General features: G+C 39.3%; 3 protein-coding genes and 1 long non-coding RNA gene across 4 annotated transcripts; 1 reads left to right on the top strand and 3 right to left on the bottom strand.

Annotated features, from left to right (window-relative positions):
- Nucleotides 1-10,460: 10,460 nt before the first annotated feature.
- LOC133980117 (ras-related protein ORAB-1-like) lies at nucleotides 10,461-15,409 on the bottom strand. Its single transcript, XM_062418693.1, has 6 exons — nucleotides 15,390-15,409; nucleotides 13,749-13,821; nucleotides 13,492-13,587; nucleotides 13,261-13,356; nucleotides 13,003-13,134; nucleotides 10,461-10,694 (listed from the first exon to the last, which is right to left on the bottom strand). The coding sequence occupies exons 1-6, from the start codon at nucleotides 15,401-15,403 to the stop codon at nucleotides 10,461-10,463; spliced, it is 645 nt and encodes a 214-aa protein (XP_062274677.1). The 5' UTR covers nucleotides 15,404-15,409.
- A 28,921-nt stretch (nucleotides 15,410-44,330) lies between these two features.
- sb:cb81 (mRNA decay activator protein ZFP36L1-like) lies at nucleotides 44,331-46,588 on the top strand. The gene is made up of 4 exons (XM_062419578.1): nucleotides 44,331-44,384; nucleotides 45,323-45,464; nucleotides 45,513-46,346; nucleotides 46,416-46,588. The coding sequence occupies exons 1-4, from the start codon at nucleotides 44,331-44,333 to the stop codon at nucleotides 46,586-46,588; spliced, it is 1,203 nt and encodes a 400-aa protein (XP_062275562.1).
- An 11,838-nt stretch (nucleotides 46,589-58,426) lies between these two features.
- Nucleotides 58,427-108,998, bottom strand: LOC133981038 (uncharacterized). The gene is made up of 7 exons (XM_062419926.1): nucleotides 108,912-108,998; nucleotides 107,798-108,011; nucleotides 64,781-64,893; nucleotides 64,553-64,664; nucleotides 62,964-63,165; nucleotides 59,947-60,276; nucleotides 58,427-58,553 (listed from the first exon to the last, which is right to left on the bottom strand). The coding sequence occupies exons 1-7, from the start codon at nucleotides 108,975-108,977 to the stop codon at nucleotides 58,427-58,429; spliced, it is 1,164 nt and encodes a 387-aa protein (XP_062275910.1). The 5' UTR covers nucleotides 108,978-108,998.
- A 3,742-nt stretch (nucleotides 108,999-112,740) lies between these two features.
- On the bottom strand, nucleotides 112,741-117,992 carry LOC133980920 (uncharacterized). The gene is made up of 3 exons (XR_009925193.1): nucleotides 117,954-117,992; nucleotides 113,562-113,663; nucleotides 112,741-112,882 (listed from the first exon to the last, which is right to left on the bottom strand). It is a non-coding gene; the product is annotated as an uncharacterized LOC133980920 (long non-coding RNA).
- Nucleotides 117,993-144,179: the final 26,187 nt, after the last annotated feature.

The following is a 144,179-nucleotide window of genomic DNA, read 5'->3' as shown; positions in this document are numbered from 1 at the left end:
AGCCGACTACACACTGAACAATGTGTTGTATTTTAAAAGCTTGTTATATTATCCATTGTGTCAAATCTTCATCTGTAAAGTAACTAAAGCTGTTAAATAAATGTAGTGGAGTAGAAAATACAATATTTCCCTCTGAGATGTAGAAAGTAGCATCACATGGAAATACTACAGTAAAGTACAAGTACCTCAAACAGTACTACAGTAAAGTACAAGTACCTCAAACTGTACTACAGTAAAGTACAAGTACCTCAAACTATACTACAGTAAAGTACAAGTACCTCAAACTATACTACAGTAAAGTACAAGTACCTCAAACAGTACTACAGTAAAGTACAAGTAACTCAAACAGTACTACAGTAAAGTACAAGTACCTCAGACAGTACTACAGTAAAGTAGAAGTATCTCAAACAGTACTACAGTAAAGTACAAGTACCTCAAACTGTACTACAGTAAAGTACAAGTACCTCAAACCATACTACAGTAAATGTACTTTGCTTCGTTCTCTGACTCTCAGATCAATCAAACAAACCTTAAACGTCGAGATCTTAACATTTGAGACGCTCTTTAGGGCCCTTTCGACGTCGATCCTCGGGAGGGTCCAGTTGAGAGATTTCCTCATAGTCCTTGCTTTCGTCACTAGCTTGTCGTACTCCTGCCGGTCACACGCATGTATTTTAATTAAAACGTGACAAACAGCTCCACAGATGCATGAAAGAAAGTTTACTTTGAGATAACTGAAGATGACCAACCTTTAAATCTTCAGACAGTTCCCGTTTTAAGGACCTGATTCTGGCCCGTTTGATCCTAATATGCTCCTACAGGACAAACACTGTTAAACATTTCCTTTTTGGTCGCAGGTTGAAATAAAAGTGCAAGACATAAAATCCTACCAGAAGTTTCTTCGAAGCATTTAAGTCCTGTTTGCCGACGGCCAACGCCAGCCAGACTTTGTGGTTCTCCTCCTCGGACACTTCTGCCGCTGTCGTCATTCGGGCCAAGAAGTCCGAGCCGCTGTCTTCGTACACCTTAAAGAAAACATCGGTGTAGTTCTGGATGTGGTCCGTTTCTCTCTGAACCTGAAGGATGTGAAAAAACACGCTGAGTCTCAACTCACACACTTCTGTTAGTACGCTGTGCATTTACTTGGTGGTCATTCTAAGAAATGGGTCCATCCATCCATCCATCCATCCATCCATGTTCTGCTGCTTATCCGGGGCAATGAAACCCAGACCTCTTTCTCCCCAGTCACACTCATCAGCTCCTCTTGGAGTATCCCAAGGTATTCAAAGGCCAGGAGAGATATGTGTTCTGGGTCTCCTCCCAGTCGGACGTGCCTGGAACTCCTTTAAAGGAAGGCGTCCATCAGGCATCCTGACCAGATACCCGAACCACCTCAGCTGGCTCCTTCCAATGTGGAGGAGCAGCGGCTCTACTCCTCCCCTACCCCAGATGTCTGAACTCCAGACCCTATCTCTAAGGCTGAGCCCAGACACTCTCCGGCCGCTTGTATCCACGATCTCATTTTTTGGGTCACTACCCAAAGCTTGTGACCATAGGTGAGGGTTGGGACGTAGACTGACTGGTAAATCGAGAGCTTCACCTTCAGGCTCAGCTCTTTCTTCACCAGGACGGTCCAATATAACACACGCATCCTTCAAGTAATTATTTGGATAAGTCTATTTAAATACACTGTAGGTGGATAAAATATTAAATATTTATCATTCTTTTGTGGTTACACCATTTGACATGTTCAGGAGCATTCAGTCTTACTTTTGGTAAAAAAATGGTGCAAATGTCATTTCAAATGATATAAAACCAACAATACTTTTGAATTGCTCATCTTGCCAACCCTTATTTGTCACTGACCAATATATAAATCAAATCAAAAGGTTTTATTAATACAAAAGCGTGAAAAAGTGCCAATATAGTTGAATTAAACTAAACAAATACTGACCATTCAAAAATCTCAATAAAAACATTACTAATTCAAACATGCAACAGAATTAGATTTTTTTTAAAAGCATGTGCAAGTGTCAGTACAAAAGTACGATATTTAAGAAATCCATGTGAGCACTTTACCTCCTTCAGATCCAGATATTTAACGATGAGGTCTCCTCCCATCTCCAGTATGATCCCCGAAAGCTCTTTACGATACTGTTGGAGACATTATCACACATTTTAAAAAAGAAAAACGTTTATTAGGTCTTCTTTACATAGTTTTAGCCAGCATTTGACAAAGCTTTAATTTCCAAAGTCCCCTGATTTTATTCTTATTTCCTGGAAATAATTTCAGGTAACTAACAGTACATTTTTAGGACATTTTACAGGGAGAGTGGTGCAAATTGGTACAAATCACAAGAAAAAACTGAAGAAAAAAAATGTAACTGGTTTAGTTGGTCATTATGTTTGGGTTCATTTGTAATTGTTGCAAAAATCTTAATAAATTAGCCTCTTGACAGTTTGTAGTTTTGTGTGTCAAACTGTGTATTCTCAGGACTTTACTATGATTTGGTAGTTTTTAAGAGACTTAAACTTAATATAATAATGTGTTTTGACTAAACTAACCTTTTTTTCCCTCATGATCTGTACCAAAGTTCCCCCTCCTCTGTCAAATGTACCAACTAATGTACTAAAATTAACTGTCATATACCTGCAAATGTCCAGGAAATTACAGTAAAGTGGAAGGGCCTGTGAGACACAGCGATCGTTACTCACTGACACCTTAAATCTTTGTTAAATGGATGTAATTATCAGCTATTATATGAGCCTTAAAGACGCCTGCAGTCTGTTCCTGTTCGGTATTTTCCCGCCTAAATGATGACGATGATGATGATGAAGGTGGCCTTTTGCCTGAACTTTGCCTAAAAGGCCCCCAAAGTGGAGCAGAGTGGTGGACCTTCGTGTCACCTTAGCAGGCAGCTGGTGGCGGTGCTCCTTCACGCTCTTCAGATGCTCCAGCAGTTTCTGCCTCTCCTCGCCAACTTTAGCGCTATGCCTCTTCCTCCTCTCGTCCTCCTCGAGTTCTTTCTACCCAACAACAAATGAGAGTTTTATGAGCAAAAAAAAAAACCCTAAACATCCTCATATGAGAGAGACAACTTTTGAGAGCGTTGATTTGAGTTGAGAAGGAAATAAACAGATTTTTTATTTATTTTTTATTCATTTAATACTGTTATGATGTCAGATGTTAAACACGGTCAAAGTTGGGCAACCTGAACGAATGTATCAAGAAGGTGCAGATTTAGTATAACTTTGGGAAATAAACAGTTGCGTATTTTAGGGATGTGTCATTAAAACTGAATCATTGTTGGACTGAAAAACCGAAAAAAAAATGTAACCAAGAATTGAGCTGTGTAGTCTCTAAGCTTCTGTAAAGCACCTCCGACTTGTGTTAAAGAACCTGACAACTTAGACAAAGTAAAGGATAATCTTGTCAGGTGTGAAATATGTGGAGCAGAGTTACCGTACAGAACATCTCGTACCTCCAGCTTTGCCTTCTCTACTGCGACTTCCTGTTTGCACCGCAGCAGCTCGTTGCTGTTGTTCGCCAGCTGCTCCATTTCCGCCATGATGCTCTGGCAGTGTTGTTGGTGTGCGTTGTCGGCCTCTTTCAATTCAGTATCGACTTTTTTCATGTTGCTCTCAAACATGAGTGTTCTTTGCTTCAGGAAGCGGTTCTCCAATTCTAACATGAGAAAACGGAGAAAAATCACAGTCCACAAACAGACTTCTGACTTCAGCTGAAGGGTCAATGAAGGTTTTTTGTGTCCATGTGGTTTAGTTTAAATTTAAAGGGGTTAAAATGTGAAAATAAACATATGAATAACTTGCACACATTCTTTTTTTGTGGACCCAGCATCAAATTTCTGCTTTTAATCCATTTTGAGAGAATATATTAGAGGATTATGGCAAAAATGTCTAAGTGGTGTAACCATAAAAACTTTGTACCAAATAATTCAACTTGCTTAAAAACAGTAAATTCTCAATAAAACACCATATCAACTAGTTTGGCATGATCTTACATTATAACTTTTATATCAAATAAAGGTAATGGAATACAATTGTTCTAAATATTACATTTACTCTGGTTACCATGGAGATCAGGAAACATTTACATTGTTTTAAATGAAGTCATTATTAGTATAAGTCCACTTAAATACACTGTAGGTGATAAAATATGTAATATGTATCATTCTTTTGTGGTTACACCATTTGACATTTTCAGGAGCATTCAGTCTTACTTTTGGTAAAAAAAAATGGTGCAAATGTCATCTTAAATGATATAAAACCAACAAAACTACAAAATGTACAAATTTAACAAGCTTGATGTTGCTTTTAAAACATTTTATATATATTTTTGAATTGCTCATCTTGCCAACCCTTATTTGTTACTGACCCTGAAACATTGACTTACCTCTGGCTCTCATGTCGTAGCTGTTGATCAGCTCCTCCAGCTCCTTCTGATGTTTCTGTGAGGAACATGTGAGCAGACGCTTACATTAAGCAATAAAACAAAAGCCAAATGAGTTTTAATAAATTCCACAGGACTCATTTTCACCTTCTTGATTTCAGTGTTTAAGATTTTGACAGCAGTCTCTTTATCTCTCTGGTCGGCGTGTGAGCTTTGACCTTTCTCCAGGAGCTGAACCTCAGACGTCACGGACTCCACCAGCATCTCTGCCTTTGAGGCAAAGTTGGCCATCTTCAGCTCGGTGATCTCTTGTGCGTGTCCGCTCTGTACAACCTTCAGCTCCTCCTCTCGCTCCTGGAATCATCAAATTCCAACAAAACTGTACTAGTACTGCTATAATACAAATAAACAGGCTTAAATGTTCCTACAGAGAATTTAGACAAATTTGCAAAACACACAATACAAAATACTCTCATGCTATTATGATATTTACCTATAGTGATAATTATGTTTATCATTTTTGACACTTTCTTTGCTCAGTAGTGCTTTTTCCTAATTTTTTTATGTTTAACATGTTACTGAATACATATATTGCTGTTTTTAATTCTTTGAAATCAATGTTTTCTTAATATTTAGTAAATAAATCCTGATGTGGGCTTATTTGGAGCACACATGGGCTTAAATGGAGTCACAGTACCGATTAAACCAACTTTATTCATCAAATATCTTTATTTTATATTCCAACATCTACATGAACTAATGAATACATTTTCAAATGAGAGATAAATGTTGCTTTATAAGAAATGATCTCCCTTATAAATCATGTCAGTATCCATGAAAAACAGCTGGACTTAGATTTTGGTGCTTTAATGGGAACATTTACCCTAACAGCTGATCTTAGATGTTAGGAAGGAACGAAGGAAGGATGGAAGGAAGGAAGGAAGGAAGGAAGGAAGGAAGGAAGGAAGGAAGGAAGGAAGGAAGGAAGGAAGGAAGGAAGGAAGGAAGGAAGGAAGGAAGGAGGGAAGGAAGGAGGGAAGGAAGGAGGGAAGGACAGATGGAAGGAAGGACGGAAGGACGGAAGGAAGGAAGGAAGGAAGGACGGAAGGAAGGAAGGAAGGAAGGAAGGAAGGAAGGAAGGAAGGAAGGAAGGAAGGAAGGAAGGAAGGAAGGAAGGAAGGAAGGAAGGAAGGAAGGAAGGAAGGAAGGAAGGAAGGAAGGAGGGAAAGAAGGAAGGGAGGGAGGGAGGGAGGGAGGGAGGGAGGGAGGGAGGGAGGGAAGAAGGAAGGAAGGAAGGGAGGTAGGAAGGAAGGAAGGAAGGAAGGATGGGAGGAAGGAAGGACAGATGGAGGGAACATTTACCCTAACAGCTGAAAACATTGGTTAGAACATTAGAAAAGTCATCAAATGTAATAAGTTACATTACTTTGATTAAATCATTGAAATAGTTACATTACTTATTACATTTTAAATAGAGTAACTAGTAATCTGTAACCTATTACATTTCCAAAGTAACATTCATAACCCTGCTTTTAGTTGAAGGAGGGAGATGTTTTCATTCAGATACAGGAGCCGTATTTATAAAACTATACTGTTCTCATCAGGTTACAAATGATTCTTACTGATGTGTATTTTATGTATTATATTGAATTGTATTGTATGATGATGTAATGATATGATATGTATATATGATCTGAATAAACTTGTGGAAAGTGTGTGTGTGCTTACTCTCTTCTCTTCTTCATGCCGTTTCCTCCTCTCCAGTTTCTCCCGGAGACATTCTCTAACCCTGGCTCTGACCTCTTCCATCTCTCTCTTGGTCTTGTCCAAGGATCTTTCGGCCATGTCCATCTGCATTTTATTGTGCTTCTCCTGTGGACGCGACTTGTCCACCTCCTTTTGGATGCTATGATATTCCTCCCACAGCTGCAGGTAAAAGATGTCTGTGTCAGTGTGTGTCAGCCATTATAAGATCCATTCATAATGTTCTTACAGTGGAAGTGATGGAGGACAAAATACACAGTCCTCTTCCTGTGTAAAAATGTATTTAAAAGTTGATCTGAAGCTAATATGAAGCTCCAGCCATCCAAATGAATCCAATCTAAAAAAACATTTATGAGGAGATGAGGGTTTTCCTCAGTCTTAAGATTTCTGTCTCTCTGATGGATGTTATTTGGATGAAGTTGAGCAAGAACACCACTTGCTTGTTTCCTCTTTCTGCTAAGACTCAGAAGCAGCCTTTTCACTATGAGCATCCGCGCTACTGCCCTTTTCAAAAAGGTCAAGGATGAGAAGTAATGGATGAAGTGTGCTACTGGATATTACAGTTATGCTCCTGACTTCAGAGTCTTTTGATGAGATTTCTTCCAATCCATCAGAGATTTTAAAGCCACTCTTCCTGAGGCAGAAGAAGAAACTGAGGCCCAGACAGCCATATTTCTTTTATAAGAAAAGATTTGACTTTCAAACCCCAGGAAGCCAAGTCTGCTGGATTGTTAGATGTGTTAAAATATCTCCACAAACACATTTATAATAAATGGTTCAGAAGTTGTTTTCCAGACCTCTTCTATAGACATCTCTTCCATATCTCCTCCAGTATCTTTTCTCTCCTTGGTGGTCTTTGCTCGAGCTTTCGGCTGGAAAGAAAAAAATAAATTAATACAATCAAATGAAAACACAGACATATTGTTACTCACAAGGATCAAAGGGGAAATAATGAAAGAGTAAAATAAAAAATCTGATTAACACGATTCAAAAAAACACAATTATAACACAACTGATAAAAACTTAGAGTGATAATAAAGTTTACTCACCATGTTGAAATGTTTTGATGTATTTCTTCCACTCAGAAAAACAAAATGCTGATGTTGAATAAAATGAAATTCCAAATTCAGTCTGGCTTAATTTGAAAAAGTGGCGTCGTCATGGTAACTGCATCACATGACCTAATTCTACTGTTTTAAATATACAAAAGGTACATTAGCTACAGAATGACAGGACCTGGAGGGTGGGGGAGTTTCAGACAAAAAAAGTTGGATATTTTCCGACATTATGAAGTCGTAAATTTGCGGAGAGGAGAGCCAACCATGACCTGAAGTTTAGTTTAATTTTAGAAGATTCATTTTAAAAGCTTAATTTTTGAAGAGATAAATTCACGTCAATACGTTGTTTGCCCCTGGTGTGTAAAGACCCTTAGAGTGCCACCAATGGCTGTCAATGCTTTCAACTGACTCAACAACAAATACAAGTCATTTATTTTTTGCTCCATTAATAAAATCGAAGACTTATAGTAGCTTTAATGTCTGCTGTGTGGGGGTGGATTAACACTGTGATTGACACCCATTCATCTCCCCAGCTCCAGGACTGTTGTTGGGTTTAATGTTGATTACAATGATAAAGATTACCTTGATTACACTATTACTATTGCACTATTTAGCTAAAGTAGCTAATGTTAGCTTAAGTGTGCAGCACAGTAAGCTAGTGTTAGCTTCGGTCTGAGGTAGTGAGGCCCAGCCATAAATACAGTAATTGTTATTGTTCTCACAGGATTTGTAGAGTCATTACAGAGCAATGATTCAGTGTATTATCTAACATTACTAAGTATTGTTTTTGCAAACTAGCATGATCAAACTCTCCATAATGAAGGAAGATGTCACCCAGTGCATCAATGTGGCTAACATGATATGTTCTAATAGTTTTAATACTTTTTCGACAACACAGAGGAATAAAATATATCAGGCTTTGCATTCACACATAATACAAACATCAGATTTGTTGACGTGAAGAAAAGTTTAGAAAACCATCAGACTTATCCTTTAAGTTATATCTACTCTTCTTGTAGCCAATGCAAGAGGCTCAATGTTTAAAGCTGTTCATGTTAAACATAATTAGGAGATTTGAGCTATGTATTAACTTTATAAAGATTCAAATTTAATTAACACATTACACATGATAAAGTTCATAAGTGTGTGTGTGTGTGTGTGTGTGTGTGTGTGTGTGTGTGTGTGTGTGTGTGTGTGTGTGTGTGTGTGTGTGTGTGTGTATTTCCTTATTGTTTATTACTCTAAGTCTAAACTTTAAAACTCTGCTCTGAGGTTTCAGTTCTGCTTCCTGGAAGATGTTCAATAAATAAAGGCTTTGTCTGTTTAAATAATGTCTAACTGATAACAGGAATTAACCCACAGTGAAGCACCGTGACATTGTAAGAAGCTTTTACTCAGACCAGAGTACCGATATGGATTCATAAGTGTGAAAAATGGCCCTAATATAACACATTCAGGGTTGACAGGTAATTATGAGAAATCCCCTCACATCCCCAAGTGATATTTGTCAGGTTAATATTTCCTGAGGACGTTCAGCCATTTGTCATAACTCCAGAGATTGTATGGTGATTTAAATCCTGTAAGAATCTTTTTTTAAAGGTTTAATAACCTGGATGCCCTGAACAGCTGCCGTGCTGCTACTAAAAATGTCTTCTCATTTCCTCTGACTAAAAACTGACATAACTGAAGTTTGGCTTAATGGCTCGGAACAGATTACAGATGGTATGAACTCCTGTTTTGTGCCTTTGACAGCAAAATTAAAATCTTTAAAAGTCTTGTAGCTACTATACTACTTTTTGCAACTATGAAATATGATTTAAATATAGTTCAGCAAACTCCAAAGGCTTCAGCTCCCTAACTCTTTATTTAGAGGTCTGAATGTTGCAGCAGCTGCACATCTGGAAGCTTCTGCCCAAAAACAACCTGTGTGTGTGTGTGTGTGTGTGTGTGTGTGTGTGTGTGTGTGTGTGTGTGTGTGTGTGTGTGTGTGTGTGTGTGTGTGTGTGTGTGTGTGTGTGTGTGTGTGTGTGTGTGTGTGTGTGTGTGTGTGTGTGTGTGTGTGTGTGTGTGTGTCACAGAGCATTCATCCAATAGGGAAAAGCTGACCACTGTCCGGACAGTTTTTTATGGTCGTTCCCCAACTATAAAACTGTTGTTATTATTGTAGCCATGAGAACGAAGGTGGCCTAACTTTAAGAAGTAGTAACTTTAACACATACCACGTTTCTCTAACCTTAACAAAGTGGTCATTTTAACCCAATCAGCATCTTTCCCTGAACCTAACCAGGTGTTTTTTGTGCCTTAACCGAACCAGTCCTTAATCACAGCGTTGTCACATCAGAAAACCAGTGATTTGTAACAGTTGACCTGCTGATCACTGCCAATACGGCCGCCAGATTAGAAAACGTTCCTTGGTCCTTTTTGGAGGGAAAAAAAACAGCCTACGGTCACATTTTCCCTTCATGGAAAATGGAACCAGAAGTTTATTTCATCTCTTATAACTAGTCAACATTTGATTGTTTTAACCTTAAAGATCTTCATCTATCTTTAACCAACAAATTGTTATATATTTCAGATCTTTTCATTTTCAGCATGAAGACTTCTACAACGTCTTTATTGACAACAAACAAGCAAAACACAACAAAAATGAGTAAATACAATAAATCACCTCTGAGGGAAATGTTAACGGACATCACATCACACTTTCAGCAGCTTGTTTGATTTCAAACAACTAATATTATATTTCTGAATAAAACTCTTCCCTCACTGTGTGAATATTAGCCATTTTTGACATATTTCTATTTGTATGTGACAAGTTTATAACTATGTTTGCAGTGTTCAACGTGTATCTTGTGTTTATTGAGCGATACTGTAAATACATTTATAAAACTCTTGTCACCTGCAGGTTTCTTATAGTTTATTTGGCTGAGTGACGAAATGTTCTGTCATCTGTCCTGTTTGTTTCTGCTCTTAAATGAATCATCATAATATATTTAATTTAAAAATGACAAGATGAAAAATATTTTGTTGTCAAGCTAAAAAACAAATTCCTGAAAAGTCACTTTTTTTTTTTTTTAATTAATTGCAAATCTGTCAGAAAGCAAATTCTGACACTCTGCATGTGTCAAAAACACAAAGTCCTGAAACTAGACAATCTGATGTGTTGAAACTGACACATCTGTCTTTTTTAAAGTGTGTATTTAATTCAGCACGTCGTCATCTCCCACTCAGCAGCAGTTACTGGCCTCCTGCGTCTGTTTCTCCCCTCCCAGCCACAGGGGGGCGCTGTTGATCTTGGCGCTCTGGGCCTTGGTCTCTTTCGACTCGCCCTGCATCCCCCCTCCCTCACTTTTCAGGCGTTTGTGGATCTCAGAGGCCATGGTGAGGAAAGCCCTCTCCACATTATCAGAGCTCTTAGCACTTGTCTCCAGAAAGGGGATCTTAAGAGACGAGGCCAGATCCTGGAGAGGAGAGAGGGAGAGGGGCGGGATAAAAGGAACAAGGGATGAAGGAAGGAATTCAGAAAGGAGTGGAAGTACCTCATTCAGTCATTCAAGATTATATTTAAGAGTAAAGTATCAGAGGTCAAATGTACTAAACATCAAAAGTGAATACTTGGGTAAATGAATCCTCAAGAGTCATAACTTATTGATGAGTTAACATGTGAGAAAATTAATATTGTAGGTGTTGTATCTGCTTAATATTCTGTCAGAGCATCACAATTAATCAGCTTACATTATGTTTGGAATATAAAGTAAATCAAGTCATCTGATAAAAAATAGAGGAACGTGTACCGAAGGGAAAGTGACAGCACCTTCTTTTTTTTTTAATCTAACACCATCAACAGGCCAAACAAACAGTTCAGCTCATCGATCCTCTCATATCAGATCAGTCAAAGTCTAGGTTTCCCCTCACGGTACGACTGGACCAGAAGATAAATTAAAGGACAAATATTCAGCATATTTCCAGCTTCAGATAGCTTTCAGGGATAATTTTAACAAATCATAGCAGCAGGATTTTACATCTTTATCTTATTCTTTATTCCAAATAGTGTTGTTTTTGGCGGCCTGTTTTAATTTTAGTCTTAGTCTAGTCTTTGTGTCAAGCTGTCATTTTCTGCCGTTCTCTGTGTCAGTTGTCTGTCGTTAACGCTAACCTACCACAGCTACATCTTCTAAATAATGCCGCGAGTGGGTATTGAGGAAGTGACGTCGAAGTGAGACACAGGAAACAGAAATACTGCAAAATATTAGTAACAACGCGACTAAACGAGACGAAATAACGTTATAACATTTTGTCTCGTCTCGTTTTAGTCAACGAAAATGAAGAGACATTTTAGCAGAGTTTTTATTTTGTAAACCACATTTAGTCTTGTTTTTATTCGTCAACAATATTGCATTATATAGTTAATTATAGTTATCGTCACATGACCAGCATTTACGTTGCGTCTCGTCTCGTTTTCGTCACGTGATAAAGGTTCGTTGACGACGATATTTAGTCATAATTTTCGTTGACGAAAGCAACACTAATTCCAAATGTCAACTTTCCAAATACATCTGTGCATGTTGGAGCTACAAAGGACGACCTCTTTGTGGATATGCACAAAAAATCTGATGTCGTCATGACGAGAAAGTTGAGGTAACTTTGGAAACAAAGCGTTCAGAGCACGTTGAAGTTCTAACTTTTTCTACATAAAAATCATAAAAAAGCAGAACATGTGCCCTTTAAAAAAAGTCTCTCTTACAACAGTGATATTGTACTAATCAGACATGGTGACCCTACAAATCCATCCAGGTGGGAAGGATCACTTTTAACCCTCCTGTTGTCCTCAAGTCAAGGAAGGACAGGAGGAAGGGAGGAAAGAAAGAAAGAATGAATGAATGAAGGAAGGAAAGGAGTAAGGAGGGAGGGAAGGAAGAAAGAAAGGAGGATGGAAAGGAAGGAAATGAAAGGAAAGGAAAGGAGGGAGGAAGGAAGGAAGGGAGGGAGGAAGGAAGGAAGGAAGGAAGGAAGGAAGGAAATGAGTAAGGAGGGAGGAAGGAAGGAAGGAAATGAGTAAGGAGGGAGGGAGGGAGGGAGGAAGGAAAGGAGTAAGGAAGGAGGAAGGAAGGAAGGAAGGAAAGGAGAAAGGAGGGAGAGAGGGAGGAAAGGAGGAAGGAAGGAAAGGAGGGAGGAAGGAAGGAAGGAAGGAAATGAGTAAGGAGGGAGGGAGGAAGGAAAGGAGGAAGGAAGGAAGGAAAGGAGGGAGGGAGGAAAAGGAGGAAGGAAGGAAAGGAGTAAGGAGGGAGGGAGGAAGGAAGGAAGGAAGGAAAGGAGTAAGGAGGGAGGGAGGAAAGGAGGAAGGAAGGAAAGGAGTAAGGAGGGAGGGAGGAAGGAAGGAAGGAAGGAAGGAAGGAAGGAAGGAAGGAAGGAAGGAAGGAAGGAAGGAAGGAAGGAAGGAAGGAAGGAAAGGAGTAAGGAGGGAGGGAGGAAGGAAGGAAGGAAGGAAGTGAGGAAAGAAGTATGGAAGGAGGAGGGAGCAAAGAAAGAGGGAAGGAGGGGAAGAACGAAGGAAAAATTAAAGAAAGAGAGAGGAAGGAAGGGAGGAAAGAAGGAACAGTCAAAAGAGACGAGGTCAATTTGACCCGGGAGGACGAAACGAAGGTTAAAGCATCCAGTTTAATTTTCTTATATTTAATAAGCACCAAAGCTTCACAGTTTGCTTTACTGTATTACTTCTAAATACTATTAAACAACTCAGTTTCTCATAGCACTGTAAGTAGCCGTTACCTGAGCAGTGGCTGCGTCCACCACCTTCTTGCTAACGAGGTCACACTTGTTTCCTACCAGTAGCCTGGAGACGTTTTCACAGGCGTAACGATCGATCTCGTCCAGCCACTGCTTCACATTGTTAAAGGACTCCTGAGGAGGAGAGAGCGTGAGAGAGCAACGGGAGAAGAAGGAGGACGTGGACAGAAGTTAATGTTCAAACCCTTCGACTATTATTATGTTGATGATGTGACAACAACAAAAAAGCCAGACAATGACCTGCTCGGTGACGTCGTAGACGATGATGATGCCGTGAGCCCCTCTGTAGTAGCTGGAGGTGATGGTTCGAAACCTCTCTTGACCGGCCGTGTCCCACTGAGAGACAACACACGCACACACACACGCACACACACACACACACACACACAGAGAGAGATAGATGCTCAGTCCTGCATGCAGTTTTCCTCTTCCCACAATCCCACTGACTACATCTGAAGGAGAAATTCTTACAATCTGTAGTTTCACCGTCTTGCCGTCCATGTCGACGGTCCTGATCTTGAAGTCGACTCCGATGGTTGAGATGTAGCTCTCAGTGTAGGTGTCGTCCTGCAAGTGTGTGTGAGATAGATGATTAACAACAAGCTTTTTTAAGATAAGCAGTGAGTGTAGTGTGTGTGTGTGTGTGTGTGTGTGTGTGTGTGTGTGTGTGTGTGTGTGTGTGTGCGTGTGTGTGTGTGTGTGTGTGTGTATGGTCTTAGCAGGCCTACCGCAAAGCGCAGCAGCAGACATGACTTTCCAACTCCAGAGTCACCGATCAGAAGAAGTTTGAACAGGTAGTCACTGGAGGACACACACACATGCATAAATACATGTACATACACATAAAAAACACTTATATATTATAATTTAAAATCCATAGAAAACAAGACAGACTGATAGTTAATGACAAACAAAGAAAACCCATAATCCTCACGTCTAGTAAAAATCCCTCCAACTTCTGGTGCTCATCCAAACACAGTGATGAGTGTTTCATTCAATACAGACACAGATGGTGGCATGCTGCACACTCTTATAACCAGAGCCAACATTTTGACTCTGTTTAATCATCTCTATTATGTTTCAGCACAGTTTATAACAATATGTGTGTTGTCTTAGATATATGTTGAAGGTTAAAGCTGCTACATATATTTGATATTTTTATCATAATAAACTATATTCTGTCAGTGTGTAATGTGTTGTGGCTTTTAGTGATGAACCCGAACTCTGCAGCTCCCCTTGGTTTTACAGAGCTCATTGTTTCGCTGTCTGGCTCCAACTTTACTGTTTTGATTCACTCTCAGCGCTCTCATAGTGTCATTTTTCAGCTGCAGCAGACTTAAGCTTTTAAAAAGTCACTGTACACTATCTGTCTTATTCAAAAGCTAGTATAAAAGTTTGCTTGGTGTGGGAATGTAAGCATGTCTCTCGAGCTGCACTGCTTACTGTCCAATGTTGAACAATTAGCTCTTTTTTTAGTTTAATAGTAATTTTACTGTTTGTGGGTTTTTTTGTCATTAAAGTTTTTTATTTATGTTGATATACTTGAACAGACAGCATCAATACAATATTTTCATTATCATATTCATATATTACAGGCCAATGTTGAATGCACTAATGATAACCCCTTAAATTATCTAAGAGAGAAAGAGAGGGAGAAAAGGGGGAAAAAGTACATATACACACATACACACACACATACACACACACATATATATATATATATATATGCATATCTACATACCAACATACACACGCAAATATCTGCATACTGTATATATACACACCCACATACATAGAGACTTCAGAACTGTTATATAATGTTGAAATTAAGCAGTTTTTACTAAAAAGATTTTCCAATTAACTTTTGAGAGTAGCAGAAAACAAGTTTTGTTTAGTATTAGTAGCTCTAAAGACGACTAAGACTACAATACCCATGAGCCTCAGCAGCCTGGTGCTCCAAGTTACCTTCCATTATCTTCAAAATGAAATAGATTTTAATTTTCTAGGATTCCCACTTTGCAACACAATACCCTACAAACTACTAAGACATTAAAAGCCAGATTTGCTTTATACTCTATTTAAGTATAGATACAGAAAAACATATATATATCCAACATGGATAAAGGTGAAACAACAGTACCGACACCATAGATATACATCCCAGATCAATTGTTTTAAAGTTATTGATTAATAATAGCCAGGTATCTGAATATAAAAAAGATAATAACCGACAAAAACGAGGCTCCAGGATGTTGCAAGGGCTTCGGTTTGTCTCCAGTCGTTGTTAAAGAGCTGATGGTGTTCACTGTCTGTCATGTTGGAATTTAATATTTACGTCCGAGGAACGCTCAGGAAGAAACAACACTTACTATTCAGGATTCATGATCGGCGAGGTCGCTCCAGGTGACACAAATAAAAAAAAATCCCTGAAATTTAATCCTGGACCTGAAAGAAGTCTGATGTTTTGCAGTGGAGTTTTTGTTTGTGTGTGTCTGTGTGTGTGTCCTTTTTGTGGAGGACAAATGGCAGAATAAGCAGGAGCTACGGACCTCGGGAGCTGACTGATGAGCTGACTGGTTCAGATGCATCATTTATTAATAAAGTCCAGCTCAGGTTACACTGGGGACAGCACCTGGAACCAAGACACACTCACACAGACGGACAAACACACACACACACACACACACACACACACACACACAGCTGCATTACTGAATATAATCTCTAAACTAAACTTCATCTTCAGCACATTTCTTTACAGTTTGCATTCTGGTGACATGTGTGCCGCTGTGGTTGCCGTGAGTTACACCGACGCGTTGTGTTTCTGTTCATCACTGACCTCGATCACCTCACAATGACTGCGGCTCCTTTATGTCATACGTCACTGGATCCACTGCTGCTCTGAAAACCCACAAACAAACAAACAGGAAGTAGTTCTAATGATATCAACCAAGAAACAGCAAATAAAACAATAACCACAGATCAGCTGATTCACATGAATCTTTAACCACAGACAAGCAGTCGAACTATTTAACCACTACATGTCTGGACAGGTCACTTAAATCAGACATATTCTGCACATTTCCAGCTCTATATTTTTATTCTTGGGCTCTACTGGAATATATTTGCTTGATTTCCAGTTTAAAAACTTCTTATTTATCTTCTACTGACTCTTTATGCAGCCCCTCAGTTCAGCCTCTGTCTGAAATAGGTCGTTTTAGCTCCTGTCTCTTTAAGGCCCGCCTCCTGATGAGCACACTCTGTTCTGATTGGCCAGCTTCCGGAAGCTTCATCTCATTTCTTTTTCTTTACTCTGGCTATATTATCAGCAGGTTAGGTAATAGGAGATGTATGTTTAACCCTCCTGTTGTCCTCAAGTCAAGGAAGGAAGGGAGGATGAAGAAAGGAAAGGAGGGAGGAAGGGAGGAAGAAGGAAGGATAGTAGGAAGGAAGGAAGGGAGGAAGAAGGATGGAAAGGAGGGGGAAGGGAAGGAGGAAGGAAGGAAAGCAGGGAGGAAGGAAGGAAGGAAGGGAGGAAAAGAAGGAAGGGAGGAAGGACAGAGGAAAGAAAGAAGGTAGGAGGGATGGAGAAAAGAAGGAAGGAGGGAGGGAGGGAGAAAGGAAAAGAGGAAAGAAGGACAGAAGAAAGAAGGAAGGTAGGGGGAGGAAAGAAAGAGAGAGAGGAAAGAAGGAAGGGAGGAAAGAGAGAGGAAGGAAGGAAAGAAAGAGAGAAGGAGGGAGGAAGGACAGACGGAAGGAAAGGAGGAAAGAAGGAACAGTTAAAACGGACAGGGTCAATTTGACCCGGGAGGACGACACTAAGGTTAAAATAATGGTGTAATCTATCATAGGAGAACCAACATGCCTATATGCAGTTCCTTCTTCAAGTTTTGGACCTTTGAACATGTTTAACATCTGATATCATAATAGTATAATATATATCATATCCAATTTAAACCTGCTTTAGCTCATTTTGTTTGCTTATTTTTATTTATTGGCTTTCTTGGCTGTCATTGTCGTGTTTCAGAGGGTTAAAAATCACACTCATGCATCTCATATTTTTACACATATCAGACATCATCAGCCAGAACACAAACATTTCCTGTGTTTATGAATTTGTGAGGCTTTTCCACACAATGGTCGATCTTTCACACAACCATCAACCATCTTTCTCTTCTCGCTCCACAGAGGCTGATATCCAGCCTGCCAAGAGTCAGGATGGCTTCATGTTTCCCAGCACCTCAGCCAAAACGACATCCTGTGAACACTTTACCTAAAATGACCTAACAACATTATATCATTTGGGGGCACAACATGCAAATATAGCATATACATATTTTCCCCTTATAATATTTTAGTAAACAGTTGCTTACTTATCTATAATAATGAACAACTTGGTTGGTCTCCATGAACTCCAGCAACTTTAAAAAATAAAAAAAATGTCTGTAGCAGCTTTAAAGAAAAAAACAATCTTTTTTATCACAACTTTAGTCTTAATTTCGGCGATTTAGGAACGCAGCAACACCTAAAAGTAATGCAAGAAACACAGTGAAACAGGCTGTAAATAAACAGTTAACCAAATCAAATGCTTAATTTAAAGGGTAACACTGACGATGAGTATCTCAATAATCAATCAAATTCATAATGAGACCTCTACAATAAATATGATACGTTGATGTTAAAGCAGGAAAACTCCCCAAGCTGTGTGTGATGGTTTAATGATATTTTGTTGTGTTTCTTAGATGAAACACATCACTTTATGTCACTTAAATCTTAACCACTCCGATCCAAAATAAACCCCTGAAAAGCTTTTTTGTCTTTAAGTGTCTTCTTCATCTCCTCCTGAAGACATAATGCTGATGGAAAAACACAGACACGCTAAAAGAGTCACAAACAGCACTCATGCACAGAGCCACTCAAAAAACACAGAGTGCACTGATCTGTCTGTTCTTGTGTCTGGTTATTGTCGACACATGCGGTCCAATGATGTGGCTGATTATTCCTCTGATGAGTGGTGACTTCTGTTGAGTGTTGAATCATGCTGTTAATATTATATGATCGCTGCACTTTAATGGAATAATGAAGCTGTTTAACTCACACAGGCTGCTGCACAGAGGGAGTGCTGGGAGATGGAGTTAGTCAGCTGAGTCGCACATAATTTAATATTTATTCAATAAACTGTCATTTATCTTTAATTGTCTTATTTACTGATGTAAAGATCCAAATGTTTCTTCGGAGGCTGCAGCACTCTGATGCTCTGATATACAAATAGCGAAAAAAATATCGTTGGGTCAAGTTAATGAACATAAAAGCAGATTGTAGTCAAACCCTGCCAAGCTCATGTTCACACTCACTAAACATGGTTTCTCCTCACAGGAAGAGGAGAAATGAATATTGATTCATTCAAACTGAAGTTATCCTTCATCTGCTGTAGTGAAACTGAAAGAACAGGCTCACACCTCCTCTAGCCTCTTCTCGTTTCCTTGTCTCCTCTCATCATCACCTCTCCTCTCTTCTCCTCTCCTGCTTTTTTTAAGGAGTCCAAAGTGAGGACAAAGCGAAAGTGATGCGTTTTTTATTCTCCGCCCGATTCACGTGTGTGACCCCCTGGTCACGGGAGCGAGCAGGGAGCAGGGGATTGTGGGATATGCGATGGCTGAGCAGCTGTGCTGGGGTCAGGGGTCAGCAGTCCTGACGACGGCCTGTTGCCGGGGCAGAGGCAGCGGCGCGATGGTTGCTAAGGCTGTAGCAGGCTTTGTGGTGCTCCCGATGGAGCATGGAGGTGGGAAAACTGGGGGAAGGGACAGAGAGAAAGAGAAGGAATAAAGAACGAGAAGAGAAAGAAACAACAAAGAGAGAGGGTGGGAAAATGAGAAAGTAAGATGGAGAAAAAGAAGATAGAGTCAAATTCTGAACTTTATAGATGGAGAAATGTAGAGGACAGGGGGAAATGATGGAAACTTTTTATTGTTTGGGCTTTTTCTTACTTTTCGCTCTGCTGATGGTTTCTGAAGCACTAAAGAAATTTTCAACTGTGCTGTTTTCAGAAAATATCAGAAAAGAATAAAAGAAGAAGAACCCGAACCCGTCTCCTCCCTTCTCGATTGACCTGTACACAAAAGAGGTGTGACTGTAATCAGATATTTCATGTCAGTGTGACTAAGAGACGTGAAGACGATACGGCCGGAGTGTATAATGGCCGCAGACTGACTTCATAATGCTCATAATGACTTGCATGTCATGTATAAGCAGGCGTGTCGGCACAAATGTGCTCATTTACATCCATTTGCAGTCCTTTTTAAACACAGCGCCACTCATCTGAAAGCATACGACGCCAAATTTGATTATTTAGATTCATTTCTTTGTATAAAAAAAAGGCTGAAGTTCCTCCACTGTTGAGCTGATGTGGATTAAAGCCGAGAGTCTGCACTTTAACTTATGACCTCATAGTCATTGTTGTATTTTAAAGCTATTTTTCTCAAGACAAAATGTGTCACTGCCCTTGTGCTTTTGTGACTGCCAGGTATCTGTTCATGCTGCTTCTGAACACTATGGAAGAAATAATGCATAACAAAGAGTTTCTATACATGCATTTTACACCTCGGAGTATTATATTGCACTTCATCATATGATCAGTTACCACAAAAGACTGTTTTACTCACATAATGTCTCTGAGTTTGTTTTTAGAAGAAGCTGCATCTGGAGCGAAAGTATATGTGTGTGAGTATGTGTTCAGCAGCAGATTTATGTGTTACTGTGTTTATGTGTGTGTCTATGTGTGAGTGTGTGTGTCAGACATAATGAAAAGTGTGTGAGTCAAGTTATACATAAACACCGCTGTGTGTGAGACTGTGTGTGTGTGTGTGTGTGTGCGTGTGTGTGTGCAGGCGCGGGGGTCGGCGGATGGAGTAAAACCAGTCATTGTTCCCATCAGTGTGTGTGTCCCAGGAGACCTGAGGGATAAATAGGTGCTTTTCACTATTCACCCTTATTTTACCACGCTCCCTGACTTCTGTGTGTATCTGTGTTTGTGTTTGTTTGTGACTCTGTGTGTGAAAAATGAGCACTGCAAGAGTGTGTGTGTGAGTGTGTGTGTGTGTGTTTGTGTGTGTGTGAAGAATATAAATGAAACTTAAGGTCATATGACATTTATTAATTACAATAAAAACTAAGATCTTATTAAATCAAATATGATCAATGAAGAACTATTCTAAAAACTTGTGAGGGTTAAAGTCATGTTTTCCTGTCTTTTCTCAAAACGGAGCCAAAACCGAACTGATATGTTAGGAAAAATATAAAAGCTAAAAAACTACAACAAAATAAAGCCAAAAGTTAAATCTAAAAGCTACAACAGAAGAAACTAAGACATTTCACAACTGAAAATTAAAGTTAAACTAAGCAGAACATTAAAGATTAGCATTCTAGTGTGTGTGTGTGTGTGTGTGTGTGTGTGTGTGTGTGTGTGTGTGTGTGTGTGTGTGTGTGTGTGTATGTGTGTGTGTGTGTGTGTGTGTGTGTGTGTGTGTGTGTGTGTATGTGTGTGTGTGTGTGTGTGTGTGTGTGTGTGTGTGTGTGTGAGTGTGATTGTTGTTGATGTTGTTGCTGCTGGTTTGAGATTTATGTGGAGTCACTTAGTCGCTTTGCTATTTCCCTGTGCGTGCGTATGTGTGTTTGTTTGTGTGTGTGTGTGTTTGTGTGTCTGTGTGTGTGCGTGCGTGCGTGTGTGCGCGAGGGGACGTCCCTGAGGCCAATTAGGCGACAGATAATTAACCTCATTGAAAGTGGATGCTGAATGAAGGCCTTATTGTAGAGAGAAAGGACAGAGAGAGACTGAGATGGAAAAAACAGAACAAGAGGTCGATTTTCTCTAAATGTGTACATCCTCCTGTGACCCTCGATCCTGGAAATCATAAAATACTCATTTGCAGTAACAAAGATGTTTTGAGAGAAACATCATGCTGTTTTGTTTTGTGTTTTGAGTGGCCTTCCTTTTGACAAATAAGCTTTAACAATAAACACTAGAGCTGTGAGAACTGTGAGCTTACAGTTCATATTCGTCGTTACTTTCTCTGTAATTCAACATTTTAGACTTTGTCCGATTTTGACTCAGTGTCACTGAATGCTACACATTTAGTCAATCAACAGAAAATGAATCAGGAACTATTTTGATGATTGAAACAACACTATCATCATCCAGTTCATACAGTTTTTATGCTGTATTTGAACTACTAATCATTAATTTACCCTATTTCTTTAGCTTTTCTTAACCTTAAAATCTTTGAGTATTCATTTAAACTGACTTATTTATAAACTGATTTATGGGGACAAACGGCACCAAATTAAACCACCTTAAATTATGCAAATTAAAGACGCTGAGGTGCAGAAGTTTGAGACTCCTTGGATTAAATTATCAGACTACATTACGTTCATGCTGCTGTTATACGATCCCCTCCACCTCCCCATCACCGCTCAGTCTTTGCAGATTCATCAGCTTCATCAGCCTCATTAGCCTCAGCAGAGTCATCATCAGCTACCACCACTGTCTGGACCCCATGAGGGGATTTATCTTGCTGCCTGTGGAGTCTAAGCAGCAAAGACTTAAGTATCAGTATATCATCTGTTATAATGAGCAGTTATCTTTATTTCATTCACCCGTCTCCTCTTATTGAAATGTAATAAATGAACAGCTTTCTGTAACGTTGTAGAGACACTTTGCAGAAACACAACAGTCAGTATTGAGTGCATCTAAGGATCCAAAGGCCAAACACTTCCTGAACCTCCTCATGTTATAAGGTTTAATGGCAGTTATTAGTCTCTAACAGGGACAATGTGAAAGGCAGTTGCTTTACTCTCCTGCTGAGTGTAAAGCTCAATTGAGGGAATCCCCTGCAAAAAAAAAAAGCTCCCATTTTAGGAGCTTTCTTCCTCACTGTTTCCAGGTTTTTCTCTCATCCTCTTTCTCTGTTTGCTTCTTCTTTTTTCCCCACTCTCTTTATCGTTGTTTCCTTCCCTCTACACATGTTTATTTCTGTCTCTAGCTTTTTTCTTGTTCTTCTTCCTCTATTTCCATCTCCCGTTGTATGTAACTCCACCCTCAGGCTCCCGCGCTCTCTCTCTCTCTCTCTCTCTCTCTCTCTCTCTCTCTCTCTGTCTCTCTCTCCAGTGACAGCTGGTCCTCTGCTTTTCCCGCCAACAGACCAGCTGTCCATACTAAACTGGAGGTATTTGAGAAGCGTGTGTGTGTGTGTGTGTGTGTGTGTGTGTGTGTGTGTGTGTGTGTGTGTGCGTGTGTGTGTGTGTGTTATACATAACAGGCAGTTCCTTTCTGTCAGTTTCTATGTCTGTCTCTCTTTCACACATGCAACGTGACACGTGTATTAAAAGGCTTTTCTGCTACTGCTGGAAAGGATACATACACAATGACTACACACACACACACACACATGCACACACACACACACACAGTATGAAGGTAACACAGTGTCCTAGTCTTTATGTTTACCCTTTACATTTATGGTAATACTGTAATCCTATTTCACTCTCCATCTCTGCTAATAAATACAGACCTCTTTAATCAGATACCTGCATATTAATCTGTAGGCAACAGAACAAGACTTTGGTACTGGAAGCTATGTTTTTAATGCATTGACAGCAGCTGGTGAGAAAAAATATTTAGTTTCATTCTGTGTATGCAAATACTCACAAATCACAATAAATTGAATCTTGAATCTTGAAATCTTGAATCACTTTTTTATTCTGTTTGTAGTCTGATATTGACGGATCACATTTGATCCGATTTACGACTTACGTTTCTTTTTAAACTGCATTCAAGTGTATATATGTGTTTACAGAGGTTAGCCTAAATATTATCTGGACCATCTCAAGTTGCTAATCAGTCTGTAAACAACGACCGGTGCATGGAAGAAGACAATCTGGCCCAGATATCTGTTACCTGGGTATCTGCTGGTTACACCCCAAAAAATCACCAGTTGCCCCCAGAGGCTTAATCATGTCAGACACATACCTGGTAAAAATGGGGTTCATGTTATATTACATGTTCACAATATCAGGTATTCTTTCCTGAGTTGGGAGAGTACTGTTGTAACACCGGCTGCTACAGAGGGTGATGCATTGTGGGTTGTGTGTAGCCTTAAGGATGCTAAGTTAATTATTTCTATCTTCTTCAGTCTCTTTATAGCGAGTCTGTTACAGAGTTGGATCCAACCAAACGCTTTTAGTGCTGACTCAGCAAATCCATTTAACCTGCAGGCGTTTCTGAAGGTGTAACGTGTTTTTCTGCCGCTTAGGAAATAGATTCATGAAGAGTGAAAACAAGGTTTTATATGTCAAACATGCTGTCACAGACGAGGAACTCAAACAGACAAACAATGCTAAATAACAGCTGTATAAATGTGGGATTTACATTCTGCTTTAATGGTTTTATTTCACTTTTACGGGCAGAAAGGCTTCTTCTTTTCTTCTTGTATTAATTGTATCTCAGAGAAACTTTTCCCAACAGCATTTAAAAGTGTTCCAGCTTTTTTTCCTCCATAAAACAGGTGTTGGAAAGGAGGGGAGGGGGTTTCTTATATTCAGGCCAATAGTTTTTTGGCACTATTCCTCCTAGAAATTGCATTTATATACAACTGCATTACAACAGCTGGAAACGTAGCGCTGCTGAATTACATGTTCTCAGCATTATGAGAAAATGTAATTACTTAATGTGTTTAACATGTTGCAAAAAAGACAACATGGTTCTTTTCTGCAGTTATTTAACTTTGTATGTTAAGGCACTTGGGTAAAGTTAGAGAAAGGTCTGCAGTGACTTAAAGCATAATATATTAAAACCACCATCTTTCACTAAACTTAACCAAAGTGCTTTTTTTTCCAGACCTGAACACACACACACACACACACACACACACACACACACACACACACACACACACACACACACACACACACACACAGGACTCAGGATGTGACACTCTGCTGTAACAGTCCTGCATCTTGTCCACCCACCATCCAGCCCAACCTCCTCCTTCTGACTCCACAGTGATATATATACACAAGACGAGCCCACAAAAGATAAGATATTCTTTTATTAGTCCCACAATGGGGACATTTGCATTACAACGGCAGCAAAGTGGACAGTAAAAAAGGAAGAGTGTCACTAAAAAGAATAGGAACAATAAATAATAAGTACAAAAGCAATAAAAAACAGTAGATAGAAAATAAAAATATAAATACTTGTGACATTATGTACAAGAGTAATAATTGGTGTTGAGTGATAACATACCAGAGTTGATATTGTTATATATGTTTATTGCAAAGTTGAACTGAAATTAGTAATATACATGAAATACCCGATATTGTACAGTAGTGAACATTAAAAAGTGCAGTTTGTAAGCCGGTGCAACCCTTGTGGCGCCATCTTTGACAATTTACAAGCAAATATAGATGACATGAGCACATGTGGATGGCAGTTAACCTAAAGATGGCACTTCAGTAACTTCAAACTGTAAGTTGTGTAAGAGTAACAGTTTGAATATTCAGAAGCAGGATTCAGTGTTTAATGATGCTTTTAAAAAATGTTAACTTCTACCTCTACTACTTCAGGCTTCGCTCTTTCTTTTTTTAACATGACCGCTGATGTGTACATTTGATATCTAGATTCTGTTGCACGTTGACAAACACACACACACATACACACACACACACACACACACACACACACACACACACACACACACATATACACATACAGATACAGCCAACAGTAAACCACATCCAGAATTCTGGCTGTATGCTCTAACTGACGGCAGCTGTGTTCGTTAACCCCTCGTCGCTCAAACATTACCACACAGCTAACCGCACGCACGCACATGCACACACACACACACACAAACACACACACATACACACACACACACACACACACACTTATGCAGAGTAAGCCTTGTAACACCCGTTGTGTCTCGTTAACTGCTTGGATTATCAATGTGAGGCAATGGATGCGGTCAAAGCGGCTCACTTGCTTATCAACACCATGGGACTACACACACACACACACACACACACACACATACACACACATACACACACATATGCTGGTTCTTGTCAATGGCAGACACAAGAAAACACATTCACACAGGGCATAGGGACGCAGTGTACAAGGTGGTGTGTGTGTGTGTTTGTTTTTATGTCTGCCATCAAGGTTTGTTAGTGTACCAGACCACCCCTGGAACACACACACACACACACACACACACACACACACACACACACCTACCTCTGTTTCTCTTCCTGTTGTAATTATGTCACTGTGTTTGGTCTGCAGACCTGTTGACAGGGGACATGTGTGATTATGAACACTCACTCTCACACTCACACACACACACACACACACACACACACACACACAAACACACACACACACACACACACACACACACATAAAAGCTCTGTTGCTTGTGTATCGTTCTCTGGTGTTTGTCTACGAGCAGAGAGAGCAGAGAGTGTGTTTTCTCTGCTGTCACATGATGCTGAGAGTTCAGCCTCTTAAAAACAGCATTTTAAGGAAGTAGGTTCAACCTCGTATCAGGCAGAAGAAAACACAAACACAAACACTTCAATGACAACAAATATCTTACATTTCATATGAGCATGCAGGTTATAAGATTACTTTACATGCAGTAAACATACAGTCCCGCCTCTCACTGGTCAGAAGAGAGAGAGAGAGAGAGAGAGAGAGAGAGAGAGAGAGAGAGAGAGAGAGAGAGAGAGAGAGAGAGAGAGAGGATATAAATAAAAGAAGAGGATACTGAAGAAGCTCCTCTGGATAAATATCAAAATTGCAGCTTTGCTCAGACTTGCAGAGTATACTTTGTAGTTGGGTCAGATCGAGTTCAGATCACATTTCCATCACAAATGACCCGGGCCAATACCGAATCAAAATGTATTTATAAAGCACATTTAAAACAGCAGCAGTGGACCAAAGCGCTGAACAATCAACAACATTAAAAGCAACACAGCAAGAAGACAAAAACTAATAAACATGTGTTTTCAGATGGGATTTAAAAACACGCAGTGAGGTGGACAGTTTAACATGCAGAGGCAGTTTGTTCCAGAGTTTGGGGGCTATAACAAACTATCAAAAAAGCCCATTCTCCCTTGTGCTTCAACCTATATCCAAGCACAACTAAAACCAACTGGTCAGCAGACCTGAGAGTTCTTGATGGTACAGAATTAAAATTTTAAAATCAGTCCTAAAGCATACAGGGAGCTAGTGAAGGGAAGCTAACACGGGGGGAAATGTGCTCTCTATTGCCTGTTCCTGTTAAAAGATGAGCTGCTCCATTTTGGACCAACTGTATAAGCGTTAAAGGGAGCAACACCAACACAAAGGGCATACCGCTTCCTCAAAGGCTCTCAGTGTGGTTGTTTTGAGTACGATTGCTATGTTAAGAGCTTAAATCTTTAAAAAAGGAGGAAAACGGCAGGTGTGGACATGTTTGCGTCTCCTTTTCTGCTCTCCGATCACTGTCCACTGTCAAGACATTTGCCAGGAACAATACAAACTCTGCAACACCACCTGGACAAGCTGTGGATTAATAAGAGGCCCCGGCATGGAAAACAAACCCGGAACAATAGCAAGGCGAAGGCAGGAATGTTGCATTAACTCTGTTGGTTTTGTATTGTATAGAAAAGAGGGCATGAATTCCAATGAGAATGAATGTTTGTTATGGTAATGACTCCGTTAGATATGGCTGGATGGCTGCATCAGTATACAGTACATATGATTATTTTCTCAGGCGTGTGGCTGATGACGCTGTAGATGGTCTGATGGTCAAACTTCTTCACAACAAGCAGTAAAACAATGATGGAGCATGGAGCAAAATCTTTCTGTTAAAGATGCTCTACGTCAAAAATGTACTAATACGTTTCTAATCTGTACATGGTCTGGCTCCTCTTTATATTCCTGAACTCCTCACACACTATTATGCACCAAGATCAAGGTTTAAAACCAAAGGAGACCACGCTTTTACTGTTGTTGCCCCAATGCTGTGGAACAAACTGCCCCTCAGTATCAGGTCTACTAAAAAAGAGCCACTTATACAGACAGGCATTTTTATAATATTGTATAATTGCTGCTTTTTGTTGTTTTATTTATTCAATGTTTCATTTATTTATGTTTGATTATTGTTTTTTTTATGTTATTCTGTTAATATTGTATTGTGTGAAACACCTAGTAACTTCAGGTTCAAAAGGTGTTAGAGTAATAAAGTTTATTATTAGGGCCGGGACTCTTTTAATTAATTAGAGGCTTTGTAATTAATTAATCGAAATTAATCGCATTTTAATCGCATATAAATATTTGACCTGAGAGCAGTGAGAAGTAATTTTTTTCACATGGATTTTTAGTATACCATTGAATAATGACTGAATACATAAGCTTAAGCAACACAAATATTGTTTATTTTTGTTCAAGTCCAACAGACCAGTGCAATTTTTGCCATTAAGTGTAGCAATAGCATATTTAGAAATATAGTACATTTCAGTCCACGCTAGCTGCTATATGTTTTGCATTGAGGTGATACTTGAAGCTCGATGTGCTGCAGTGATATGCGAATTCCTTGTTGCATAGCTTGCACACAACCATGCTCTTATCCACACTTCCATCCACGGGCCAACCAAAGCGGTCTCATCATGTTCACTGTGGTTTGTTGTTGTAGGAACTACGCTAGTTGGTGCTCCAGTATAATCGGTCCGCCTGAAACTCATCCAGTGAGAAACGTTCCGCGGTGCAAAATTAAGTGCGATTAAAATGCGTCAATTTTTTTAACACGTTAATTATTGTGTAATTAATTAATCTTAATTAACACGTTAAAGTCCCGGCCCTATTAATTATACATTTATTATTATTATTATATAAGAACTGGCAACCTGTCGAATTCATACTCTAGATGCCGAACATATTTGGGAGAAGCATAACACCAGAAAGTTGGAGTGTCCACCCTTATTGTAAGAAACAAGGAAATACACAGTACCTCCATAGAAGTATCATTCACTACAGAGATATTAAAGACTGTGGTAAATTATCAGTTCATCACATCATGTTTGCAGTGTGAAATGAACACACAGAATGCCTCCATCACTCCTACAAGTTAAGTTTATTCATAAGCACATGGATAAACTCGTTTGACCCTTTTTTTGACAGATGAGAAACATTTAAACTTCCATTTTCATTCAGCATTCAGATTTAAAGCCCCACTAGACACCATCAAAGTAGCTGAATGAGAGGAGGGGGGGGGGGGGGGGGGGGGGACAATGAGACTATGTTCAAAAATATAAAAGAGATGAGGACTGTTAACCCCTTCTGACCTCATATTTCATAGCCGACATTCCTAAAATGCCAAAGCAAAGTCCCACATAGTGTTCAAAGCTCATAATAACCGGCTTCTTAGTCCTCGGTTCTTCAGCATACAGTGACACACAAAAGCTCCCAAAACATGGTGTCACATTAGCCAGCTGGCAAAGACAAAAGAATGAATTACATGAACAAAACAAGATTAAAAAAAAAAAAAAATTAAAAAAAGGCAAATCTTGGTGCATGTGAGCTTCCAGGTGTCGTTTTCGGAAAATAAAGAGCAGATTTTCAGGAAAAGTCTTGCAGTGATTTTATCTTCTCAGAAGATTCAGTAGCCTTTGTGTTTTAACCCTCCTGTCGTCCTCCCGGGTCAAATTGACCCCCATGTCTTTTGACTGTTCCTTCTTTCCTTCCTCCCTCTTTCTTTAATTTTTCCTTCGTTCTTCCCCTCATTCCCTCTTTCTGTGCTCCTTCCTCCTTCCATACTTCTTTCCTCACTTCCTTCCTCTTTTCCTCCCTCCTTACTCCTTTCCTTCCTTCCTCATTCCTTCCTTCCTTCTTTCCTTCCTCCCTTCCTTCCTCTTTCTTTTCTTCCCTCCTTCCTTACTCCTTTCCTTCCTTCCTTCCTTCCTCCTTTCCTTCCTCCCTTCCTTCTCTCCTTACTTCCTTCCTCTTTCTTTTCCTCCCTTACTCCTTTCCTCCCTTTCTTCTTCCTTCGTTCCTTCCTTCCTTCCTTCCTTCCTTCCTTCCTCCTCTCCTTACTTCATTCCTCTTTTCCTCCCTCCCTCCTTACTCCTTTCCTTCCTTCCTCATTCCTTCCTTCCTTCCTTCCTTCCTCATTCATTCCTTCTTCCTTCTTTCCTTCCTTCCTTCCTTCCTTCCTTGACCTGAAGACAACAGAAGGGTTCATTTTAGAAAAGGACTGTCCCTAATTACCAGTAGAATTGCTGGCAAATCAAAAATGTCCTTGATTCATCTCCTTACAGAAAGGACGAGAAAGAAAGAGAGGAGCATCCTAGCAGGTAGATCTCATCCTCTGTTCAGCCAGGTTGAGCCTTTGAGCTCTGGGAGTGTGTTTTCATGTTGTTGAGCTGAACTGAAGAATATAGATAATAGATAAGATAATTTATGTTTTGTCATTAGTGTTTCAATTCTGATTATGTGTATTATAAGCATTTTATGTAATATGTCAGCTTAATGTTCTTAGGCACTTTACCAGGAACCTCTGTAGGAATTATACCATAATGTGCTGTTCTGTTCCCATGGATCAAATATATATGTATGTGTAAACTGGGTTTTATTAAATTTAGCAGGTATTTCCTATTTTATTAAATCAAATCAGATGTCCCTTTCATGTGCTGGAGGGAAAGTCCAACAGTGGGGACTTCCAGGGACAAATGTGTCTCTAAACAGTGTCACATTCACCAAATGTTATGTCTGTAATTTGAACCAGCGTGACAGAACAAACTGTGCTACATGCGTGTAACACACGTGAACTCATACGAACATCTTCTCTTTCTGCTTATTGACACATAACTTGATTGCTTTTACAGTGCGGAGAAGATTAAAGGTCATGGCTGTAATGCAGCTTCTCAGAAATCTCAGTTGATAAAATGTTGTCAGACTCTCTGTTTCCAGATAGGAAATATGTTTCTGATAATTTAATAAATATGTCATGTGTCATATGTTTTTATATTTGATAAAGGTATGGTTTTATTGGTTTTAATGTTTAAAGGTGTACTGATGCTCATGTTGTTGCTGATCTTACACGAACTTTAACTTTATGAACAAAAACAATTAAATGCTGGATGCCCTCCTTCTGTCTGTCTGTTCCCGTCTATATGATGTAATTCAAAAACAAAAAAGGCATTGGCTGCCAACAGCTGAGGGCACAAGGTGCGCACATACACACATACACATAACACACACACACACACACACACACACACTAGACAGCTCCTGTTAAAATAACAGCAGCAGCTGCTGAGGAGACTGGTCTCATTTAGCACCAAACAACACCTCTTAGACTCACACCCAAACCCACTGTGTGTGTGTGTGTGTGTGTGTGTGTGTGTGTGTGTGTGTGTGTGTGTGTGTGTGTGTGTGTGTGTGTGTGTGTGTGCCCACGTGGTACTTCACACTGTATCAGAAGACTAGGGCTGTCTGGAGTGAACAAAGTCCAGTCTGTCTCACACACACACACACACACACACACACACACACACACACACACACACACACACACACACACACACACACAAACACACACACACACACACCTTAAACTGTCCACCAGTTGTGCCAGTTGACTGTTTGGCATTGGAGGTGTGTGTGCTCGTGTGTGTGTGTGTGTGTGTGTGTGTGTGTGTGTGTGTGTGTGTGTGTGTGTGTGTGTGTGTGTGTGTGTGTTCGTGTGTGTGTGTCGGGAAGACTGACATTTGTGCTTAAAGACATTTGCAGTGAACATTTGGGTGTCTGCCTGGTATCCGCAGCCTGTCCTGCAATCTGGTGTACATTTGGACGTACATCCACAGATGTACTTAAAGCTGCAGCAGCTTCTACTTCAGAGACCTCGTTTAGCCTCTCAGCATGCTGCCATTTGTACATCCAGCGCTGAACTCATACTGACTGAACACACTGATGCTGTGACACAGGATGAAGCTGTATTTACATGTTTCAGTCTTGGCTAGCTTAGTGAGAACACTGGACGGTGCACACTAGGGATAACGTTAGCTACTTTAGCTACATTGTGCCAACAGGGCTGGAATCATAGTTAAGTAACATTAAACTTAGTGAAATATAGTGACAATAGTCTGACTCAGTGTGAGACCTGGAGCCAGAGAGAGCAGCAGGTGAGCCATTGCTGTCATCAACGTCCAAACAACGGACATTAAAACTACTATAAGTCTTCAAATCTTATTAATAAAGCAGGCATTTCCAAAAATGAGCACCAGCACATTAGCACTTATTACAGGGCCTGAGATTAAAGATTGAGATCATAATTGCTTCTTAAAAACAACAACTGTCTCGGAGAAGAGGGTTAGGGTTCGGTGATACTTTAAAAACTTTGGTCTGCTGCTGTTTTATGAGATTTACAAAACTGAGAGGGAATAGGCAGACAGATTCATAATAACAGTATATTTATTAATGATACAAAGAATAATTGCAATGACCTTTTAATGTGAATGTTTTGTTAAAATGTTCACAAAAATACTGAAACATCTAAATGAGTTTCACTTTGTTCCACGTTACGGAAACAATGAACCACATGTTGAACATAGTGTCAAAAATACTGGCAGTCAGCTACCATGTGGACAATAATCTTTTTATTATTGTCACAGGACAAATAGGATCCAGCAGATTCTCTAGTCAGCCTGTTTTTTAATGCGATTTCCAAGTGATGTGAAAAAAAATAATGTATGGATTATGTTCCCAGGGATTTGATGAAAGGAAGTCTTTATTACCCAGATGCCCCGAGGGCCCACTGGTCACTCTACTGTTGCATCATAGTGAGCAGCTGGCACCAAATGGCCTGTGTGTGTGTGTGTGTGTGTGTGTGTGTGTGTGTGTGTGTGTGTGTGTGTGTGTGTGTGTGTGTGTGTGTGTGTGTGTGTGTGTGTGTGACACGTTGCCAGATTCCAGGAAACAGGAAGCTAACTGGCGGGAAAATTACAGCAGCGGGGGGTCCAGTCTTTTGTCAAAACATAATCCAGTGGACGCTCTTTTTGCCCCCCCACATCCCCCTTCCTCACGCGTGCACAGACACACACACACACACACACACACACACACACACACACACTCTTTCTGTCTTTGGTCAACATATTTTTCTAGGAAGTCCAACCGGCTGCTGCTTCCCTCCTCAAAGAGAGAACTGAGGAGGGGAAGTCAGGGATTCGTTGTTGGGGAAGAAAGAGAGAGTGGGATGAACATTGCTGTGAGGCCTTATCTGTGCATGTGTGTGTGTGTGTGTAAGTGTGTGCAAGTGTGTAAGTGTGTGTGAGCACACGGCGGGGGTTGAGTCCAGTTGGTCAATTGAAAGGATTTAAGGAGCCATACGGCCTGATAGAGGATGAAAGAGAAGGACGAGGCTGTGTCTGATGACCATGACTGTTTGGGAAAAGAGAACATGGTCGATGAGGACATTCATGTGTTGTGGGTCGCTATTGACATCCATAGCAACTGATGCAAATCCCATGTTAACTATCCATGGATAAAATGGCCACAGACACATTTCAAACCCCCTGTGCAGCATAAACCACATCTTCATTACTGATCTGTGAGCTGTGCGTCTTTCAAAACACAAAAAGTGCAAATATATGGCTAAATAATGACTTTTGATTATTTGTTCAATCATTTACTGACTCACACATGACTCACTGTAAGAGTAAATACATTTCTTTATTTATTACTCAGTAGCAAAAGCAACACATTACTCATTACTTTACTTTTGTTACTTGGCCGTCAGCTGTGTCAAAGTTTCCTTTAAACTTAGAATCCTCTACAGCCACACACTGACTTTCTTTTTGTATTTAACACATGTAGAAACAGAAAATTAGTGACGTTGCCAATGACGTTTGCAGTTTATCAAGCAGGCAGGAAACAGGTAGCAAGGATTTACTGACCATCCAACATGCTACCGTTAGCGTAGCCTCAGTGGCTGCAAACACCGCTGCATAACAACCAACGCTAGGGTTGGTTGTGTTTGCAGCCACTGATTCACACACCGTCAAATTCGGAAGTAAACCAGAATCGATTGACTCCTAAATGTTGGCCTACCTGTGGCTAACGTTAGAAAGCTGGCTGAGAAACACAGACCATAAAAAAAATAGTGGACATAGGCAATGTTGGTTTGTGGACTCCCGCTTTGAAGCCTTGACTTTGCCATTTTGATCGTTGCCCTCTTGGATTTTTGCAGCCGGAAGTGACGTATTAGGATATAAAGGTGGAGCCGACCTTATGCTAGCTGGTATCTTGGTTTGCATGATGTATTTACAGTCTGTTGTTAACTGTAATAATACTAATGCTAATTTTCACTAGCAAGGAAAAGGCTTAGAACCATTAAAACAAAATGTACTTACCAGAAAAAGCTGAACATCCGACTCCTTAGATTGTCTTTGAGTACAACTAAACACTGAACACCAAAGGGTTGCAATAAAAAAGGCATACATTTATAATATTCTAAAGGGAGGGTTTAGAGATATCACTTTATCTTTTCTCAGCAGACAAACCCACAACATAAGCAAGTAAGGTTTATTCAGTGTAGCACTTTTCACAGAGCAAGGACACAAAGTCCTTCACAAGAGTAAAATAGTTAAAAGTAAGGCCATAAAACAGTAAAATATAAGCAACAAAAGATTTTAAAAAAACACAGAATTACAAACTCTAGACAGCACGAGGCGAGATAAAGGCCAGTCTGAATGGAGTCTTCAGGAGAAAAAGTCTGAATATACAGTATAATTTATATGTAGGGCAATATAAAGGAGACAATGAGACATAATCGTTGACCACACAGGAGAGCTTGTCGACGAGATGAGGAAACCATTTTTTGAAGAGAAGTTAGAAGAGAGGAAGCTGGCCTGATGGATGGAACAAGGCCAAAGACAAAAGTGAAATGTCCCCTTTTCGGCAGCTTGTCTTGACACAGTTGTTTGTGCGAGCTCACCGGAGTCAGGTCCGCGCACAGTGATTTATCCACCTCTGTGTAACAGTCACCAACAGCCCCGGGGTCACCATTCATCTCTCAGCTTCAACGGCATGTTCATTTCTCAACTGTAGTCACCATTAATCTCTATAACTTTTCACTTTAATCACCCGTTCAAAACTGTTCGGCTGCTATCAGGGCTGCAAGTATTTCCTGGCACCTTAGAAGAGGATCCATAAATCACTTTCTTAAAAGCAGATAGAGTTGCTGTGGTCCTGTGTGCTTTATTGTTGCTAACATAGTACTGTGTGGTGTTGAAGGCTTTATTCTCTGGCTACACAAAGAGGAAAACATTCACTGTCTCCGAGCACAGAATGGCCTTCATATATCATTATATATACCAGAGGAGTTTGATAGTGTTGTTGCGCAAAACAAACACTTACTCAACCGTTACGTTGTGATGATATCTGTTTTGTTTTTTTTTAAAGAAAAATCAGCCCCTCCCTCACATTGCAGAAGTGGATGTTGCAAACATTTCACCATACGATGACACTGAAAAAGATAATAATTTCTGATTATGAAATTATAAAACTGGACAATTATAACGCTGATTAATACAGCTTGTTAATTGTTTACGCTGACAATAAATCCAGCTTTAATCTCACTGAAGAAAGAGTTAAACTGACAATAAACAAGCTCATCAGAAATGTTAGCCAATGAGGAAATGGGTGGTGGTGGATATATCTGATGGTCGTGGTCCTCATTCTGTATGTGTGAGAAAGAGAAAGAAAGAAAGAAAAAAAGAAAGTTTGGATGGAAGAAAGAGAGGAACAAACAAACCAAATCAATGGAGGCAGGAAAGTGGGAGCAAAGTACCACCACAACAAACAAGCACAGCAGGTTACAACAATAGACCGTGGCTTCGCAAACAGGGCACTCGACGACCATTCAGATCCACCCTGAAATGGAAATGACCTAAAAGAGCAGTCGTCCATGACAATAGGCAGACAGGGAGGAGATGGGGATGAATATTAAAAAGCATGAATTGTTTTTATTTGGGCTAATTGTAACATTAACATTACATGGAAGAGGATGTGCTCACGACAATTAAAATTACATTTGAAAAACTCAACAGCGACATGTGTCTTTTCTAGAGAGTGCATCAATAATCCAGACTTACTATCAGTAACTATGTGTATGGTGAAGTTCAGAAAATGTGCAAAGCTTCTGCGATAGTAGTCAACTCCTTGTTTAAACCACCTTTACATCACATTGGGCCACACCACCACACACCGGTCACGCCAACCAAGTCCAATACTAACTACAACATTTACTGAAATATAGCTGCGAAAATAGGAGCCAGGACTGAACCATTTCATGTAAACAGAGGGGTTTTAAAGGCCAGGCCGTTAGAATCGTCCTAACTTTTCATCTCCTTATGGCGTCCCTGCATGCATCCATTTTTCCCAAAGTAAAAGTCCATTTCCTCTGTCAATTTTTGCATAGATGATGAATGATCGCCGACAGTTGGAGCGTTCCCAAGACGTGGATGGACTTTAAATTCTCTTGGGTGATTCTTCAGTACAAACGATGAACAGCTGTGTTCATGTCTGCTTATTGTTAAGATGCCAAAACTATAAGCCTGTGTAAGGAAAAACTCAAATAAAAGCAATTAACTACAACTCCCAAGGTGCATTTCATACTTTCAGATCCTCGTCACCTAATTTTCAATATTTTACTTATTGTCAACCAACAATTAACTGGTGTACTAACAAGTATTGTGTGTGTATCCAAAGCCTGATATATCTTATTCCTCTGTGCTGTAGCCTCCATCCATTGTCATCCAAAAACGATTAAAAATCTATGAGCCACACAGCTGCTCTGGGTGACATGTTCTTTCATCAAAGAGAGTTTTGGGCACAGCTGAATAGAAATTTAGCTGCTGAATCCTTGAAGTATTTGAAGAAAAGTACAGCATAGTTTAGACCTTCACGACCAGCACAGTAAAAGGCTTTCTACCATTGCATATCCTACTGATTTTACTCCGTCTTTACCAGATGAAGATGAGTTATTTTGGTACAAATACTATCAATACTATCATTTTTTAAGATTTTCTATAAGAGAAGATAGTACAGGGCATGTTAAAAATCTCCAGAGTGAGTGAATTTCTAAAATAACATCATGATGCAACACTACACCAACCTGAGAGTAGTTCAGTATCAAGGCTACGGTACTTCATGCCTTCCACGTCCACAGACAGTTGCGGACCTGCATGCAGACTACTACAGTCCAGGGTCAGCGGACAACAGGTTTACATCACGATAACTTTATTGATAACTTTTGAGTTGTAAAATCAAGTGTGTGAATATTAGATGCAATATTCTGTTACTCCAACTGGACTCCAACATGCTCACACCAATACAGCCCAGTCTTCAGTCTGAATGCAGCTGATGAGAGAAAAGCAACATCTTAATAAAAACAGTTATACAGTACATACATACAGTAGACAAGACATACAGTCCTGTTTGCTCTTCTCGCACATGTGCAGTTGGGTTGCCGTACATACAGTCTGTCTGGGCCTCGCCGACATTGGCAGATGACGAAATTTACATCAGCCGAACCAACATGGACCATCACAGCCATGCAGCATGAATTGGCTTTAGGGCAGGAACATGGTTCTTTTTATGGTTTCACTAGCTTGTTGTGCTCTGAACTTTGTCTTGTAGTTATTTATTAAATTTTAATTAATAATGTCGTACAGAGACTGAAAACATGAACATATTTCTAAATAAACTAACATGACCAAACTCTTCATAATGAAGGAACTTGTTGCTCAGTGCAGCGATGTGGCTCATTTACATGTTTTGAATTGTTTTTGGACCACATTAGACTTTCCAGGTTTTGGATACACACACAATACTTGCACATTTGTTGATTATAAGAAATATACAGAAAATCACCAGCCACATCCTTTAACTGTGAGTGGACAATGAGAACATCATGAGAAGAAAAAACTGACACTGGAATTTGCAGCAGCTATATAAAAACGATTTTTTTACTAAACACACGTCGCTGCAGTACAGCCATGTGAGTCTCAGGGTGAGATCTGGTCCTTGGTTAAGCCACAGAGGACAGTTAGATCAGATCCTGTGTGCTGGTATTGTCCGTAATGCTCCGCTGTGTTGTATACGAGAACATATGGAGAAGCTTTTGGACAATGGAGCTCTTGTCATGCTGGTCTCAACAAAGAGGCCAAGACAGGCTCAGACAGGGGGCCGACGACCATGCTGGGGTGTGTGTTTCTGTGTGTGTGTGTGTGTGTGAGAGAGAGAGAGAGAGAGAGAGAGAGAGAGAGAGAGAGAGAGAGAGAGAGAGAGAGAGAGAGAGAGAGAGAGAGAGAGAGAGAGGTGTGAGAGAGGAGAGAGAGAGAGAGAGAGAGAGAGAGAGAGAGAGAGAGAGAGAGAGAGAGAGAGAGAGAGAGAGAGAGAGAGAGAGAGAGAGAGACATTGGGTGAACAGAGACAATATGTGTTTTTCTCTCTGTCTCTGTAGTGGTTTTGAGATTGTGTGTACATGTAACAAAGCTATTATTGATTATTACTACTACTATCTTGTGTTTCAAACGTGTCACCTTAACAAGTAGAGATTAGTTTTATAGTTAAAACTATTTGTCTTTCTCATGTTTTGCATGATTTCAAGTGAACATTTGACCATTGTAAAGAAACATTTCCTCTCTTAGGATCGTTAACCATTCTCCATAAACAGATTTCCATCCAAACTACACATCCTGAGTGTTCAGACCACTGGCGAGCAGTCTGTTTGAGGTTTAACCACAGTGTTTTGTGTTCCCGTCAAAGTGTCGGACGCGTTGGCTGACAGGCATCACATCATTTTGTCTCTGTTGTCAACATTTTGAAAGCCATAAAATTTAACAACTGGTACAACACACAAAGTGACAAAACACTGCATCACTGTGTTGAACCAGGCTCTGTAAACTCGCCCCTCCCTCGTCTCCACCCAAACCACTGCTAACTGACACAGTGGGTGATGTTTCCCAGACAAAGTCAAACTAAAACCACCACCAGGATATTTAATTTACTTCTTGCAAACATATAATAGTGAGAGTGACCAGATAAACCTGCCTGACCATTTAGGGTGGATCAGGCCTCGTCTTCATGTCAGTGTTTCAGTAGATTTTTTAACATGTTTTACACTCTTGCCCATAACAAATTAAAGGGAAAGGGAAAGAAGTCACCAAAAAAAGTATGTCTCTTAGCTTTATTTTCTGTAACTTATCCAAAGAACAAAATGTCTTATTGAAAACTGGCAGCAAAAGTTGTCATTTCAACACTTACATACACATTCATTACTTGATTTGAGCAGTTTTATTTTGATTTAAACTGTATTTGATCAAGACAATGGCTGTTATAATAATAAACACTGTTGTATGTAAGATCTAATGGCTTTTTTTGTGAACCAGAGAATACAATTAAATGAATATATGCGATGCAACTGGAAAAAAAATAAGTTTTTTCAAGAAACAGATACTCATCGAGGTCAATTATCAAATCGTATTCAAGTAACTGATATTTAACTGAGTTTTGTTTGTTGTTGTTTTTCAAACAAATTTGGGGAAAAGAAATTCTATACAATCCAGGAAGTCCAGTTTGAGTAACAGATCCATGAGTTTGAAGTTTTATCAGATGCCAAAACACTACACAGCAGTGACTGTTTAATCTTCTTGTAGAAACGATGGTGACGTTAACGGTAGAAATACTCGCTTGATGTTAAAAAGCAATCTACTGGGAATCTGGGATTACCATACATACCATATTGTCTTGACTATAACCCCCCTTCCCTCCAGCCCCCCCTTTTTCCAACAGTTGTTTTTGGAAAGACTCGTTTACTCTTTACTCTCATCTTGTTGGCAAAGTTTCCCCAAGATACAATTCATTTAACGAGAAGAAGCAGAATGTAAATGGAAGACTTTACTCCTTCCTGTCAGGCTGTGGGAAGCGTTGAAATGATCAGTGAACATTTTTCAGACCTCCTCTTTTGTGACAGTAATTCTTGGCGTCTGGACAGATTCAGTCTGCGGTCCGCTTGTGCAGTGAAGACATCGGGAGACACTTTGGACTCATTTTCAGTTTGTTTCATCTGCAGCAGACAAACACATTACACAAGCCCTTAGAAACTCCTGCAGGTTCAACAGACTCACTACAAGGGTCAATGACGTTTTTTTGTGTCCATGTGGTTTAGTCAAATTTAAAGTGGTTAAAATGTGAAAATAAACGTATGAATAACTTGCACACATTCTTTTTTTGTGGACCCAGCATCAAATTTCTGCTTTTAATCCATTTTGAAAGAATATATTAGAGGATTATGGCAAAAATGTCTAAGTGGTGTAACCATAAAAACTTTGTACCAAATAATTCAACTTGCTTAAAAACAGTAAATTCTCAATAAAACACCATATCAACTAGTTTGGCATGATCTTACATTATAACTTTATATTAAATAAAGGTAATGGAATACAATTGTTCTAAATATTACATTTCATCTGGTAACCATGGAGATCAGGAAACATTTACATTGTTTTAAATGAAGTAATTATTAGTATAAGTCCACTTAAATAAACTGTAGGTGATAAAATATGTAATATTTATCATTCTTTTGTGGTTACACCATTTGACATTTTCAGGAGCATTCAGTCTTACTTTTGGTATAAAATGGTGCAAATGTCATTTCAAATGATATAAAACCAAGAAAAATACTAAATGTACATTTTAACAAACCTGATGCTACTTTTAAGACAGATATTTTTCAATGGCTCATCTTGCCAACCCTTATTTGTCGCTGACCCATAAACAGACTGGAAGGAACTCGCTAGCTTAGCAACATTAAGGCTAACAGACGACCCATAATACCCATAAATCACTTTCTGCAGCAGCTGGTGTTACAGCAGTACTCTTTACATTTGAACAGAAGATCCGATATTGTGAACATCTCGTCCTCGAATAAAATATGTCATTCTCTAAATAAAGCATCATCTTATATTCATGCCAATACTGAGTTTGATTGGCTGATGCAACATCTTGATGCAATGCAATGATGTGACGTTCAGAAGGCGTTTGTTTACTGTATGTTTTGTTTTGTTTTTTGCCAGAACCTTTTGTGACTAACAGCAAACATGTTGTCTTTTGGTTTACAGCCACTTTCTGATCTGGATCCAGGCTGAATCACACTTCAACAACCAATAGAAATAAAGACATTAATATGCAGTATATGATCGCGTTGTAGGTTATAGATTAAAAATCACAATATCTCTAATTCATGTACATACTGAGCTACAAAAACACACACGCTATATACGCTCTGCCACCCACCTACCCCCACATGCACACACCCATACACACCCACAGACACACACACATACACACACACATCCACTATAGCCACAGACAGTTATTCTGGTTATGTAAGAAAGAGATTCAGTTGCTGTGTCACTCAGAAAGCCAGACCACAACACCAGAGAGAGAGCGAGAGAAAGAGGGGGGGGGTTCTTTTGCTTGATCGATAGGGAAAAATACAAGACCAAAGAGAGAATGAGGGAGGGGGGGGGTTTAAGTGGATACATCCATTTGCCCTGTTGCTAATAAATTACTCAACTAATATGTAGTGGGGGAAAAAAGAAAGAAAGAAAAATGAAGAAGTGGTGTAAAGTTTTAAAAAAAGATTCAGAAACAGGGAAAGTAAAAAGAGAAAGAGACATAACGACAGTCAGTCTGTTACTAAACCAACTGACCACAGGGAGGAAACCACACTGGATTACAGTTATTTAACCCTGAACACACACACGCACAGTGACATATCAGTGAGGCATGATAAGAAATGTCTGTTGTGTTTTTACAGTTTGCGCTTTGACAGTCACGTGTTGGCATATTTTTATGAATCCTACAAACAGTAAACACCACATTGTTTACACCTCCTCTGTGTAGCTCCTGGACTCTTTGATGGGGGCTAAACTCCACCACATTAACACCGTCTGAAACGTCTCAACACATACTAAACAAACCAAACAGGGTGGATTGAAATGCATCAAATGTCACAACACAGAACAACAGGTTCAAACAACGTGCCGTCTCGTTTCAGCGAGAGTCGGGCTCAGTTAAGAAAACGTCAATTTAACACTGAATCTAACAAAGAAACAAAAGACACTTAGGATGGTTATTTGACTCTGTCAGTGCTTCAGTTTCACCTCGTCTACAGCTTTACCTTTCTTTAAATGCACTATTTATATTAGATTCAATCAACGTCTGAGGAAGCTTCTCCATTCAAGTTGAGCCCAAAACACACAAGCAGCACTGGTGGAAGCCAACAAAGTACTCTACTGCTCTGTTTTCTCATATTAATACCAGTCAGAGCTCCAGAAAAGCAACATTTCCTTGATATTCAATCAGTTGGCACATCCAGGCGACCCCGACGTCTTCTGATCGAGCACTGTCTTGCAAGGAGAGAGGACTTAAAACATAACTTTCTTTGTATTGATAGCTATAGAGAGGCTATTAATAGGTCATTTTTTCCAGTTCATGTTTGGCCATTTACTAGTAAAGTTCAGACTTAGACTGAACTTTTGCAGCTGCAGTTCTGCACTTAGTTATTTGCACTCCAACATAATCTAAAGGTTTGACAGAACACACACAGAAGATGCCGAGGATGATCTGGTGTTTATTTAAGAACCCCCAAATTTGGGATTTCTACTCTTTATTTTTCATTCTTTATAAACTTTATGTAAATGGTACACGTGCTACAGTCGTGTTCAAGCATCTCTCTGATCCAGCAGAGTTGATTTATTTCTGCTGACAGCAGGAGACACTTTTATGTGAGCAGGCTCTGACATATGCAAAAAAAAAAAAAGGCTTGGAAATCCTCATGTTGACCAATTCAAACCAACAGCAGCCTTTGTTTGAGCTCACGTTGTGAAAGGTGTATCACTTGGCAACAGTTGGCACTTTTCCATCCCGCTAACTTTGAACCATTCTGACTGACCTGAATTTGCATTTCAGCACAAGAAGCTTTGAATTGACTCGCTGAGACAATGAAAACCCTGCTGGTGAAGGAGCGGTTTGGTCACCACAGACCAACAAGTCAGGACTTGTTGTTATTGCTCATCAATGCGATGGTCTGATTGCTACAAATGACTTGATCACATTTTACTTGGAAAGTCAGACAATTTGTGTAGTTACAAGTGTCTCCTCACTTTTTCACTGGACATTAGTCTCGATTGATCGATTGAGAAACCTTACATTGTCAACCAATGACATAATTCTTGCCTCGAGGGCTTCTCTGACTCACCATTTGTCAACAGAACTGGTTTGGTTACACCCTTTTAGATTGATCTGTCTAACACATTAGCACTCCATTTACACCTGTGAGCAATTTGAGGTTTTCAATCGACATGACTTTGGACTCTGGGAGGAGAGCGGAGCAGACAACTGACACTCACACTTGGAGAACACACAAACTCCATACAATAGGTGCAACACAGACTGACTCACCATGCCGCCATTGTTTGTAGTTTATTGTTCAGAAAAAAGAAGGATAATCACTGTTAGTAGGAGACTTTTCTTCAGAGCTTAGAGATCCATCAATAATTTAGGATGAAACTTACTAGAGCTGCAACAATCAACAGAAAATTAATCTGGAAGTATTTTAATAATCATTTAAGTCAGTTTTTATGCAAAAGTGACAAACAATTGATGGTTTCAACCTCCTAAACGAGAGAATGTGTTGCTTATTCTTGATGTAACATTGTACTAAATTGAATATCTTTGGGTTTCAGAGTTGTTGGTGACATAACTTGACATTTAATAACATCATCTTGGGCTGTAGACATTTATGAGAGTTCTCTTATGTTTTACAGACCAAGTGATTAATCAAATAATAATAATAATAATGAACATTATTGTTAGTTGCTGCCTGAAAACAAATGCTACAATAATTTTTCATGATGTCTTAGATTAGATGTCATTACATCTGTAATGGATATCATGTTAGAGTAAAAACATGACTGCCGACACTCTCAAAGTGCCAAAATCTGTCTAATTGTTTCTTATTATTTGCTGTGAGTAATGTGTGTGAAAGTTTAGCACAGAAACAGAAGCTTGTGTTGAGTTAAAATACTTTTTTAAAAATTATTTTTAAAGGTTTATGAGTTGTGATTTGTTTGTGAATTGTTATTACCTGTAGTAATAACAACCTGTTACCATCAGAAATCCACACGATAAAACATTGCTTTAATGAATATTTCATGCAGAATGGAGGAAAACACTCATAATAGAGAGAATCCATATGTAAAAGATAGAGTGACCTGTATAGCCATGTATTCAAATTCATCTTATAAAAGTTAAATGATCTTTTTAAAAGTACTTTTTTTAGTTTGATTGACTTGAAAACACTGTAGCTGAAAACATTTGGAGGAGCAAAACTTACATGTAAAGTTAAAAGTTTTTTTATGTTCATGTTTTAAACAACTTTTATGTACTTTTGCTGCAGTAATGACAGTAAATGTGTTTTGGTATTTGCAACACTTGTCATTATCTCCTTAGCTGTGTATCGATCCTAAACAAAGTGAGGGGACGGCCTGCTTAAAAAAAAAGAAGAAAAAAAAAGAAGAAGAAGAATGCATCTTTAAGGATTTGGTAATGAATGGGTAGAAAAGTAGCTTCATTCAGCTCCCTCCTCTTCTTTCTGTGCCCACCCTGCCCCCCAGCACACTGTGACAATGCAGGACCCCCACCCCCAAACCCCCCTCCTCCTCCTCCTCCTCCTCCTCCTCCTCCTCCTTCTCCTCCTCCAGCACCCTACCCCCCCCAGCACACACGCACATTAACACACATTAACACACACTCCCTATCCGCCCTGCCCCCTGAAGAACACTGGCCAGGGGGGGTTGGTGGGAGGGTTGCCCCAACTATTTAAGCAGATTCCAGCAGATGGTCGAGGAACTTTCCTCTTGATGTCACGTTGCGCTTTCTCCCAACTCCCTGTCTCCTTCACAACGGACTGCTTCATTTCTCTCCCCTGACACCCCCCCTCCCCAAACCCCCTCCCCAATAAGAAATTGCTTTTAACTCTTGGAACAACCTTCAGAGAGTCAAACTGGTCTCGGCTCCCTCCAAAAGGACCAGACTTTGTCCATCTCTACTTTTTTCTTTGGACCCAGAAACTTTTTGTCCTCCCCACTTTGGGATCAGACATCCAGCTCCTTCACTCAGCGAGGACGGTGAAGTGAAACATGCCCTCCGACTTTCTAACACCTTTCCTGGAACTGGATGAGGAGTTCTGCAAGGTGAGAACAGCTGAAGACAATTTAAAATATTTATATACATGCAACATCTAACAGTCATGTGGAATGAGTTTAAGCTCTTTCCTATGATGCAATACTTATAAATGTAATATAATTAAGGCAATACTGTAGTAAAGTATTACATATATTACTACATATGGCAAAAGACAATCATTCGATTCAAAAGTTGCAAAATTTTCATATATGTTCATGTAAATGTTTTCATTAATGAGGCTTTAATGATACTTAATGGTAGTGCTTTTGTAAGTGTAAGTGTATTAAATGAGGAGTGGAGTGTGTGAGCAAATTAGACCTTTTTTACAGCTTTTGGTTTGAGCTCAAAACTTTATTTCTTATTAAAAAATCTTCCTTAGTTTTCCTCACAAAAGTAGAGAACATTTTGAGTGGAAGTTTGTTTAAATAGGATTTCTGAAACCATGTGAAACATCAACCGCTCACATTTGCATTTTTTTTGGTTCACAACTTAGTTTAAAATAGGATTTGGTCCAATTAAAAGTCCAAAGTTTTTAGTTTTGACTGTTTCGTTCAAACCCTGGAAAGTATTTCGTACAAATAAAAGTTTAAAAGCTGAAGCTATAACACAATAAAACATCTTACTTAATTAGATGTTTTTGTATATTTTATTTTTTATGCTAATTCCCAATCTAGTTAAACTGGGATTAAACCCAACCTTTGCTGTATAACAAATGAGTGTCCCATACTCTAATATCTAATTGATTTAGTTTTCAAGAAAAAAAAACTTCTAGTTCAACTTCTTCTGAAACATAATTAATTAATACATTCTGTCTAATTTATCAGCCTTGTTGTTTTAGCTGCAACTTTAAAATCTCCTTTAAGCTCGGCTTGCCATTCTCGCTCCAGCGCTCTAGGAATGCAGAGAGCTCACATCTATTCTTCTCTTCTCTGCTTTTGTGTTACAGAATTTCCACAGCCTGGAGGTGACAGATGGCTTGTCCACCAGCTCACAGCAGCAACGGCAGCAGCAGCACAGTCAAAGAGTCCTCGGCTTCCAGCGTCGCCATTCTCTCTGCCCCGTGACCCTCCCCAACTCCAAGTTCAACAGCAGCAACAGCAACAGCAGCAGCAGCAGCAGCACCAGCAGCTCTGAAGTGAGCGAGTCGGCCTGCTGGGGGATCAACATGTCCCCCAACCAGCAGTGGAAGAGGGACAGTCAGCTTCCTCGCTCCTCGCTCAGTCATATCCCCTTCAGAGTCGACCGCTCCGTCAGCATGATCGAGGGCAACGTCAGCAGTTTGGGAGGCAGAGAGGACAAACTGGCGAACGTGTCCCCGCCGCTGCTGCTCCCTCCACCGGGCTTCTGCATCAGCAACAGCTCCCTCTCCTCCGCAACCTCCCCCTCTGCCTCCAGACCCCTGGCCCCCCCCTCGCCTCACATCTCCACCCGCTACAAGACTGAACTCTGCCGCACCTTTGAAGAAAGCGGGGTCTGCAAGTATGGCGCCAAGTGCCAGTTTGCCCACGGCATGGACGAGATGAGAGGCCTGAGCAGGCACCCGAAGTACAAGACGGAGCCTTGCCGCACTTTCCACACAATTGGCTTCTGCCCGTACGGTGCCCGCTGCCACTTCATCCACAACGCCGATGAAATCCAAAATGGCAACGGCGGCGCCCCCGAGCAGAAGCAGAAGCTCAGGCCTCCTCCGCTCCGTCACAGCTTCAGCTTCGCAGGCTTCTCCTCCTCTCCACAGACTTTCCAACCAGTCGAGGAGTCGCAGCCCAACTCCCTCCTCTTCACTCGGGCCTCCTCGGTGTCTCCTCCTCCATCCTCAACAGGAAGCCCAGAGCTCCTGTCTCCTCTCTTCCCTGAGCCGGGGAACCTGAAGCATTGCCCCTACTCCTTCACTGGCATCACAGACATGTCCAATGACAGCGGAGATCAAGCTCTGCATTTCTATGCTGTCTCAGATTCTGTCAGCGCCAGGTGTCCCACATCCACCTTCACCTCCAAAAAACCCCCAAACCTCCCCTACCACCTCCCCCAGCAGCTGCCAGTCTCCCTGAACAGCCTCCCGAGCCTTCAGCGCTGCTCCTCGGCTGACTCCCTCTCTGAGGAAGGCTACACCTCCTCCTGCTCCCTCAGCTCTTCCTCCAGCGGCACAGAATCGCCGAGCTTCGAGGGCCGACGCCTGCCCATCTTCAGCCGCCTGTCTGTCACAGACGAGTAGAGATGGGTTTTACTGCGAGGCTGAATTTAATCAGGGACAGGCAGTCTAAGTGTTTTAACTTCATGTGACCAGGATCTGATGTTTGGGTTTTTTGTGTCTAGTCCAAAAAAACCAAAGGAGCAGCTTTTAAAACTTGTAATCTCTGCCAAGTACAGAATCTAAATGAAGCAGAAATCAAAAGCAGTTATAAAAAAAATAGACACTTTAAAAAACAGACTTCAGATACAAGTCACAGAAGTTTTAAAACATTAGATTTTCAGGTCCTCCATGAATCCAGCCGGGTAAACGTACCTAACTTTGTGCATATTGCATTTCTCATCCAAGCAGTTGTAGCGCTGCTCAGTGTTCGTCCAGTTATAGCTGACTTCTCTTTTTGTTTTTGTTCTTTTTTTTTCCTGTAAGGTTGTTCTTACTGCTCTATACTGTTGTATACCCATTTTTAGGGAAAACTTAGGGGGTTACGTCACTTAGCTCAGCATTCATCTTTATGCTGTTCTGTGTTAGAGCTTCCTGTACTCTGCTTTAAGACAGATTTCAAGATTAGTGATGTTTGCCCTACGTATGACTGGCGTGCATTCCACTTTTTAATACAGTAAAGTTTAGTTTTGGATTGTTTTTTCTTAAACATATCTTTCTCCTTATCTTCCTGCTTACAAACAGTTTCAGTGATGCCAGCTTGCAGCACTTCTCCAGTCATATTTAGGGCTCTCAAACGGTATGAAACCAACCTCTTGTCAATGAGTAAGAGGGTTTAAATAACTGTATGCTGTCACTAATTGATTCATTGATTGGTTGTATGGCTGTTGATTGTATTTGTCAGCTATTTTAACTGCCTGGCAAGGATTCAGCTAAACTGCCTTAGTGAAGAAAAAAAAAAAAAAATAGCACAAACGTAGGCAACCCACCGACTCTCTCTAGTTACCAAAGTTGATGTTAGAGTTCCCTTAACCTACTCTTACTGTTAACACCTAGCCTAGCCTTTAGCCATGACAGGTAATAAACAGTGTTATGATTATTATTGTTATAGCTTAACACTTTTTTTTAGACTTATTTATTTCTTTTTGTATGATTTGTTCCTTTCAGAGTTTGCTTTGTGATTGTGTTTTTTGTTGTTGTTTTTTAAAAAAAAAATGATGCCGGAGAAATTATGCTTTACTTTTGCATTAATGTTGTCCATCTGCTTGGTTTTTACTATCTAGTAGCTTTAAGGAGGCTTGTGGAGAGGAGAGGAAAGGGAGGGGGAAAATTATTTTTTGGCATTCTATATGTATGTTGCCTTATTGGCTATTAGGCCTGGCAGAAATCAAGACTCACTGAGTTTTCGCACCACAAGCTACCGTTGTTAGTCAGTGGTTTTTCTCTCGTTGGTGTGAACAAACAGTGAGTCTGCTCTCCTCTCCATCAAGTCTCACACCTCTGACTGTAATAACTTGTTTTGTCTAAATGTTTACTGCTGTTATTTAAAGTTAAACAGTAGTGAAAATAGGGCCTCACCACGTATTATTATAGCCTCAGTGTGGGTCATCGGTGGTAATGTTTTTTTTTTTTTTAAAGGTGTGTAGATTGTGAGCATCAGTCTGGAAGTCAAAGGATCACCAAAAGAAATGAAAAAATCTATTTTACTGTCATAGAAGAGCATTAATGTGAGTGTGTACAGCCGCATGATGGTCTTAGTGTAAGGAAGCTCCTACCTGTTTAAAATCTGGTGTGCTCTCTTCTTCTCTTGTGATGTAAACACACACAGGTTAAAGGTGACCTTTGTTTATAGTTGGGTTTTATCTATCAGAGTTGCCTTGATGACAATGTGTTTGTAGGTCGAACTCTGTTGCACGCTAGCTTGCTAGCTAACCTCTTTAGCGGCGGATGAAATCAAGCGAGTTCAAGTGAAATCAGGCGAGATTGTTATTATTTGTTTTTTTTGTCATGACTCCACCTGCCCGTCGAGTCCGGAGACGCTTCTTGCTGTAGCTTCCTGTTAGCTTGACTTGACAGCGAGCCGTGTTTTTTGGTACCTTTTGTTAACTTAAAAGTCTTATTTATTTGGTTTTTCAAAGCAAAACTTATATTGTGTTGTTTGATATGTTTGATGTTGTTTGTTTTACATAATTTAAGTGCATTTATTGTTTACATTCCATGAGTTATGTTCAGGGTGCGATTTGTTAAAAAATCAGAGGAGGGGTTTTCATTCGTCAGAACCACAGTCTGCCTTTATAGACTTTGAAGCATGTTACAGCTGTTACAGTAACATTTATAAAAGATTATGAACTTTAATAAAACTACTACGAACCTTACGAATCACTGCATTTTCAGGAATAATTTAATCCTTTTTTTATTATTTAATTCATCAAGTAGCACAATATTCTTATTGTCAGTGATGTGCTTCATGATGTCAACTTCACATCTTGTCTTTTCCTCATGCAGACACACAGGAGATGTAAACACATACAACAAAACCACAGGTTAAAAGATAATTTAACATGGTAGAATTAAATCCCCTTTCAGTACTGTGGATACTCAGCTAGACATGACTACTAATTGTCACTGTTTAATTCAGCTCTATGTGCATCATGCTGCAAATTTCAACACTGAATAGAAAATAATCACAACATGCTGCCATCATTATCAGTGCCTACTGCATTAATGACTGTTCTTACGTTGCAAGGCTTAGATTTTTTTAAACAGCCAATTTTAAATTAGATATTTTATTTGGTCTCTGAGTGAAGCAGCCTGACTGACTGTGAGGGGGAAACATTTGAGGCAGGGATATACAGACCAGAGGGGGGGAAACCCCCAACATCCCCCCCAGCAAATCGCACCCTGTGTTGATATCTTAGCTCTTTATCTTAATATATTTGTCCATTTGATTTCAAAATAAAGATCTTTGAAAAATAAGAGCTGTTGCATGTTTCTTAAATCGAGAATGAATTTCTGGTGGATGCTTCCTTCAACTTTTATCTTCAGTAACTTACTCAGGAAACCTTAGTTCCCATCATAAATATACAGAAGAAAGGAATTCATACGATGGATATTCAGCTTCTTTACTCTGACCACACAAACCTCACTGAACATTCACCTCTTCAGATCTCACATCCACAAACCAGTCTCGCAAAAACTTGCTCCTTATTCCCTGTTTTCATCAACTGTGAGATCATGTCTCGCAGGAAATGTATCAGAGCTTTGACCTTTGATCCTTCAGTTAATAAGCATCTACAGGCAGTGATGAAATGGATGGATGTTGATTCAGCTGTACCATCCACAGGGCTGCTGTGGATAAACATCTCATATGAAAGAAAATCTAGAATATAAGGCGAACATCTTTATATATAATCTGTTTTTAATACTGAATCAAACCCTCACACTTCTGTATTCATTGATTTCATTGGAAACTTACTTGGTTATTCCAATAACCAATAAAATAAAAGTGTAAAATTTAGAGTCAAGTTGCTCAAAACACTAATAATGCACATTACATCTTTGTGGTAAACATGATGAAATAACGCAAATGTGGTGGCGCGTTCCCACGAGCATCCCTTTTTAAAATGCTGCCACTGCTTCTAGGACCTTTACGATCATCTGTTTCTCAGTGACACACAAAAGGAACAAAGATTAACTCTTTCTCTTACTTGCGTTCAGGGAATCTCTCAGCCCTCCCCTATGTGTATGTGTGTGTGTTTATGTGTGTGTTGTGTGGGAAGAGGAGTGAGTTTTGTTGCAACTCGTCTGAACAGACCAATTTAGAGTGAGTGACACTGAGGAGAATGTTTGGGCAACAGATGCTCGAACAAAGACTTCCCCGAACACAATGGGACACAGAGATACTTGTGACTGATTTCCATCTATTCACACAAAGTGGAGCAGAAGTTGAGGTCCTCCCCTGTGTGTGTGTGTGTGTGTGTGTGTGTGTGTGTGCGTGCGTGCGTGCGTGCGTGCGTGCGTGCGTGCGTGCGTGCGTGCGTGTGTGTGTGTGTTCACTTCCAGCAGCCTGGCTGTATGTTTGTTAGATCAGTTTTGAAACTCTATAGTTACACTTTTATCATATGTGAATAATTTGAAGTGTCAGTCATCCATAATTAAGTCAAGTCAAGTAGATATAATTCAACATTACTGCCTTTTAAGTCCCTCTTTTTTGTTATGATCCTACCACAAAGAAAGAATTTCTTCCTAAAAAGGCTGTAAATGTGGAAGATATTTACTTTATTTTAATAACTCAAGCAACTGAAACTTCATATTATCTTCACATAAACTTTTTAATACATTTTTGCACAGGAGCAGGACTGTAAATTTAGCCCCCCATCACAAAGCAAATTTGGAAGGAATCTTCTTATGGTCAGTATGAACAGGAAGAATGATTACAGTCAGTTTTTAATGTTCATTTGGGCTCCTGACTGTTGTTTTCAGGGCAATTTGAAAAATTGTGAACCGGTCCTTTAAAGGACCTGTTGTATCCTCCCTGAGAGTCTGTAGTGTTCATTACAGCCATAGCATGAAAGTGTTAAAAGAAAAAACAACATACTGATGCATTAGCTATTCTTAGAGGTTTACCACAATGTAAAAGTTCACAGGATCATTAAATTAGAAAGATTTCAAGAGGAATGTAAACATGACCCTCTGGCTATTACATGTCAGTACATTCAGATATTTGCAGTTCATCTTAATTTGCTCAAATCTCAGCTAAAGCAAATCAAAACAAATAAAGTTATCAGTTATCAAATGATTTAAAAAAACTAAGATACTAATGGTTAAGATCTGGTTAGGTTTAGGGAAAGTTTGTTTTAACCCTTTCATGCATGGCGTCCACTACAGTTGATAGATATTTGGAAGTCATTTTAAACCATTTAAGTTGTAGTACCATGTCCCAACCACTCAGGTGTCAAACCATCAAAGTGTTTCATTTTTGGATTTCTCTCTCTGTCATTTTGAAATATTGCATCATAAGTGGAGGCAGTGGTGTACTTGCTGCTGTATGTGGCTTTTTGTTACTCATGACTCTTCCAGCGACTCTCTGACCAATCAGTGGCCGGCAGTCTGTTGACGTCACATTTAGTATCGGGTCGGCTCTCTTGGAACCTCGGCAGAGCAGATACTAAAAAAGCACCAGGTACCAGGTACTATCCCTGATAGAGACGCAAAACAACCGAGTAGAGTCGAGCCGAAGCGAGTTGAGTCGTGCTGGAACTGTGTAGTGGAAAAGCGCCATAAAGAACTTGGAGTAAACCAGACACAGGGACAGGGACAATATGGCAGAGTCCACACAGTAAGTCCTTCTGGGAGGCCACCATGTCGTCCTGAAATGTTGCACCAAGGAGCAGAGACGTGCTGCTGTGATTTCTGTTTTCTCGTTGTCGTTGGTCGAGGGAGGATGATGAGTTTTGTCTTGGGGAGATTTAGATGTTAGCTAGTAGGAGACCATCAGCCACATACAGCCTCACATATATGATACCATCACAACATAAAAGGATGTGGCTGCCGGTGTGATGATATCATGTCAGAGAGATGCATAGATGGCATGAAGTGTTTCCTCTGCAGCCTCTGGGGCAAGATGTACTGCAAGCCGCACTGCTTTTTATTTAGCCATGATCTTACTCTCCGTGCTACAGGCTTTGTTGCTTTTTTAAGCAGCTTTTTTTTCAGTTGGTGCAGTTAATGAACTTTTTCATTCAGTAATTTGACATAATAAGTCTTGTTCTTCTGAGCAAATTCAGCAGTAACATCGCTGGACTGAACCTGCTGGATTCTTTTAAAACAACAACCATTCAACCACCATCTGAGTGTTTTCATCCATCCGTATTTGCTCTTCTCTCTGTGTGTGTGTGTGTGTGTGTGTGTGTGTGTGTGTGTGTGTGTGTGTGTGTGTGTGTGTGTGTGTGTGTGTGTGTGTGTGTGTGTGTGTGTGTGTGTGTGTGTGTGTGTGTGTGTGTTGGCATTCAGCTGTGGGCAGGCTGAGGATTTCCCTCTGGTGAATGAATAACAGTAGATTGAAGCAGGAACAGACTCCCACAACCCCCATGGCTACTTACCATTCAATACCCGTGTGTGTGTGTGTGTGTGTGTGTGTGTGTGTGTGTGTGTGTGTGTGTGTGTGTGTGTGTGTGTGTGTGTGTGTGTGTGTGTGTGTGTGTGTGTGTTTGTGTGTGTGTAAGACCCTAAAAAGGCCAAGGGCCATCCCTGTGCAGCCCCTCAACCCCTCCCTCCCCTCCTGGTCATGCAGGCCCTTTGTGTTTTCGTGCTTTCCCTTTTCAGTTTAACATCTGTATGCTAATGCAGCTCAATGGGAATGAACTGGAATCAGTCTGGGAGAGAGGGTGAGGGGCGCCTGCTCCGGGGGGGTTGGAGTGGGGAAGGTGGGGTGGGTGAATGGAGTGATTGGGGAGAATTCAGCAGCAGGAAAGGGTTTGTGCCAGGCTTAGAGAGAGAGAGAGAGAGAGAGAGAGAGAGGAATGGAAAAGAAGAATTATTGGTTAATAGCTCAGGAGGGGATGGATGGGGTTGGGGTGAAGTTTAGAGGGGGTGTGTGTGAGGGGCTGTATGTGAGGGGGGGGGGGGTCTCTCTGAATTGCAAATGTCCTCAGATGCCCTAAAATGAGGCAGCAGAGTTGTATTGAATTTAAAGTTGATGTAGAAGCTGAATTTAACATTGCCTACACCACGTCTCCTTTAACTCCAACAACACAACTGGTTAAAATGCAATCCTGCCTTATGTTAAAAACACTCACACTCAAAACTTTAAGATAAACTTTTCATCATAAACCCAGTGCTGAAATCTAGGTGTTCTCTTCATTAACAAACTTATCTTTGACCATCAGGTGAAGTCCTTGCTGTATTCCTCTCTAACTCAACGCCAACTCTCCAAACATCAACTAATCCAGAATGCTGCAGGATGACTCACTAAATAATATAAAACCATATTTTAACATCTCTACACTGCTTACCTGTACATTTTAGAATTGATTTTAAAACCTTAATGATTAGTTTTAAGGCCTGCCTGGGGGTTTGTCTCTGATTATATCTCTAACATACTAACCCCTAAAGAGCCTGAGGTCTGTTATTGATCCCAGGAGCGACTCTGCTGGAGGAGATCCTGCAGGTTAACTCTGTTACTGCTTTAAAATATCTCTTCTTTTTTTTTTAAACTCACTTTTTAAGAATTGCTTTCTCTGGAATTAGTTTATTGTTTTAAGTCTGTGTTTTACTAATTCATGCTTTCACCTCACTTGTTATTATGACAGTATCAGTTCTACTAATATTTATCTGGTGATTTCTCTTTTTATTTTTTAGTAAAGTGCTATATAGATAATTATTATAATAACCCCTACAGCACAAGTACAGATGTGCTCAATCATTTAGCTTCTGCTCATATCCAAACACATTTAGAGGATAGTTTGAGTATGAACAGTTACAGCAAACAACCTCTCTGACGGTGGATTTTGGGGGGTTGTGTACAGCCACTTAACACCCACTTCATACATTGATTGGTCAGCTGTGTGGAGGTTGAGAAAGGAGTCTTCACTCTCTCTCTACCTATTTATGTCACTTTTCATGTTAACACTTAAGTATAACTCAAGAACACCACTGAGGGGTGCTTGAGCAAGGCACATACACCCAACTGAAACAATGGAGGTACTCAGTGGTCAGCAGGTCAGACTGATCTACAGCAACTTTAGAGACCAACTTTTACCTGGTATTGTACGTATCTGCTTCACATGCTGCCACTTATTTGTTATTCTGAAGAGAAACAAACACAGAGCTCGCCTTCACTCAAAATATCTTTAAGAGATAAATATCTGCAGCTCCCTCTACAGGTCCACATGGAGTACTGCAGGTGTGAGCAGAAAGAAACCTAATAAATCAGCCATGTTTTTGCCTTTAAATTAAATGTATCTTCATATTATGTGTTATCTGCTTTTTACTTAGCCTTTGGTTTGACATTTAGAAGACATGAAGAGGATCCACATGTCATCAGTTATTGTAAAACACGATTAAGTGATGTCAGTTTCAACACAAAGCTGTTTAAAGCTGCAACTAACAATTATTTTCATTATAATGAATCAAATCAGAAAAGTCAGAAAATATTGGGGAACATGTCTGTTTTAATTTCTTACAGCTGATGGTGATGTCTGCAAATGTTTTGTTTTGTCTGATCAACAGCACAAAATATTTAGTTCATTATTATATATATGACACACAAAACATCAAATATTCACATTTAAGAGGCTGAAACCAGGTGATTTTGGAATTTTTAAAAGGCTAATATTATTCATTTGACTTTCCATAACCCAAATTCTATCAAATATGACAAAGAAAAGCATAAAATTATCATGTTTAAGAGGCGGGAACCAGTTAGTATTTTGTGTTTTACTTGAATAGCTCAAGCAAAGAATCGATCATGAAAACATTTGCCAATTCATTTTCTGTCAACCAAAAGCAGCTCTAAAGTCTTTAAACACATCAACATACTGCATCTCACTCCAGAAGAGAGTACAATTGCAATAAACCTGAGTGAGCTCCGACAAACTTAAGGCTGTAAGACAAAAACTAAAGTACATATATCTTGTTGAAACTCTGTTCATGATTGTTTTACTGTAATATAACTATAAGGTGCTGTAAACTCACCACCAGCAACAACAATCAATAACATCAGTGTGTACTGCTGCTGTGCTATTCAACATTTCATCATTTTATTATTTCACTGCATGTTGTCAACACACAAAATCTATAGCACAACAGAAACACAATATGAAGGAGTAAAATCACAGATATACAATACACACACACACACACACACTAACACACACACACACACACACACAAACACACACAGAATTGGTGTATTTCACTAAAATGTCCACTAGATGGCGTCATCTCCATCTTTACTGACAATCAGCCCCAGAGTCAGTAGGAGAGGAAGGGAAAGGCAACCAAACTAAACAAATATACAAACCAAAAACACGCGAGACCGATCAGAAAAGGATTGATTCGTTAGTAAACCATGACATGGTTATTAGACAAAGAAAAATAAGTTGGTATGTGTGTTAGTCACCAAGTAAAACATGGAATAGATTCAGGAAATTAAACATTAAGAACAGCCAATTAAAGATACCTTCTTCTCACCAATTAAACAATAATTTAGTGTCAGGATGAGTTATTGTGCACTCCAGCCACTGATAAACAACAAAAATGATGTCATGCTTCAACTCCCACAAATAAAGAACCACACATTTAAATATGTGAGAGCTGCAACTTATTATTAGGCATGACTTATTAAATTAATCCTGATAATGAAATACAGGTAACCACATTTTGATTAAGTTAATGGAAGTGAAAATGTTGTGATTTCAAAAGTATTTTAAATGAAGGTTGAATGTAGAAAATAACAAAAATGACTAATAATAATAATAATCCAATTTGGGATCCAGGGAGTGAAAACTGACGTGGATTTAAACCAACTTTGAGTTTTATTATCTGAGAAATCTGAGATTCGACCTCAACCCAGAATTTCTGAATAGTTTGGCATAAGAACCTGTGCTACACTTTTCATTTTTGAAGTAATTAAATAATTTGAGCAGGGGAATCAGTGCCAGAACATTTCCCCCATTGCTTTCAGAGTTACTTTCCAGTTAACCACAGTGGTTAAATGTAATTTACTGTGCTCAGAATGTTTCTTATTACAAAACAAACATCTTTAAGTACTAATGTCAACTAATGATAAATGACTGAATGACTCTTGAATGGCTGAGTGTCAGTAAAGATGGAGATGACGCCATCTAGTGGAAAGTTTAGTGAAATACACCAATTCTGTGTGTGTGTGTGTGTGTGTGTGTGTGTGTGTGTGTGTGTGTGTGTGTGTGTGTGTGTGTGTGTGTGTGTGTGTGTGTGTGTGTGTCCTGTATATCTGTGAGTTTACTCCTTCATATTGTGTTTCTGTTGTGCTATAGATGTTTTTCTCCGTGTTGACAACATGCAGTGAAATAATAAAATGATTAAATGTTGAATAGCACAGCAGCAGTACACACTGATGCCATTGTTTGTTGTTGCTGGTGGTGAGTTTACAGCACCTTACAGTTATATTACAGTAATACAGTGTAATAATGAACAGTAGTTGGTTAATGTTTAGCTCCAAAATAGGAAAGATAAGAAGTTTACAAATGTGGGTTAGGGTTAGATGAGTAGCTTTTTTTGATATACACAGTATAAGCATAGATCTGAAGAATAAAAGATTCATTAACTTTGGTATTTTTCCACTGGAAGGAACAGAAGATGATGCTTTTGTTAGTATGTATTTCTATATATGATCAAGTGGGTCAGGCTACGAGCCAAACGGTCGGGTATGTCTGTCATCAGAATTACATACATAGGATAAATTTAGTTGGAAAGGCCCCAACTTAACGATCATACTCTATCAACGATGCCCCTCGGAAAACAGCTGACACACCAGTAAGGGTATAAGTGTCACATCTTAGAATTGTCTCATGCATGTAGACTATTTCTCCAAGCTCGTATTCATTAAACATGAATTAAGAAAGAATTCCTGATTCTTATCATCTTGGCATATACGAGAATCATCACAGAAAGACTCAGATTATCAATGGCGTCACAACGTGTCAGCGTGCAACCTTAAGTGAGGTAAATCCGGTTTGGTCTGGCAATATATTTGGTGTGACCAATTCGAGTCGTAAAGCTAATACCTTTTGCAAGAATTTTATAATCTGCATTTAAAAGAGATATGGGGTGATAAGAGCCACAGTCAGAATGTTCTTTACCTGGTTTTAATAGTAAAGTTAATGAAGCCTCATTAAGAGTTTGAGGCAAGGATCCCTGGTCCAGAGAGTCATTGAACATTTTCAGAAGGAGGGGGGGGGGCTAGTTTGTCACTAATTTTTTTATAAAACTTTATAGGATAGCCATTTGAACCTGGGGCCCTGCCACTCTGCATTCATTTAATTGAGTCAACAATTTCACTACGTTTCAAAGGCTGGTCCATCTCATTTATTTGAACAGGAGTTATACATGGAAACTGCAGATTGTCAAAAAAATGTACCATGTCCGTATCATCAACAGGAGATTGTGAGGTGTATAGTTTAGAGTAGAATGTTTTAAGGCAAGGCAAGGCAGCTTTATTTACATAGCGCATTTCATACACAATGGCAACTCAATGTGCTTTACATTAAAGAAACATTTAACAGTAAGAATAGGAAATAAAAAAACATAAAAACATGCAATTTGAGAAATAAAAATGAAACCCAATAATAGTAAAAACATGGAAACATTAAAACATACAATTACCCCCCCACTAATAATAAAAAAATAATTTTAAAGGTTTCATTAATGACAGATGGGATAACTGTAAGCTCACCTGAGGAAGTTCTTATTTGTTTTGCACAGCTATTTTGCATTGACTTTCGTTCACTGAGAACAGCCGAACCCAAACCTTAACCAGAACCTCAGAAATTACATTTGGCCTCATTGGGAATGGGCTTTGGTCCTCCTGAGGACTACTGGTCCCAACAAGGTTGGTGGTGTTTATACTGGGGTGGTCCTCAAGAGGCAACAAAAACATACACAAAGACACACAAAGATACGTTGTCTTACGTCACTTTTGGGGACATTACATAGATACATTAATTTCAAGAACCATAACCACTAAACTTAATGCAGGAAGTCAGTTTGTAATTCAGTTTTGGTAAAAAAAATAAATTCACTTGCTGTCATTTCAATTAAGTTTTTTTGGGGGGAATATATACACACACTAGGATTGACCTCTTTCATGTCTAAGGACAGAGGATGTACTGCTTCACAGATTTGTGATATTGAACTATATACAGTATACAAATAAACTCAAGTTCACTCTTTACTTAGAAATTTGGTCTCTTTGAGAACAGTATTGACTGCTGATATGAGGCGGTCGCTGTACTTCAGTAGTCTGCCGTCATAAACCAGCTGCTCGGGTTTCAGCTTTTGTATCCCAGCTCTGACAGGAAACAGAAACACATCAGTTATACAAAACAAGAGCTGCTGATTTCTTCTTCACTGTGCAACTCTGCATCTGAGAGAATAATCGGACGGGTTATTTCATGATTTATGTCACGACCATCAGTTATCAGACACACAAACTGGAGAGTTACTGACATTATCCAAAACTGAGCCTGAATCTGTGAGTGAACGACCACATTGTCATTTTTCAACTTGCTGTTAGTGGTGCATACAACAACATTTTAGACCACTTTTTGGGAATTGTATTTGGCTCCGCTCCTTTAAGAGGACATATGATGCTTTTTGTGATTATTTTTTAACCTTTTTGATGTTTTGCATTATTTATCATTTCATGATGTTTCAACAACATTGTAAATGAGGATTACTCCTCAATGGTCTCTCAAAGTAAAATAAAGTTTGATAATCTTTACATTTAGCTTGTTCTTGTTTTATTGATGAATGTGATTTTATATGTATTGTTGCTGTTGTTGTGTGTAGCCCAAAAAGACGAGCAACCACTTTGTGGAAAGTAATCCGGACCCAAATAAAGAAAAATAAATACCTAATTTTTTTAAAGCTGCAGTTGATAAGACTTATAAAAGTAACTTTTTGTCATATTTGCTAAGATTGTCACTATGTAAAGACAGCATTACATGAAACTAGTAATCTGTTTTTTTTTTAAAAACAGGCTGATTTAGCCCCACCTATTGCTCCTAATGCAAATTGGCAAATTGCCAGAATCCACCGTGACTGGACAAAGAGAACCAATCAAAGCCAGGATGGTGTCTGATGTAGTGTCTGACAGCTGTCAATCAGGCACACAGCCCCCTCCCCCTTCCTCCTCAGCTCGGTCAAGCTCATATCTCCGAGAGCGGCTTCAGGAGCGTAGAGATGGCGCAGCAACAACCATCAGCGAGGACAAAACTACTGATACCTCCGTTAAAAACAACAGCATACACGGTCGCGTGCACATCAGCCTCCTCTGGAGGCAGAGCAGGAGTGCAGCAGAGAGGGAAGGGGAGGGATCTGAAAGTTGTACTTCTTCAAATTTGATGCTAAGTCCTCTCTCTCCTCAAAGTTACCGACTGCAGCTTTAAGGAAAAATAGTAAAAATGTACAGGCTGCAGCTTCACAAATGTTAAACATTTAGTGATCATCACACTATTCTATTATAATAAATTGATCATGTTTGAGCTTTGGGTCAAACTGTAATTTGAAGATGTCATCTTGGACTCTGAGAACTTACAATTTTTTGTGTTATTTGCTGACATTTTAATAACCAAATGATTCATTTATTAATTGAGAAAATAATCCGTAGATTAATCAATCATTAAAATAATTGTAAGTTGCACATATATGATTTAATTAGAAGTTCAAGACCAGCAGTCTACCTTGTGTGGTACATCCGAGCAATATTCCTGTCAACCCAGGCGCAGCCTTTCTCTGACTTCAGCAGTCCATGGACGGAGGTTCGGAAGACAGCTCGAGGGTTAACAATTACCTTGAAGTTGCTGGTATGAGTCTTTTTTATGATGGGTTGATGGTGGAGGTGAGCCAGTATGTTCACCCCAGGCACATTCTTCCAGCCGGGGCTTTCTATGGGTTGCTTTTGGGATGCTGGAAGAGGCAGCGTGATCGTGTGGGGGAACACGTTATTCTCGAACATGTAGCACTTGTCGACGCCGTATTTCTTCTCCAGCTGTGGCAGCAGGTCCAACCAGCTGGTGGTAGAAAAAGAACAGTTAACACTTTTTAAAACACTTTATATTATACATAGACATTTTAAAATATACTGCAGTCAGTAGTTATGTTTGACTAATTAACGTAAAAGTATTTCAAATCAAAGGTAAATGAAAGGTAGCGCCTTTTACATTATCTGCTGACCATGGCATGTACAGAGCTGTTACTTCTGTATTTTCTTCACCTTAAAACACACCTGTTTAATCCAACTCTTCTCTCTTCCGGTGGAGGTTTTAATGTTGTTTGTGGGTCTGATGCTCCCAATTAGAGCACTTTGGAACTTTGGATAAGAAAAGTGATTACTAGTGAAGTTATGATTACAGAACTGCATAAGCACTAATATACAACATAGTTCTTAATGGCGGTGACACAGATCTGCTCTTTACCTGCAACTCTGGTAAATTTCCACTGACCCCACCTCTGCTCCACTCCTGCCAGTTAGCCACACCCACCTCATCAGTTAACTTTGTTCACCTGGGCACTCAGCTGCAACCCATCTGTAATCACCTGGACTCTCAGCCGCATCTCGTCTGTAATTTAGCCAGTATATATACTCCTGTTGTTCATTCACTCTTTGCATTTGCTTCATGCCAGACCTTCCAGCACTAATTCACGGACTGATTCCCTGGTTTTGACCCTGCTTACTATTGACCTCCTCTCCTCTCCAGCCTTCTGTCCCTGACCTCAAGGATCGCCTGTGGCTTGTGTGGCGTCTTCCGGCTTCGATCCTGTCAGGAGAGCTCAGAGACTTGTCTGGTCAATCTCATCTCCATGAGTGCTACTGGCATTGCCTTAACTGCTGCCAACTCTGTGTCCTGCCCCCTACACATCCTGCCTGATACCTGTTCTGTTACCTTTTCTGTGTATATAATAAAGATCACTTCAAACTGCACCTGGGTGTTCTGTGCTGCAACCCTGCAACCCTAACCCTACCACCTCCACAACTGTTACAGGCGGTGCATATAATGCATTAGTACATTTGTACAACTTGTTTAATCTTCTGTGACCTTAAGTGATGCTTTATGACTGCTTACAAATTCTTACATGTTCAAAAGTATTTTGCACTTTTCATGAGAAACCAGCACATCCATATTTCTGATCTGATGGTCTCAAAAATGACCTTATTGTCACTTACAAACACAAAATATCACCAACACAATAATATCAGATTTGACTAAAAAATCTGAGTATTGAGCCCTCGGATTTGAATGTAGCCTGAGTTTGTGTTTCACTGTGTGTGCAGTGCAACAGATTGCACATTTGGTTAGTGTGCGATGATCTACTAACAATAAATGTGCAAATGACAACTATGGAAGCAAATTGTGACCAATATTTAAATTAAAATGCATTTGCAGAAATGCTTTTAACTCAAGGTACTCAACTAAGGCATGGATAAATGCACACAGCTACACCCTCATCCCCTGACCTCCTCTAAACCTACACATCTCCCCTTAAATAGGCCCTCCACTCAATACGGCAGAACCATTACTACAGGGGTGTCTTCTCCCCCTTACCAATTGGCACGCAACAATGCTACTTTTATCAGTCAACACTGTTTACCACCCATCATTCCCAACATTTCCATAAGCCAAAACAAGAATAAATCAAACACATGAAATCAGCCCTTTAACTGACTAAAATAAGTCCAACCCACTGACATCACCAGTGTATAAATACAGGAAGTAGTTGGGCGGTTTTTCCTTTTGTTTGGTAAGCACAAGGTGGGTTTGTTAAGTAACAAAGAAAGACAATGCATAACTTATGATACTCAGAACTAAACCCAATGAAGATTAACCTTATACATGTCTGTTTTACTTTGACCAAAAGTTTGCTGAATGTAAATTGTAACCAAATATAATGCAAAACAAACAAACCCAGGATAGTATGCATCTGCATATGATTACTGGTAAACTTATGGTTTAAACAAACAGTCAAATTAATAAGTTAGCTGGTGTTGATGGTGAAAGAAAAAAGGTGACAAATTATGGGTTTCACCCACTTTGTCACACACAAGTACAACGAAATTGGATGAAAAAAAACCCAACGAAAATGTTAAATAAAAATTCAAAAGATAAAATTACAAATTAATAAATAAATAACAGCTCAATATATTGCACTTAAAAGAAGGAATGGCATATTGCACACTCCAATTAGCAGCATTTTAACAGCTTCACGTATTGCACTTCAGTTTTCGCCCTGTAAGCAAACTGGTGCCTATCTAATGTTGATGGAAGGCAGGAAAGGAGCCAGCTGAGGTTAGTTGGGCATCTGGTCAGGATGCCTCCCAGACTCCTCTCCTTCTGGCCTGGGAATGCCTCGGGGTCCCCCAGGAGGAGCTTACGATAATTGCTGGGGAGAAGGATATATGGGTTCCTTTGCTTAGCCTAATGCTGCCGCGCTGCAGCAGATAAGCGTTAGATAATGGATGGATACCCCATACTGCATAATCATTATGGCAAATGTACTAAATGGACAGCACGTATTATTTGGCACATTAGATGGACCCCGTTAGTAGATCAGCTTGCACATTTTTGTGCATGTAATGTCAAGTTTGCATATGTTTTTACACATGCAAACCTTTAGTAAACTAGGCCCATACAGTCAAAACAAAACAACTCATCAAAAGTAAATTATCTCATTTAGAAAAAAATTGTATTATCACGTCTACCTGTTGACTGACTGAGGCAGTATGAGCTCATCTGTATCCTGCAGGGACACATATCTGGACTGGTACATGTATCTGTAGACACAGTCAGTGAGAGCAGGGATCTGGCCGAAATAGTGGATGTCACCTGGATCAAACTGAGGCCTCCAGCTGTGAGATGGTTTCAGATGGTTGGATATTGTCCAAGAAATCACCTCTACTAAACCTGAGGAGACATTGGAAGAATTTTGAAGGACACCAAAGCTGTTTTTTTGAGTAAACCATATCCAAACTTGAATCACTGCTTTGTCACATAAGACATTATGTGACTTATTTTTATCATTATTATTTATATTAGACTTATTCTCCAAGAGTGATTTGTAACAGTTTTGGAAGGAACAGACAAATGTTGTCCAGATCAGAAAACCCTAATCTACATTCAGTCAAATTATGTATTTTGTCATTTAATTTTGAAGACTTATGACTTTTAGCCCAGAAGTTCCAACCAGTTTGACCAGTGCACCCTTAAAACCAATGGCTGTGACTAGTTCATCCCAACAGGGTTTTTCTTTTCTTATTTTAACACTTTTTTACAGAGTCCCCCTGGTGTCATGCGGTAGATTTCTAAGACCTTCCTCTGAATTCACAATCCGTGCACATAGATTACATGCCCTCCTCTGGATGCCGGTGACCTCATCCACCCAATAAATTAAACTTTATCTAAATGTAATGGCAGATTGCTGCTTGACTGCTCAATAAACACTAAATTACACATAAAAGCTGTGAAACTCCAAAAAGCTTAATCAATTTAACTGGTTTCACTATCGTTAAATCTGCTGGTAAATCTAGATACAATTGAATTTACTGGGTGATGTGGTCACCACAGTCAACAACAGGCAGGTCCATTTGCTGAAGAACAAAAGAGGGCAAGTTTTTTTTTCTATTACGTGACTCCATTGGAGTCCTTTATACAAGGAAAAACAAAGGTTAGAAGAAAGTCAAAAAGCAAAAATCATCCCTGACCCCCTCTGCATAACTTTGAGGAACGGCCTCTTGGTAGTTATATTCGGCACATATACTGTATGTTTCTAGCAGCAGCAGGATTTGGGATCAGTGGGCCTCATGCAAGAGCATCTTCATACTAAAAATCTTGGACTTTTTCTGTGAGGTTTGCTCATATGAGCGCACCAACAAACTTTTTTAACTGCCCAATCTTATTAAATCTGTGGCATCAATCACCTGCTCATGAGGAGGTGCACATACGTAAGATTTGATCTTAGCATAATTAACACCCTCAAATGTCCATAATTTTCAGCTCTGTTTCATTTAGTCATTTTAACTCCAAATTCATTCATTATTCTTCTAATTCAAAATGTGAAGTGTCTCCCCTACAATAGCTCTGAAGATAAGGTTTTCCAGGGCCTTCCTCCAAATCCTCCTGGGAGTAGAAAGACAATGCACTGCTCAGATAATAATGCTGAGAGTGCTGAAAGTTTGAAAAGTTGATGGGTAGGTAAAGTATTTCTGCTGCAGTTGCTAGCACTGTCGAGGTGGGGGAAACACACAAAATCACACACATAAAAAACAACAACAAAGAAAACACCGTACTCCACCTTTTTTTGTGTAGTAGTCCAGTACACGCTGTGTTTCAGGGCTGCAGTCGCTCTTATAGATGACAACTCTGTCCACCCCCAGTAACTGCATCATTTCCAAACTCTGGACCAACTACAATAAAACACAGTATTTAGTGGATGAAAATGTGCCCACAAGTCTTATTTCATTCTTCTGCCTGACTGGGTAAGGATTTTTGAGAAAATTAATGAGTGTTAATGTGATGTTACCTGCAGGACGTTGGTAAAATTAAACATGGTGGAAATGCAGACGGTGAAGTCGTAAGGTAAGGCGACACTCTTGTTCTGGTTTTTTACCTCCAAATATACCGGCTCATGTAAATCTGAGAGGCCACAGAAAAGGTTTATTTTAGATATATTGTAACATTTGCATTTCTTTTTCCTTTTTTAATGTATAGCATATTCAAATAGGAAAGAAGTTGGAAAACACTTGAATAGTCGTCTCTGTAATGATAAGAGCACATTTTGTAGATCTTATCATGTGCAGACAGCACGGGGCGTTCCTGGTCTATGAGTGAAGTAAGCTGCTGAAGCCGGAAGCTGTAGTACTTGTAACATGGATGAAGCTCACGTCATTGATACAGTAAAGTTCTATCTCTTTAAGTAACCAGTGTGTTAATGAAGAATCCACAAACCCCAACAAAACAGTCTCAAGGGAAGAAACCATGGGCCCCATTTTAATTATCTATAGCGCATGACGTGAAGCGCGAGGCGCAACTGCCTTTGCTATAAATCCACTTTTGCTATTTTAGCGGCGGAAAAATGGTCAATGCACCAGGCGCATAGTGTAAAAGGGTTGGACGTAAGTCCCCTCATTAATCATAGGCGTGTTTTGGGCGTGACACGCAGTAAACCAATCAGTGTCATCTCCCATTCCTTTTAATATCCAGGAGTGCTGTCACTTTGGTGGATTGCTATTATAACAGCGTATTTACCCAGCAATGCGTTTCAATAGTTACTTTTGCTGAAAAGAAAGTTAGCTAATGAGCTGCTAACCTGACATTTAATTCATATAAAAGAAGAATATGGAGATATAACCGACCAGTCTGATGAGTGTAAAGCAGTGGTCTCCAACCCTGCTCCTGGAGAGCTACTGCCCTGCATGTTTTAGGTATCTCCTCACTCTAACACACCTGATTCTAATAATCAACTCGTTATCAAGCCCTTTGACGAGCCTCAGCTGCTTGATAACGAGTTAGAGTGAGGAGATACCTAAAACATGCAGGGCAGTAGCTCTCCAGGAGCAGGGTTGGAGACCACTGGTGTAAAGCATAGACTGTATATAAAATGGACGTAACATCCGTGACGTCACCCATTGGTTTGTGGACTGTGGCTTGGAAGCGAATGGTTTCGGATCTGAGCAGCGCCATCTTGAAAATTTCCGGTGCATGCTGGGAAAAAAAAAACACGGATTCTACTTATATGGGCATCAGGAGGGGCATGTGGCGCCCTCCTGAACCTGTGAACCAATCAACCTGTCAATCACGACGTAGCCACGCCCTAATGCATACCCTGCTTTATCGTCAAATATAAAATCAGGGAGGTCAAAATGTCCCAAATGAACATCATACTGCATTGAAGAAGGCTTTAAACTAGCGATTGAGACCATAAACACATTTTGAAAACGTTTACTGAGGTTAGAAATCAAGTGAGAAGTTGGTGAATTCTCCATTGACTTGTATAGAGACGGAAGTCCTTTTGACACCAAAACGGTCGCCCCCTGGTGGCCTTTTGATAGAACGCAGTTTTAAGTTACTTCTGCGTTTGCCTCATTTCAGAATACCGGAACTCCCCGCCTGGTGTAAAGGTGTGTGTGGTTATACTGCAGCAGCCTGGTATCATCAGCTGATTAAATAAACAGTAAGGCTGTATGTAATGGCACTGCGCTCTGTGCAGCATTTCAGAGGCTGCAGACTTATCAACATATCAGTCCTACAGTATAAACAGCTGTGGATAAGAGACACTGTAAGAATCACCCACATTCATTAACAGATTAATACAGATGTTTTAACCACAGATGTTCAGATGATTTTCTTGTTGATAAAATGGTCAGTAGCGCAATCGCTTTCCTCTGCCTCAAAATAGCAACGTGCCAACAATGTGCCTGACCACACCTCATTTTGAGACCAACACGCCCATAGGCTCACAGACTGGTGCAAGTGCAATTGCTATTTAGACAACATGGGCGCAGGGCTAGAAAACGACAACTGCACCGGGGGAAACTAACAAAGACACATGCGCCACGCTCGCCATCCACTGTGCGCCGACGACAAGATGGGGCCCTATATGTCTGCTGATGTCTGTGGGTTTAAAGACTGCACACTCATTGAAACACACCTAAAACTCATCTAATAACTTGCTGTCCAATAAAACTAGACTATGTATAAAAAGGTTTTTACAGTTTCAGTCTGCTGCACCAGTGGAACATAAGGTCAGCAGGCCTTAAAGAATATTCTTATTAACTCATTTTGGGTAGCTATTTCGTATCTCTCCACAGGAACATCAGTGAACTTCCTATCAACAAAATAAGGGAACAAGCTTTCCCACCACGTCCTGATGCTGACAAAGGTGAGTTCATTCCATCCGAATAATACTGAGAACATCTGCTATGTCCCCTAAAAATCATCAATATATTCTCTGTGTCAAGTTATGACCTTAAGAGTTCTGTGCAGCTTCTCCACTTGAAATAGATACTCTAATACTCAGAGTTTGACTGGATTACACTAAATGAACCTTTCCCTTCTTTTATTTACAGGTGCAGTTTAGACCGAATGGGATTAGCTGTATTTCATTTGATGTTTCATGAAGAGAAAAACCTTTAACAAAGAAAACACAGAAAATATAAATATTGTATGCTATTGCAAATAAAATAAACACGAAATGAATGTAAACAGGAAAATAAACACACTTGCAAATATTGAAAAGCCTCATTGTCCTATTTCCCTTAACTTAAACATTAAGTGCAAATAAAGTAAATTACTGTCATAATTGTTAAGCTTCATATCAAACAATGAATGAATTTAATAACTTTTAATGCTTACTGCACTTTCACAATGTAACAGTTTTACAATCATTTTATTCACTTTAGTATTTAAATTATACAATGTTTTAAATTATTTAGCTTTTAAACTATGCAATGCTATGCTTTGCCATGGCCCTTGTCAGTGCAGCAACAAATGCCTTCTTTTGAAGCTTGTTAATCTCTCTGGCAGTGGCTGTGAGTTCTTTGGCTGATGTGACTGGCCACTCCTCCACTGGCGAGCTCAGAAACTTTGGACCTTTTTGCCACCCTGTGTCCAGTCTTTAGGACTGGCTCCTCCTGTGATGACATCAACTATCTTATATGTGGAAGTAGCAGCCTAAAGGTTGGAGAAATGAGTTTGAGACTACCAGAATCGGTAAAAATCGAGTGCCCTCACTCAAGGCCTGTTCAGCAGTTGTCCTGGGCTGCTCCAGGTTTTTTAACCTGGAGCAGGTTTTAGGTGTGTCATTTTAGGTGTGTCATTCTATGAGTGTAATCAGTGCTTAATTCCTTCACTGAATATATACAGATGAAAAAGAAATGGCTCATGGTTCTTAACACTGCAAAGGGGAAATTCCCATCCAGCACACAGAAGCTGAGACAATGTGTCTTCCTATCCTTTTGTGAAGAATGGCAGACTGTGCACAATAGCTCCAGGATCAGTTAAGATTACATTTCCTTACATAAAAGGTGAGAGTTGGCACTGCCTTTTTTCTCCATGTCAAATCCAACTGTCCTTTTACTGTCTGACTACAGTCTATAGTAAGTACCATGTAAATTAACTGATTCATTGATTAAGTTCTATTGTTTTCAGCTGTTTGATGTTTTATAGACCAGAGAATCCAGAGAACAATCCGCAACTTAAATTATAACAAAATAAACTGTTAAAATACCTGTTGTCTCCTGTAATCTTCAAATATGCCACAAATTATAGTAATGTAATAACACACAAGCCTTCAGTACCAGAGCCGGGGGCATCGTTGGTCACGGTGATATGAGAGGGCGTCTCACAGCCTTCGGGGAGAAGACACATGATGTCCGCTGTGCCGTAGGAGAAGCCGAAGTGGTCTTTGTGGATATCGCCGACACCTTTAGAAAAGTACAGTTTCTCATTGCAGCACATGCTGCAGTCATAGTTTTGATTCTCGGTCCTCCGCACCACGGAAATGACACGAACCTGGCACACCAAGAGCAAAAGAATGAGAATAATGTTATTCAAATGTTTATCTTTAAAGTAATGTGAATCTTTTCCATTTGAATAAAGTCATTTGAGTGATTGATAGACTGATAAGATAATGTTATAATGTGCCTGATTATTTGTGCACACAACGGAAATTGTATTACATTTCAGGTATTTTTTCAGTAAAGTCTTATTAGATGACCGTTCCTTTTGAAATCTTGACCTTCCTTTAACCCCCTTTGACACTCACTTGTATGATTGCCATGTTGCACCCACAGGTGCCACGGGTATTTAACCTGCTCTCTAAAGACGCCTTTAAACTATGCAACCACAGTGAGTGATTGTGTACTTTTATTGCAGGTCACATTGTGTGAGTCTGAGGCTCAGTCTTTGGTCTCCAAAGCTCGGCTGCCAGCAGGTGAGTCACAGATCTAGGACACTGTTTTGAATTGACAAGCAAAGACTTCATCAAGTTTTTCTCATGACAGTTAAGTTTTTTGGGTGGTGGACCCACAAATTATGGATGTGTCCAAGGTACTGCTTGACACACATGCCTGCCATGCCTCTCCCCAAGTATTTCAACTACTTTTTGGATCATTTTTTGTTGTTTACTCAATTTACAAACTACAATTTTGGCCAATAACATTAAATAGCTTTTTACTAAAAAAAGACCTATATAATATACATTTTATTTTACCATTATTGTGTTCCAGAACTCTTAAAAAAAAAAAGGCATGAATCACGTCATGCCAACATTGTTGTTCAAGACACACCGATCTAGAATGTGTCTGCCTCTTTGTATTTATTACATTTTTTGTTGACTGATTTACATTTCTGATTTACAAGTGGGTATTGGGTATTTTCATTTTCTCTTTATATTACCCAACATGTCTATAGATTACCCAACATGTCTATGGTGAACCTACAGTATGTTGACCAAAAATGTCAGCTTTTTTCCTTTAAAAAAATAAAACTGAGTTGAGAGGCATATTTCTGCTGGCATGTGAATTTTTTGTAGGCTATTATATTTTGTTTCATATACACCACATGTTGATTTATTTAACGCTGAGTTAAATGACTATAAGTAGTTGCTAAAGCTACTTTTTTTTTAGCTGTAGTTTTACAAACTACATTTCTCCAGGGGTAGAAATGTAGTTTGTTCAAACTACTGCCAGGCTGAACTACATGTAGTTTTACAAGCTACACATGCAAAAAAAAACACTCACTTCACTGACCTGTCTTTGTTTGCGGTGCTCCATATAAGCCGATAACAGCAGCGTCTTTTTCCCATTGACAGCCATAAAGGCCACCTTTTCTTCCAGAGAAACTGCATGAATGACAAATTCAGTTGGTGCCTAATTTCCCCCCACAAAACACATACAGCTGTGGGTGTTTTTTACCATCATTTCTATCAGTAATAATAACTGCAGGGATTTCTTTTAACTCTGAAATTCCTTTTACCAACATTTCATTGGGTCACTTTAGATTTTACTCACAAATGAAGTGGTTCAGATAATCTGAATAAACTGTTGGCTTGTCGGCATCTTGCCTAACAGTCTGGGTGCTTGTGTTTCTTACTCTGTTGGAAAGATTTGTAATGATGTTGTTCCCAGATCTCAGCAATTAAGTAACATTATCAAAACTGATTGAAATGATGGAGAAAACAATGAAAATAAATCCCAAATTGCTGGGTAGTTTAAATTATCTACCCAGACAAATATTTCAGTGAAAATGTGCCATTAGGTCCACAATTGTTCCAATCTGTCTTAAAGCAGCAGTCAGGTTTCCGTATGAACAGTGAAAGAGGTTTTCCTCACTGTAATCATTGCTCCTGTTTATACTGACTAATAAAAGACCTTTAAATGTGCTTTCAATGGAAAAGATGGAGGATCCACAGTGTGTCCACACTTATCATTTAAAAGTAGATGTGAAGCTTATATTGAGCTTCATCAGTCTAAGTTTTTTAGCATCAAATTCCCTGTTTGTGTTTCCTCGGACAGTCTTTCCCTGTTGAGCTGTGGTGGAAGTATAGTAAGAAAAAGAGGGACTTTGGAACTAAAGACTGTAACGTTGACACATATCTACTTGATTTGACTCATTTGGATAGCTGAAGCTTCATATTAGCTTCAGATAAACTTTTAAATACATTTTTAAATAGAAGGCAGACTGTAGATTCTGTCCCCCATCACCTTTTCTTGCTGTAATAATTCCTCCTGCTCATACTTAGCATTAGAAGAACATGTTTCAATGTTCATCTTGGGTCCTGACTGTTGGTTTAAGACAGACTTGAAAAACTGTTAACTAATCATTTAACAATAGATATGTGTCTTAAGACAAAGTCTCATGAACAAGTGAGCAAACATAGATTAACCAGAAAGGAAGAAGAAAAAATGAGAGCTGAAACCGTAGTGATACTAAAAAGTTAAATCCACCCTGTCTCCTAGAAATGTTGTTTTAATACTAGTACGCTCTCCACCACACACCGATTGGGGAGGAAGGAAGTCAACATAGCAGCACTGAGGCCGGCCTGCTTCAGTCTCCTCATAAAATACAGGCGTTGGTGAGCCTTCTTAATGATGCTAGCTGTGTTGATAGTCCACTTGAGGTCGTTGGAGATGTGCAGGCCCAAGTATTTAACTGTGGTCACCAACTCCACAGCTTCTCCAATGAAAAGGGGAGGAGGAGTATGAACTCTGAAATCCACCACCATATCTTTAGTTTTTTCCACATTGATGCACAGGTTGTTTGCCTTACACCAGTCCACAGGCTCTCCCACCTCCCTCCTGTACAGAGACTCATCATTGTTAGAGATCTGACCAACAACGGCTGTGTTATCTGAAAACTTCACAATACAATTGCCCGGGTACCTTGCAGAACAATCGTAGCGTGTACAGGAGGGGGCTTAGAACACACCCCTGTAGAGAGCCAGTGTTGAGTACGATGGTGGAGGACGAGACACCTTGCATCTTCACAGACTGTGGCCTGCCCGTCAAGAAGTCCAGAACCCAGTTGCACATTGATGGTTCCAGCCTCAGCAGCAGCAGTTTGTAGGCTAGTGTCTGCAGGATGATGGTATTGAAAGCAGAACTAAAGTCCAGAAAGAGCAACCTGACGTATGTGTCCTGACCCTCCAGGTGAGTGAGAGCAGAGTGGATAACTGATTCTGCATCAGACACAGACTGGTTTTTCCTGTATGCATACTGCTGTGGGTCCACAGTGATGTCAACTGAGTTCTTGATGTGGGCCAGAACCCGCTGCTCCAGGCACTTCATAACAGTCAAGGTGAGAGCCACCAGGCGGTAGTCACTCATGCCTCTCACTGCAGAAGTTTTTGGTACTGGGACAATAGTGGACCTCTTGAAACAGACCACCAGAGCCTGGGACAGGGAAGTGCTAAAAATGTCTGTCAGTACCTCAGTGAGTTCCTGAGCACATTCCCTCAGAACCCATCCTGGGATGTCATCTGGGCCAGCTGCTTTTCGAGGGTTGACTCCCTGTAACGTCCTCCCAACGTCCACTGTAGACACCTTGAGGGACTGCTCTCCAGGTAGGACTGTGAACCTGGTGCGGGAGGAATTGGTGACTCAGTTATTCAGGGCATCAGGCAGTGATGGATCTGTAGGGCAGTCAGCATCCCTCTTTTTATAGTCTGTGATGCTCTTTATACCCTTCCACATGCCTCAGGGGTCATTGGTGCCATATGACCCTGAATTCTTTGGGCATAGGTCGCCTTTGCCCTTTTTACGGTAAACAGCCACCACAAACACCACTCAGAACTCCCGGGGCAGGTTAAACGGGCGGCATTTCAGCAATAAATATTGCACCGACTCAGAACAATGACTGCTCACCGGACTGCAGTTTGTGCACCAACGCTTGTTGATGTAGATGCAGAGTCCTCCTCCACGAGTTTTCCCCAACAGATGATTTCTGTCGGCAAGAAAGAGGAATCTTTCTGGTAAGCCGAGTCCGGCATGTTGTTAGTAGCCATGTCTCCGTCAGGAAAAATACACAGCAGTTCCACATCTCTCTATAAGTGTTCATTTGGAGCCGCATCAGGTCCATCTTATTGTCCAACGATTGGACATTTGCTAGGAAGAGTGTGGGAAGAGCAGGTCTGTTGTTAGCCTTTAGCCTGGTTAGCAAACTGGCTCTCTTGCCTCTCTTTTGCTTACGAGCACACCGCTTCCTGAGTCATCTGAGCCGGTGTGTCTTGCTCCTCCAGACCCTTGTCCTCAGTCCCTTGTCCTTCAAGCTCTGGTTTAATTGCTGTTTTGGGAACAGCAAGTTGAAGGAGTTCACCTGAGCTATACCTAACTACACTAGGTTTAAATTTACTTATCACTGGTAGCTGAGAACCCGCTGCACGCTGCCATTTCTCTGTCAAAAACATGAGCTTTAATAATAAAATAAAGAATTTCGCCTGTCTTTCAAGCATTTTCACAGATGAAAAAAAAAAGCTTAGAAAAGTGATCCTCCTCCACCAGCCATAGCCATGGCAAGACGTATTATGTTTTCGGGTTATCCATACATATGTACTGTACAGTATGTCCGTCCCACCCATTCTAGTTAGCGTGGTATCCCAAGAACACCTTGGCAGAATTGCTTCAACTGGGACTCAATGATGAACTGAATAGGTTTTGGTGGCCAAAGGTCAAAGTTTACCAGTATTGAGGAAATCGCATTTCCATGTACCAACAACATGTAATGTGCATTATGCGCTGCATTATGTGCTGCTGGAACATAAGGCCTAATTTTGATGGGAGGAACATAGGGCTGGGGGGGCATAAGGATGACCCCTTTAAGACACCCAACAGTGATGGTGGCTGTGGTATCACTATTGGGCATCAATTTCCTCTTTCAAAACATTTTTTAGCTGACAACTGTTTCTCTAAATGTATCTGATGAATCAAATTTGTAGTATACAAACATCATTTCTAGGAGACAGGGTGTCTTTAATATAGACTATACTAAATGAGAAATCCAACATTTATTCTCCTTTTTACTCTTACTTCAACTTCCAAAGGGTGATTTCCAAATGAAATAACATTTATTACATAGAAACATTAGAGACATTGCAAGCAACAGAAATATTTATACTCCAAGAATGATTGTAAGTAACAAGAGAAAAGAAAATGAGCTGATGAAAAGAGGAAGAGGAAGGCTTTCTTTAGGAAAGCTGTCAGAATAAACCTCTTAAAATTTCCCCCAGACTTCAGCAGAGAGCAGCATTTGGTACCAGATAGTTTACCCTTTTTCTCTGCACATATTGGTGCTGCTGGTCTTGGCACCAAGATCTGACTCTCCCTGCAATACATGATTTGGGTGAGACAGCATAACCTAATCATTTTTTTAGTTTTGGATGAGAAATGTGCAGGTGCTTTTTTAAAGAGAGCACTTCTAAGAAGCAGAGCTGCCAAAAACAAAAAAAAATACATGACCACAATCCTTCTCTCCCACTTCATCAAGAAGTTATTACAACATTTTTGTGCCTGAACCTTATAAAATCTTAACTAGCTGTCTGACAATAAAATCCTTTGGAAAGCATTGACAAAATAATGATATTAGCCATTAAACTTCTTAGCAAACTTATTGATACAAAAGGCCCAGTTTTGAGTAAATACCGAAACAGAAAGCTATTGTAACACATAAATAATGCAACATACAGTAACTTAAAAAAAACCCTTCACAGCTAAATGTAACATTCTCCTTTACATGACTTTTTACTCTCCTCATCTGCATCAAACTGGGGCCAGATGCGTATACACAGAAACATGCATACGGTATTTCCACACATGAACATCTTTCCAGAGCCAGCGGTGGGTTATATGATGTGGTTAAGACCTAATATAACAGTCTACAGATAAAACATTTTTTAGGTTGATAAAAAAGCTGCACTGATTGTGTTGATTTATATGCGTCTACTCTGCGATCAATCAAAGGCGCATTTGTAAATTTATTGATCACTTCACCAGTTGTTAGGGTTATATGATTCTACCATCATCATACAGCCAAGTCTGGCCCATAATCTGTAAATCTTTATACTAGTAGCAGGACTGACACAATGTCCCATTTACAGCTCTTTATTGTACTTCTCTATCATTTGCCTACATACTTTTGTTTTCAAACACATCCCTACATCACTGCAACAGGGGAACAGCCCCTTGCTTGTTTAACGGGCACAATTTGCATGTTACTGTAATGTTCTTGCCCTTATTTCCTCCAACAAATTCATAATAATGCAAATGTGTATTTATAATATACTAGATGATAAATCCAATATTTGTTCTCCTTTTTACTCTTACATCAACTTCCAAAGGGTGATTCCCATGTAATGAATGTTATTTCATTTGGAAACATTAGAGACATTGCAAGCAACAGAAATATTTATACTCCAAGAATGATTGTACGTAACAAGAGAAAAGAAAAAATGAGCTGATGAAAACAGGAAGAGGAAGGCTTTCTTTAGGACAGTTCAGATTAAATCTCTTAAAATTTCCCCCAGACTTCAGCAGAGAGCAGCATTTGGTACCAGATAGTTTACCCTTTTTCTCTGCACATACTGCTGCTACCGGTTTTGGCACCAAGATCTGACGCTCCCTGCAATAAATGATTTGGGTGAGACAACATAACCTAATCATTTTTTTAGTTTTGGATGAGAAATGTTCAGCACTTCTAAGAAGCAGAGCTCCTAAAAAAAAAAAATACATGCCTGAACCTTATAAAATCTTAAGTAGCTGTCTGATAAGAAAATTCTTTGGAAAGCATTGACAAAATAATGATGTTTGCCCTCCTCTGGGCGGTGACTGGTGACCCAATACGCAGCTTGGCCGTGGTTGGTATAGACGTTTGTTAAAGCCACACCCATCCAGAAAAGTTAATTTAATTTAAGTGATTTATGTTCAATTAGTGTGAATTTGTGTTAACCTTTTTTTTGTGAATTTAATTTGATAAGTGGGAGAGAAGTGGCTGGAAATGGGGACAAACAGCCGAGGTGAGCAAAATGAACAGGACAGAGACAGCACTGTAGTTATGACATTTAACTCACACTGATGTTTCCTCCTTGTGCTGAAAACTTTTTATAGGGACTAAGAAGTATTATATATTCTATTCTATGTAGACCTGATACTCTATATCTGAGCCACATACAATCCAATAGTCAGAGCTGGTCAAATGAAACAAATTATTCATTGTCACCTTGCAGCAGATTAGACCAGTAAGTAATTTCACCCACCTGAGGGTAAGGTAATAGAGCCAGATGAAGGTGATGATGACAAGAATCACAGATGTCCAATCTCTGAACTTCTTTGATTTAGACTTCGGCAGCAGTTTCTCAGTCTCCATCACATTTATATAATGCCTCAATGCTGCTGCTTAGATTCGTCTCCCAGAAAACCTGAACAAGCAGAGAATCAAGTGAGTAATTTATAACCTCTCACCCAGATGTTTCAGTTTCAGTTGCTCTGGATGCTGAGATAAGAGATATTTTATTCATCATACAACGAATTGTTTTACACTCAGGACAATTAAGACAGGACATCTTAATTTTTGTCTAGCGGAAACGTCCCCTATATCCGCCCCTCCTGTTCACACATGGTGGGACTCTGAGTTCACCACCTTGAGCCCCTTCTCCTGAACACACAACACCTCCCCTTTTTGAACACACACACAGAACCCCTGCACACGGACTCTCATACAGCCTGTTTACTTGTATAGACTTGTTTATACATAGCTGTTTAATGTTTAATTACAACAATTTATAACAATACATTGATTAACTTGTTAATTGAGAGTTGTTAATAAATTGTTAATGGCTTTAAAGAGAAGTGTTTTGTGATTATTGTGCATATGTTGTTATGATGTGTGGCTGATCAAAATAGTCAGTGCTCGGATTCTACGCCTTCACCTTTCTAATTTTTATGACTGATTGAGGCTAAATTTAACTGTTTGGTTATTCTGGTTTTCTGGTGGTGCCTCAAATTAACAACAAGAATTAATTATTTATGATACTTATTAGTCATTAATAACCAAACTCCCTTCTACTTCCCCATACATAATGATTTCACCGTGGTGAGGCTATTACTAGTTCCAACATAATGGCTTCACCGTGATAAGGTTACTATGGCACAACAGTGTGTATCAGGTCATAAGTGTATACGTGCATCCACAAAATGAAAAATAACTTACCTAACTTAATAAAACAAAAACAAGAAAGCACAGCTGTTGGGACACAACACTTGAATGTTTAACATCGTCGAAGTGAAATTCTAGAGAAATTCATCATTAGCTAATGTTTCCAGTTTTGTTTTGCTGTTGTGTATCCATGTATTGTGTTTGTTAGCCTTTTGACAGTCAAACAAAAAACACACAAACCTGACCTCAAATGATCTGGCTCTGAATATATATTGACTTTGACCAAAATATATTCAGAGCCCATATTCGTGGTGAGACAGAAGGTTGTTGCGTTTACCTGGCCAAGATGAGGAGAGGAGGTCAGAAGCAATCGAAAGCAATCGAAACCAGAAAGTCAGTCTGTAAAAGAGCGCTGAAAGGTCTGATATAGAGCCAAAGACTATCTGGCAATGAGAGAGTGGCCTCAGGCTGATCAGATACTGGCTTGATTGTACAGGAGTACAGCTGGGAAGGTGGAAACGATGAGGCTCATTTGGAGGTGTGGCAGAGTGGAGAGTGAGATGGAGGCGGGGTGAATGTAAATTTCCACAGAAGCAGGAGGGTTAGGGTGAGTCAGATTTTTTCCAGACTCTCTCTGGTCTGCCACATACATTTAAATGATCGAGCAAAATGCCACCAAAGAAGCTTCGTAGGTTACTATTATGGACAAGGACTATTTTGCGACCAAATGAAAAAAAAGAGCTGAGGCGTTGATTAGATAGACCTCATGGTGCATATGACGCTAGGTCGAAATAACGCCGAACCACCGCTTTAAGCAAATCATTACTGGACCAGCATTAACCCAACTCTCTGTTACAGGTGTAATGTGTGTGTTTTGATTGCGTTTCAAATAAAAGTAAATTGAACATTTTTAGGAGTATAAACATACGTGTTTATAAATGAATAACTACTGATGCATTCAAATAAATCAGTCTTTCATAAAAAAGTGTTTTCCCCTGCATGACATCCCCCAAAATAGATTGCGTCTTATACACCAATTTTTACGATATTTTAAAATTATGACTATTTTTATTTTCAGTCGTATATTACATTATAACATTTCATCTTATGTTATATTGATGTTTCTTTTTCTTTCCTTTTTCTAATTGTTCTTTTAAAAAAATTGCTTTATGCTCATTTTAGGCCCTTTTAATGTGAAGCACTTGGTGTATATAATGTATTTTGTTGTAAAGCACTTTGAGCTGCATTTCTTGTATGATTTCTTTTCTATGTGTGTATGTGTGGCAAACCTCTGAACTTCACAATAAACAACAATTAACTGGAAAAAACTCAAACTTGGGTCTGGATTATTATGATGATACTGCATTGCCATCATTAAATGTTGTGCATGAGAGAAATGGAATAGTAGACAATACTTTGTGTGGTAAAAGGCTTTGTTACATCTCTTGTTGCACACACAAACAGAAACACAACAGAAAGGGTTAGTTCAACAAGAGACTCTCTGGGGATATCTGCTGGCCTTCTAAAGTAAAGCAGCACATTGTTTGCATGCATCTGTCTTTTGAATTTAACTGCAGGAATCTTTTATTTCAAGTAGCAAGATTCATGTTTCTTGTGTTTATGCTGAATGTTGTTTTTTTCTGCATGGTTAATTTAACTGTTGCATGTAACATACAAAGTGCTGACACAAACGTTTCGTTAATCATAAATCAGCATTAAGAATTAAGTCCTATCCAAACCTGGACCTATAACTGATAAATAATTGAGAATTAATAAATTGTGATGGAACGTTTCTGCAGCTTGTGAATGTTTTTGGAAATAGTTTCTTTGCATTTTTTTGTGTATTCTTCTTAAAGGTTAATTTTTTTTTTCAAAGTTCATTAAATTATCACTGATAGTTTTGGCAGGTCACTCACCCCTTAAACAGTTCTGATAGAATTTCATTATCGTGTGAGTTTCAGAGGTGAGTTCATAACATCTTGCAGCACCATGTTTGGTGGCATTCCAGAAAACCAACATGACCTCAAATAAAAATCAATTTTCTAAATAAAAATAAGAGAAATTTACTACTTCACTCCATTCCATTGACTAAAAAAAGGTCATAATTATGCAGCAGAGGATAGGAAATGCCTGCTTTTATTCTCAAGCTCCAAAAATGCAACATGATACTGTAATTTGTTAGATCCTCTTGGTATGTACACCCCCAGTTTGGCTTTCTGTTAAAAATCTGTCTGAAAACCTGGAGTGAGGTGACCATGAAAGCATCATCACGTTTTTTGTTTTTTTTCGTCGTGACTAATAAATGTATCTACATGTATAAAATTCTTCATATGTTATCAATCATTCTGTATCAATCATATGTTATCAATCATGTAAATTAAACTTCTTGTTTTTGTTGTTGTTGTTGAGGTGTCTTCCATGTTGAAGTTCTTCCTTATTCAAATGGAGCGTATTGCTGTACAGACTGTAAATCCTCAGAAGCAAATTTGGGATATGTGTTATTGGGCTATACAAATAAAAATGGCACTGACTTGATGGGTTGCCAAACAGACTGAACAAGGTTTTGAATCTTGTAAACCACATAAAACACAAGTTTGTGTATTTCACTCAAGTTTCCACTAGATGGCGTCATCTCTCTGCATCTTTACTGACAATCAGCCCCAGAGTCATTCAGTCTCTTTTCATTAATCATTAGTAGACATTAGTACTTAAAGATGTTTGTTCTGTAATAAGAAACATTCTGAGGACAATAGATTACATTTGGGAGGTTGGAAAGTAACTAACAATTAATTAGTGAAAGTAGTTGTTTCATTTTGATATTTAAAATATTTGATTTGCACTAGTTCTGCGATCATTGGTTGGGGGAAAGTTTCTGCCACTAATTCCCCGAAATTAGCAAACAACTCAAATTATTTCATTACTTCAAAAATGAAAAGTGTAGTACTTTACACCCTGTACTGTTCCTTCATACTCCCATACATGACCTACTGTGTGGAAGTATTGGGGAACTCACACAAAACAAACACAGATCCAATATTCATCCTACAAAAATGAGCCATAAGATTTGTAAATAAACCTCTTACAGAGAACCAACAAACCCATTGTTCATCAGGCTGATAGCACTAAAGTTTAAGGATCTGGTTTGACTTCAAAACTATTCAAATCATGTACAGAATCAAAAACCAACAGCTGCCAAACTGTATCCAAGGGTTGTTCCAAGTGAGGTAAACACGATCTCAGAGGAATATCCATGTTGAAGTTAGATGCTAAAAATTAATATCAGTATCATATTTTAACTCAGAATTCATTCATTATTATTCTAATTCAAAATGTGAAGTGTTTCCCCTCTTGGGAAACCTTAAGACTCCTACAACAGGTCTGAAGTTAATTTTTACCTCAGAGAAAAATGTTTTCATCCTCATACAGGTTTTGGGGTCATCCCTATGTTCCTACAGCCTTATGTTCCCTAAAGGACTTTCCACCAAATTAAGCCCTATGTTTTCTCAGGCCTACATTCCCACAGCACAGGTATGGCCATTCCCTAATGCACATAACATGTTGCTGCCCTCCTTTATCTGCGTTCCTAATATATCTTGTTGACAAGAGTGGGGTGGAGCGTCGTGATGTTACATTGACTTTGTCCTTTGACCTTTGGCCACCAAAATCTATTGAGTTCATTGTTGTCGTCCCTGTGGATGTTGATACAAAATTTGAAGCAATTCTGTCAAGGTGTTCCTGAGATATCACGCAAACGAGAATGGGCGGGACAGCCATACTGTACAGTACATACAAACGGACAAGCAATTCTTTTCATCTATGAAAATGCTTAAAAGACAGGTGAAATTCTTTATTCTATTATTAAATTGAGGAAACAAAGGGCTGTGGGAATATAAACACGCTCCCCAGATTTTCCAGGGACTTCCTCCAAATCCTCCTGGGAGTAGAAAGACAATGCACTGCTCAGACAATAATACTGAGAGGATACGTTTGGAGAGTTTATGTGTAGATAAAGTGTTTCTGCTGCAGTTGCTAGCGCTTTTGAGGTGGAGGTGATGCAACAAAATCACACACATAAAAACACCATACTCAACTTTTTTCGTGTAGTAGTCCAGTACACGCTGTGTTTCAGGGCTGCAGTCGCTCTTATAGATGACAACTGTGTTCACCCCCAGTAACTGCATCATTTCCAAACTCTGGACCAACTACAATACAACACAGGATTTAGTGGACGAAAATGTGCCCACAAGTCTTATTTCATTCTTCTGCCTGTCTGGGTAAGGATGCTTGAGAAAATAAATGAGTGTTAATGTGATGTTACCTGCAGGACGTTGGTAAAATTAAACATGGTGGAAATGCAGACGGTGAAGTTGTAAGGTAAGGCGTCACTCTTGTGGTTCTGGTTTTTTACCTCCAAATATACCGGCTCATGTAAATCTAAGAGGCCACAGAAAAGGTTTATTTTAGATATATTGGCACATTTGCATTTCTTTTTCCTTTTTTAATGAATAGCATATTCAAATAAGGAAGAAGTTCGAAAACACTTGAATAGTCGTCTCCAGGGAAGAAACCATATGTCTGCTGATGTCTGTCTGTGGGTTTAAAGACTGCACACTCATTGAAACACACCTGAAACTCAACTTGCTGTCCTATAAAACTAGACTATGTATAAAAAGTCAAAACCCTGGCAGCTGAGTTCTGTACTGTCTGTAGCTAGTCTACAGTTTCCCAATTTTCAGCTCATTTGTGTTCTTGAGGAAGAACACATCTTGAGCAAGATGTAAATGTCTGAGTAAATATTTCACTGTTGCTTTCAGTAATATACCATTTTATGATTACCTGTATTTGAACATTAGTTATCAAATGTTCGGACCCTTTCAAAAACCATAAGGTCAAGCACAGGCTTCCTCTTCTTTTTTTCCCGTTGTTTATAATTAAAATTTTTGTTGGCTTTATATCCAATAGACGAGAGCACGCCTTTATTTGAGATACTAAATTAGAATATTCAGTAAAAGAAATGACGGGATGACGTGGCTCAGGGTGTCTCGCTCCAAGGGATTCACATTAGTGGATGTTATGCAAGGCATAATGCAAGGAATAATAGTGACCCTGATAGACTTCACTTCCTCTGTGAGGTAGGTTTGGATTTACCAGTTGTTCAAATACACGGGATTACACAAATTAGCAGGATGCGTTTCCAGGACTTAAAAGGCAACACCCTGCACTGCTATTTAGAAACTATATAAATATTGCTTCATATGTACTGGATGTGTGAATAGGATTCTATTGCTAATACCTTTGGCCCATCTTTATAACCATTTGAGGGCTGCACCTGTGCTCATAGCATCTTTTGTTACAGAATGTAATCAGTGTTTACTTTGGTGTCAAGACACACTTCTACAGGTAGAAAGCAAATAGAAATATCTTTATAACTAATATGCAAAGCTAAACTACAATGCTGTATTTACAGTAGTATGCACTGAAACTAACCAAGGAGTGCTTGTATTGAATGTGCAGTTTTTACTCCTCAGTTCCCTGTTAGTTGAATAGTGACTAATGCTTCAGATGCAATTTACAGAAAAATAAAGTGGAAATTCAATCACAGAAATGAAAATTGAAGACACCTGATGTTTCTTTCCTGGCTGCCAGCTGATGCAAGGCAAATTACAGTCATCATTAACACTATTTAATTAAGGGATTACATACATGTAATCCCTTAATTAAATAGTGTTTCAAATAATAAGTATTTCACTATAACAATTAATATTTATGATTAATTTGCAAAAATGAAAGTTGAGCCTACAGGGAAGACATCCTATGAATGACTTGAGTGTTTTACAGTCATGTCTCCATCATTACTGTGTGGCTGGCAAAATGTTACTGGAAGTGTATGACATACTTCACCTGTGGCCTTGTTTCAGGTTGAGTTTCAAATCTTGATAAAAGTTGATTTAAATGAAGAATAACCAATAAAATTAACAGCAAATATATATGGTAAACTTTCAATAAACAACATAAATAAATATTTTCTTGTTGTTCCACAGATTAACTCCTTTGACTGTGATACAATTATATTTTGCATTAATCATCTCCAATAATTTCTTAAACAAATTCCTCTCAAATTGTGTTTACTTTCTTTACTATTAGGTAATTACTGATTTTTTGCTTTTAAACTCTTTTGAAGCATTTTGAATATTAAAATCCCTGCAGTCAAAGACCTTTTTCTCATTCTTTATGACACTGTACAGACCCAATAACTCCCTAAATGTATTATTAGATTATTAATACAACTTTTTAAAAACATTCTCAATCTCAGTTTCTAAAAACTAAATTGTCTATAACCAGTGACATGCTACCAATCGATTTGCTTTATTGCTTTTATTGATATATGATTTATTTATGAAGCTACTCCCCCCATCCCATTTCCCCCTAAGATGACAGGCGGACCCAAACCAGGCAGGAAAAATGCCCCCCACAGCATAACAGAGCCACCAGATCTCCTCACTGTAGGAAGTCAAGCATTCAGTCCTGTTACCGTTCCCTTGGTGAACGCCACACATGCCTTCACCCACTTGTGGAGAATAAGGTGAAGGATGACTAATCTGACCATATCACTTTTTTCCACATCTCTGCAAAATCCTTCTGTGTGTAATGATTGACGGACTGTTCCTGCTGACAGTCTGATCACGTCCTGCATTGACATTCTCAGCACCTGAGTTGCTCTTCTGTCAAGTCAAGGTTTTTCTACAATTTTCTGACCCTTCTCTCAGACGTGACACTTGACAACCTTCAGTGTGCCGGAAATTATCGACAGTGATTAAATGATCTGCCATGTAAATTACTTCCTTCACACTTGTGTCAACACTGGCCATCATTTTACAAGAATGCACAGTTACACAGTTATGATTACTATGATGATTAATCTTCATGCACAAACATTTGTAAACTTCTCTGTGGAGCTAAACATGAATCAACTACTATCACAACATCCTCTTTTTCTCTTTTTTTATCAGGCTAACTCATTCTCCATTCCTCAGTAGGGAGTGGACATCAAGCGCCTGCCTGTATCACTCTCTGGACGCCTAGTTGAGCAATTTCTTTGTCCATAATAGTAGCCTAAAAAGCCTCTTTGGTGGCGTTTTGCTTGATCATTTCAATGTATGTGTGGCAGACCAGAGAGAGTCTGCAAAAAATCTGACACTCACCCTAACCCTCCTGCTGCTTCGGAAGTTTCCATTCACCCCGCCTCCATCTCACTCTCCATTCTGCCACACCTCCTCACCAGTCTCATTGTTTCCACCTATTGCTCCCAGCTGCACTCTTTTCCAATCAAGCCAGTATCTGAGCAGCCTCTCTCATTGTCAGATTGTCTTTGTCTCTATGTCAGACCTTTCAACACTCTTTTACAGACTGACTTCCTGGTTTCGACTCGGATTGCCTCTGACTTCCTCTCTTCATCTCGGCCCGGTAAATGAAATATATATAAAGCTTAGTTTTTAAATTAGATTTTTTTTTTCGTATATATTTGCTTTTATGTGTATATGTGTTATGTATTTGTATGAGATATTGGATAGATGAATTCCCCCTATCGGAATGAATTAATTATACCTGTCTATATTTGATTGTGGTGTCATTAGGTCAGGGAGATATACAGCCATGCTAAGCTGACTAGGCCAAGCCAGCGTGCAGGCTTGCAAGTTATTAATTTTATAAATTGTTGTTGTAGTCCAGGGGCTTGTTTCAGAAAGCGTGTTTAACAAACACTCTGGGTTGACTCACTCTGACCTGTCAAACTCAAGAGTTTTCGGTTTCAGAACCGGTGATAACTTTGAGTTAAGGTAACCCTGAGTGAAGCTTGTGCATGTGGAGATAAAATGCCCTCATCAATGGAATGCAGATAAAATGATTTAACCATGGCAACAGGTGAAACAAAGGTCTCGATCCTCCTATTCTCTCCAGTAGAGTTAAAAATATTAATGAATGCATGCAGACAATTAGTATTTAAGAAATACGGTAGCAGCAGCAAAACAACGTGAGCTGGCGTGGCAGAAAATTACTCACTGAGTCAATGTGTGATTATTATTTGAAGTTTTATCTCGAGTGGTCCACTTATTCAACATTTATAGTCTCTGTGTGTGTGCTGCATTTAACATTCATGCAGACCTTCAACAGGTCTACTGACTCAGGCAACATAGGCCTACTTAGCAGCAACTGAAGATGAAATATGTAAATACAGTTCAAACAGGTAAGGTATAATTTCATTACAAGCTATTGTGATTGTTGTTGAAACCGTGACACTGTTATTGTGAGGCATGCACTGTAATCACTTGTTTACCAATACGCTCCAAGTATCACGTTTGTGGTTTCAGGTCAGAAGAGTTACTTCTTATTTTGTGGATGCACATGCATGTGTACACGTATGACCTGATACACACTTCTGCAAAATGGTTTCACACTATTCAACCAATCTACTGTTTGGCTATAATGTGCTAACAAAGGCAGAGAAGCAGAAGAGTGCAAGCTAGTAAGTAGAAATATATTCAACATGTTTGTTAGACATCAAGGATACAAAGACCCCAGAACTACGGGCTTTCACAGTGAATACATGTTGCTGTTTAACGTGATTTTGTATATAGATATATTTCTGCCATTGCAGTAACTTAGGATGCTATGAATTGTTTAAATGTAGTGAATATACCATATAAAGTGAATGCCAATAAAACAGTATTCAATAATAACAGTGTAGCAGCATTATTTCAACACTGAATTTGATTGATTAGCACACAGTGGCACATATTGATAAATTGTCAGTAAAGCCTTTTAGCTCATTGATTCAGCAAACACTATATTGCTTGAAGCCTCCCTTCAGCTCTCACAGACACAAACACATGAACTGTACTCCTTTATTCACAAAGTCTGAGCCATAGTTTCTCAGACTATTAAACTGTGCTCAGATTAATTTAAAACCAATGAAAATCTTGGTTGTATTTACAGCCTATAAAGACCCTAACCTTTGGGATGTCCTGTGTCATTTAATAATCTGTTAAACTGTACATGTGCAAACACACAGAGACGTAAATGTATGAAAATGACTAGGGCACAAATAAAAGGTGTTGTGCAATACCTTTTTCTTTACCTTGTTTTTATCATGTGTGTATCCTGTATCAGTGTGAGTTAAATGTCATAACTACAGTGCTGTCTCTGTCCTGTTCATTTTGCTCACCTCAAACATGTCACGTTAGTTCACGCTTGAATCCGGACTATACCAACCACGGCCAGGCTGCGTATTGGGTCAGTCACCAGTCACCGCCCAGAGGAGAGCAAACAAGCTGTTAACCAATAGCAACAGTCGTTTAGGCACTGGTAAAGGCCACAGAAAAGAAAAGTGAAAATCCGCCACAAATTTGCACGGTTACTACTTTTTTGGCAGGCAGGCACCTGGCTACATGCTCCGTTTATATCACTGCATGCATGTACAGCAGCTCGGCGAGAAAGACGAAAGAAGGGACAGCATTCACTTTTTGGAACGTTACAGTAACATGCAAATTGTGCCAGGTTAACAAACAAGAGGCTGTCCCCCTGTTGCAGTGATGTGTTTGAAAAGCCTATATTTAGTTTATAACTTTTATGTGGGCAGAGGACATTGTGTCATTCCTGCTACTAGTGTAAAGATTTATAGATTATGGGCCAGACTTGGCTGTGTGATGATGGTAGAGTCATTATATTTATTTTAGGAGGTCTTGACTAAACCAACTTTGTGTGAGAAATCACAAAGGGTTTTCATTTTCGGTAACGCAGAAATAGTGAGTTATTTTTCTCGGAAGGTAATGCAAACTAGTTTACTTTTTTAATGTCAATAACTTTGTAATGTAATTCCTCAACAATGCTTATGATTATTATGCCATTTCTGCCAACTACTGAGGTCTACTAAGGTTTTAACAGCTTTAGGGCGCACTCACACTAGGGCCATTAATATAGCAGTTGTATAGTTTTACTGTCTGTATTAAAAGATGTGCCAATAAATCATTGTGGGATCAGGCACACATACATAAAGCCTTTTATTAACACTCAGACATAAATGGACAATAAACTGTTTCCACATCAGTAATATGCCAGCTCTAACAGTAACCTGTAGTAAAACAAACATCTCAGAAGTGGTGCACATTCACTGACTGAGTGGCACCAGTGAGGGTCTCCAACAGCCATTACAGCTTTCATCATGCACAACCAGAGCTATTTATAGCACCTACATTCATTAACACATCACATATTCCTGTAAACCATCATCAGCAGTGATCCGAGCCTCATCATTGTTGTTATGAAACAGCAGAAATGTAATCAGTGATCAGTTTAGAAATAGACTTTACAGGCTGTGTAACAACCGGTAAAATGATGAATGATAATATAAGTTTACAAATGCACCTTTGATTGATCGCAGAGTAGATGCATATAAATCACACAATCAGTGCAGCCTGTGATGATGCCTTGATGTAGATGAGGAGAGTAAAAAGTCATGTAAAGGAGAATGTTATATTTGACTAAAGGTTTTTTTGTTTTGTGGCTAATACCATTATTTTGTCAGTGCTTTCAAAAGGTCTTTCTTATCAGACGGCTAGTTAAGATTTTATAAGGTTCAGGCACAAAAATGTTGTAATAACTTCTTGATTAAGGTGTGAGAGAAGGATTGTGGTCATGTATTTGTTTTTCTTGAGAGCACAGCTTCTTAGAAGTGCTCTCTATAAAAAATACACCTGAACATTTATCATCCAAAACAAAAAAAACCGATTAGGTTGTTGTCTCATCCAAATCATTTATTGCAGGGAGCGTCAGATCTTGATGCCAAGACCAGCAGCAGCAATATGTGCAGAGAAAAAGGGTAAACTATCTGGTACCAAATGCTGCTCTCTGCTGAAGTCTGGGGGAAATTTTAAGAGATTTAATCTAACAACTGTCCTAAAGAAAACCTTCCTCTTCCTGTTTTCATCAGCTCATTTTCTTTTACAATCATTCTTGGAGTATAAATATTTCTGTTGCTTGTAATATGTCTAATGTTTATAGATGAAATAACACTTATTGCATGGAAATCACCCTTTGGAAGTTGATTTAAGAGTAAAAAGGAGGATAAACATTGGATTTCTCCTCCAGTATATTATATATTAAAGACACTCTATCTCCTAGAAATGATCTTTCTAGGACAAAAATTTGTGACGTTAGCCTAAAAAGCCCCTACGAAATTGATCAATAACATAATTGGAAAGTCTAAAAGAAAGTGTTATCATGGTATTATGGTTCCAGTTTGAGTTGGTGTTAAGTTGCTCTCTAAAGAAGCTGCAAAATCTTGATACTGATGCTGATGTGCACATACACCTGTTTCAATTGTTTCCTTCACAGTGTCCACTTATTCAACACAGTAGTGACTCCAACCAAGCACCATTACAATTTTTAATGGTTACGTGTAGGAATTCATAAAACATGGTGATGGTTAGGGGAGAGTCTGTATTTTTGATTTAATAATTAAAACAATCAAAGGAACCTTGCCCTGAACTTAAACGAAGATCTTTTACGAGCAAAAACTTCCAACACTGCAGAACATGTATCAAAGTGCTTAACTTTGACAGCCATGAAATAAATGATTTTGCACTTCCTACACATGAAAAAAGTAAAAAAGTAAGAAATCGAGCAGCAAATATATTTCCTTTCAAAACAAATCAATAATATTAAATCATTTCTAGGAGACAGGGTAGATTAATCTATTTCATATCACTACAGATTCAGCTCTCTTCTTTTCTTCTTCCTTTCCGCTTAATCACTTGTTTCATGAGACTTTGTCTTAAGACAGATATCTAGTGTCAAATGATGAGTTCACAATTTTTCACAATTTTTCAAGTCTGTCTTGAAACAACTGTCAGGAGCCAAGATGAACATTGAAACCTGTTTTTCTTGCTGTAATCATTCCTCCTGCATTAGAAGAAGTGATGGGGAACAATATCCACAGTCCGCCTTCTGTTTAAAAATGTATTTAAAAGTTGATCTGAAGCTAATATGAAGCTTCAGCCATCCAAATGAGTCAAATCAAGTGGTTACAGCAAAGTCCATCTTTTTCTTTCTATACTTCCACCACAGCTGGACAGAGAAACACTGTCTGAGGAAACACAAAGAGGGAATTTGATGCTAAAAAGACGGAATATACAGTGCATCCGGAAAGTATTCACACCCGTTCACTTTCCCCATATTTTGTTGTTACAGGCTTATTCCAAAATTGATTAAATTCATTTTTTCCCCTCATCAATCTACATACAATACCCCATAATGACAAAGCGAAAAGGTTTTTTTTGACATTTTTGCAAATGTATTAAAATTTAAAAACTGAAACATCGCATGTACATAAGTATTCACTCCCTTTACTTAGTACTTTGTTGAGGCACCTTTGGCAGCGGTTACAGCCTCAAGTCTTCTTGGGTATGGAGCTCTGTCAGGTTAGATGGGGAGCGTTGCGGCACATTATTTTCAGCTCTTTCCAGAGATATTCAATCGGGTTCAAGTCTGGGCTCTGGTAGGGCCACTCAAGGACATTCACAGACTTGTCCCGAAGCCCCTCCTTCGTTGTCTTGGCTGTGTGCTTAGGGTCGTTGTCCTGTTGGAAGGTAAACCTTCGCCCTAGTCTGAGGTCCTGAGTGCTCTGGATCAGGTTTTCATCAAGGATCTCTCTGTACTCCCAGTTTCTTTTCAGATTAGCAGACAGTTTTTTTAATATACATTTGATAATCTCTCTGTCCGTTTATCTTTCCCTCAATCCTGACTAGTCTCACGGTTCCTGCCGCTGAAAAAACATCCTCACAGATGCTGCCACCACCATGCTTCACCGTAGGGATGGTACTAGCCAGGTGATGAGAGGTGCCTGGTTTCCTCCAGACGTGACGCTTGGCATTCAGGCCAAAGAGTTCAATCTTGGCTTCATCAGACCAGAGAATCTTGTTTCTCATGGTCTGAGAGTCTTTTAGGTGCCTTCTGGCAAACTCCAAGTGGGCTGTCATGTGCCTTTTACTGAGTAGAGGCTTCCGTCTGGCCACTCTACCATAAAGGCCTGATTGGTGGAGGGCAGCAGAAATGATTGTCCTTCTGGAAAGTTCTCCCATCTCCACAGAGGAACGCTGGAGCTCTATCAGAGTGACCATCCGGTTCTTGGTCACCTCCCTGACCAAGGCCCTTTTCCCCTGATTGCTCGGTTTGGCTGGGCCGCCAGTTCTAGGAAGAGTCCTGGTGGTTCCAAACTTCTTCCATTTACGAATGATGCAGACCACTGTGCTCTTCGGGACCTTCAATGTTGCAGAAAAACAGACAATTCCTTTGACTGGCTTGGTTTCTGCTCTGACATGCACTGTCAACAGTGGGACCTTATAGACAGGTGTGTGCCTTTCCGAATCATGTCCAATCAATTGAATGTACTACAGGTAGACTCCAATCAAGTTGTAGAAACATCTCAAGAATGATCAGTGGAAACAGGATGCACATGAGCTCAATTTTGAGTGTCATAGCAAAGGGAGCGAATACTTATGTACATGCACTGTTGTATGACTAACTCAGACTGCTTAAGCCTCATATGAGCTTCACATCTACTTTGGACTGTGTGGACACACTGTGGACTTTGTCCACAATCACTTCTATTGAAAGCACATTTGAAGATGTTTTAATAGTCAGTATGAACAGAAAGAATGATTACAGCGTTTACAATACCTTATGAAATGTTGATAAAAGTTTGTCTTTGCACAGGAAAAAGATTTGTACATTACTGCAGGAAGTTCAGAGTCAGAAATTCAGTTGTGGCAGGAAATCAGTTTGGACATTTTAAGTAATACTGCCACACAATTATGTTCCCTTTTTCTTGCAAAAAAGTTTGGCTTTGTTTTCTCAATATTTTGACTCATTTGTATTATTTTGTGAAATGTCAGAAGGTTCCCAGATCCCTGCAGTTATTACTGATAGAAATTATGTTAAAAACCATGAAAATATGACCTGGATGATACAAAAATGATCCTTTAACTGTTTGATAACTCCCGCTGAAAAGAAAATTGACAATGTCAAGAAATTAGGCACCAACTTAATTTAACATTTTCATTCGTGCAGTTTCTCTGGAAGAAAAGGTGGCCTTTATGGCTGTCAATGGGAAAAAGACACTACTGTTATCGGCTTATATGGAGCACCGCAGTGAAAGACAGGTCAGTGAAGTGAGCTGAAGTTAAAGCTTCTTTACACTGTGTGATTTTGTTCTGTTTCAATTTATCTCAATTCAATTTTATTTATATTGTGCCATATCACAACAGAAGTTACCTCAGGGTACCTTTCACACAGAACAGACCCCATTCATTCCCATATGAGCAGCAGTTAGCGACAGCAGTTAAACTCCCCTTTAACGGGAAGAAATCTCAAGTAGAAGGTGGGCGGCCATCTGCCTTGACCGGAGACAAAGAGGGAAGGAAAGCGAGAAGTACAATAATAACAATTATAATGATAGTGATGATAATAATAATAAGGGCCTAATATTGGCAGGCATGTGTGTCAAGCAGTACCTTCGACACATCCATAATTTGGGGGTCCACCACCCACAAAACTTAACTGTCATGAGAAAAACTTGATGAAATCTTTGGTCGTCAATGCAAAACAGTGTCCTAGATCTGTGACTCAGCCGCTGGCAGCCGAGCTTTGGAGACCAAAGACTGAGCCTGAGTCTCACACAATGTGACCTGCAATAAAAGTACACACTCACTCACTGTGGTTGCATAGTTTAAAGGCGTCTTTAGAGAGCAGGTTAAATACTCGTGGCACCCATGGGTACAACATGGCAATGATACAAGTGAGTGTCAAAAGGGGTTAAAGGAAGGTCAAGATTTCAAAAGGAACGGTCATCTAATAAGACTTTACTGAAAAAAATCTGAAATGTAATACAATTTCCTTTGTGTGCACAAATAATCAGTCACATTATCACATTATCTTATCAGTCTATCAATCACTCAAATGACTTTATTCAAATGGAAAAGATTCACATTACTTTAAAGATAAAAATTTGAATAACATTATCCTCATTCTTTTGCTCTTGGTGTGCCAGGTTCGTGTCATATCCGTTGTGCTGAGGAACGAGGATCAAAACTATCGCTGCAGCATGTGCTGCAATGAGAAACTGTACTTTTCTAAAGGTGTCGGCGATATTCACAGTGACCACTTCGGCTTCTCGTATGGCACAGCGGACATCATGTGTCCTCTCCCTGAAGACTGTGAGACGCCCTCTCATATCACTGTGACCAACGATGCCCCTGGCTCTGGTACTGAAGGCTTCTGTGCTATTACATTATTATAACTTGTGTCAATATTATTTGGAGATTACAGGAGACAACAGGTATTTTAACAGTTTATTTTGTTATTGAATCTGCTAATTGTTTTCTGGATTCACTGATTAATCATATAAAACATCAAATAGCAAAAAACAATTGAAGGACGTATAGCCTATCAGTGATCAGAAACTAGTTTGTATTGATTTGCAGGTTGTTGTTGCTCTGACTGAACTACTGAATGTGTCTGTAGTGTTCTCTGGACATTTGTCCTTCAATAAAATCACAAACTATATTACAGCTAATAGAACCCTGATTTGACCAAACACTAAAGTGATTTCATAGGACAGTGTCAGAGCTTGAGCATAATGTTTAAATCAGCTGCATCAAGTTTAAAGTTTCAGAGCTCTACAATGTGCAGCTGTCACCAGAAATACAGGAGGCATTGAGAGTGCACCGAGCACCCAGGAATGATATTAATATTATTAATTAGTATTTTGTGCGCACGTTATAGCTATATTGTGGCCACAATATTTAATTTTTGTTTTTTTTACCATGATCCTTTACGGGCTCCGTACATTTGTTTCAGAAAAATGAAGACAAACACATAAGGAAAAGTGATTTATTTCACAATTGTATTCAGTATAACATTTTTAATAAGGCATTTTAACTTACCATTATTAAAGACGCTGCATTAAGGCATAGGGAGCACTGCAGCCCTGCCATCATTTGTGCGTACGTGTGGTCTGAGGAAGTTCTAAATTTGTTCGCAGAGTACGAATAAATTTATATAAGAACATATTGATGAATCCCAGATTGTGCATCAAACATTCATATGCAGGGTTTGTGAATTAATTTGCCCATTATGCTTGTGTTTGTTTAGTTCCTGTTTTATTTATAAATGTTCTTGTTTACTTCCTGGGTTTGATTACCCCCATGTATTTCCACCTTAGTCTTGTTTCAACTCACCTGTGTCTGGTTTGTGTACTTTAGTTCATTTCTTTCTTCAGTCTTTGAGTTGTCTTGTTCTTTCTGGTTCATACACATCCGTTCTGCCCTGTTGACACTGTATTTCTTTTTTTTTTTCAGTCCTTGTTTTGGTCTTTTGCATTTGGGTCCACCTGCTTCGCTCTCTCCTGTGACACTTGCATTTTTTTAGGATCTTTAGTGAATTCAACAATATATTTAACAAAAGCAGCCTCACAAAATGGGAGCATGTCTATATTCACACAGCCTTATGTTCTCTCAGTTTAATAATTAAATAAAGAATTTCACCAGTCTTTCAAGCATTTTCATAGATGTAAAAAAAATAGCTTAGAAAAATGATCCTCATCTGCCAGAGATAACTGTGGATGGAGACATTATGTTGTCTGTCCTGCCCATTCTCGTTAGCATGATGTCTCAGGAACGCCTTGACAGAATTGCTTCAAATTTGGTACCAATATCCACTGGGACTCAAAAATGAACTGATGAGATTTTGGTGGTCAAAGGTCAACAACACATTATTTGCATTAGGGGAACACAGGGCTGTGGGAACATGGGGATGCCTCCCCGCTCCTCCCTACATTTGATTTCTTCCCTGGAGACGACTATTCAAGTGTTTTCAAACTTCTTTCCCATTTGAATGTGCTGTGCATTAAGAAGGCAAACGACTGTGACAAATATATGACAATATATCTAAAATATATTTTTTTTGTGGCCTCTTAGATTTCCATGAGCTGGTATATTTGGAGGTTAAAAACCAGAACAAGAGTGTCGCCTTACCTTACGACTTCACCGTCTGCATTTCCACCATGTTTAATTTTACCAATGTCCTGCAGGTAACATCACTAATTTATTTTCTCAAGCATCCTGATCCATACAGGCAGAAGAATGAAATAAGAAAGATTTCTGAGCAAATTTTCATCTACTAAATACTGTGTTGTATTGTAGTTGGTCCAGAGTTTGGAAATGATGCAGTTACTGGGGGTGGACAGAGTTGTCATCTATAAGAGCGACTGCAGCCCTGAAACACAGCGTGTACTGGACTACTACACAAGAAAAGGTGGAGTATGGTGTTTTTTTGGTTGTTTTTCATGTGTGTTATTTTGTGTTTCCTCCCCCTTGACAGCGCTAGCAACTGCAGCAGAAATACTTTACTTACCCATCAACTTTCAGCACTCTCAGCATTATTGTCTGAGCAGTGCATTGTCTTTCTACTCCCAGGAGGATTTGGAGGAAGTCCCTGGAAAACCTGTATGAGGATAAAAAAAAATTTCCTCTGAGGTAAAAATTAACTTTTGAGGGGAAACACTTGGATGTACTTGGATGTACTTGGATTACTTGCTCTCCTTGGTTCTTCAGCAAATGGACCTGCCTGTTGTGGACTGTGGTGACCACATCACCCTGTAAATTCAATTTTATCTAGATTTACCAGCAGATTTAACGATACTGAAACCAGTTAAATTGATTTAGCTTTTTGGAGTTTCACAGCTTTTATGTGTAATTTAGTATTTATTGAGCAGTCAAGCAACAATCTGCTGTTAAATTTAGATAAAGTTGAACTTATTGGGTAGATGAGGTCACCGTCATCCAGAGGAGGGCATCTAATCCATGTGCACAGATTGTGAATTCAGAGGCAGGTCTTAGAAATGAGAAAAGAAAAACACTTGGGATGAACTGGTCACAACCATTGGTTTAAGGGTTCACTGGTCAAACAGGTTGGGAACTTCTGAGCTGAGAAGTCTTAAAAATTAAACAACAAAATACATAGTTTAACTGAATGTAGATTGACACGTATTAGGGTTTTCTGATCTGGACAACTTTTGTCTGTTCCTTCCTAAACAGTTACAAATCGCTCTTGGAGAATAAGTCTAATATAAATAATAATAAAAATATGTCACATAATAATGTCTTATGTGACAAAGCAGTGATTCAAGTTTGGATATGTTTACTCAAAAAACAGCTTGGCTTGGGTTAAAATAAGTGCATAGTTAAGTGGTCATGGTCAAAAGAAATCAGTGTTGACTGTCGGAAGTCCTGTATTATGTTATGTTATCTCAGATATCTGACCGCATTACCCAGACCTCCTCCCTCTTCAGAATTTCAGTGTATTAGTCAGTGTATTATAACATCACCCTACGTCTTCTTTCCTCCTGACAGACAAGAGTCATGCTTATCTCAAAAAGACTTTGTCAAAACTTGCATTGTGTTATTTTTCTTGGGACGACAATCGCACTAAAAGAGACTCAAAAGCTCAGTAGAGCTGCAGATTTGGTGATAATTTGGTGTCCTTCAAAATTCTTCAAATGTCTCCTCAGGTTTAGTAGAGGTGATTTCTTGGACAATATCCAAACATCTGAAACCATCTCACAGCTGGAAGCCTGAGTATGATCCAGGTGACATCCACTATTTCGGCCAGATCCCTGCTCTCACTGACTGTGTCTACAGATACATGTACCAGTCCAGATATGTGTCCCTGCAGGATACAGATGAGCTCATACTGCCTCAGTCAGTCAACAGGTAGACGTGAAAGAAAACGATTTGTTTCTAAATGAGATAATTGACTTTTGATGAATTGTTTTGTTTTGACTGTATGGGCCTAGTTTACTAGGTAACAAGGTTTGCGTGTGTAAAAACGTATGCAAACTTGACATTACATGCAAAAAAAATGTGCAAGCTGATCTACTAACGGGGCGCACTGAAGCTTCCATCCTTCAAATGTGCCACCTAGAGGCAAAAAAAAGAGAGTTGTGGCTACTTAAGTGTGTCAAGTGAACGTAGCTTTTGATCACACACTCACTCACAAGTGCAAAACAGTTTTGAACTTGAAAGAATTTGTAAGCAGTCATAAAGCATCACTTTAGGTCACAGAAGAATAAAACAGTTTGTATGAATATTTATGTACTAATGCATTATATGCACCGCTATTAAGAAATATGTTGTGTATTAGTGCTAATGCAGTTCTGTAATCATAACTTCATTAATTATCAATTTTCTTAACCAAAGTTCCAAAGTGCTCTACTTGGGAGCATCAGACACACATTAAACATCATTAAATTAAATAGCAATCACCAGAAGAGAGAAGAGTTGGATTACACAAGTGTGTTTTAAGGTAAAGAAAATACAAAAGTAGCAGCTCTGCACATGCCATGGTCAACACAAAATGTAGAAGACACTACCTTTCATTTCACTTTTATGTGAATTAACCACTGACTGCAGTATATCTTTAAATGTTTTTGATTTATAATTTTTATTTCTTCCTTCATATCAGATACACTTCACAATAGGTATACAAGTCCCATTCCATCACAAACGGCAGGAGATAAGCCAAAACCAAAAATCGATGTCGCATTTAGACAAACAACCACATTAGCACTACTCACAACAGAAACAAACTCCAGACAATGAAACAACAAAACAACAGTAGAATCATTCAGACAAAAAAAACCACAAACCTCAAAAACAATCGAGTGAAACAAATATAAGCAATATAGCAAATGAAACAATAAATAAAACAAGTAGATGAGTAAAAACTAAAGTCTAGTGAACCACTAAGTACAAATATTTATACCCAAAGGCACAAACACGGACCTGCTCCCATGCGCCATCAGTGCAGTCTCCTCACAGTTCTACCCACACATCCACAGTCCCTCACCTGCAGACCAAAACTGATGGTAACTGATCACAAAGGAAACCCCCTTAAAACGTTTGTATTTCCCTCCTCTCACCCCAAACATCGTCCGCAGCCGCCAGTCGAACCAAAATGCACTTAGAGGTTGTCTATGTAGATTAATGAGAGTTGTAAATGTTCATAAATGCCACACTAAGCCTTATGCATGTGCTTCTGAGCATTTACCAAATTGTTTGTGTGCTATTTGTAAGTATAAAGTGTTTTAAAAAGTGTTACCTGTTCTTTTTTCTATCACCAGGTGGTCGGACCTGCTGCCACAGCTGGAGAAGAAATATGGCGTTGACAAGTGCTACATGTTTGATAATTACGTGTTCCCCTACACCGTCACGCTGCCTCTTTCCGCCTCCCAAAAACAGCAGATAGAAAGCTCCACATGGAAGAATGTACCTGGGGAGAATATCCTGGCTCACCTCCACCATGAACCAATCATAAAAGAGAGTCATGACAGCAACTTCAAGGTAATCGTTAACCCCCGAGCTGTCTTCCGAACCTCCGTCCATGGACTGCTGAATTCAGAGAAAGGCTGCGCCTGGGTTGACAGGAATATTGCTCGGATGTACCACACAAGGTAGACTGCTGGTCTTGTACTTCAAATGAAATCATATATGTGCAACTTACAATTATTTTAATGATTGATTAATCCACTGATTGTTTTCTCAATTAATAAATGAATCATTTGGTTATTAAAATGTCAGCAAATAACAAAAAAATCCCAATTGCGAGTACAAGATGACATCTTCAAATTAGAGTTTCGTCCAAAGCTCAAACATAATCAATTTATTATCATAGAAGAGTGTAATAATCACTAAATGTTTAACATTTGTGAAGCTACAGCCTGTACATTGTTACTATTTTTCCTTAAAAGAATGAGGTATTTTCTTTTCTTTATTTGAGTCCGCATTACTTTCCACAAAGTGGTTGATCGTCTTCTTGGGCTCCACACAACAACAGCAACAATACATATAAAATCACATTCATCAATAAAACAAGAAAAAAGCAAAACAAGCTAAATATAAAGATTAATGTCAGGTGCATGTTATCTCCAGTTTGTGTGTCTGACAAGCTTCTTGTTCTTTGCAGTACGAATGACTGCAGAGGCTAATACTTAGGGCTTTTGACCCTTCAGAAAAAAATGCAACTTCTCAGAAAAGTTGCAATAATTATAACTGATGGTTGTGACATAAATCATGAAATAACCCATCCGATTATTCTCTCAGATGCAGAGTTGCACAGTGAAGAAGAAACCAGCAGCTCATGTTGTGTATAACTGATATGTTTCTGTTTCCTGTCTGTACAGAGCTGGGACACAAAAGCTGAAACCCGAGCAGCTGATTTATGACGGCAGACTACTGAAGTACAGCGACCGCCTCATATCAGCAGTCAATACTGTTCTCAAAGAGACCAGATCACTACCAAGTGAAGTCTAGTCAAATTGTCTGTATATAGTTCAATATCACAAATACACCCTCTGTGTGTGTGTGTGTGTAACGGGTGGAGGTGGTAGGACCCAATTGCAGCACAAACACACCACAGTGGATATGAACTTTATAGTAGATCAGTGGCAGGTATGATGGGGAACAGGAGAATAGCATCAAGGTACAGTTCATAAGGCAGAAGATCAGAACCACATGCATCCACCAAGACAGCAGCAATCACAAAGCAGGACTGTGATTAAACCTCAACGCAAACTGCAAAATCTACGCACGGGAACGCCAGGTAGTCACTGGGACAGGCAGACAGAAATCAGGTACAGTGGCTAAACTCGTAGTCGGGGACAAAAGGCTCAGCCGTTTACCAGGGCTGAACAGAGTGGGAACCGGGAAGTCAAACCGGTGGTGAGTGCTGAAAAAGTCTAGCATGAAAGCAAAGAACAATGTGGAAAAGAGTGAGTGAGCTATGTGAGATATGTATATTATATATATGAATGTATATTCATATATACTGTATATATTTTCCCCAAAAAAATTGGTTAACTTTATTGAAATGACAGCAGTGAAATGTAACTTTTTATTTATTTTTTGCCAAAACTGAATTACAAACTGACTTCCTGCATCAAGTTTAGTGGTTATGGTCCTCGAAATGAATGTATCTATGTAATGTCCCCAAAAGTGACATAGGACAACGTGTGTGTGTGTGTGTGTGTGTGTTTCCCGTGTTTTTGTTGAAGACCACTCCAGTATAAACACCCATCTTATCAGGACCAGTTGTCCTCACCTCAGGGGGACCAAAGTCTATTCCCAATGAGGCTAAATGTAATTTCTCTCTTTCTTTCTTTCTATGGTTGTTTTAAACAGACAAAACTTGAAGCACATCAACATACTGTATCTCAGTCCAGGAAGAATATAAAATTTCAATAAATGTGAGTGAGCTCAAACTCAAGGATGGATATTTTGTTGAAACTCTTGAATCTCTGTCCATTATTACACTGTATTACTGTAATATAACTGTAAGGTGATGTAAACTCACCACCAGCAACAACAATCAATAACATCAGTGTGTACTGCTGCTGTGCTATTCAACATTTCATCATTTTATTATTTCACTCCATGTTGTCAACACACAAAATCTATTGCACAACAGAAACACAATATGAAGGAGTAAACTCACAGATATACAGGACACACACACACACACACACACACACAGAATTGGTGTATTTCACTAAACTTTCCACTAGATGGCGTCATCTCCATCTTTACTGACAATCAGCCCCAGAGTCATTCAGTCATTTATCATTAGTTGACATTAGTACCTAAATATGTTTGTTCTGTAATAAGAAACATTCTGAGGACAATAAATTCAATTTAACCACTGTGGTTAACTGGAAAGTAACTAGGAAGGCAATGGGGGAAATGTTCTGCCACTGATTCCCCTGCTCAAATTATTTCATTACTTCAAAAATGAAAAGTGTAGTACAGGTTCTTATGCTAAACTATTCAGAAATTCTGGGTTGAGGTCGAATCTCAGATTTCTCAGATAATAAAACTCCAAGTTGGTTTAAATCAACGTCAGTTTTCACTCCCTGGATCCCAAATTGAATTATTATTATTATTAGTCATTTTTGTTATTTTCTACATTTAAACTTCATTTAAAATACTTTTGAAATCACAACATTTTTACTTCCATTAACTTAATCAAAATGTGGTAACCTGTATTTCATTATCAGGATTAATTTAATAAGTCATGCCTAATAATAAGTTGCAGCTCTCACATATTTAAATGTGTGGTTCTTTATTTGTGGGAGTTGAAGCATGACATCATTTTTGTTGTTTATCAGTGGCTGGAGTGCACAATAACTGATCCTGACACTAAATTATTGTTTAATTGGTGAGAAGAAGGTATCTTTAATTGGCTGTTCTTAATGTTTAATTTCCTGAATCTATTCCATGTTTTACTTGGTGACTAACACACCTACCAACTTATTTTTCTTCGTCTAATAAGCATGTCATGGTTTACTAACGAATCAATCCTTTTCTGATCGGCCTTGCAGGTTTTTGGTTTGTATGGAGATGGAGATGACGCCATCTAGTGGAAATTTTAGTGAAATACACCAATTGTGTGTGTGTGTGTGTGTGTGTGTGTGTGTGTGTGTGTGTGTGTGTGTGTGTGTGTGTGTACTGTATATCTGGGATTTTACTCCTTCATATTGTGTTTCTGTTGTGCTATAGTTTTTGAGTGTTGACAACATGCAGTGAAATAATAAAATGATGAAATGTTGAATAGCACAGCAGCAGTACACACTGATGTTATTGATTGTTGTTGCTGGTGGTGAGTTTGGTGTAAAACAATCATGAACAAAGATTCAAGAGTTTCAACAAGATATATGTACTTTAGTTTTTGTCTTACAGTCTTAAGTTTGTCGGAGCTCACTCAGGTTTATTGCAATTGTACTTTCTTCTGGAGTGAGATGCAGTATGTTGATGTGTGTAAAGACTTTAGAGCTGCTTTTGGTTGACAGAAAATTAATTGGCAAATGTTTTCATGATCGATTCTTTGTTTGAGCTATTTTTCAAGTAAAACACAAAATACTAACTGGTTCCCGCCTCTTAAACATGATAATTTTATGCTTTTCTTTGTCATATTTGATAGAATTTGGGTTATGGAAAGTCAAATGAATAAAATTAGCCTTTTAAAAATTCCAAAATCACCTGGTTTCAGCCTCTTAAATGTGAATATTTGATGTTTTGTGTGTCATATATATAATAATGAACTAAATATGTTGTGCTGTTGATCAGACAAAACAAAACATTTGCAGACATCACCATCAGCTGTAAGAAATTAAAACAGACATGTTCCCCACTATTTTCTGACTTTTCTGATTTGATTCATTATAATGAAAATAATTGTTAGTTGCAGCTTTAAACAGCTTTGTGTTGAAACTGACATCACTTAATCATGTTTTACAGATTGTTTTACAATAACTGATGAGATGTGGATCCTCTTCATATCTTCTAAACGTCAAACCAAAGGTTCAGTAAAATGCAGATAACACATAATATGAGGATACATTTAATTTAAAGGCAAAAACATGGCTGATTTATTAGGTTTCTTTCTGCTCACACCTGCAGTACTCCATGTGGACCTGTAGAGGGAGCTGCAGATATTTATCTCTTGGAAGATATTTTGAGTGAAGGCGAGCTCTGTGTTTGTTTCTCTTCAGAACAGATAAGTGGCAGCATGTGAAGCAGATACGTACAATACCAGGTAAAAGTTGGTGTCTAATGTTGTTGTAGATCAACCACAGTCTGACCTGCTGACCACTGAGTACCTCCACTGTTTTTCAATTCCTGAATAGTTTGGCATAAGAACCTGTGCTACACTTTTCATTTCAAAGTAATTAAATAATTTGAGTAGTTTGCTAATTCTCGAGAATTAGTGGCACAACATTTCCCTCATTGCCTTCTTATTTACTTTCCAGTTAACCACAGTGGTTAAATGTAATTTATTGTCCTCAGAATGTTTCTTATTACAGAACAAACATCTTTAAGTACTAATGTCTACTAATGATTAATGTAAAGAGACTGAATGACTCTGGGGCTGATTGTCAGTAAAGATGGAGATGACGCCATCTAGTGGACATTTTAGTGAAATACACCAATTCTCTGTGTGTGTGTGTGTGTGTGTGTGTGTACTGTATATCTGTGATTTTACTCCTTCATATTGTGTTTCTGTTGTGCTATAGATGTTTTTCTCCGTGTTGACAACATGCAATGAAATAATAAAATGATGAAATGTTGAATAGCACAGCAGTACACACTGATGTCATTGATTGTTGTTGCTGGTGGTGAGTTTACATCACCTTACAGTTATATTACAGTAATACAGTGTAATAATGAACAGAGATTCAAGAGTTTCAACAAAATATCCATCCTTGAGTTTGAGCTAACTCACATTTATTGCAATTTTATTTTCTTCCTGGACTGAGATACAGTATGTTGATGTGCTTCAAGTTTTGTCTGTTTAAAACAACCATAGAAAGAAAGAAAGAGAGAAATTACATTTAGCCTCATTGGGAATAGACTTTGGTCCCCCTGAGGTGAGGACAACTGGTCCTGACAAGATGGGTGTTTATACTGGAGTGGTCTTCAACAAAAACACGCGAAACACACACACACACGTTGTCCTATGTCACTTTTGGGGACATTGCATAAATACATTCATTTCGAGGACCATAACCACTAAACTTGATGCAGGAATTCAGTTTGTAATTGGCAAAAAATAAATAAATAATAAGTTACATTTCACTGTTGTCATTTCAAGTTAACCCATATCAATGTATACATTCATATATAATATACATAAGTGTAGTTGCACACAGTGTCGCAGTCTGCTCTTATTTACCTGCCTCTCTGGTAAATTTCCATTCACCACACCTCTGCTCCACTCCTGCCAGTCAGCCACACCCACCTCACCCACCTCACCCCCCCCCCCCCCCCCCCCCCCGAGTTAGGGTTAGGGTTAGCTGCACCTCATCACTAAACAAGCCACTATATATGCTCTTGCTGCTCGCTCACTCACTCTTTGCCAGATTGTTTTTTACTTTCATGCTAGACTTTCCAGCACTCACCACCGGTTTGATTTTCCGGTTCCCACTCTGTTCAGCCCTGGTAAACGCCTCAGCCTTTTGTCCCCGACTACGAGTTTAGCAGATTTCTGTCTGCCTGTCCCAGTGACTACCTGGCGATCCTGTTGGTTGATTTTGCAGTGCAAGCTTTAATCACAGTCCTGCTTTGTCATTGCTGCTGTCTTGGTGGATGCATGTGGTTCTGATCTTCTGCCTTATGAGCTGTACCTTGATGCTATTCTCCTGTTCCTCATCATACCTGCCACTGATCTACTATAAAGTTCATATCAACTGTGGTGTGTTTGTGCTGCAATTGGGTCCTACCACTTCCACCCGTTACACACACACACAGAGGGTGTATTTGTGATATTGAACTATATATACAGACAATTTGACTAGACTTCACTTGGTAGTAATCCGGTCTCTTTGAGAACAGTATTGACCGCCGACGGGAGGCGGTCGCTGTACTTCAGTAGTCTGCCATCATAAATCAACTGCTCGGGTTTCAGCTTTTGTATCGCAGCTCTGTACAGACAGGAAACAGAAACATATCAGTTATACACAACATGAGCTGCTGGTTTCTTCTTCACTGTGCAACTCTACATCTGAGAGAATAATCGGACGGGTTATTTCATGATTTATGTCACAACCATCAGTTATAATTATTGCAACTTTTCTGAGAAGTTTTTTTCTGAAGGGTCAAAAGCCCTAAGTATTAGCCTCTGCTGTCATTCCCACTGCAAAGAACAAGAAGCTTGTCAGACACACAAACTGGAGATAACATGCACCTGACATTAATCTTTATATTTAGCTTGTTTTGCTTTTTTCTTGTTTTATTGATGAATGTGATTTTATATGTTGTTGTGTGGAGCCCAAGAAGACGATCCACCACTTTGTGGAAAGTAATGCGGACTCAAATAAAGAAAAAATAAATATCTAATTCTTTTAAGGAAAAATAGTAAAAATGTACAGGCTGCAGCTTCACAAATGTTAAACATTTAGTGATTATTACACTCTTCTATGATAATAAATTGATTATGTTTGAGCTTTGGATCAAACTAATTTGAAGACATTTTAATAACCAAATGAATCATTTATTAATTGAGAAAACAATCAGTAGATTAATCAATCATTAAAATAATTGTAAGTTGCACATATATGATTTCATTTGAAGTACAAGACCAGCAGTCTACCTTGTGTGGTACATCCGAGCAATATTCCTGTCAACCCAGGCGCAGCCTTTCTCTGACTTCAGCAGTCCGTGGACGGTGGGTCGGAAGACAGCTCGGGGGTTAACGATTACCTTGTAGTTGCTGTCATGAGTCTCTTTTATGATTGGTTCATGGTGGAGGTGAGCCAGGATATTCACCCCAGGTACATTCTTCCATGTGGAGCTTTCTATCTGCTGTTTTTGGGAGGCGGCAAGAGGCACTGTGATGGTGTAGGGGAACACGTTATTCTCAAACATGAAGCACTTGTCAACGCCATATTTCTTCTCCAGCTGTGGCAGTAAGTCCGACCAGCTGGTGATAGAAAAAAGAACAGGTAACACTTTTTAAAACACACAGTTACAAACACAGCACACAAACAATTGGTTAATGCTCAGAAGCACATGCATAAGGCTTAAGCTTGATTTATGCTTCTGCGTCGGAACGTGCACCTCCAAAAAATCCTATCTACACGTCACAGCAATGCGGACCGCAAGGGTTGTGATTGGTACGCTCAAAACGTCAGTTCCTCCGGCAGTTGCTTTTTCCGGTCTTTCTTCCTGCAACACCGCCATTATTATTAATAATGAACAAAAGGTATGTGTTTTCTGTTATTAGCGCACATAACGCACATAGCACAATGCTACATGCTACTGTGACCGGAAGATAAACAAGGATACGGATATGACTCCTCTGAAACCACACACACTCCCTAGCGGCATGGCGGTGAATTGCAGAGCAACGCGTTCCCTCGACGCAGAACTATGAAAGGTCAACGACGGCGTCAGGGCACCGGCGTAGCTAAGCCGTCGTTCCGACACAGAAGCATAAATCAAGCTTTAGTGTGGCATTTATGAACATTTACAACTCTCATTATTATACATAGACAACCTCTAAGTGCATTTTTGTTCCACGTACGGCTGCGGACGATGTTTGGGTTGAGAGGAGGGAAATACAAACGTTTTAAGGGGGTTTCCTTCGTGATCAGTTACCATCAGTTTTGGTCTGCAGGTGAGGGACTGTGGATGTGTGGGTAGAGCTGTGAGGAGACTGCACTGATGGCGCATGGGAGCAGGTCCGTGTTTGTGCCTTTGAGTATAAATATTTGTACTTAGTGGTTCACTCGACTGTTTAGTTTTTACTCATCTACTTGTTTTATTTATTGTTTCATTTGCTATATTGCTTATATTTGTTTCACACGATTGTTTTTGGGGTTTGTTGTTTTTTTTGTCTGAACGATTCTACTGTTTTGTTGTTTCATTGTCTGGAGTTTGTTTCTGTTGTGATTAGTGCTAATGTGGTTGTTTGTCTAAATGCGACATCGATTTTTGGTTTTGGCTTATCTCCTGCCGTTTGTGATGGAATGGGACTTGTATACCTATTGTGAAGTGTATCTGATATGAAGGAAGAAATAAAAATTATAAATCAAAAACATTTAAAGATATACTGCAGTCAGTGGTTAATTCACATAAAAGTGAAATGAAAGGTAGTGTCTTCTACATTTTGTGTTGACCATGGCATGTACAGAGCTGCTACTTTTGTATTTTCTTCACCTTAAAAGACAGTCAAATATCTCATAAACAAATCGTTTTCTCACGTCTACCTGTTGACTGACTGAGGCAGTATGAGCTCATCTGTATCCTGCAGGGACACATATCTGGACTGGTACATGTATCTGTAGACACAGTCGGTGAGAGCGGGGATCTGGCCGAAATAGTGGATGTCACCTGGACCATGCATAGGCAGCCAGCGGCGAGATGGTTTTAGATGGTTGGATATCGTTCAAGGAATCACCTGTACTAAACCTGAGGAGACATTGGAAGAATTTTGAATAGAGATAAAAATTTTAAAGATAATATTGGACTTCCAACAGTCAACACTGATTTCTTTTGACCATGACCATTTAACTGTATACTTATTTTAACACAAATCAAGCTGATTTTGTGAGTAAACATATCAAAACTTGAATCACTGCTTTGTCACATAAGACATTATGTAAAATATTTTTATTATTATTTTTATTTTACTTATTTTCCAAGAGAAAACCCGAAAACATGTCAGTCTACATTCTACAATCTACATCTAATTTTTACGTCAGAGGAAATTTTTGTAACAGTTTTTCATAATCATACAGGATTTCCAGGGACTTCCTCCAAATCCTCCTGGGAGGAAGACAGACAATGCACTGCTCAGACAATAATGCTGAGAGTGCTGAAAGTTTGGAAAGTTGATGGGTAGGTAAAGTATTTCTGCTGCAGTTGCTAGCACTGTCGAGCTGGAGGAAACACACAAAATCACACACATTAAAAAAACAACAACAAAGAAAACACCATACTCCACCTTTTTGTGTGTAGTAGTCCAGTACGCGCTGTGTTTCAGGGCTGCAGTCGCTCTTATAGATGACAACTCTGTCCACCCCCAGTAACTGCATCATTTCCAAACTCTGGACCAACTACAATACAACACAGTATTTAGTGGATGAAGATTTGCTCAGAAATCTTTCTTATTTCATTCTTCTGCCTGTTTGGATCAGGATGCTTGAGAAAATAAATGAGTGTTAATGTGATGTTACCTGCAGGACGTTGGTAAAATTAAACATGGTGGAAATGCAGACGGTGAAGTCGTAAGGTAAGGCGACACTGTTGTTCTGGTTTTTTACCTCCAAATATACCAGCTCATGTACATCTAAGAGGCCACAAAAAAAGATAGATTTTAGATATATTGTCACATTTGCATTTCGTTTTCCTTCTTAATGTACAGCACATTCAAATAGGAAAGAAGATTGAAAACACTTGAATAGTAGTCTCCAGGGAAGAAACCAAATGTAGGGAGGAGGGGGAGGCATCCCCATGTTCCCACAGCCCTGTGTTCCCTAATGCAAATGATGTGTTGTTGACCTTTGACCACCAAAATCTCATCAGTTCATTTTTGAGTCCCAGTGGATATTGGTACCAAATTTGAAGCAATTCTGTCAAGGCGTTCCTGAGACATCATGCTAACGAGAATGGGCAGGACAGACAACATAATGTCTCCATCCACAGTTATCTCTGGCATATGAGGATCATTTTTCTAAGCTATTTTTTTTACATCTATGAAAATGCTTGAAAGATCGGTGAAATTCTTTATTTAATTATTAAACTGAGAAAAACATAAGGCTGTGTGAATATAGACATGCTCCCATTTTGTGAGGCTGCTTTTGTTAAATATATTGTTGAATTCATTAAAGATCCTAAAAAAATGCAAGTGTCACAGGAGAGAGCGGAGCAGGTGGACCCAAATGCAAAGACCAAAACAAGGACTGAAAAAAAAAAAGAAATACAGTGTCAACAGGGCAGAACGGACGTGTATGAACCAGAAAGAACAAGACAACTCAAAGACTGAAGAAAGAAATGAACTAAAGTACACAAACCAGGCACAGGTGAGTTGAAACAAGACTAAGGTGGAAATACATGGGGGTAATCAAACCCAGGAAGTAAACAAGAATGATTTTATATGATTAATCAGTGAATCCAGAAAACAATTAGCAGATTAAATAACAAAATAAACTGTTAAAATACCTGTTGTCTCCTGTAATCTCCAAATAATATTGACACAAGTTATAATAATGTAATAACACACAAGCCTTCAGTACCAGAGCCGGGGGCATCGTTGGTCACAGCGATATGAGAGGGCATCTCACAGCCTTTGGGGAGAGGACACATGATGTCCGCTGTGCCGTACGAGAAGCCGAAGTGGTCTCTGTTGATATCACCGACACCTTTAGAAAAGTACAGTTTCTCATTGCAGCACATGCTGCAGTGATAGTTTTGATCCTCGCTCCTCAGCACAACGGAAATGACACGAACCTGGCACACCAAGAGGAAAGGAATGAGGATAATGTTATTCAAATGTTTATCTTTAAAGTAATGTGAATCTTTTCTATTTGAATAAAGTCATTTGAGTGATTGATAGACTGATAAGATAATGTGACTGATTATTTGTGCACACAAAGGAAATTGTATTACATTTCAGATTTTTTTCCAGTAAAGTCATATTAGATGACCGTTCCTTTTGAAATCTTGACCTTCCTTTAACCCCTTTTGACACTCACTTGTATCATTGCCATGTTGTACCCATGGGTGCCACGGGTATTTAAACCTGCTCTCTAAAGACGCCTTTAAACTATGCAACCACAGTGAGTGAGTGTGTACTTTTATTGCAGGTCACATTGTGTGAGACTCAGGCTCAGTCTTTGGTCTCCAAAGCTCAGCTGCCAGCAGGTGAGTCACAGATCTAGGACACTGTTTTGCATTGACGACCAAAGATTATCAAGTTTTTCTCATGACAATTAAGTTTTGTGGGTGGTGGACCCCCAAATTATGGATGTGTCCAAGGTCCTGACCCCCATGGTCCAGCTTGACACACATGCCTGCCAATATTAGGCTCTTATTATTATTATTATTATCATCACTATCATTGTAATTGTTATTATTGTACTTGTCGCTTTCCTTCCCTCTTTGTCTCCGGTCAAGGCAGATGGCCACCCACCTTCTACTTGAGATTTCTTCCCGTTAAAGGGGAGTTCTTCCTAGCTGCTGTCGCTAACTGCTGCTCATATGGGAATGAATGGGGTCTGTTCTGTGTGAAAAGTACCCTGACTTCTGTTGTGATATGGCACAATATAAATAAAATTGAATTGAGTTAAATTGAAACAGAACAAAATCACACAGTGGAAAGAAGCTTTAACTTCAGCTCACTTCACTGACCTGTCTTTGTTTGCGGTGCTCCATATAAGCCGATAACAGTAGCGTCTTTTTCCCATTGACAGCCATAAAGGCCACCTTTTCTTCCAGAGAAACTGCACAAATGAAAATTTTAAATTAAGTTGGTGCCTAATTTCTTGACATTGTCAGTTTTCTTTTCAGCTGGAATGATCACACACTTAAAGGATCATTTTTGTATCATCCAGGTCATATTTTCATGGTTTTTAACATAATTTCTATCAGTAATAACTGCAGGGATCTGGGAACCTTCTGAAATTTCATAAAAGAATACAAATGGGTCAAAATATTGAGAAAACAAGGGCAAACTTTTTTGCTATATAAAAAAATGATATACAGTGTATTCGCTCCCTTTGCTATGACACTCAAAATTGAGCTCATGTGCATCGTGTTTCCACTGATCATTCTTGAGATGTTTCTACAACTTGATTGGAGTCTACCTGTAGTACATTCAATTGATTGGACATGATTCGGAAAGGCACACTCCTGTCTATAAGGTCCCACTGTTGACAGTGCATGTCAGACCAGAAACCAAGCCAGTCAAAGGATATGTCTGTAGACCTGAGACAGGATTGTATCGAGGCACAGGTCTGGGGAAGGGTATAAAAACATTTCTGCAACATTGAAGGTCCTGAAGAGCACAGTGGTCTGCATCATTCGTAAATGGAAGAAGTTTGGAACCACCAGGACTCTTCCTAGAACTGGCGGCCCAGCCAAACTGAGCAATCAGGGGAAAAGGGCCTTGGTCAGGGAGGTGACCAAGAACCGGATGGTGACTCTGATAGAGCTCCAGCGTTCCTCTGTGGAGATGGGAGAACCTTCCAGAAGGACAATCATTTCTGCTGCACTCCACCAATCAGGCCTTTATGGTAGAGTGGCCAGACGGAAGCCTCTACTCAGTAAAAGGCACATGACAGCCCGCTTGGAGTTTGCCAGAAGGCACCTAAAGGACTCTCAGACCATGAGAAACAAGATTCTCTGGTCTGATGAAGCCAAGATTGAACTCTTTGGCCTGAGTGCCAAGCGTCACATCTGGAGGAAACCAGGCACCTCTCATCACCTGGCTAGTACCATCCCTACAGTGAAGCATGGTGGTGGCAGCATCATGCTGTGAGGATATTTTTCAGCAGCAGGAACTGGGAGACTAGTCAGGATTGAGGGAAATATGAACAGAGCAAAGTACAGAGAGATCCTTGATGAAAACCTGCTCCAGAGCACAAAGGACCTCAGATTAGGGCGAAGGTTTACCTTCCAACAGGACAACGACCCTAAGCACACAGCCAAGACAACGAAGGAGGGGCTTCGGGACAAGTCTGTGAATGTCTTTGATTGACCCAACCAGAGCCCAGACTTGAAAAAAATTCTAAAAAAAAATGTTTTGCTTTGTCATTATGGGGTATTGTGTGTAGATTGATGAGGGGGGAAAAGCAATTTAATCAATTTTGGAATAAGCCTGTAACAACAAAATATGGGGAAAGTAAACGGGTGCGAATACTTTCCGGATGCACTGTATATTCCGTCTTTTTAGCATCAAATTCCCTCTTTGTGTTTCAGCTGTGGTGGAAGTGTAGTAACAAAAAGAGGGACTTTGCTCTAACATTGAAACATATCCACTTGATTTGACTCGTTTGGATGGCTGAAGCTTAATATTAGCTTCAGATCAACTTTTAAATACATGTTTAAACAGAAAGCGGACTGTGGATTTTGTTCCCCATCATTTCTTCTAATGCAGGAGGAATGATTGCAGCAAGAAAAACAGGTTTCAATGTTCATCTTGGCTCCTGACTGTTGTTTTAAGACACTTGAAAAACGGTGAACTCATCACACAAGTGAGCAAACATAGATTAACCAGAAAGGAAGAAGAAAGAAAGAAGAGAGCTGAAACCGTAGTGATACTAAAAAGCTTAAGCCACCCTGCTCCTAGAAATTATGTTTTAATAGTAGTAATTTGTTTTGTGACGTATGTTTTGAAAATGAGCACCAGCTCAAACTGGAAGCATCATACCATGATAACACTTTCTTTTAGACTTTCCAATTATGTTATTGATTAATTTCGTAGGGGCTTTTTGGGCTAACGTCACAATGGAAACAAGGAAAATCCAATGTTTATCCTCCTCTTTACTCTTAAATCAACTTCCAAAGGGTGATTTCCATGCAATAAGTGTTATTTCATCTATAAACATTAGACATATTACAAGCAACGGAAATATTTAAACTCCAAGAATGATTGTAAATAAAAAAGAGCTGATGAAAACAGAAAGAGGAAGGTTTTCTTTAGGACAGTTGTCAGACAGATCAAACCACATTTAAATTCCCACAGACTTCAGCAGAGAGCAGCATTTGGTAGCAGATAGTTTACCCTTTTTCTCTCCACATGCTGTTCTTGGCCCAGCTGGTCTTGGCACCAAGATCTGACGCTGCCTGCAATAAATGATTTGGGTGAGATAACAACCTAATCAATTTTTTTGGATGATAAATGTTCAGGTGTATTTTTTATAGAGAGCCCTTCTAAGAAGCTGTGCTCCCGAGAAAAAAAATACATGACCACAATCCTTCTCTCACACCTTAATCAAGAAGTTATTAAAACATTTTTGTGCCTGAACCTTATAAAATCAATTAGCTGTCTGATAAGAAAGACCTTTTGAAAGCACTGACAAAATAATGGTATAGCCACAAAAAAATTTCTTGAGACAAAAGGCCCAGTTTTGAGTAAATACTGAAACAAAAAGTTACTGTAACACATAAATAATGCAACATACAGTAACTTAAAAAAAACCTTTAGTCAAATATAACATTCTCCTTTACATGACTTTTTACTCTCCTGATGTACATCAAGGCATCATCACAGGCTGCACTGATTGTTTGATTTATATGCATCTACTCTGCAATCAATCAAAGGCGCATTTGTAAACTTATCTTATCATTCATCACTTTACCGGTTGTTACACAGCCTGTAAAGTCTATTTCTAAACTGATCACTGATTACATTTCTGCTGTTTCATAACAACAATGATAAGGCTCGGATCACAGCCGATGATGATGTGTTAATGAATGTAGGTGCTATAAATAGCTCTGGTTGTGCATGATGAAAGCTGTAATGGCTCACCCTCACTGGTGCCACTCAGTCAGTGAATGTGCACCACTTTTGAGATGTTTGTTTTACTACAGGTTACTGTTAGAGCTGGCATATTACTGATGTGGAACTGTTTTTTGTCCATTTATGTCAGAGTGTTAATGAAAGGCTTTATGTATGTGTGCCTGATCCCACAATGATTTATTGGCACATCTTTTTAATACAGACAGTAAAACTATACAACTGCTATATTAATCTAAAGCTGTTAAAACCTTAGTTGACCTCAGTAGTTGTAAACTCAGCAGTACAAGTTGACTTTAATTTTAAACATTCATTCTTCTTATGTCCATTTTGTTATTTCATTATATTCCCAACATTGATTCATAAGATCATAAAGACACAGTGTGTGAATCAGGATTGGCAGCTTTCGTCATCTGCTACAGCCCTTGTTACAAGTGTTTCTGTCAATCTAAATGATTGGCAGAAACACTTGTAACAAGGGATGCATTTCCCAAAGATAGAGTTCATATGCGTGCTAACTGAATACATTTTTAAAGTTACTAAGTGTATGTCAACTTTTTATAGGGACTAAGAATAGCCGATATATAATATATAGTACATATATTCTATTCTATGTAGACCTGATCAAGAGCTGGTCAAATGATTCATTGTCACCTTGCAGCAGATTAGACCAGTAAGTCATTTCACCCACCTGACGGTAAGGTAATAGAGCCAGATGAAGGTAATGAAGGTGATGATGGCAAGAATCACATATGTCCAACCTCTGAACTTCTTTGGTTTAGGCTTCGGCAGCAGACTGTTAGTCTCCATCACATTTCTATAATGCCTCAATGCTGCTGCTTAGACTCTTCTCCCAGAAAACCTGTACAAGCAGAGAATCAAGTGAGTAATCTTTAACCTCTCACCCAGATGTTTCAGTTTTAGTTGCTCTGGATGCTGAGATAAGAGATAAGATGTTTTATTCATCATTGTATAGATAAAACGAAATTGTTTGACACTGAACAATATAAAACATGATAAAAACAAGGTAGCGAAAAGGTATTGCACATGTCATGAACTGGCTCAAAATTCAGACAAAACCAAGGAGGAGAAAACACCTTTAAGTTAAACAAAACCCAAAGTAATTTATTCAAGTAACTTATTTACATAAATTAATCAAAATTATGTGCTAAATCTGTAAAATCAGTGGTGTCTGGAAGTGCATGGATGTGGAAATATGTTGAGTGCTAGAAATCAACCAAATAAAGCAAACAAAGAAAAAGGGTTCTGCTGCTGGTAGAGAGAAAAAATTGTTTCGCATAGGCGCAGCCAAAGCACTGGACGTCACTGATCCATGACCTATAACCAGTGTCACCTGGTACAACGTCAGTAAATGTAGTCTTATGAGTCAGAATATATTCGTCAGCCAGAACAGCAGCATCATGAGGAGTCTTAGGGTTCCTTTCATTAATAAAAATGGCAACTCAAAACTGCAGCCTTAACCTTTTCATACTTGACACAATCGTCATGCGATAGAGCAGCATAAGCCCCCTGCGCCTTACCTGTGAACACACATTGGAGGAGGAGAGTGCGTTCTTCATCCACCCATCGCTTGGACTCAGCAACCCTTTCAAACAGAGACAAGAAGAGGTCCGGATCTGCTTCTGTAAAGTGTGGCACCAAACGGAGATTAGTTCCAACATCAAATTCATATTCACATTTTCTTTGAACTGAACCCTCACTTGTCAATTTCCCCTCCCTAATCATATCAAGCCTATATTGTTGAACCTCAAGATTATGCATTTCAGTTTTTTGCCTCAACACCTCCATTGTTGTCTGTCGTGCTTAAGTCTTTCATGCTCCAATTGCAACAAAGGTCAAAATACCCTGTGAAACCACAGGCTTCTGAGTCACCTCCTCAATTACCAACACAGCATCATGTGTTGGTGTCTTTCAGCTTTTTATCAGGAATTTCAATCTGAAAGTGTTCAGCAATTTTCAAGAGCTGGTCCCTAGTGCACTGCTCCAAAAGCTCCTCTGAAGGAGAAGCCACAAAATCCTCCACAACAGAGGCCATGTTCACTTACTCAAAACGCAAAATCAGTCAAAGTACCAAAACCCAGTTACACAATGGTCCAGAAAAACAACTTTAAGTAGCCACAAACAAGGAAGTCCAAAACCCCTGCTAACTAAGAGAAAAAACCAGTGGGACTAGAAAGTACCTGCTATGCAGCCACCACCAGCACCCCACTGACGTGAACCTGAGCATATAGCTCTACTCACTTTCACAGCCACACAATATACCCCAGGTTCTACAAGTACAACCTGATAAGCCTACCAGGGGGAAAGAGACTCCTTTCAAGGACTACACCAAAAAGTCACCCCTTAAAATGACTTACCAAACTGAGCACCAAAACACTCTCCCCAAGAAACAGTCAAACCCCCCCAAAAAAAAAAAACCCTAGCAAAAAACAAATGCCACTTACCAATAGTTGAAAGGAGAAAAAACAACAACCATATTCAACTAAATACTAGGTCTTACTGAACGGACGAGCCCCCATTTTGTCATGAACTGGCTCAATATTCAGACAAAACCCAGGAGGAGAACACACCTTTAAGTTAAACAAATGCTAGAAGTGCTAGAAATCAACCAAATAAAGCAAACAAAGAAAAAGGGTTCTGCTGCTGATAGCGTAAGAGCGAGACTGAGCAGGCCAGCTGGTTTTAAAAGGTGGCCCAGCCCCCAGCCTGATGACATTGATCTGCTTGGGTACTTCCTGGAAAGAAGAAAACATGGACAAGCAGACCAACCAGGCAGAGCAATCACGGAAACAGTCATCAAACACAACACCTTTAGTTAAAACCAATACAGAGACATGGGCATTAAAGTATCCCTTATCTGTATATAATACATAAGAAGGACTTATATGGCAAGTAAACTGTAACAGCAAACAGGGATTCACACAATGAATGAAGCACTTTATTTTCCTTTTATGCAATGTAACAACCAGCTTTATGTTATGGCTACCAAAATACATTAGTTTACAAACTGCAGGTAGGAATGATGGACATCAACCAATCAGAGGCGCAAAATTCAAATCACTTTGTCATCACAGTTGAGAACAAACATCCAAAGTGCAACATCTATTTAGTTTCTACTATCTACTATGTGCCATTTAAAGCAGATTCCGTCTCCTGTGTAATAGCTGTGTCAGGCTCAATTTGTGGGTTATCTACTCATAGATTTTCCTTTTTGCAACATTACATATAATCTGGATTACGTCCTGGGAGGTAACGCTCCCCAGCTCTTAGCAGGGTTTATATGTGCAGTCTCTTCCCTGTTAAGACAGTGGAGTGAAGTGGAAAACTTCATAAATCTTCAGGACTCTCAGCATTCACAAGAAGCACATTAGGCTTCACATCATCTGTAAGGATAGGATGATTTCACCATATTACCAATGCTGACTGCGAGATGATACTGTGAAACATAGTTGTTGTCTAGGCGAAAAGTGGGACAGCAGACTTGGTGACTCTCTTCAGTGTCTTCCTCTGGCCCTTAGGCTGCACTCAGACCAACAGTGTTGAGTCAAAAAGAATAGAGGCCAGATAATTATTTATATGCTGAGGCAACTGCTTTGCCACAGCGGAGGTCCCAACACACGAGGTTCCGGTATAAACCAGCATCATCCAAAACAAAAGTTGGACCAGGAGCCTTTTAGGATTTGAAGTAAACATGCACAAAACTTGCTGTCTTCTCATATTCATCATAGCTTTTATTCATCATAACAGTCAGAGAAAGAGAGAAGCAATTGTCTGGCGTTTGGCTAATAATGTTTGCTTCCTGCTTTGGGAAGAAATAATCCAAATTATACGTTATGTTCCAATAAGGAAAAGTTCATGAGGAGTAGATCTGCTGATGAATGCATAAGTAAAACGGTACTTCCTAGTTTTGGCTCCAAAAATTAAAGATGGCGATGGTCAAATTGCAACTGAAAGTCTCCAAGTACAGACCAAAGACCATGCAGCTCAGTAAAAGAAAAGCAAGGATAGTGGTCGCACTAAATCGGTAAGATTTAATTAATTTTTATTTGTACCCTAGTCATTTTCATACATTTGCATTACATTAATCTCTGTGTTTGCGTCTGTACAGTTTGTAAAGTTTAACAGATTGTTAAATGACACAGGACATCCCAAAGGTTAGGGTCTTTATAGGCTGTAAATACAACCAAGACTTTGATTGGTTTTAAATTCATCTGAGCACAGTTTAATAGTCTGTCTGAGAAATTATGGCTCAGACTTTGTGAATAAAAGGAGTACAGTTCATGTGTTTGTCTGTGAGAGCTGAAGGGAGGATACTAGCAATATATAGTGTTTGCTGAATCAATGAGCTAAAAGGCTTTACTGACAGTTTATCAATACGTGCAACCAAGGCCGTAGCCAGGATTTTTCAAATACCGAGGTCAAAAATAAGACCACAATTTATATGACTGTTCAGTTTAATCCATGATGTATTCATACTGCTTTCTTGTTGTGCATTTATCAGTCATGGTCATTCTTGTGGGCCAGTTCTTTCTTATCATTTCCAATTTTGCAACTTAAATCAACTCCTATTTCAGTATTCTACAACTTCCATGGTTGTATATTTAAAAATTATAACTGCAATATATTATTTTCTTTGTTTGTTCTTAAAATGTGGAATGGAGCACGGCCTGCTGGGAAAAGGAGAAAAGGGCTCATCCAATGAATGAACAGTTTGCAAAATCGGGTAAAGTTATGCTCAGGTGCTCTACTGGTTACATATTTCTGGCGATTTCAAGGCTTCACTCCACCGCTGGCTATAGCCAGATACTCTCGTTTTGACATGGCAGCGGTATCTTCAAGTACGTGTCACATGACGGTCCGTTGATGCAAGGATAATTGTCTTGTTGGCTATTTTCACTTCACAATTAAACGAAACTTCAAGAAAAAAATACAGAGGACATGACCTCGGTGTCCTCAATGGTAGCTACGGCCATGATTATAACCACTCAGGAAATTCAGTTGAATAGTGTGAAACCATTTTTCAGAAGTGTGTATGAGGTCATACGTGTACACATGCATGTGCATCCACAAAATATGTAACTCTTCCAACAAGAAAGCACAAACGTGATACTGTGGTTATAGTGCATGCCTCATAATAACAGTGACACGGTTTCCATTCCGGTCTCTCTCTTCCTGTTTCCTGTCAGCCTTTATACCAGTTCTGCTGGTAGTTTGTTCCAGATGTGTGCAGCATAACAGCTAAAAGCTGCTTCACCATGTTTAGTCTGAACTCTGGGCTCCACTACCTGACCTGAGTCAGTAGACCTGTTGAAGGTCTGCATGAATATTAAATGCGGCACACACACAGACTATAAATGTTGAATAAGTGGACCACTCGAGATAAAACTTCAATTAATACTCACGCATTGACTCGGTGAGTAATTTTCTGCCACGCCAGAGGATCGAGCCCTTTGTTTCACCTGTTGCCATGGTTAAATCATTTTATCTGCATTCCATTGATGAGGGCATTTTATCTCCTCATGCACAAGCTTCACTCAGGGTTACCTTAACTCAAAGTTATCACCTGTTCTGAAACCGAAAACTCCTGAGTTTGACAGGTCAGAGTGAGTCAACCCAGAGTGTTTGTTAAACACGCTTTCTGAAACAAGCCCCTGGACTACAACAACAATTTATAAAATTAATAACTTGCAAGCCTGCACGCTGGCTTAGCCTAGTCAGCTTAGCATGGCTGTATATCTCCCTGACCTAATGACACCACAATCAAATATAGACAGGTATAATTAATTCATTCCGATAGGGGGAATTCATCTATCCAATATCTCATACAAATACATAACACATATACACATAAAAGCAAATATATCCAAAAAAAATCTAATTTAAAAACCAAGCTATATATATATTTCATTTACCGGGCCGAGATGAGGAGAGGAAGTCAGAGGCAATCCGAGTCGAAACCAGGAAGTCAGTCTGTAAAAGAGTGCTGAAAGGTCTGACATAGAGACAAAGACAATCTGGCCATGAGAGAGTGGTCTGAGGCTGCTCAGATACTGGCTTTATTGGAAAAGAGTGCAGCTGGGAGCAATAGGTGGAAACAATGAGGCTGGTGAGGAGGTGTGGCAGAATGGAGAGTGAGATGGAGGCGGGGTGAATGGAAACTTCCACAGCAGCAGGAGGGTTAGGGTGAGAGTCAGATTTTTTGCAGACACTCTCTGGTCTGCCACACATACATTGAAATGATCAAGCAAAACGCCACCAAAGAAGCTTTTTAGGCTACTATTATGGACAAAGAAATTGCTCAACTAGGCGTCCAGAGAGTGATACAGGCAGGCGCTTGATGTCCACTCCCTACTGAGGAATGGAGAATGAGTTAGCCTGATAAAAAAAGATAAAAAGAGGATGTTGTGATAGTAGTTGATTCATGTTTAGCTCCACAGAGAAGTTTACAAATGTTTGTGCATGAAGATTAATCATCATAGTAATCATAACTGTGTAACTATGCATTCTTGTAAAATGATGGCCAGTGTTGACACAAGTGTGAAGGAAGTAATTTACATGGCAGATAATTTAATCACTGTCGATAATTTCCGGCACACTGAAGGTTGTCAAGTGTCACGTCTGAGAGAAGGGTCAGAAAATTGTAGAAAAACCTTGACTTGACAGACCTCAGGTGACTGAGAATGTCAATGCAGGATGTGATCAGACTGTCAGCAGGAACAGTCCGTCAATCATTACATACAGAAGGATTTTATAATAGGGTTGCATTGCGTTAACCACTAATTACAAAGACGATTGTTAGTTTGAGAGTTCAGTGGTGCAAAAACCACAGACACTGGTTTACAGAGATGTGGAAAAAAGTGATATGGTCAGATTAGTCATCCTTCACCTTATTCTCCACAAGTGGGTGAATGCATGTGTGGCGTTCACCAAGGGAACGGTAACAGGACTGAATGCTTGACTTCCTACAGTGAGGAGATCTGGTGGCTCTGTTATGCTGTGGGGGGCATTTTTCTGGCATGGTTTGGGTCCGCCTGTCATTTTAGGGGGAAAGGGGATGGGGGGAGTTGCTTTATAAATAAATCATATATCAATAAAAGCAATGAAGCAAATCGATTGCATGTCACTGGTTATAGACAATATCATGAAACGCATCATTTTAGAAACTGAGATTGAGAATTTTTTTAAAGTCGTATTAATAAGCTAATAATACATTTAGGGAGTTATTGGGTCTGTACAGTGTCATAAAGAATGAGAAAATGGTCTTTGACTGCAGGGATTTTAATATTCAAAATGCTTCAAAAGAGTTTAAATAATGTAAAAAGCAAAAAATCTGTAATTACCTAATAGTAAAGAAAGTAAACACGATTTGAGAGGAATTTGTTTAAGAAATTATTGGAGATGATTAATGCAAAATATAATTGTATCACAGTCAAAGGAGTTAATCTGTGGAACAACAAGAAATATTTATTTATGTTGTTTATTGAAAGTTTACCATATATATTTGCTGTTAATTTTATTGGTTATTCTTCATTTAAATAAACTTTTATCAAGATTTGAAACTGGACCTGAAACAAGGCCACAGGTGAAGTATGTCATACACTTCCAGTAACATTTTGCCAGCCACACAGTAATGATGAAGACATGACTGTAAAACACTCAAGTCATTCATAGGATGTCTTCCCTGTAGGCTCAACTTTCATTTTTGCAAATTCACTCATAAATATTAATTGTTATAGTGAAATACTTATTATTTGAAACTTAATGATGACTGTAATTTGCCTTGCATCAGCTGGCAGCCAGGAAAGAGACATCAGGTGTCTTCAATTTTCATTTCTGTGATTGAATTTCCATTTTCCTTTTTTTTTTTTCTGTAAATTGCATCTGAAGCATTAGTCACTATTCAACTAACAGGAAACTGAGGAGTAAAAACTGCACATTCAATGCAAGCACTCCTTGGTTAGTATCAGAAAGTACAAGACTACTGTAAAATCAATACAGCATTGTAGTTTATCTTGTTAAGCTTTGCATATTAGTTATAAAGATATTTCTATTTGCTTTCTACCTGTAGAAGTGTGTCTTGACACCAAAGTAAACACTGATTACATACTGTAACCACAGACTCTATGAGCACAGGTGCAGCCCTCAAATGGTTATAAAGATGGGCCAAAGGTATTAGCAATAGACTCCTATTCACACATCCAGTACATATGAAGCAATATTTATATAGCTTCTAAATAAGCAGTGCATGGTGTTGCCTTTCAAGTCCTGGAAACGCATCCTGCTAATTTGTGTAATCCCGTGTATTTGAACAACTGGTAAATCCAAACCTACCTCACAGAGGAAGTGAAGTCTATCAGGGTCAATATTATTCCTTGCATTATGCCTTGCATAACATCCACTAATGTGAATCCCTCGGAGCGAGACACCCTGAGCCACGTCATCCCGTCATTTCTCTTACTGAATATTCTAATTTAGTATCTCAAATAAAGGCGTGCTCTCGTCTATTGGATGTAAAGCCAACAAAAGTTTTAATAGATGTGTTTTTAGATGTGTTCTTCCTCAAGAACACAAATGAGCTGAAAATTGGGAAACTGTAAACTGGCTACAGACAGTACAGAACTCAGCTGCCAGGGTTTTGACCAGAGTTAACAGGTTTGAACACATCAGCCTGATTTAAGCCTCTTTACACTGGTTTCCGGTATGTTTTAGAATTGATTTCAAGGCACTAAATGGTCTGTCTGCTCATTTAATCTCAGACCTTTTATCCCTGTATGACCCTGCTAACAATGAGATCCTCAGGGGGTCTTCTATCTGTTCCAGACGAAAGTAGTTAAGAGGAGGAAGTGAGAACACCACCCTCAGAAAGTATACAAACAGTATTTTGTGGGTGTGGTGTACAATTCAAGGAACTACAGCAAATATGGGATCAAATAGCCCTCTGCCTTGGGCAACTGTACCCAATCTGTGACAACACCCCCTCCAAAACCTGTTTCACATGTACAAACGGATCCACAGTTGCACAAATATCACTCTACATGTATTTTATAGTGATTGTCTTCTGTGGATTACAACTATTAAAATCCAATCCAATGCAATCCAATTATTGCACCTCACACTTGTACAGATTAGCTGTGGTATGAATTGGAAATTGGAAAAAGAAATCCACAAACAAATAGGAAAGAAATCACAAAAGTCATACTGATAAAAGTACCTTAGCAAGTTCAGTCAGCTTTTTTCCACCATGTGACAGGCAGATCTTTCCCCCAGAGCGCCACAGACGAGTAGGGCCTTTTTTTTCTTGCTTTGATCTCCCCATCATGACAGTACCTGTTTAAAATCCAGGCTATAGTTAATGATTTGTAGTCTTGTTGGTTAAGTAAATCACAGCCGTTTATAGACGTTATAATTTTCATCTAAATCTAACTGTAATTTGAAGTATCGAGTTTAGTAATTTGACCATCGCCATCTTTGGTTTTTGGAGCCAAAAATTACCAAAATATTTGGACTAGAGGGTAGAGCTCACCTTAGTGCTTGCTGCTAGCTTGGTTAGCACTGTGCATTTACAGTCTATGGTTAACTGTGATAATGCTATTTACCAGAAAAACTGAACAGTTGACTCTTTAGAGCAGGCATGTCAAACTGATTCCACGAAGGGCCATGTGGCTGCAGGAGCACATCAGGATTGACTCATTTAATCAGCTGAACTCACTCTCAGATAGTTGATTGGTGCACGTGTGCTCTTTATTGGTTGGAACAAAAACCTGCAGCCACACAGCCCTATATGTCATGAGTTTGACATGCCTGCCTTAGAGGGTCGTTTAATACAACAAAACAGTGAACAAGACTTTTTTTTTAGGCAGTGAAAACATTACAATTAACTTTAATGAACTGAAAACGCATTGATATAGTGGCAGCTACGCCTATACTCCTTGAATCTGGGGTTACGCCAGCATGTTCAGTTATTTGTGTATAAAATACAGCAAGCTCTAACATGTATGTGGTGAGTCCAGGCTGCAAGATTAATAACTCTTCACAGGAAAAGCTGCAGCCCAGTGTGCTAGCAGCTTCCTCAATTTCCGTTTTGATAGGTAAAAACAAAAGAAAAAACGAAGTTTTGCCAACAAACAGGAGAGACTCAACCAGCTCCAAAACCTATCAAATGTACCACCAATTCCTTATCAGCCACAGCCTGTTGCAAAACATAGTCAGATACACACTTGATAGTCAAGCAAAATGTTGATTTTATGTTTTTAACCGAAACCTTGTTCGACCAAGATAACAGGGCAGTTGCTCTTATCAGTTTTATGATGCAGTTTCATAAAGGAGGAGGGAAGGAGTCTGATGACAAAACTAGCAACTTCCCTTGACACCATTGCACCCATAAAGGTTAAAGTGGTCTCTGGTAAGAAAAGTTCTCTGTAGAAAAATACCACACTGGTCAGAGTAGATTAAAAAAAAACAAGTGTCGAAAAACTGAACGCAGATGGTGAAAAACAAATCTCCAGTTACATTGAAACCAATAATAATGCATGTGCTTTTGTTTGTTACAGTTAGAAGGCTATGAAACCCTCATTTGTCAATAGCCTCTGCCATTTGCCTCCTTCTGACAATGTCTGAAATTTTCTTCCTGTGTCTCAAACTTCATGACCTTTGTCAAATTGTCAACACTGCTGTTGGTTTATAAAGCACTGAAAGGTTTAGGGATATAACACATTTCTTATTTTCTGCTGTTAAGTTTTGAACTACCCAGAGTCAAAATGATACACAGAGGTAGCGTTTAGTTTTTATTCTTCACATATCTGAAAGCTGCAGGTCTGCTGCAACTCTCGGTTCCGTTAGATCAAGGCTGAAAACATACTGCTGCCCTTTATTATATCGAAAGCTTTTGATTATCTTACACTGCACTGTAACTTTTATTCCTGTTCTGTCTTATTTTTATTTCCAACGTAATACTTTTTATTTGTATTTAAACATCTTTCCTTTTACATTTTGTCTTGACGATTTCCGTTTTATGTAAAGCATTTTGAATTGTGTTGTTGTTGAAATGTGCCATACAAATAAACTTGCCTTGGTCTTTGAGCCTTCACTCATCAATTAATACTTTAATGTTGGGCAATAACATTTTCAGATAGCAGAACTGAACAGTTAGTTATTATTATTTATTATTATTATTATTATTATTATTTCTTTAAGACTCACAGTGAGGTTAAACCCATGGCTGAAAGAAGCTTAATATGGCTAAATACTTTGAGATTTGGCTTTTTAAGTCTTGAATTACCACCACTTGCTTACACTCTATGCATTGTATTGCCACTTAATTATAACTTATGTTTATTAATGTTATCAAGTGCGTTGAAATTAGCTGTAAAGCAACTTGAACTGCATGTCTTGTATGAAAGGTGCCATACAAATAAAGTTAGTATTATCTACAAGGATATTTCATAAATGTTTATTTTAGGTTACCTTCATCTTAATACATAACTAACTTAATGATGTATCCTTATCTGGGTGTGAATGATTTCTGTACTAGTTACACCAGAACACATTCACGAGCACTTCCGACACATTTCACTTTTTATTTGATGGTATTTTAAGAATGTTTTCATGACATCCAGTGTTTGTTTTTAGTTTTGGATAGCTTTGCAGAACATACAGAAACACATAAAGTTAACTCGTGAGCACAGACCTACAGTAACACAACACCATATATATTACTAAGTTTAACATGAGAGGAAATATTCAGGATTATTCCTATAACTTTAGTATAACATCATAAGCAACTTACTTTTCTTATGCTGGGAGACAAGTTAAAATCCAATGTCTTGAAATGTCCATGTCAGCTGATAAAAGATGAATTACTCCCTAAAAGTAGTTGTGATGTAAAAACATATCAGTAGCAGGCATGCATGAAGCAGATGTGTCCTTGACTGAACTGTGGAACAACTGGGGGACGTCTAGCTCATGCATCAACAAGCTGTGAGAGGAGGAGGAAGGAGGGACGGAATCAGTGTTATGAAAGTGAAACTTAAAACTGAAAAGATGAGAAATCTGCATGAAATCTTTGTTGGCAACATGTCCAACTAAGGGCATGTTGTAGTTTTAGTTTTGAAACTTGTATTTAGATTTTTCAGAGTGAGATTTTCAGAGAAAGTTTGCTCAAACTTGCTCAAGATGTGTTCTTCCTCAAGAACACAAATGAGCTGAAAATTGGGAAACTGTAAACTGGCTACAGACAGTACATAACTCAGCTGCCAGGGTTTTGACCAGAGTTAACAGGTTTGAACACATCAGCCTGATTTAAGCCTCTTTACACTGGTTTCCGGTATGTTTTAGAATTGATTTCAAGGTTCTTTATAGTGATTGTCTTCTGTGGATTACAACTATTAAAATCCAATAAAAACGTACAAATTATTGCACCTCACACTTGTACAGATCAGCTGTGGTATGAATTGGATAAAAATCCACAAACAAATAGGAAAAAAATCACAAAAGTCATACTGATAAAAGTACCTTAGCAAGTTCAGTCAGCTTTTTTCCACCATGTGACAGGCAGATCTTTCCCCCAGAGTGCCACAGACGAGTAGGGCCTTTTTTTTCTTGCTTTGATCTCCCCATCATGACAGTACCTGTTTAAAATCCAGGCTATAGTTAATGTTTTGTAGTTTTGTTGGTTAAGTAAATCAAAGCCGTTTATAGATGTTAGAATTTTCATCTAAATCTAACTGTAATTTGAAGTATCGAGTTTAGCAATTTGACCATCGCCATCTTTGGTTTTTGGAGCCAAAGATTACCATAATATTTGGACTAGAGGGTAGATTTCACCTTAGTGCTTGCTGCTAGCTTGGTTAGCACTGTGCATTTACAGTCTATGGTTAACTGTGATAATGCTATTTACCAGAAAAACTGAACAGTTGACTCCTTAGAGCAGGCATGTCAAACTCATTCCACGAAGGGCCATGTGGCTGCAGGAGCACATCAGGCTTGACTCATTTAATCCGCTGAACTCACTCTCAGACAGTTGATTGGTGAACGTGTGCTCTTTATTGGTTGGAACAAAAACCTGCAGCCACACAGCCCTATATGTAATGAGTTTGACATGCCTGCCTTAGAGGGTCGTTTATTACAACAAAACAGTGAACAAGACTTTTTTTTTGGGAGTGAAAACATTACAATTAACTTTAATGAACTGAAAACGCATTGATATAGTGGCAGCTACGCCTATACTCCAAGAATCTGGGGTTACACCAGCATGTTCAGTTATTTGTGTATTAAATACAGCAAGCCCTAACTTCTATGTGGTGAGTTCAGGCTGCAAGACTAATGAGTCAGACACGACATGAAAAGCTGCAGCCCAGTGTACTAGCAGCTTCCTCAATTTCCGTTTTTGATACAAAACAAACAATCAGCCAAGAAACAGGAGGGACATGACCAGCTCTGCGAACCAGGCGGGGAGTTCCGGTCCTCTGAAATGATGCCAACGCGGAAGTAACCTAAAAACTGCATTCTATCAAAAGGCCAACAGGGGGCGACCGTTTTGGTGTCAAAAGGACTTCCGTCTCTATACAAGTCAATGGAGAATTCACCAACTTCTCACTTGATTTATAACCTCAGTAAACGTTTTCAAAATGTGTTTATGGTCTCAATCGCTAGTTTAAAGCCTTCTTCAATGCAGTATGATGTTCATTTGTGAAATTTTGGCCTCCCTGATTTTATATTTGATGACAAAGCAGGGTATGCATTAGGGCGTGGCTACGTCGTGATTGACAGGTTAATTGATTCACAGGTTCAGGAGCACGGACAGATGGACTGCAGGAAATAGCCATGAATTTGTTTCACACCGACAGTTTTCTCCTGAGTTTTGTGGTTATAGTTAATCGTAACAGCTAACTTGGTTAGGAATTCAAGGTATGCTAAAGTTGAATGATTAAAATAAACCGTACGTTTTCAAGTGTAATGTTGCAAGTCAGTAAGTTTCGGTTGAGAGCTGTGAATCTACACAGCAATGACACTTAAAATCTACAACATTATAGCGCTTTTCTAGCACTTTACAATGTGTGTAGGCATGTGTGTACATGCGCGCGATTGGGATGTGAGGTGGGAGAAATAAACCATTAGTGACGGTGTGCTTAACAGAGAAGTTGAAAGACGTTGAGTTATAAGAGATGACCCAAAAGGTGGGAAAAAAATAATTGTGTTGGAGGTGGAAGCCAGAAAAGTCATACTTTTCCATAGCATGTCTTCCGGAGTGACGATCTTATTACAAAAAAAGAAAAAGCCTGGGCTGCAGTAACTGAAGCGGTGAATGCTGTGTCTTAAGAGGTTCGGATGGTGGCATAAGTAAAAAAAAATGGTTTGACATCAAAATTAATGCCAAAAAACAAATCACAGACCAGAAAAAAGGAGGACAAGGAGCACCAGATCTGACAGCCCAGGATGAGAGACTGGCAGCAATTATTGGACAGTCATCACTAAGAGGAATGGGGGAGAAAGTGATGACATCCACCAAGAACAATCCTCATTTATTTTCTCAAGCATCCTGACCCGGACAGGAAGAACAAAATAAAATAGACTTCTGAGCTTTCATCCACTTAATCCTGTGTTGTATTGTAGTTGGTCCAGAGTTTGGAAATGATGCAGTTACTGGGGGTGGACAGAGTTGTCATCTATAAGAGCGACTGCAGCCCTGAAACTACTGGACTACTACACAAAAAAAGTTGAGTATGGTGTTTTTATGTGTGTGATTGTGTTGCATCTCCTCCACCTCAAAAGCGCTAGCAACTGCAGCAGAAACACTTTATCTACACATAAACTCTCCAAACGTATCCTCTCAGTATTATTGTCTGAGCAGTGCATTGTCTTTCTACTCCCAGGAGGATTTGGAGGAAGTCCCTGGAAAATCTGGGGAGTGTGTTTATATTCCCACAGCCCTTTGTTCCCTCAATTTAATAATAGACTAAAGAATTTCACCTGTCTTTTAAGCATTTTCATAGATGAAAAGAATTGCTTAGAAAAATTATCCTCCTCAGCCAGAGATAGTTTTGATGTTTTCAGGTTGTCCGTATGTATGTACTGTACAGTATGGCTGTCCCGCCCATTCTCGTTTGCGTGATATCTCAGGAACACCTTGACAGAATTGCTTCAAATTTTGTATCAACATCCACATGGACTCAACAATGAACTCAATAGATTTTGGTGGCCAAAGGTCAAAGGTCAAAGTCAATGTAACATCACGACGCTCCACCCCACTCTTGTCAACAAGATATATTAGGAACGCAGATAAAGGAGGGCAACAACATGTTATGTGCATTAGGGAATGGCCATACCTGTGCTGTGGGAATGTAGACCTGAGAAAACATAGGGCTTAATTTGGTGGAAAATCTCCTTTAGGGAACATAAGGCTGTAGGAACATAGGGATGACCCCAAAACCTGTATGAGGATGAAAACATTTTTCTCTGAGGTAAAAATTAACTTCAGACCTGTTGTAGGAGTCTTAAGGTTTCCCAAGAGGGGAAACACTTCACATTTTGAATTAGAATAATAATGAATGAATTCTGAGTTAAAATATGATACTGATATTATTTTTTAGCATCTAACTTCAACATGGATATTCCTCTGAGATCGTGTTTACCTCACTTGGAACAAACCTTGGATACAGTTTGGCAGCTGTTGGTTTTTGATTCTGTACATGATTTGAATAGTTTTGAAGTCAAACCAGATCCTTAAACTTTAGTGCTATCAGCCTGATGAACAATGGGTTTGTTGGTTCTCTGTAAGAAGTTTATTTACAATTCTTATGGCTCATTTCTGTAGGATGAATATTGGATCTGTGTTTGTTTTGTATGAGTTCCCCAATACTTCCACACAGTAGGTCATGTATGGGAGTATGAAGGAACAGTACAGGGTGTAAAGTACTACACTTTTCATTTTTGAAGTAATGAAATCATTTGAGTTGTTTTCTAATTTCGGGGAATTAGTGGCAGAACATTTCCCCCAACCAATGATCGCAGAACTAGTGCAAATCAAATATTTTAAATATCAAAATGAAACATAACTACTTTCACTAATTAATTGTTAGTTACTTTCCAACCTCCTAAATGCCATTACAGTTAACCACACTGGTTAAATGTAATCTATTGTCCTCAGAATGTTTCTTATTACAGAACAAACATCTTTAAGTACTAATGTCTACTAATGATAAATGAAAAGAGACTGAATGACTCTGGGGCTGATTGTCAGTAAAGATGCAGAGAGATGACGCCATCTAGTGGAAAGTTTAGTGAAATACACAAACTTTTGTGTGTCTGTGTATGTGTGTGTGTGTGTGTGTGTGTGTGCGCGTGTGTGTGTGTGTGTGTGTGTGTGTGTGCTGTTTAAGGTGTGAGTGACCTGCCAAAACTATCAGTGATAATTTAATGAACTTTGAAAAAAAAAATTAAGCTTTTAAGAAGAATACACAAAAAAATGCAAAGAAACTATTTCCAAAAACATTCACAAGCTGCAGAAACGTTCCATCACAATTTATTAATTCTCAATTATTTATCAGTTATAGGTCCAAGTTTGGATAGGACTTAATTCTTAATGCGGATTTATAATTAACAAAACATTTATGTCAGCACTTTGTATGTTACATGCAACAGTTAAATTAACCATGCAGAAAAAAACAACATTCAGCATAAACACAAGAAACATGAATCTTGCTACTTGAAATAAAAGATTCCTGCAGTTAAATTCAAAAGACAGATGCATGCAAACAATGTGCTGCTTTACTTTAGAAGGCCAGCAGATATCCCCAGAGAGTCTCTTGTTGAACATAAACCAGTTATATTTGATATTTTGCTGATATTAAATCACACAATTTGAAGCCTTTCTTTTGTGTTTCAACAAGAGATGTAACAAAGCCTTTTACCACACAGAGTATTGTCTACTATTCCATTTCTCTCATGCACAACATTTAATGATGGCAATGCAGTATCATCATAATAATCCAGACCCAAGTTTGAGTTTTTTCCAGTTTATTGTTGTTTATTGTGAAGTTCAGAGGTTTGCCACACATACACACATAGAAAAGAAAAACCTGATATTTCGTCCAATTAAGCTCAGCTGCTGCTTAATGTAGAAATCACCTAAAGTCTTAATTTTTTATCGCACCTTTCATACAAGAAATGCAGCTCAAAGTGCTTTACAACAAAATACATTACATACACATTAAAAGGGCCTAAAATGAGCATAAAGCAATTTTTTAAAAGAACAATTAGAAAGAGGAAAGAAAAAGAAACATCAATATAACATAAGATGAAATGTTATAATGTAATATACGACTGAAAATAAAAATCAGTCATAATTTTAAAATACCGTAAAAATTGGTGTAAAAAGACGCAATCTATTTTGGGGGATGTCATGCAGGGGAAAACCCTTTTTTATGAAATACTGATTTATTTGAATGCATCAGTAGTTATTCATTTATAAACACGTATGTTTATACTCCTAAAAATGTTCAATTTACTTTTATTTGAAACGCAATCAAAACACACACATTACACCTGTAACAGAGAGTTGGGTTAATGCTGGTCCAGTAATGATTTGCCTAAAGCGGTGGTTCGGCGTTATTTCGACCTAGCGTCATATGAAACCATGAGGTCTATCTAAACAACGCCTCAGCCCTTTTTTTTCATTTGGTCGCTAAAATAGTCCTTGTCCATAATAGTAACCTACGAAGCTTCTTTGGTGGCATTTTGCTCGATCATTTAAATGTATGTGGCAGACCAGAGAGAGTCTGGAAAAAATCTGACTCACCCTAACCCTCCTGCTTCTGTGGAAATTTACATTCACCCCGCCTCCATCTCACTCTCCACTCTGCCACACCTCCTAATCAGACACTGCTGTACAATCAAGCCAGTATCTGATCAGCCTGAGGCCACTCTCTCATTGCCAGATTGTCTTTGGCTCTATATCAGACCTTTCAGCGCTCTTTTACAGACTGACTTTCTGGTTTCGATTGCTTTCGATTGCTTCTGACCTCCTCTCCTCATCTTGGCCAGGTAAACGCAACAACCTTCTGTCTCACCACGAATATGGGCTCTGAATATATTTTGGTCAAAGTCAATATATATTCAGAGCCAGATCATTTGAGGTCAGGTTTGTGTGTTTTTTGTTTGACTGTCAAAAGGCTAACAAACACAATACATGGATACACAACAGCAAAACAAAACTGGAAACATTAGCTAATGTTGACTTTCTCTAGAATTTCACTTCGACGATGTTAAACATTCAAGTGTTGTGTCCCAACAGCTGTGCTTTTTTGTTTTTGTTTTTTTAAGTTAGGTAAGTTATTTTTCATTTTGTGGATGCACGTATACACTTATGACCTGATACACACTGTTGTGCCATAGTAACCTTATCACGGTGAAGCCATTATGTTGGAACTAGTAATAGCCTCACCACGGTGAAATCATTATGTATGGGGAAGTAGAAGGGGGTTTGGTTATTAATGACTAATAAGTATCATAAATAATTAATTCTTGTTGTTAATTTGGGGCACCACCAGAAAACCAGAATAACCAAACAGTTAAATTTAGCCTCAATCAGTCATAAAAATTAGAAAGGTGAAGGAGTAGAATCCGAGCACTGACTATTTTGATCAGCCACACATCATAACAACATATGCACAATAATCACAAAACACTTCTCTTTAAAGCCATTAACAATTTATTAACAACTCTCAATTAACAAGTTAATCAATGTATTGTTATAAATTGTTGTAATTAAACATTAAACAGCTATGTATAAACAAGTCTATACAAGTAAACAGGCTGTATGAGAGTCCGTGTGCAGGGGTTCTGTGTGTGTGTTCAAAAAGGGGAGGTGTTGTGTGTTCAGGAGAAGGGGCTCAAGGTGGTGAACTCAGAGTCCCACCATGTGTGAACAGGAGGGGCGGATATAGGGGACGTTTCCGCTAGACAAAAATTAAGATGTCCTGTCTTAATTGTCCTGAGTGTAAAACTATTCGTTGTAATAAAACATCTCTTATCTCAGCATCCAGAGCAACTGAAACTGAAACATCTGGGTGAGAGGTTAAGAGTTACCCACTTGATTCTCTGCTTGTTCAGGTTTTCTGGGAGAAGACTCTAAGCAGCAGCATTGAGGCATTATATAAATGTGATGGAGACTGACAGTCTGCTGCCGAAGCCGAAACCAAAGAAGTTCAGAGATTGGACATATGTGATTCTTGTCATCATCACCTTCATCTGGCTCTATTACCTTACCCTCAGGTGCGGGAAATTACTTACTGGTCTAATCTGCTGCAAGGTGACAATGAATAATTTGTTTCATTTGACCAGCTCTGACTATTGGATTGTATGTGGCTCAGATATAGAGTATCAGGTCTACATAGAATAGAATATATAGTACTTCTTAGTCCCTATAAAACGTTTTCAGCACAAGGAGGAAACATCAGTGTGAGTTAAATGTCATAACTACAGTGCTGTCTCTGTCCTGTTCATTTTGCTCACCTCGGCTGTTTGTCCCCATTTCCAGACACTTCTCTCCCACTTATCAAATTAAGTTCACAAAAAAAAGGTTAACACAAATTCACACTAATTGAACATAAATCATTTAAATTAAATTAACTTTTCTGGATGGGTGTGGCTTTAACAAACATGTCACGTCAGTTCACGCTGAAATCCAGACTATACCAACCACGGCCAGGCTGCGTATTGGGTCAGTCACCAGGCCCAGAGGAGGGCAAACATCATTATTTTGTCAATTCTTTCCAAAGAATTTTCTTATCAGACAGCTAGTTAAGATTTTATAAGGTTCAGGCACAAAAATGTTGTAATAACGTCTTGATTAAGTGGGAGAGAAGGATTGTGGTCATGTTTTTTTTTTTTTGGGAGCTCTGTTTCTTAGAAGTGCTGAACATTTCTCATCCAAAACTAAAAAAATGATTAGGTTATGCTGTCTCACCCAAATCATGTATTGCAGGGAGAGTCAGATCTTGGTGCCAAAACCGGTAGCACCAATATGTGCAGAGAAAAAGGGTAAACTATCTGGTACCAAATGCTGCTCTCTGCTGAAGTCTGGGGGAAATTTTAAGAGATTTAATCTGACAGCTTTCCTAAAGAAAGCCTTCCTCTTCCTGTTTTCATCAGCTCATTTTCTTTTCTCTTGTTACTTAGTCATTCTTGGAGTATAAATATTTCTGTTGCTTGCAATGTCTCTAATGTTTCCAAATGAAATAACATTTATTACATGGAAATCACCCTTTGGAAGTTGATGTAAGAGTAAAAAGGAGAACAAATATTGGATTTCTCATCTAGTATATTATATATTAAAGACATCCTGTGTCATAGAAATGATGTTTGCATACTACAAATTTGATTAATCAGATACATATAGAGAAAAAGTTGTCAGCTATAAAATGTTTTGAAAGAGGAAATTGATGCCCAATAGTGATACCACAGCCACCATCACTGTTGGGTGTCTTAAAGGGGTCATCCTTATGCCCCCCCAGCCCTATGTTCCTCCCATCAAAATTAGGCCTTATGTTCCAACAGCACGTAATGCACATTACATGTTGTTGGTACATGGAAATGTGATTTCCTCAATACTGGTAAACTTTGACCTTTGGCTTCCAAAACCTAATCAGTTCACCATTGAGTCCCAGTTGAAGCAATTCTGCCAAGGTGTTCTTGGGATATCACGCTATCTAGAATGGGTGGGACGGACATACTGTACAGTACATATGTATGGATAACCCGAAAACATAATACCTCTGGCCACGGCTATGGCTGGTTGAGGAGGATAATTTTTCTAAGCTTTTTTTTTTCATCTGTGAAAGTGCTTGAAAGACAGGCGAAATTCTTTATTTTATTATTAAAGCTCATGTTTCTGACAAAGAAATGGCAGCGTGCAGCGGGTTCTCAGCTACCAGTGATAAGTAAATTTAAACCTAGTGTAGTTAGGTATAGCTCGGGTGAACTCCTTCAACTTGCTGTTCCCAAATCGGCAATTAAACCAGAGGCCATGTTGGGAAGACTACGGATCCTGAGGACAAGGGTCTGGAGGAGCAAGACACACCGGCTTAGAGGACTCAGGAAGCAGTGTCCTTGTAAGCAAAAGAGAGGCAAGTGAGCCGGTTTGCTAACCAGGCTAAAGGCTAACAACAGACCTGCTCTTCTTAGCATATGTTCGATCGTTGGACAATAAGATGGACCGGATGCGGCTCCGACTGAACAGTTATAGAGAGATGCGGAACTGCTGTGTATTTTTCCTGACGGAGACATGGCTACTAACAACATGCCGGACTCAGCTTACCAGAAAGATACCTCTTTCTTTCCGACAGAAACCATCTGTTGGGGAAAACTCATGGAGGAGGACTCTGCATCTACATCAACAAGAGCAGATATTGTTCTGAGTCGGTGCAATATTTATTGCTGATTTGCCGTCCGTTTAACCTGCCCCGGGAGTTCTGAGTGGTGTTTGTGGTGGCTGTTTACATCCCCCTGAGTGCTAATGTTTGCATGGCACTCAAGGAGCTACATGACCACATCTGTGAGCTTCAGACCAAGCCCCCGGAGGCTCTCATCCTGGTAGTGGGGGACTTTAACCAGGCTAAACTGACAGACATTTTACCACGATTTTACCAGCATTTTTCCATAGCGACCAATGGCAAAAACACGCTGGATCATGTCTACACTAATAGACGGGAGACATACAAGGCGATGTCCTGCCCCCACCTCGGATTCTCTGACCACACCTCAGTCCTGCTGCTTCCCACACATCACCCTGTGCTCAAAAACAATAAGCCCACACGGAAGACCATCACTGTGTGGCCTAGTGGAGCTATTCCTAAGCTCCAGGATTGTTTTGAGGGCACAAACTGGCAAGTATTCAAGGAAGCAGCAACTGAGGAGGGCAGATTTGACCTGGAGGGCTATGCTTCATCTGTGTGCGGATACATCAGCAAGTGTATTGATGATGTCACCATCAAAAAAGAGATAATCATCCATCCTAACCAGAAACCCTGGAGAGGTGCAGTCTCTTTTAAAGGCACGAGGCCCAGTCTTCCAGTCTGGAGATCCAGTGGCACTGAGAGCAGCAAGGAGGAATCTGGATGCAGCCGTACAAAGGGCAAAGGCGACCTATGCCCAAAGAATCCCCTGAAGCATGTTCAAGGGTATAAAGAGCATCACGGACTATAAAAAGAGGGATGCTGACTGCCCTACAGATCCATTAGGCTGCCTGATGCCCTGAATAACATTTATGCACGCTTCGAGTCATCCAACTCCTCCCGCACCAGGTTTTTAGCACTTCCCTGTCCCAGGCTGTGGTGCCTGTCTGTTCAAGAGGTCCACTATTGTCCCAGTACCAAAAACTTCTGCAGTGAGAGCCATGAGTGACTATCGCCCGGTGGCTCTCACCTCGACTGTTATGAAGTGCCTGGGGCGGGTGGTTCTGGCCCACATCAAGAACTCAGTTGACATCACTGTGGACGCACAGCAGTATGCATACAGGAAAAACCAGTCTGTGTCTGATGCAGAATCAGTTATCCACTCTGCTCTCACTCACCTGGAGGGTCAGGACACATACGTCAGGTTGCTCTTTCTGGACTTTAGTTCTGCTTTCAATACCATCATCCTGCAGACACTAGCCTACAAACTGCTGCTGCTGAGGCTGGAACCATCAATGTGCAACTGGGTTCTGGACTTCTTGACGGGCAGGCCACAGTCTGTGAAGATGCAAGGTGTCTCGTCCTCCACCATCGTACTCAACACTGGCTCTCTACAGGGGTGTGTTCTAAGCCCCCTCCTGTGCACACTACGATTGTTCTGCAAGGTACCCGGGCAATTGTATTGTGAAGTTTGCAGATAACACAGCCGTTGTTGGTCAGATCTCTAACAATGATGAGTCTCTGTACAGGACGGAGGTGGGAAAGCCTGTGGACTGGTGTAAGGCAAACAACCTGTGCATCAATGTGGAAAAAACTAAAGATATGGTGGTGGATTTCAGAGTTCATACTCCTCCTCCCCTTTTCATTGGAGAAGCTGTGGAGTTGGTGACCAGTTAAATACTTGGGCCTGCACATCTCCAACGACCTCAAGTGGACTATCAACACAGCTAGCATCATTAAGAAGGCTCACCAACGCCTGTATTTTATGAGGAGACTGAAGCAGGCCGGCCTCAGTGCTGCTGTGTTGCCTTCATTCAATCGGTGTGTGGTGGAGAGCGTACTAGTATTAAAACATCATTTCTAGGAGACAGGGTGGATTTAACTTTTTAGTATCACTATGGTTTCAGCTCTCTTCTTTTCTTCTTTATTTCTGGTTAATCTATGTTTGCTCACTTGTTCATGAGACTTTGTCTTAAGACACATATCTATTGTTAAATGATGAGTTAACAGTTTTTCAAGTCTGTCTTAAACTAACAGCCAGGAGCCAAGATGAACATTGAAACCTGTTTTTCTAAAGTATGAGCAGGAGGAATTATTACAGCAAGAAAAGGTGATGGGGGACAGAATCCACAGTCTGCCTTCTATGTAAAAATGTATTTAAAAGTTGATCTGAAGCTAATATGAAGCTTCAGCCATCCAAATGAGTCAAATCAAGTAGATATGTGTCAACGTTACAGTCTTTAGTTCCAAAGTCCCTCTTTTTCTTACTATACTTCCACCACAGCTCAACAGAGAAAGACTGTCCGAGGAAACACAAACAGGGAATTTGATGCTAAAAAGACTGTAAATGTGTCAGATATCACTTGATATGACTAACTTAGACTGCTGAAGCTGAATATAAGCTTCACATCTACTTTTAAATGGACACACTGTGGATCCTCCATCTTTTCCATTGAAAGCACATTTGAAGATCTTTTAATAGTCAGTATGAACAAGAGCAATGATTACAGTGAGGAAAACCTCGTTCACTGTTCATACGGTACCTGACTGCTGCTTTAAGACAGATTGGAACAATTGTGGACCTAATGGCACATTTTCACTGAATTATATGTCTGGGTAGATAATTTAAACTACCCAGCAATTTGGGATTTATTTTCATTGTTTTCTCCATCATTTCAATCAGTTTTGATAATGTTACTTAATTGCTGAGATCTGGGAACAACATCATTACAAATCTTTCCAACAGAGTAAGAAACACAAGCACCCAGACTGTTAGGCAAGATGCAGACAACAGTGTATTCAGATTATCTGAACCATTTCATTTGTGGGTAAAATCTAAAGTGACAGTACCCAATGAAATATTGGTAAAAGTGTGTGTTGCACAGGAAAACGATGTGTACACTACTACAGGAAGGTCAGAGTCAGAGAAATCCCCCACAGTTATTATTACTGATAGAAATGATGATAAAAAACCATGAAAATATGATGCTTAAGCAAAAGAACATTTTCTTTTGCCTTCTGATGTTACTGTGGTGTGAGTGCAGAGCCGTGCATGTTTTGTAGGGGGGGAAACTGTCGACAATGTCGAGCAATAAGGCACCAATTGAATTTAACATTTGTCATTTGTGCAGTTTCTCTGGAAGAAAAGGTGGCCTTTATGGCTGTCAATGGGAAAAAGACTTATCGGCTTATATGGAGCACCGCAAAGAAAGACAGGTCAGTGAAGTGAGCAGAAGATAAAGCTTCTTTACACTGTGATTTTGTTCTGTTTCAACTAAATTTTATTTATATTGTCCCAAATCACAACAGAAGTTACCTCAGGGTACTTTTCACACAGTACAGGTCTCTTAATTTCACAGGGACCCCATTCATTCCCATATGAGTAGCAGTTAGCAACAACAGCAAGGAAAGACTCCCCTTTTAACAGGAAGAAATCTCAAGTAGAAGGTGTGCAGACATGTATCCCGACCGGTTTGGTTAAGAGCAAAAGAAGTAAGAGAGACGGAGAGAGAAGTACAATTATAACAATGATAATAAGAATAGAAGTATGACTAATAATAGCCTAATATTGGCAGGCATTTGTGTCAAGCGTTGGACACATCCATAATTTGGGGGTTCACCACCCAAAAAACTTGAAGTCTATGGTCGTCAATGCAAACAGTTTCCTAGATCAGTGACTCACCCGCTGGCAGCTGAGCTTTGGAGACCAAAGACTGAGCCTGAGTCTTAGGGCGTACTCACACTAGGCAATCGTACCGTGCCCAAGCACGTTTGCCCCCTAAAATCCGGATTATTTGGCTAGTGTGAGTGCAAGTGTACCGTGCTTGAGTACGGTACACTTCCCTGGTACGGTACGGTTGGAAAAGGTGTGCTTAGGCACGGTACACTTAGTCACGCATGCGCACTAGGGATTAATATTTTTCCCGAAAATAAGACATTTTAAATACCGGGAAAAGAAGCCAATTTTCCAGGGAATCCCGGGAAATCGACGATTTTTAAAAGGCAACACTAGTTGAGCCCTGTTCATTTCAAGCAACACTAAATGCAACGCGGATACATTATGTATGTATGGGTTCCCAGTCCGACCATTTTTTGTGTATTATTTTGTCATTATTAAGGCAAAATAACTACATTTATGTCCATCGCCATTATAATGTATAGGCTATAGGCTTAATATTAGTTTGCATCCAGCATGAGTGTAGGCCAGCGGGGGACAGGGGAGGGGGGACATCCGTGCTTCAGCACGGTATGGAACAACTGGCCCTAGTGTGAGTGCGCCCTTACACAATGTGACGTGCAATAAAAGATCACAATCACTGTTGATGCATAGTTTAGTTGTTGTTGCAACAGTCTTTAGAAACAGGTTTAACTACCCTTGGTACTCAGTGGGTGCAACATGGTGTAGCACCTATGTCACACAAACTAAATGCTGAAGCTAATGTGTAACAATAAAATACAACAATAGGCTAGTGATCAGAAGGCTAAGGTAAGACCAAAGGAGGGAGCAGATAGAGACTTTACTGAAAAAATATCTGAAATGCAATAAAATTTCCTTTGTGTGCACAAATAATCAGGCACATTATTTTATCAGTCTGTCAATCACTCAAATGACTAATGAAATGGCAAAGATTGACATTACTTTTAAAGCTAAAAATTTGAATAACATTATCCTTTCCTCTTTGTGTGCCAGGTTCGTGTCATTTCGGTTGTGCTGAGGAGCGAGGATCAAAACTATCGCTGCCGCATGTGCTGCAACGAGAAACTGTACTTTTCTAAAGGTATCGGTGATATCCACAGTGACCACTTTGGCTTCTCGTATGGCACAGCGGACATCATGTGTCCTCTCCCCGAAGGCTGTGAGATGCCCTCTCATATCACCGTGACCAACGATGCCCCCGGCTCTGGTAGTGAAGGCTTCTGTGTTATTACATTACTATAACTTGTGGCATATTTGAAGATTACAGGAGACAACAGGTATTTTAACAGTTTATTTTGTTATAATTTAAGTTGCGGATTGTTCTCTGGATTCTCTGGTCTATAAAACATCAAATAGCAGAAACCATAGAAATTAATCAATGAATCAGTTAATTTACATGGTACTTACTATAGACTGTAGTCAGACAGTAAAAGGACAGTTGAATTTGACATGGAGAAAAAAGGCAGTGCCAACTCTCACCTTTTATGTAAGGAAATGTCATCTTAACTGATCCTGGAGCTATTGTGCACAGTCTGCCATTCTTCACAAAAGGATAGGAAGTTTCTGTGCGTTGGATGGGAATTTCCCCTTTGCAGTGTTAAGAACCATGAGCCATTTCTTTTTCATCTGTATATATTCAGTGAAGGAATTAAGCACTGATTACACTCATAGAATGACGCATATTAAAAACCTGGAGCGGCCCAGGACAACTGCTGAACAGGCCTCGAGTGAGGGCACCTGTGATGGTAATCATTTACCGATTCTGGTAGTCACAAGCTCATTTCTCCAATCTTTTGGCCTCTACTTCCACATTTAAGATAGTTGATGGACATGACCAGAAAAAATAAGAGTGTCAAGTCAAACTGGGTAAAGATTAAATCCTGAAAAAATGGATATAAAGAACTCCAGCTGGAAGGAACCATCCGTGGCCATGCTGTGCCACACGGACCATGAAAGAAGCGGTGCACAGCGTCCCAGTAGGAGCAGACCAGGTGGAAGGTGCAGCAAAAGAAGAGAGACTGGTTACCTGTGCAAAGACACCTGGGACACAACACTCTCAGATGACCTCAGGGAGGATGCAATAAAACTCTTTGAAGAGTATGTTCATCTTGGCAAAGTCAAGTTCATGAGAGCACTGACTCCCCCATGCTTCACTTATGGACCCTTGGCAGTCACATTCTCTGATGGAAGTGAGCATGCTTATGGAGCAGTGATGTACCTGAGATGGAGTTCAGACCAGGGCCCAATTATCAGGCTGGTGGAATCCAAAGCTAGATTAACTCGCTTGGATAAAAAAGGTGATGCTATCAAAGCAGAGATGTGCGGAGCAGTGGTTGCCTCATGCCTGAAAAAGAACATTGAGCTGCACAGCCAAATCCAAGTTGTGAAGTGGTACCATTTCGTTGATAGCCAGACAGTCCTTGGTGCAATACAGCGAGAAAGCTATGGCTATCAAACATTCTTTGCAAGTAAGATTTGAGTGATTCAAACCAACACAAGGATCCACGACTGGTGGTGGATTCCTGGCCCACAAAATATTGCTGATGTCATCACAGGAGGAGCCAGCCCTCAAGAATTTGATGAGGACACAGGGTGGCAAAAAGGTCCAAAGTTTCTGAGCTCGCCAGTGGAGGAGTGGCCAGTCACATCAGCCAAAGAACTCGCAGCCACTGCCAGATAGAGCGTCAACAAGCTGCAAAAGACTGACAAGGGCCATGGCAAAGCATAGCATTTCATAGTTTAAAAGCTAAATCATTTAAAACATTGTATAATTTAAATACTAAAGTGAATAAAATTAAAGCTGCTAGCAGCGATGAACGGGCCCTCGCCCCCCCTCAAGCATGTCGGGCTGTGGCGCAGTCGGAGGTGGCGCAGGTAGACGTCTTCATACGCAGGCTTTTATTTGACGTTGCATGATGTGGTGAAATATCACTGCCTGTGTCCACTATGTGGCGCTAGAGATCACCCACCAATTATGTCATGTTGTAGTATGTGATGTTGAGAACACATCCTGTAAATTTCATATAAATCGGATAATGTTTGTCATATGAGGCTGACTTCCTGTGTCCAGTATTAGTGTGCAGTCTTTAAACCCACAGACAGACATCAGCAGACATATGGTTTCGGCCGCCGATATTAGCAGAAAATGCATATCAATATCGGATCGGCCTGCACGGGAAATCCCGATCCGGACTCCCGATCCAGTTTGTTTTCAAAACTCCGGTCCGTGTTTGCCAGCGCACCGATGTAGGTAATCCATTCCAGTTTTTTTCAGCTTTTCCCCCCAAATCCGGTCCGCGTTTTTCAGCACACCTAGCGACCTGTCCAGCATCCCACTATTTATTTTCTACTCAGCTTTTTTGTGTGTTTTGCTTTTTTAATACAGTTTACAATATTGTTTGCACTGATGGCTTTTTAAGCCTTGGTTTACACTCTTGTTGTTCAAGAGCAGAGCATTGATGCCAATTCAGTTTGTGTGGTTAATTGACTATTTATTATTTTGTCTATTTTGTGTTTATTTAACCCTGTTAAGAATAAACAGGTCACCTTCTCATTACCAACCATTGTGGATTATTCAAACTAACCTAATTAAGTTGGCTAGTTGTTCTTAAGAGCAAAACCCTTTTTCAACATGAGTATAACAACAAAATAAGTAAATATCTTTAATCTTTAATACATGCTTGGATCGGCCGGTATCGGCCTATGCTAAAAGCTACAATATCGTATCGGATCGGAAGTGCAAAAAGCTGGATCGGGACATCCCTAGTTTCTTCCCTGGAGACGACTATTCAAGTGTTTTCGAACTTCTTCCCTATTTGAATATGCTATACATTACAAAGGAAAAAGAAATGCAAATGTGCCAATATATCTAAAATAAACCTTTTCTGTGGCCTCTCAGATTTACATAAGCCGGTATATTTGGAGGTAAAAAACCAGAACAACAAGAGTGACGCCTTACCTTACAACTTCACTGTCTGCATTTCCACCATGTTTAATTTTACCAACATCCTGCAGGTAACATCACATTAACACTCATTAATTTTCTCAAAAATCCTTACCCAGACAGACAGAAGAATGAAATAAGACTTGTGGGCACATTTTCGTCCCCTAAATACTGTGTTTTATTGTAGTTGGTCCAGAGTTTGGAAATGATGCAGTTACTGGGGGTGGACAGAGTTGTCATCTATAAGAGCGACTGCAGCCCTGAAACACAGCGTGTACTGGACTACTACACAAGAAAAGGTGGAGTATGGTGTTTTTTTGTATGTGTGTGATTTTGTGTGTTTCCTCCACCTCAACTACGCTAGCAACTGCAGCAGAAATACTTTACCTACCCATCAACTTTTCAAACTTTCAGCACTCTCAGCATTATTGTCTGAACAGTACATTGTCTTTCTACTCCCAGGAGGATTTGGAGGAAGTTCCTGGAAAACCTTAGCTTTAGAGCTATTATAGGGGAAACACTTCATTCACACACTTCACTTGATTTTGAATTAGAGTAAAAATGAATGAATTTGGAGTTAAAATACGACTAAATTAAACAAACTGAAAATTGCTGAAAGTTATATGGACATTTCAGGGTGTTAATTATGCTAAGATCAAATCTTACGCATGTGCACCTCATGAGCAGGTGATTGATACCACAGATTTAATAAGTTTGGGCAGTTAAAGTTTGTTGGGGCGTTTATATGAGCAAACCTCACAGAAAAAAAAAAGTCCAAGATTTTTAGTATGATGATGCTCTTGCATGAGGCCCACTGATCCCAAATCCTGCTGCTGCTAGAAGCATACAGTATAGGTGCCGAAGATAACTACCAAGAGGCCGTTCCTCAAAGTTATGCATAGGGGGTCAGGGCTGATTTTTGCTTTTTGACTTTCGTCTAACCTTTGTTGTTATTCGTATAAATAAATGGATTATTATATGTCTTAAGGACTCCAATGGAGTCAAGTAATTGAAGAAAGAAAAAAAAGGGTCAATCTTTGCACTTGGATTACTTGCCCTCTTTTGTTCTTCAGCAAATGGACCTGCCTGTTGTTGACTGTGGTGACCACATCACTCAGTAAATTCAATTGTATCTAGATTTACCAGCAGATTTAACAATAGTGAAACCAGTTAAATTGATTTAGCTTTTTGGAGTTTCACAGCTTTTATGTGTAATTTATTATTTATTGAGGAGTCAAGCAGCAATCTGCCGTTAAATTCAGATAAAGTTGTAGTTATTGGGTGGATAAGGTCACCGTCATACAGAGGAGGGCATGTAATCCATGTGCACGGATTGTGAATTCAGAGGCAGGTCTTACAAATCTACCACATGACACCAGGGGGACTCTCTAAAAATGTATTAAAATAAGAAAAGAAAAACACTGTTGGGAAGAACTGGTCACAACCATTGGTTTTAAGGGTTAACTGGTCAAACAGGTTGGGAACTTCTGAGCTGAGAAGTCTTAAAAATTAAACAAAATACATGTAGATTGACACGTATTAGGGTTTTCTGATCTGGACAACATTTGTCTGTTCCTTCCTAAACAGTTACAAATCGCTCTTGGAGAATAAGTCTAATATAAATAATAATAAAAATATGTCACATAATAATGTCTTATGTGACAAAGCAGTGATTCAAGTTTGGATATGTTTACTCAAAAAACACCTTGGCTTGGGTTAAAATAAGTGCATAGTTAAGTGGTCATGGTCAAAAGAAATCAATGTTGACTGTCGGAAGTCCTATATTATGTTATGTTATCTCAGATATCTGACCGCATTACCCAGACCTCCTCCCTCTTCAGAATTTCAGTGTATTAGTCAGTGTATTATAAAATCACCCTACGTCTTCTTTCCTCCTGACAGACAAGAGTCATGCTTGCTCAAAAAGACTTTGTCAAAACTTGCATTGTGTTATTTTTCTTGGGACGACAATCGCACTAAAAGAGACTCAAAAGCTCAGTAGAGCTGCAGATTTTGTGATAATTTGGTGTCCTTCAAAATTCTTCAAATGTCTCCTCAGGTTTAGTAGAGGTGATTTCTTGGACAATATCCAAACATCTGAAACCATCTCACAGCTGGAAGCCTGAGTATGATCCAGGTGACATCCACTATGTCGGCCAGATACCCGCTCTCACCGACTGTGTCTACAGATACATGTACCAGTCCAGATATGTGTCCCTGCAGGATATAGATGAGCTCATACTGCCTCAGTCAGTTAACAGGTAGACATGAAAAAAAAACGATTTGTTTCTAAATGAGATATTTGACTTTTGATTAATTGTTTTGTTTTGACTGTATCGGCCTAATTTACTAAAGGTTTGCATTTGCAAAAAACATATTTTTTTGCGTTTTTAAGCCCCCAAAACGCTGTTGCCGTTTAAACGAAAGGCACATCTGATAAAATATTTTGTCGGTTTCACCCGGGAGCGTTGTCGTGTAAAGTGGGCCTGAATGACGATGACTGGCGACATATGTGAAGAAGTGGCATGTCATAAAAACCACATTAAGTCCAATATGAGCATTCTCACAGCGGTCGCACAGCCAGAGATCAGATCAAGGATCAAATATGCAGATGGCCCAGATCTGATGTGAAAAAATCTGATGTCACTCAGATAGAGGCAAAAAAAATCTGATTTGGGCTACTTAAGTGTGTCATGTGAACGTAGCGTTTGATCACACACGCAAAATAGTTTTGAACATGTAAGAATTTGTAAGCAGTGTGACAAAGTGGGTGAGAGCACACCATTTGTCCCCAAACAACACATTTGTACCATAACTTATTAATTTAACTATACTTGTTTGTTTGTTTGGACCATAAGTTAGTCAGTAATCAAACTTTGCAGATACTTACTATCCCGAGTTTGTTTGTGTTGTGCAGTATATTTGGTTATAAGTTACATTTCAGCAGACTTTTGGTAAAAATAAAACACACACTTGTATTAAGTTTAGTTAGAGTTGATTGGTTTAGTTTGAGGTCATAAGTTTAGTATTTTCTTTCTTTGTTACTCACCATACTTACCATGTGCTCAGGAGACAAAGGGAGGAGGTGGCCTACGTTTCCTGAATTTAT

Source organism: Scomber scombrus, chromosome 5 (assembly GCF_963691925.1).
Source record: "Scomber scombrus chromosome 5, fScoSco1.1, whole genome shotgun sequence".
NCBI lineage: Eukaryota > Metazoa > Chordata > Actinopteri > Scombriformes > Scombridae > Scomber > Scomber scombrus.
The sequence above is the reverse complement of the archived record's forward strand: the minus strand, read 5'-3'. Positions and strand labels throughout refer to the sequence as shown.

What these genes read in the sequence shown, in the direction of transcription:
- LOC133980117 (XM_062418693.1), bottom strand. An exon ending in TCTACGACGTCACCGAGCAG is followed by an intron (nt 13,135 to 13,260) that starts GTCATTGTCTGG and finishes TCTCCTCCTCAG; the next exon opens with GAGTCCTTTAACAATGTGAA. An exon ending in TGGACGCAGCCACTGCTCAG is followed by an intron (nt 10,695 to 13,002) that starts GTAACGGCTACT and finishes TCTCCTCTCCAG; the next exon opens with GATCTGGCCTCGTCTCTTAA.
- sb:cb81 (XM_062419578.1), top strand. Translation starts at nt 44,331, where the DNA reads ATGCCCTCCGACTTTCTAACACCTTTCCTGGAACTGGATGAGGAGTTC. An exon ending in TGGATGAGGAGTTCTGCAAG is followed by an intron (nt 44,385 to 45,322) that starts GTGAGAACAGCT and finishes TTTGTGTTACAG; the next exon opens with AATTTCCACAGCCTGGAGGT. An exon ending in CCCCAACTCCAAGTTCAACA is followed by an intron (nt 45,465 to 45,512) that starts GCAGCAACAGCA and finishes GCAGCTCTGAAG; the next exon opens with TGAGCGAGTCGGCCTGCTGG.
- LOC133981038 (XM_062419926.1), bottom strand. Translation starts at nt 108,977, where the DNA reads ATGGCTGTCAATGGGAAAAAGACGCTACTGTTATCGGCTTATATGGAG. An exon ending in ATTTTACCAACGTCCTGCAG is followed by an intron (nt 64,665 to 64,780) that starts GTAACATCACAT and finishes GTTTTATTGTAG; the next exon opens with TTGGTCCAGAGTTTGGAAAT. An exon ending in GCTCGGATGTACCACACAAG is followed by an intron (nt 58,554 to 59,946) that starts GTAGACTGCTGG and finishes GTTTCCTGTCAG; the next exon opens with AGCTGGGATACAAAAGCTGA.